The 144179-nt window shown below is 33.7% G+C and overlaps 5 protein-coding genes and 2 long non-coding RNA genes across 7 annotated transcripts; 3 read left to right on the forward strand and 4 right to left on the reverse strand.

The window, feature by feature from the left end:
- Positions 1-13002: 13002 nt before the first annotated feature.
- LOC123661201 lies at positions 13003-33005 on the forward strand. The gene is made up of 20 exons (XM_045596187.1): positions 13003-13151; positions 13337-14053; positions 14497-14651; positions 15604-15729; positions 16013-16033; positions 16811-16873; positions 18333-18506; positions 19193-19337; positions 19884-20037; positions 20545-20616; positions 21365-21460; positions 22258-22492; positions 23390-23513; positions 24084-24300; positions 26131-26329; positions 26560-26736; positions 26768-26877; positions 28299-28499; positions 32214-32329; positions 32770-33005. Exons 1-20 carry the CDS (start codon positions 13126-13128, stop codon positions 32861-32863), a joined length of 3222 nt encoding a protein of 1073 aa, XP_045452143.1. The 5' UTR covers positions 13003-13125; the 3' UTR covers positions 32864-33005.
- LOC123660817 (nuclear valosin-containing protein-like) lies at positions 29002-32100 on the reverse strand. Its single transcript, XM_045595849.1, has one exon. It carries the CDS (start codon positions 32006-32008, stop codon positions 29408-29410), a length of 2601 nt encoding a protein of 866 aa, XP_045451805.1. The 5' UTR covers positions 32009-32100; the 3' UTR covers positions 29002-29407.
- Positions 33006-33604: 599 nt separating the features above from the next.
- On the reverse strand, positions 33605-35834 carry LOC123660784 (26S proteasome non-ATPase regulatory subunit 8). Its single transcript, XM_045595818.1, has 5 exons — positions 35610-35834; positions 35355-35530; positions 34850-35057; positions 34224-34394; positions 33605-33800 (listed from the first exon to the last, which is right to left on the reverse strand). The coding sequence occupies exons 1-5, from the start codon at positions 35715-35717 to the stop codon at positions 33657-33659; spliced, it is 807 nt and encodes a 268-aa protein (XP_045451774.1). The 5' UTR covers positions 35718-35834; the 3' UTR covers positions 33605-33656.
- A 1709-nt stretch (positions 35835-37543) lies between these two features.
- LOC123661094 (centrosomal protein of 164 kDa) lies at positions 37544-59144 on the forward strand. Its single transcript, XM_045596097.1, has 16 exons — positions 37544-37775; positions 38146-38257; positions 39271-39418; positions 43824-44277; positions 44620-44833; positions 45794-46110; positions 46548-46734; positions 47202-48132; positions 48550-48727; positions 48988-49145; positions 49891-50046; positions 53395-53495; positions 56102-56285; positions 57188-57293; positions 58388-58459; positions 59026-59144. Exons 1-16 carry the CDS (start codon positions 37709-37711, stop codon positions 59097-59099), a joined length of 3459 nt encoding a protein of 1152 aa, XP_045452053.1. The 5' UTR covers positions 37544-37708; the 3' UTR covers positions 59100-59144.
- Positions 59145-59569: 425 nt separating this feature from the next.
- On the reverse strand, positions 59570-61373 carry LOC123661095. Its single transcript, XR_006744291.1, has 2 exons — positions 61321-61373; positions 59570-59880 (listed from the first exon to the last, which is right to left on the reverse strand). It is a non-coding gene; the product is annotated as an uncharacterized LOC123661095 (long non-coding RNA).
- A 7430-nt stretch (positions 61374-68803) lies between these two features.
- LOC123661125 lies at positions 68804-71832 on the forward strand. Its single transcript, XR_006744302.1, has 3 exons — positions 68804-68831; positions 70555-70619; positions 71019-71832. It is a non-coding gene; the product is annotated as an uncharacterized LOC123661125 (long non-coding RNA).
- A 4379-nt stretch (positions 71833-76211) lies between these two features.
- LOC123661202 lies at positions 76212-94728 on the reverse strand. Its single transcript, XM_045596188.1, has 5 exons — positions 94692-94728; positions 83499-83665; positions 78028-78244; positions 77360-77487; positions 76212-76397 (listed from the first exon to the last, which is right to left on the reverse strand). Exons 1-5 carry the CDS (start codon positions 94723-94725, stop codon positions 76212-76214), a joined length of 732 nt encoding a protein of 243 aa, XP_045452144.1. The 5' UTR covers positions 94726-94728.
- Positions 94729-144179: the final 49451 nt, after the last annotated feature.

The raw sequence follows: 144179 nt of genomic DNA on the forward strand, positions 1-144179 counted from the left end.
ATAGGTTCTCATCAATTCTTCTCTATAGAATCTACGTTTCGAATCTAAGTACCTATCACAAATTCAAAAACTGTAAACATTTGTTGTGGTGCATTTTCATATCACCTTTAGAGTTACAGTAAAGAAACAAAAGTACGTGCAAAATTCCAACGGAATTTAAATGAAATTATTAAATTATCGTTATAATTATCTGTTGCTATGGTAACCGATTATCAAGCCTTTTCGGTCTATAACTTTTTAACCGACTTCCAAAAAAGGAGGAGGTTCTCAATTCGACTGTATTTTTTTAACCGACTTCCAAAAAAGGAGGAGGTTCTCAATTCGACTGTATTTTTTTTTTTTTTTTTTTTTTTTTTTTTTTTTATGTATGTTACATCAGAACTTTTGACCGGGTAGACCGATTTCGACAAATTTTGTTTTAATCGAAAGGTGGTGTGTGCCAATTGGTCCCATTTAAATTTATTTGAGATCTAACAACTACTTTTCGAGTTATATGTAATAATGCGTTTTTACTTGACGCTTTTTTCGTCGACCTATGTTGTATTATACCGCATAACTTTCTACTGGATGTATCGATTTTGATAATTCTTTTTTTGTTGGAAAGGGGATATCCCTAGTTTGGTACCATGATAAGGAAACCAGGATCTGATGATGGGATCCCAGATAAATCGAGGGAAACTCTCGAAAATCCGCAATAACTTTTTACTGGGTGAACCGATTTTGATAATTTTTAATTCAATCGAAAGCTGATGCTTATCATGTGGTCACATATAAATTTTATTGAGATCTGATAACTACTTTTTGAGTAATCTTTAATAACGCGTAGTTGCTTGACTATTTTTTCGTCGATCTACGTTGTATTACTTGTCGATGTAATTGAAGTCGGTTTTTTTTTCGTTTGCGAGCAAACACAATTATTTTTTTTTTTTTTTTTTTTTTTTTTTTTTTTATGTATGTTACATCAGAACTTTTGACCGGGTAGACCGATTTCGACAAATTTTGTTTTAATCGAAAGGTGGTGTGTGCCAATTGGTCCCATTTAAATTTATTTGAGATCTAACAACTACTTTTCGAGTTATATGTAATAATGCGTTTTTACTTGACGCTTTTTTCGTCGACCTATGTTGTATTATACCGCATAACTTTCTACTGGATGTATCGATTTTGATAATTCTTTTTTTGTTGGAAAGGGGATATCCCTAGTTTGGTACCATGATAAGGAAACCAGGATCTGATGATGGGATCCCAGATAAATCGAGGGAAACTCTCGAAAATCCGCAATAACTTTTTACTGGGTGAACCGATTTTGATAATTTTTAATTCAATCGAAAGCTGATGCTTATCATGTGGTCACATATAAATTTTATTGAGATCTGATAACTACTTTTTGAGTAATCTTTAATAACGCGTAGTTGCTTGACTATTTTTTCGTCGATCTACGTTGTATTACTTGTCGATGTAATTGAAGTCGGTTTTTTTTTCGTTTGCGAGCAAACACAATTAGTTATAGTAAATAATAATCTTACAATATATTGATAAAAATGAATATTGCTAAGCGCATAACTCGAGAATGGCTCGACAAATTCAGCTAATTTATTTTTTTGTGTCCCTTAAAGCACACGGAAGGTTTTAATACTAAAAAAAAAAAAACTATTAACTTTTGACAGAACGAAGTCTGTCCAGGCAGCCAGTATCTAATATGTCTAATATATTTCATAAAGAAAAGAAAAGAAAGAGAACATGCAAATCAGTAATCGTTTTACACATTAAATAAATAATAAATTAAATAATTACCATATTAACGACGCTTTCGCCATGACACTTTCAGTTTCTTACTATCAAATCTTTTATACTTCTTCTGTTGGTGTGATCGTCGCTTTTTTAAAAGATGTCGAAAAATTCTTAAATACATAGACGTGCTTGGAATGCACATGACTTTATTCTGCATCCCATTTCACTTGTAGTGGTTTTATTTAAGGACGATTTATTATTTTAGCTTCTAATAGATGCCTATGTACAGATGTTACTCGAGTTAATTTCTTGAAAATAAACTTGATAAAAGTGTTAGTTATGTAAGTTAAGTAACATTTGTGTTTTTTGTTGTCATAAAAATCGTTATATAGTAGATAGCGATGTCTCCATTTCCTAAATCACCGACAGTTTGCCGGTTCGAGTCCCACTCGGGATGGATATTTCGATTTATAGTAATATTTCTTTACAGTTTGAATGTCTGTAGTTATGGATCTCCCCACCGTGACCCGGAGAGCACATTAAGCCGTCGGTCCCAGTTTTTATCATAAATACCTGATAGCGATCGATACTCATAGTACGTAACATATCTGCCAACGCCAACCCGCAGTGGAGCAGTGTGATGGATTAAAAAGCCCTGATCCTTCTCCTACATGGAGAAAGAGTACTATACCCAGCAGTGGGATATTACAGGCTGAATGCAATGCCTCCGTTGTACTTATATTGCTACTTGCCGCGAGTTTCGTCAGCGTTATAATAAATAAATTTTAAAGAAGTTTTACTTAAAAAAAATTGCATACACGTCTCCAGTAGGCTAACTTTTCTTTTAATTTAAATATACAACATCAACGGGCTCTCGATTTCCCGTGCCTTTTAAGAAAACATTATGACTATATGTTTATTTTACAGGCGACTTATTATGTAACTGATTGCAGATCGGAAGTCATAAGAAACTTTTAATACTAACGTAACATCTCTGCACTGGAATGCTTTGGTTTGACTGGTCCCCTAATCAGATGGTCACCTTAAATATAAGTACTCGCAGAGAATTGTACGTTTATTAGGAAACTTATGCATCCTCAAATCCGTATAAAATATTTAATTAAGCAAGAGAGATTTTACTGAATCTTTCGTAAAAAGAAAAATAATGCAATTCTTGGAAACTATGTCACCAGTTAGCAGAGCTTGTTACTACTACGTTATACATTTATTGCAAATATACTACTATATACCTAAGTCAATGTAAGTATCAGGATCGATTAATAATGCAAATTTATATCATATGTCATTGTGCTAATAGACTATCGTGCTTATTTCAATAAACCATTAAGATAAAATTAATAAACGCCTAAGATAATATACAATGTCTAATAAAATATAGGGCCGATATTAAATGAGTTTAGAAATGAAAATTATTAAATTCGTTAACAATTACATAAATAATGAAAATTAAAAAACAATCTTTCTGTGTCGAGTTCTAAAGGAAAAAAAAAACCTGACTTGTCAGTTGTTCTTTTTTCTATTAACATAATTTTTATATATTTTTTTTCACCTTTAGGTAATACAGAATAAAGACATACGAATACACGAATAAACATTATAATGGGCACTTAGAGTAATAGGTAGAAAAGAGAAAGCTAAACACTTCATAATCTTATAAGCTACGAATGTTTCCAAAACCAAAGTGCATTTACACATATTGTATGCACAAATCCACAAATAAGCCCATGCATTATTACTAGTTAATACCTATACTTCTTTATTATACCGTATTCGTTGTTATACAATTACTACATTTTGAAATTAAGCACCCGATTTATCTAATTAATAAAATATATCAATACAATATAGGTATGTGACTTACAAAAACCAATACAAAATTAACATCAGACGACAGATAGACTAAATATTTCTCAGTTAACCACTAACCGTCGCACACTTATATAGGTATATATTATCGTTTACATAATGACACTACAAGGAAAATGCGATTTTTACAATTATCGGCGTATTGCTGCGGCCGACCAAAGTAAGGCAACAGTAACAACTGACCGTACGAGTGCAAATTATTTAATTATGCCCATGAAGATTCGATAGACTCTTAATTTAGGTGCTCGATCTCCAAAGGTCATTCTTATACATGGTGGTGTCTGTAGTCGTGTATTTAATATAATTACAACGTTCAAATTATTATAATTGCTACAAGATGTGACAACATGTAACTAAACCACTGATTAGTATTTATTGTGCAAATAACATTTATAAAACAAGGAAATTAAGAATAGAAAGAAGGAAAAAGTGAAAATGGACCAATTCCGAATTCGCTTAATTTACCATGCCAGACCACAAGCTGTAAAATCTTAGTTAAAATCGAATCGATAGGTACCATTAACATTTCCCATTTGCAAAACCTTCACCTATTTCTTTATTTTTACCATTTCCTGATTTTTTTATAATAAGCAGTCAATGTTGAAAATTTAATAAATAATAATTTTATCCTATGATACTTTTTTTTTAATTTTCCTTCAAAACTGATTGTTTTCTTGGTCTTATTAATACTATTTTTCAAAAATAGTAGTGAACATATCAAAACTTTTATAACTTTCACAAAGACACTTAAAATATAATTATTAATTACTCCTGTATTTGCATTTGTCAAAGAATGAAAACAAATAATAAGGACGACTTTCCTTTTCTTTCGACTTTTCTTGAGTAAAATGAATAATACTTTTGAAATTGTAAGAAAATAATAAAATTAACTATTTTAAAATATTAGAACAAGTCACTTTTGCTTTGAATTTTATATTTACAAATAGAACATAAACTAACATTACATTAGTAGATCACTCACGAGACTTACAAAAATAAACTAATTACTCATTCTTGGATGGAAAAATACATATGCAGTATATATCCACAAGTATATTAGGTATTTATAAAATGAACAATTTCTTATAAATATTATTATTATTATTTAACAATCAAAACGGTACAACTGAACTAAGAAAATAACATCAGGTAACTTTATCGCTAAAACAAGTAATAAACATCTTTTAAATTAATTATCTTTTTATTTATAAAAATGAATTTACACCATTATATGACTTATTCCATAGCTAAACAAAGAACACAATCCCGGTAAATACAAATTCCCTTATTTAACATTTAAGCTGATAAAGTTTTGAATTCACGATCCTTGGTTGTGTGAATTAAATCCATTATACAAACCACAAAAATGTGATACATCTAAACTATTACTAATACGGCGCGCCATATTGTTTTTAGCAAATAACGTCATAACATGGATTTTGTTTATATCCTTACAAAATTAAATTAAACACATAATAGTTGACACTATATCAAAGCTGTCAAAATCAATATTGTGTCAATAATCAATATTTATATTTTCCCTCTTAAAAAAAAAGTTTATACTGCAAATTAATTACGATTAGACTTTAACAGCGGGGGGTAGAATAGGGCATTAGGACCTGTTTCAGCTCAATTAATAAACAACAAGTTTTTGGTTTATATTTGCGAATAGGAATTTCTCACGAATGCAATGATATTCGATGGTGAATAAGAAAACATAAAAAACTTTTGTCTGTTGGACATTATTTTACGTCAAATAGCGTTATTCACAACTATAAAACAGGTCCTTCGAGTTTTTAAGTATCTCGTTCATTAAATCACCATGTGTTAGGGCTTCATACAAAAACAACATTGGTATGTGCTATATACACGCTTCCGTGCTAAAGATTAGTCTTTAATATTTTTAATTAAATTCTGTCGAAGCCTTAGTCACTATTAAATTTCAACTTACCGGTTATCTAATAATTTTAATATCAATTACGACTATCGTTATTAAAGTGTTAATAAAACCTTAAGTTTCATCACTTGTTACATTATTCTCCTTATTGCGTCCTCTTTTGAATTTCGTGGTATCGTCGAGTAGTAATAACAGCCTGTATAAGGGGACCTGCGGGTCAAGTGGACTTAACAAGTAATATTGCATTTTGTGTCCCGCTTGAATGTACTACGTTTTAAATGCACACTTCGAAAAATACCTTTCGTTACTTATACTTGTATGAAGGCGACAAAAAATTGCTGTTTGAATACTGACTGTCTTGATAACTAAACACGCATAATTACAATACCTAACTGTAGCACTATATGTGTTAATAATACCCTTTAATCAGATTAATTACAATGTTTTAAACAATTTTGTAATCAAAAGGCATGAAAATAACAATAGGACTTCTATATTACGTCACAATTGCCTAATTAAATATGTACTTTTAATTGTTTAAAGTACAAGGTTGTTTTTTATATGTTATTATATTGTTTTACTAATTTAGTCGTTTTTTTTGTAAAGATAACAGATACAACGGTTTTATTACATGAAATGGGGATAAAAAATATAGTAATTATAACAATGCGACAAGCTTAACGTAGCGGGTTCTGTACACGTGATCATAATTGTGTTTGCTTGCAAACGAAAAAAAACCGACTTCAATTACATCGACGAGCAATACAGCGTAGATCGACGAAAAAATAGTCAAGTAACTACGCGTTATCAAAGATTACTCAGAAAGCAGTTATCAGATCTCGATAAAATTTCAATGTGACCACATGATAAACATCAGCTTTCGATAAAATTAAAATTTATCAAAATTGGTACACCTAGTAAAAAGTTATTGCGGATTTTCGAGAGTTTCCCTCGATTTCTCTGGGATCCCATCATCAGATCCTGGTTTCCTTATCATGATACCAAACTAGGAATATCTCCTTTCCATCAAAAAAAGAATTATCGAAATCGGTACATCCAGTAGAAAGTTATGCGGTATAATACAACGTAGGTCGACGAAAAAAGCGTCAAGTAAAAACGCATTATTAGATATAAATCGAAAAGTAATTGTTAGATCTCAAATAAATTTAAATGGGACCAATTGACATACACCACCTTTCGATTTAAAAAAAATTGCCAAAATCGGTCCACCCGGTCAAAAGTTCTGATGTAACATACATAAAAAAAAAATACAGTCGAATTGAGAACCTCCTCCTTTTTTGGAAGTCGGTTAAAAACTTATCAAGCTGTGCCCTTTAGCACTTTCCAGCTATTTTAAAGGACTAAAGGATCCTGGCAGCTGTAATAATAGACAGTTAGAGACTGTGTAGAAGCTGACCTGTCACCAAAAAACAAAAATAAATCGCTTCCTACTATTAAATAACTATAATTTTGACTTTATTTATTGCTAATTAATTTTCTGTATAAAGTTAAAGCACAAATTTAACTATTGGTAAATCTTAAATTGTAATGATTGTAGTGCGTTAAAACTCTTTCAATTCTCAATTATAAATTATAAAACTATCTCAAATAATAAATGGGTTATTATTATAACTGTTTTTATCATTTTTACAAGGAAAAGGAAAATGGACATTGAAATCATTTATTGCGATTAATATAATTTTTTTTTGACGCCGCGTTGGCGCAACGGTCATAGCTATGGATTGTACCCGTTGTGCTGGCGGTTGCGGGTTCGATCCCCGCACATGACAAACATTTGTATTGGCCATAAAGGTGTTTGTGCAGTCCTTGTGGGTCTCCCCACCGTGCCTCAGAGAGCACGTTAAGCCGTCGGTCCCGGTTGTTATCATATACACCTGATAGCGATCGTTACTCATAGTAGGGAATATATCCGCCAACCTGCATTGGAGCAGCGTGGTGGATTAAGCTCTGATCCTTCTCCTATATGGGGAAAGAGGCCTATGCCCAACAGTGGGATATTACAGGCTGAAGCGAATATAATTTTTAATAAAAGTAGTTACTCATGCCATTTTAATAATATATACTAGTATACCTTTATTTGGAGACGCGTTAGCGTAGCCGTCCCAGCACTGGCTTTTGTGCTTGCGGTCGCGGGTTCGATCTCCGTACATGACAAACATTTATATAAGCTATACAAGAGTTTTGTCGTGGTCTTGGCGTTAATTCTTGTGTACTGCGAATATTTTCGGACCCCCAGCACATGATTGTGAAAATCCTACTGGATGATGTTGAGTGTGAAGAGTTTTTTTTTTTGCTACTGGGTAAAATGAGAAAATCCTAGATAACGAATGTAATGATATACACAACCCATAAAATAAATAAGTTAAAGTAGCAGTAGACTGGTCATATATGTCGCAAGACCGATGGCCGCTGGAGCAGGAGTGTCCTGGAGTGGAGACCGCGTGTTAGCTAACGCAGTGTGGGACGTTCTCCGGTCCGCTGTACCGATGACTTACGTGAGATCGAAGGCTGGGTTGGGGTTGCGTATAATCGAGATACAACGAACTTAAGGACGCCTATGTCCAGCAGTGGACTACGATAGGCTGAAGCAAACGAAACAAACGATACAATATAAGAAAATTTGCAAATTAAAAGGGATAATGTACCTATTTTAACTTTTTACGTCGTGGTTTAAAGTCTGCAAATATGTACTGTATCTACTTAGTAAACGAATCAAAAACTCGTTAACTCGTATTTTTAAACAAAACGCCCAAAATTTAAATCAAAAATCTATATGCTGAATAAGAGTCATTAAAAGATAAGTCAGTTAAAAGTTCAACTTTTAATTAAAAATAATAATAATAATTAAGAAACTTGTATGCTAGCCAAAAACATAATAAAAACGACATTGTCCTAGCAAATCTGTCAAGTGCCAACTGTACCTTCGAATACGCGATAGGTTTGCTTTCTGGTAAAATTATCTTTCCGGTTTTTGATGCTTAACAATTTTTGTTTTTTGCTTTGTTACCAAATACGAGAATAAATATTTTCATGCTAGACAGTAGCCTTTTGTCTTAATTCTACCGTTCTATTCTATTTTTCATTTCATCGGTGAGGTGGTGCATGCTAACGCGACCCCATCTTGCCCCACTCAGGCGGAGGTCTGCTGGTGGTTTTTAGTACATAAGAGTCTGACACACCACTTCGGCGCAGGAGCGCCGGAGTGCGTCCCTGGGGATTTTCCCCAAGTAAAAAAAAGGCTGCCAACTTCCACTACACCTAGAGACGTTTGACGCATCCTGCGCTGGGTCATCACCTCATCGAACTTGAAGTAGAACTAAATCATATAAAGTGGAGCACTAAGATATCATACTGGGATTAACTGAAGTCCGAAGTGAGGGTTGTTCACTTGTTCTACTTCCGTGAAGGTATTGGTCTTTCCCTAGGAGCGTTGATTTTCTGGTCTACAAGACTCACTAGCAACGTACTTGGAACTTGCGGAGGCCTATCTCCAGCAGTGCAATAGGCTGAAATGGTGTAGTTTACCCATGGAAGAGCGGGAAATCCTAATACAGGTAAATCACCCACTTAAAAGGATTTACTAAAATCCGTTTTAGTTCATGTAAACATTTTCTAAATAAATATTTTTTTCTTTTTCTTTGTTGATATTTAAATCAAGACGACCGCGACATTGACACACACGAGTTGTGTATTAAATTTATAACATAATCTGTATAACATAAGCGTCATTGAAAAGTCGTCTTTTGGCGAGTAAATTTTTACGATGCGCGCGCACTATCCGTCACATAAAACTGACACCCTGAAGTTAGCTAGTCAACGAAGAAGTTAGCAACGTCAAGTTAGCTAGCCCATGAAGTATAACTTTTTACGTGCGAACACACGCACAATTTTTTTATTACTATATTAATTAACAACATCCACGGGCTCTTAGTTTCCCATGCCATTTGTACTACATAAAATATTTGTTTTATTATCGGCGTACGTTTTTTTACAATCGTTTAACTTCAGACCAACAGTTCTAAAACAGTCTAGAGTTGTTAGGATGGTAGTATATTAAATAATATATACATATTTGTTTTTTTTATCGACATATATCGATATGCGTCTGGGTAAACACCTAAGCCTTACGAGGATCACAGCCAAATAACATTACTCAGAAGTAGTTTTGTGTTCGTTTGATGAATAACTCATAGAGATATACAGAGTTACTCCATCATAAGTCATAACATGAATAAAATAATGAATTAATATAGGGAGTAATTTGGACCAAAGTTTTAGAAGCCCTGGACTAAGGAAAAAAAACGACGAAAAAAAATGCAAAATAAGCAAATGTACGTAACACAAAATAAAATGTGTGTATATTTTAAATACAATAATTACAAATAAATTAAAATCAAAATGAAAAAGGAAACTTGATTTTTTAATAAAATTTGTAAGAAAGTTCTTGCTTCAAACCCAGACGCATTGTCATTTCCAGTTTTAATACTTCTATGCTGATTAAGGTGAAAGTCAAACCAATATTTTTACACTACTTTAAAAATGTTTTTATTGCTTTTAATTTTTGAATCGTACAAAATATTGTTTATATTTTGATTTGTGTACATTTAACATGAAGAGTTTTATAAACTTACTAGATGTGCCTGCGACTTGGTCCGTGTGGAATTAAAAAAAAATGTTCAGTTCACAGAGTCACAAAATAAATAAATTTCTAAAATAAAAGTAGCTTAAGTTACTTCTTATTACATCTGCTATCTGCTAGTAAAATTCCCGTCAAAATTATTAGATTCAGAGTCAGATTAGCCGGAACAGACAGAGAGACAAACAGACAAAAATTTTAAAAATGTTATTTTAGTATATCTAGGTACCGTGTATACATCCATATGCATTTAGTAAAAAGTTGTTATTTTAATATTACAAACAGACACCCCTATTTTATTTATTTTTATAGAGGTATAGATATAAATATGTAAGACATACCTCACCCCTGTTCCTCCCTTCTGTCAAAAAAGAGACCAAAAATTTATTTTTGCGCAGGTATGTTCCAGGTAATTTCCATCAATTTCTCTGGGATCCCATCATCAGATCCTGGTTTCCTTATCATGGTACTAAACTTGGTATATCTTCTTTTCAACAAAAAAAAAAATATCAAAATCGGTACATCCAGTAGAAAGTTATGTGGTGTGTAATACAACGTAGGTCGACGAAAAATACCATACATAAAAAAAAGTACAGTCGAATTGAGAACCTCCTCCTTTTTTGGAAGTCGGTTAAAAAGTCTCAAAACATTTTGTGACCTGTTTGACAAAGACTACTACGTTCCACATAAGGCCCGCAACGCTATCGACCATGACCGCTGAAATTACTACATTCATGCTACTAACGTAAAAACGCCGCAAGCGTTGTAGGCGAATTTTATTTTGTCGTTACGTTTTTGCAGAATCAAAGAAGAGATAACATTCACAATTCGACATTGACAGTTGTTTTTTTAAATTTCCGCAACGTTTTGTTGAAAGTCAACTTGGACCCACCTATATTTTGTGGATAATATCGCACCTTTAAAGTGAAACCGTTACTAAACGAAAATTTTCATGAATTGAGTTATCAATGCCATCTAACTAAAATAGACTTAAACTACAAGATAAGCTTGTCTTTTCTTAAAAATGTCGTATTTTACGTCATCTAGCGGTAAATTAAAGCGTTATTAAACCGAGCTATGATCGGCTCACTAAATACAATATTGTGTCTTTACCAGTAAGAACACGATCGTAGACGAGTGACGACGAAATTTTAAAACAACAGTGCTATTATTTGTATAAACACGGCTGCAAGTCACAAAAAAGGTAAGTTGTGGATTTTTTTAAAATAGGTATAGTGTTTTTATTTGTTTAGACACAGTTTTCGTGTTATAAAATTACGCAATTCATAATTCAATTTCATTGATAAAATGTTACAGTTTGTAAAATCACAGTTTACCTTTATTTTTAAGCAATTCATCCAATACTCGATCCGATACTCGAGAAGAAAAAAAGAAAATCTTATTGTACAAGGTCCTAGCAGTAGAACAAGATCCCATTCAACTAGCTCAGAATCATCTTCGAGTTCATCATCAATAAGTTCAAGTTCATCATCTTCATCTAGTTCATCTGAATCGGGTAAGGACTTTTCCCCTGATGAAGCAGATTGCGATCCTGATTACGTACCGGCAACCCCACCTAGGCATATATCATTTAGCCCAACACCTCAAAGTAGTATTTCTATGCAACTGTTAGTTGAAAAAAATGATAATTTGGGTTCTCCAAAAGATAACAGAACTCCGAAAAAACGAAGTCGCAAAGGGTTTAAAAAACTATCAGTGATGCAAGATGCTAAAAAACTTCGTAATAGTGGTCAGCAATATACTTCAGTTTCCAAGTATAAAAAATTCATGCCAAAGAAGCAGATAGGACCACCATGTAGGGAACAATGTAGATTAAAGTGCAGCGAAATAATCAAACAGGAAGACCGAGAAATAATTTTTGACAATTTTTGGAAAATGGGAGACCTATCTAGATAAAGAAATTATATTGCAAAATGTATTGAGGTTATTAAACCCAGATATCAGTATAAAGTTCATTACAGTAATAGAGGACCTAAACATTCATTTTCATTCCAGATCAATAATTGTAAGCGCCGTTTATGTAAAACTTTCTTTAAAAACACATTGGCTATTAGTAATCGACCTATCGCAACTGTTATATCAGAAAAAAAACCAATCGGGAACGGTTGACGAAGAACTAAGGGGTAAACATGGGAAACACAACAAAGTCAGCTTAGATATCATTAAAAGCATAAAAAAGCACATAGACTCAATCCCAAGGATATATCCCAAGGATATATACTGATTGATATTATTATTCCAAGTGATTGTCAGGATCTCTCTTTATTTTGTAATAAAACATTATTAATTAAATGTTAGTTTTTATTTAAATTGATTTAGTAATATTATAACACCGCATTAATGCCAACAGCTTGTACAAATCATCCATCCCGAGCGGGAATCGAACCCGCACACCATCGGTGTTTTAGGCGACTACACGCATCACTACACCAGAGTGGTTGCTATATAATATTATACCATAATGAACAAATAAAATTAATTGTAAAGTGTTACTATAATAATATGAATAAAATAAATAATGCTGTAAATAAATAAAAAATACTTTTTTAAATCACATGTCATAATATAAACAGAGATCTATCATAGGATCTCATTAAATATCTTAAAGAATCCCGAACTCAGACTCTATTGAGAAAAAACAGTGACTTTTTTCTAATATTCGCTCTCCTGTAAAATTTCATAATTTCGTTTAGTAACGGTTTCACTTTAAAGGTGCGATATGGTCGCGAACAGTGACGTCATCTATAACGTCGAGCGATCACTCGCGACGACCACGGGCCTTAGGTGGAACGATAGAATGGACTTTGCGGGCGTTGTGCTAAGTGGAACGTGGCCATTGTCAAAGTCATACGAGAAACGTCAAATAACAGAATCGTATGATTATTGTTTACTAAATATTGCAAAATAAACAATATTTAATTATAAATTGAATATGAATAATAATGTGAATCTAGTAAAGTAAGTAAATATAAGTTTTATTTCGTAATCTTACAAAATTACGACATATGTAAAAATAAACTTAGAAATAAATTAAAACGTAAAAAATTAAAATTTAAAAAAATATATTTTAACGTGTGTTTTATATTGTTTTTTATTAAAATATGTTCTTGCCACGTTAATTTTAGTAACATAACAAATTTCAGTGCGAAGAAGAAGAAGAATAAACGAAAGAAAAAACCATTTTTCAAACCCAGACCACCGCTTGCCACTGTTGATCCAGCCGCTACTCTTCAAGGTCTAAGGACGATTGCTAATTTAATACAAATACATCAGCAATTTACTTTAACCGGACATCAACCGCTAATGTCTGGGCCGAGATTTAAAAAACCAATGTTTTCGGGGCATAATATCCCAGGCTTCAGCAAATCTGGACAGCAGTCAACGAGTCAGTTTTCAGGGTCAACAAGTACAAGTATTGACAATAATATAACTACATCTGATACTAATGAAAATGTTTCTCAAGATGGAGATCCATTTTACGTGCAAAAATCTGATGAAGTACAAAAAAATCAAAACCTGCAATCACAAAATCTTAACATAAGTCCCAAGCCTCCAATATCCATTTCAGATTCACAAACTGGTAATGACTCGAGAACTTTGGTAAATACTGATCAAATTTTTGTAAATGATCAAGTTCAACGAGTCCAATCAAAAAATAATCAACAACTATTCAAATCTAAGAATATGTCAAAAATCCCCCCTAAAAAAAATGAATTTGACGACAATAAGTTTGATGATTTTGAAATATATAATAGTCCTTCATTTATTAATTTTGAAACAACAGATGTGGTGGAATTAAATGATGATAATCTTAACATAAATCCCTCGTTCGACAACAATATAACACAAAATGATAAAGAGTAAGTTGTGAATTACTATTTCATTATTTTTATCCTTTTTTCTTAAACATGAATTAAATTTTATACCATTACATTTATAGTATCTTGTATTTGTTAAAAATATATTTGTGAAAGTATTCTGTTTGTAAAAATAGGGATGAATGTCTGAGTACTTAAACAAAAATATCATTACAAAATGGAAATTTAACTCCTTATGGCAGTATCAAATATATGAAGTAAAATAGCTTATTGTGAGAACAATAAATTATAAACTTAAGTTATAAAACTGTTTTTGTGCCTGCTTACAGTTAAATAGTTTATCCTTGCTCAAGAAACACTTAAAATCTTTTATAAATTAAAAAAAAAACATTACTCTATAACAAAAGAATTACAAAAAGAGTTATTTTTAATAAGACATTACAAATTTGTCTTAACTCTTCTTCTAAAAATCATTTAATTTTCAGAAAAAGCGTAAAGAAAAACATTACAACAAATTTTCAAAATAAGTTACAAACAAAGTATGCTAAACAATCTGAAAAGAAAAATTTAAATGAGATGGGATCGACTCCAGTCTCGTCGGAGGATTCTGATAACAAACCTTCACAAGTAACTCTACAAGGTACAATTATAATTGTGTTAGCAAACGAAAAAAAAAAACTGACTTCAATTAGTTGACCAAGTAATATAATGTAAGCAGTCAAACATCAATTAAATATGCATTATTAGGGATAACCGAAAAAGTATTCATCAGATATACATCAAATATAAATGGGACCACATGATATGCACCAGCTTTCAATAAAAAAAAAGATCAAAATTAGTACCCCCCCCCGTAATTTTTTTTAAAGTAATAGACAAAAAAATACAGTCAAATTAAGAAACAATATTTTTGAAGTCCATTATATCACGCAATAAATCATAAGTAGGTACCTAAAATAACTCAAAATGACTGCTAGTACCTACTATATTACCATGCTTAAGTAAAACATTTCAAAATCTAAAAAAATTTAGTTCAAAGTTTTAGATTTCTTTGAACTAAATAAATGTTATTACAAAAATAATATAGATAAAATAAAATCGATTTAATGATATATTTTATAATCGTAATCATAGAAAAATGTAATAGACTCAAAAAGTGGCCTTTTTATAAACATCCCATAACTGAATTTACGTTCTAAGTTATATCCTGTGAATGAGAAGTGGACATAACTCTTATTACATTTTCTTAAAAAAAACTCAGATAAGACTTTTCATGAACACAGAGATATTACACAAATACAAATATACTTAATTGTACTGTAAAAGAGGAAATTTTATATTGAAAAGATAAACATAAACATGTAAAAAAGGCGGTTTTATCGCTAAAAAAGCGATCTCTTTTTAAGGTTTGTCTAACCTCAAGCATGAAAAGGACATGGCAAAGAAATAGCATGGAGGTGTACATACATATACAGACATATGATCATACACATATTACATATTATATACACACAAATACTGTTTTTAAATACACATTCATATAAATATAATATGAAAGTATACAAAAAATATGTAATACGTTGCATTTCTAGATGACGATAAGAAAAAAGCTAACAAAGAACTGCTGGAGGCCTTGTCTAGTGATATTAAGACCGTGGTTCAAGATAATATTAAATTGAATGTTTTGCAAAAAAAACCCCAACATGCACAGGAACCAGGTAAATTACTTTAAACACTACTAAGTATATAAATTAAGATTTCATTTAAATTAAGAATTTTTTTACTAATTTTTTATTAAAGAAACAACAAAAACTAATGATTTATTGTCAATGGCAATAGTTTCTGGTAAAGTTTTAAATATTTATTAGATATGTAAGTTACCTCCTTACTCACTAACAGGAACACAACACTGCTTGGGATATATTTATAGCAATGTTTTAACTGGCAATACCCATCTAATTTTTTTGCAGATTTTAACTTATGTAGCAATTTTTGTTTCAGTATTTGAACACCCGCCAAAAGGTGAGTGTGTACTAAATAGTTATTTGCCTCTGTTCATATCCACCTGAATAGCTAGTCTAAATATGTACATATCTGTCATTTTGCTTACTAGTGATAAGTTTTGAAAGAAACTGTATAAATTGTTTGAGATATCTGGAGATAGAGAGGGAACGAGATAGAGAGATCAAAACCTTTCCCTAGCTTATCCTCTATGATTAAAAAAGAAAAAGGAACTAATTTTAAAATTTAACCAACTGAACAAAAATAAAATGTGTGCTCAATTTAATAGAAAAATAATATATAGTTAACATAACATATAGCATTGTTTTATTTTTATTTTACTATAAGCAGTCAGTGCATTTTTTCTTTCACGTAAATTAGTACTATATAAATACTTACCTTTGTGGCGTACAATAATCTTATAATAACAATTTAAATTTTAAAGCAATAGAAATGTAGCCTATATATAATACTTTAAAAAAAAATAATAATAATCCAAACTAAATTGTACTAAATATAATTAATCTGTCTAGAATAACCTAACGGTAATTAAAACTATTTCGTTTTCACGTTAGTTAGCTAACTTTTGACATTAATTAAAACTTGTTTAAAAGTCCAGATGAATATATCTGTTATAAATTTGAAAAATGATTGTTAAAATTTATAAATTGTGAATTAATTTTAGGTTACTGTAAATATTTCATATTAAATGTATGTTTGGAAATATTTGTGTGTTTTTGTATATTATTAATGTTTTACAATTTATGTATATGTATTAATTAATATTAATTTTTATAGGTATTCCGAAGTCATTTCTACATCAGAGTAGGAAAAGTTCACCACAGCAACCGACTCAAACAAGTGAGTATCTAACATGTAATAGGTCATTAAAAATAAAATATATATTAGTTTTAAATGACAAAAATATTCTCCATTTTAGGCACTTAAGGATCATTAACACAACATAATAAACTCGGTCCACTATAGAAAATGGTTTAAACGTGCAAATACTAAAAATGTTATTAATTAATTAATTAAAATAAATATAATTTTAATTTGTAAAATAACGATTTAAACGTGCCTTTGTAACCTACTTAAATAATATATATATATATATATATATATATATATATATATATATATATATATATATATATATATATATATATGTCAGCAATAGCACTGTCGTACGCAATACATCGTTCGATAGTCATCTACCCTCATTTATTATATTACTCGAGTTATTCTGACGTGTATAAAACGAATAGTGCAACCGCCGCTAAGGCAGTCTTGGCTCTGGCTTGGCACGATACATTTGTTGTATCCTGCTAGTAGCTTAACCTAGACTCATTCGATAATTAATTTGTGCATACGAATTAATTGTTACATATTATGGCGGATAACTCGAGCAGTGAAGGTGAGCGTTGATGCGCATCTCAAAGGAGATCTCCTTAAACCTACACCTGGGTCGCAAGTCCTAGGCACTGCTCTGAGTTACTCCCTCCGCCACACGATAGACACGTGTTCGGTGGACGTTATTATAATCTTTTTAAGTACTACCTACATAATATTGTAAAGAGTGCGAGTATAACCAACTCCCGCGCCCTGCAAATATAGAAAACGAGCTTCCAACAGTCGAAAGACTACATATATATATATATATATATATATATATATATTAAATATAAAAAGTGTGCGTATACTTATATACGCACGTAAAAAGCTATACTTCATTGGCTAGGTAGCTAACTTTACGTTGCTAACTTCTTCGTTGACTAGCTAACTTTAGGGTGTCGGTATTTTGTGACGGTGTGCGCGCGCGTCGTAAAAATTTACTTGTCATTTTTCCTTAACGGGCCAAAAGAAGTATAACTTCAAAAATGTGTGTCACCTCTGACACGCGACTGGAGTTTACTCCTTTAAAACAATTACCGTAATGCTTAAAAATACATTCTTTTTTTTTCTCTTTCCGTAATACGATTACACGACTTCACTCCCTATTTTTATTTATTTACTAGCTGACCCCGCAAACGTTTCTATGCCATATATGTTATTAACCCGCTTAACCCCCCCTTATAACTTAGGAGTATGAAAAATAGATGTTGGCCAATTCTCAGACCTACCCGATATGCCCACAAAATTTTATTAAAATCGGTCGAGCCGTTTCGGAGGAGTTCAATGTTTAACACCATGACACGAGAATTTTATATATTAGATTTCATACCACGGCCCCTATATAGTTTGTTTCTCAAGGAATGCAATACAAAAAAAAAACATAGAAAAGCATATATATCTGCATAATATTTTTTTCATATTCTAGATTCTCAAGAAATTCCAAGTACATCGAACATTTCACAAACGGTTCAATGGACGCCAAATCAAAATGTAAATAGTCACAACACACAATTGTCTATTCAAACTCAAAACCTCAACACAAATCAAACTCAAGTATACTCACCAACAGATATTTATCAAGAAACCCAAAATAATGAAGGTATGTCTTTAATCCTTATACACCTAAAAAACCTCCATTTGAATAAACGCAGTTAGAAGTCGAACACATTGTATATTGACTATATAATTTTTTGGATACCTATTACTTGATTTGACAGACCTTGCGAACTGTCAAATATGTAAACTTTATGGAATCGTTACGTTTTCTGAAATTTTGCAATTACCTTCCGTTTTCGCCTTCATTTTCTTTTCGGGAATTTCAAACTCACAATCGCAGGGACTTACCACGATTTCAGTTCAGGTAAGTCTCCTGTGCCGTGTGGCTACGGCACTAAAGAATTTAGCCACCCCCTCTCTTCCCGTGGGTGTCGTAAGAGGCGACTAAGGGATAACAAGGTTCCACAACCACCTTGGAACCTAAGAAGCCGACCGATGGCGGGATAACCATCCAACTGCTGGCTTTGAAATACACAGGCCGAAGACGGGCAGCAGCGTCTTAGGTGCGACTGCGGTCACCAACCCGCCTGCCCAGCGTGGTGACTATGGGCAAAACACATGAGTTCACGTTATTTTTGGCGTATACTTGTGGAGGCCTATGTCCAGCAGTGGACTGTATAGGCTGTAATGATGATGATGAAGTCCCCTATAAGTAAAAGTGTTGTTAGTTGCTGTGAAAGATTCAAAAATTGTTTTAAATTTAAGTAAAATTTAAAAAAAAATATCCAGAAACACGAGACGGCTCAGAGTCTCCAGATATGTTAGAGTCTGGGAGTAAACGTGTAAGCGCCTTCCAAAGATTAGGACCTCTGTCTCAGCCAAAGAAACCGAAACTGACCATCAATTTATCTCTGAACAAGGAACAAGCCGTCAGGTGATATGTTTATATTTTACTTTCATTTTTGTTTAAAAAAAAAAATAGGCGAGTTATTTTTTGTAAACCTTATTTTATTAAATTTTTAAAAGCATATAATTATGGAAAACTACTTACAAAGTAGTGTTTTTTTTTTCAACATTTTTGAATATCGTATCAAAAATCGACCGCTCCAGCGGGGATCGAACCCGCGTCTCCGACTGACCGTGTCGGCGCTCTAGTCAATTAAGCTATGGAACGATGTACCCGCTAGATCGAAATTTTTGATATGATGATTTTTATATTCGGTTTAAGCGGATAGTGTTTTTTTTAACAGTTTTGTGTGCTCGAAGATATTACACATGCATACTATTATTTAATACTGTTGGTCAAGGGGGAATCATACCGACTCGCGCTTGACCACGTTTCATAACTGCGATTTACTGTTTTTTTTTTTTTTATTAGTCGAATTAGTTTTTTTTTTCCTTTTTTTGTATCCGAAGACAAATAAATAAATTCTGCAAATGTTTGTTTTCTCATTTAAAACTCATATTTTCTCTCTTACAGAGAAGTGGTAAACGAAACACAACAAAACATTCCCGTTCACGATCGCGATGATATCAACCAAAGTACCAATGCGATAGTCCAGAAGTATCTTCCATACTGGCCTTGGAAGAAAAATGTTGCTGTGAGGAAAAGTGTCACCATTAGGAATTCTAAAGTATGTATAATGCTATTTATATTATAAAGAGGAGACGAAAAATGTGTACTGATACAGGTTATTTCAGTGATTTTCTAGTTTTCCGTAACATATTTAGTTTAAAATAAAAACTAAATATCTTATGAATAATTTATTATAATTAACAATGTATTTTTTTTTTTTTTTCTAATTTGAATTAGCCGTTTAGTCTTTTGCTGTAATGTGTCGATGTCTATATGTGTCGGTATTAGTAAATCTGTTTCAAGGACGCTTAAGTAATTTGAAATTTTATATAGCCCAACTTATAAATTAAATTGTACAAACCTACCTTACAACCTTCAAGGTTTATCATGAATCAATGAATATACAATTGAAACGAATAGTGATAAAAATAACAATAATTACAAAAAAATTATGACATTTTTAGGCAGAGATTAAAAAATTTTCAAATTTAGAAATATTTAATAAATGCAGATTTTTTTTTATGATTATTTTAATTTATGATATTCATTATAATTCCTGTTACAGACGGTAATGATGATGGAGAAAGAACAAATGGAAGAAGTATATGACAAGGACAGTTCTATGATAATGGTAACGGTATGTATAATTTTATTAGCTATGTAATGTGGTGTTGTCTGCTTTAATTCGCTTATATGTTAAAAATTTTGTTTCTGAAAAACCGATTTCAATTACATCGACCAGTAATACTATATAGGCATACTATATAGTAATAAAATACTCAAAAACGTATTATTAGAGATAAGTCAAAAAGTACTTTTCAAATCTCGATGAAATTTTAATGGGACCACATGACATAGCCTTTCGATAAAAGAAATCATCGAAATCGGTCCACTCAGTTAAAAGTTTGAGGCAAATCAAAAAATACATTTGAATTTATTTAACATTTCGTTGCTACCAGGTTTGTAGTTTAACCAAGAAAGTATAGCAAACATTTATATTTAGATAATATTATTTATAGATATAGATTATGGTTATACTTGTATTCCAAATGATTTTAGAAGAAAGTACATTCTTCTCTTATTTGGAATTTTTTTTCTGAAATTTTTATAAAGTGGCAACATTGGTTCGTTTTTTTTTTACTGCTAGTTGATGAAACTACCAAACTGATTTACATAATTTTCGCGCCATTAGAAAGCTATGTAATTACCCAAAAATATGCTAAATTGGAACAAGGCATTTTACTGTAACCCATAAAAACAAAACTATTGCCATATATTTCAAGAAATCAGACAAACATAAATATTGAAATACGACAGTACAAGTAAAACCGCAAGATACATCCAGTTTTAACTACATTAAATTAAACTTACATTGTACGTTTCAGGTCAAGGGATATCCTCAAACGTGGACCAAGGAACGCGTACTTGATGTGCTATTAGAGAATTTGAAAGGGAATAGTTTTATTCCATTCTTTATCGAGGTAATTGCTTATATATATTATTTATAAAGTTTTTGGAGTTACTCTTTAAGAATCGATTTTCATATTATTTTTTTTATACCACTAGTTCGGCAAACAAGCGTACGGCTCACCTGATGGTAAGCGATTACCGTAGCTTATAGACGCCTGCAACACCAGAAGCGTCGCAAGTGCGTTACCGACCCAATCCCCAATCCCCCCCAGAAGCTCTGGTCACCTTACTCACCAACAGGAACACAATACTACTTGAAAACAGTATTATTCAGCTGTGATCTTCTGTAAGGTCGAGGTACTACCCCAGTCGGGCTGCTCCATATTTTGAACAGGAAATTCCTGCTGTGCCCTACTTCAGTTAAAATATATAAGGTATGAAAAAACATATGAGGAGTAAAATCTACTGAACGAATGACCTCGTTACGTTTCTCGTAACGCCATCCCTATTGGCGGCCCAAACATTATGGCGCGAACTCGTGTGTTTTACCCGTAGTCACCACACTGGGCAGGCGGGTTGGTGACCGCAGTACTGGCTTTGTCGCACCGAAGACGCTGCTGCCCGTCTTCGCCTGTATATATGAAAGCCAGCAGTTGGATGGTTATCCCGCCATCGGTCGGCTTTTTAAGTTCCAAGGCGGTTGTGGAACCTTGTTATCCCTTGCTCGCCTCTTACAACACCCACGGGAAGAGAGGGGTTGGCTATATTCTTTACTGCCGTAACCTCGTACCAGGATATTACAAGCTGTAGCGCAACTGCCCATTTGAATATTGGCAAAAATACCAAAACATTTTTTTTTTCATTTCAGTTTACAACAAAAGAATGTAAATTCTTCGTGCTACGTTCACGTAAAGCATTATTGTCCATACATTGGTTCGGTTTCGTCATAAAGACTGATGATGTCGAACTAACTATAACGATATCCCAAACATTCTTAACGGTGAAGCAGATAGACTTTGTACCGCGACTAGTATTAAGGAAACTAATGGCGTCTATGTATAGCGAGGATAAACTGGATTTGAAGGAATTTACTTTGAAGCAAGGTAATTTTTTTGTCATTCATTCATTCATTACAGCCTATACAGTCCACTGCTGGACACAGGCCTCCACAAGTCCACGCCAAAAATAACGTGAACTCATGTGTTTTGCCCATAGTCACCACGCTGGGCAGGCGGGTTGGTTTTTTTTTGTCATTTTTGACCAATTGTAATACTTTTATTGGTAGAAATATCACAATTAGGACAGATTTTTTGTTAGATTTTGGGTATAATAATATGTGATTTTTAACATAGCTGGCCCATTAGTACCGTACTAATACTCTAACCTGCATACCTAACCTAACTCTACTTTTTGCTCTATGATTCAATATATGATATATGTAAACTAACTGTGCCCGCGACTTCGTCCGCGTGGAATTTAACAAAAAAGTTATTGTTCAGTTCGCAGAACTATAAAATAAATATATTTCTAAAGTAAAAGTAGCTTAAGTTACTCATTATTACATCAGCTATCTGCCAGAGAAGGTCCCGTCAAAATTGATTTAGCCGTTTCAGAGATTAACCGAAACAAACAGACACACAGATAGACAGACAAAAATTGTAAAAAATGTCATTTTCGTATATGTACAGTGTCATCATCCATATGCATTTAGAAAAAAGCAGTTATTTTAATATTACAAACAGACACTCCAATTTTATTTATTTGTATAGATTATGATTATATTTATATCTATCGATAATTACCTATAACATTTTTAATCATTAGCTTGATAATTGATTGTTTTTAATGATGTGGGTAATTGAATACCCAAATTGACTTGTAGCTCAAACTTTATCAACGTTAACCCGGGATTAAAACTGACCAAGATAAATTCGCAACGTGTTTTTCTCTACCTAATTTTAATTTACAGCCATGTCTTATATTAAGAATACAAATTTCAGATATAAGTCATTTCATATACTTTCCCTTGAACCGTGAGAGCAATCAGTCCGAACTTGTGCAGTTACAGAGCGACGTGTCATGGGACCGTTTGACGGAATTGGATCTATCTCACAATAGGATCACGTGAGTATGACATGTACATGTTTTGACATGTGCATTTTTTACATGTACTCTACTGTAGAGTAATATTGTGGAAACTAAACATTTGAAAATATTAAATACAATTTTAAGGGTGGGGGGGGTTATCACGTGTATTTATTTTTCATTGAACACGCGATTTCTAAACTAAAAAAAAAACTACCATCAAACACCGTGCAACCTTGATGTCTGTCTAGAAACTTATAAGACGATGCACAATTTTACATAATTCAATCAGATTATATCTGTGTTTAAAGATAATATTCTGAAATTTTCAATATACTGTGCCCAAAAATACATTTCATTTTTAGGGTTCCGTACCTCAAAAAAAAAAACGCATCCCTTATAGAATCTCTTTGTTGTCTGTCTGTCTGTATCATAATGTATAAAGAAAAATTGTATAATAAAATCTTTGTTTTTTCAGAGCAACACATTGTATAATTTTCCGATTTCAATTTAAGTAATCAACTAATGTCTTAAATATATTATATATTATACATAATCAGTAAATGTACAGTAACTTTATAATTCCATAATATTTTTTTATTATTTCAGCACAATAGAAGGATTCAACTTGAAAACGACAACGCCGCATTTAAAAGTTCTAAATCTATCCCACAATAACATAGAGAGTGTGTTGATTTTCCTGCCATGTAAGAATTTGCCTCTGAAAACACTAATATTGGAAGGAAATCCTCTATGCCTGGATTATATAGATCCGGATCACTATGTTACGGTTATGAGGACAATTTTTCCCAGCTTAAGGGAATTGGTAAGTGGTTTAATGGTATTTAGTAAATTTCGACAATCTCTAACCAAATAGAAATAATCGAAGTTTTTTTAACGGTTTTATTTGGTACATGATTATGTAAATGTTACAAATTGTAAGGCTTACACACACGCACACTTCTATTTGAGATTAATCATATTATTAAAACATGGAAGTACACAATTGTTTTGTTATATATCGTCGGTTAAATAAAAAAATTACATTAATCAAAAATAGCAAGTTTTGCAATCCACGCATTTAAAGTATTTACTTTTATTAAAATTAAAATTTTCCTTACATTTTTTATATATACATGTAAGTGTTGTTTATAATTTTAAAAGTATTTACATAAAGATTAAGATATCTTTGTTATTTTAAAAATAAAAATATTTATAAAAAATGGCAGAGCAACGTTTTCCTACAATCAATATGGCGATGACCGCAGATACCGAAATGACACCCAAATGGTATCATCTAATGAGCTTGACGTGTAATTTTATAAAGAGTCTTTCCATACAAAAATAATGCTGTTTCTCAGACTCCTTCCAGTAATAGCGTCACTTTTAGAAAATTCTGAGAAATGTCATTTTTTAATTTAACAGACGATATGTCACAACAGTCCGATCTTAACAATTTTGTGCAGTATTGTACTCAAAACAAGCTTGATTTGAATGTTTCCAAGTGTTTTGCTATGACTTTTTCTCGAAAATATACCACTATAAATTATCTGTATAAAATCAACAATAAGTCGCGTAACGCTTAACAAAGTTACATCTATGAAGGACTTGGGGCTTATTCAAGATTCTAAACTCTTATTTGATAGGCACATTGATTACACAGTAAAAAAGGTCTCCAAGGCTCTTAGTTTCATTATAAGGTCTACACATGAATTTAAATCTATTAAATCGATTAAAGTACTTTATTGTGTTTACGTGCGCAGTATCCTTGAGTATGCCTCTATGGTCTGGAGTCCACAATATAACGTGTATATTTCCCGTGTTGAGTCAGTACAGAAAAGGTTCTTGAGGTATCTACAATACAAGTGCGAGCAATCGGATCGCGGTTATGAGGCGAGATGCAACAGATACCACTTCTTACCCTTGGAAAAGAGACGGCAACTTTTTGATATTACGTATCTCTTAAAAATTATCAATGGCATCATTGATTGCCCTCCTTGCTGGAAAAAGTTAGCATCGGGTTCCTCGCAGATTACCAACTAGACGTACCCAACCGCTAGCAATTCCTAAAATTAATACTAATTAGCGCCGCAATTCATTCATTATTTGAGCGAGTGAGCTTTTTAACAAACTGGCAATAAATTGTGACGAATTAGAATTGTTCTGTACTAAGCCTCAGAATGTGAGTAGATTATTTGCTTTGGAGTTCTTTGGCCCCCGCGTCGAGCGTGCAACAAATTCTTAAATACTAAAACATTCCTCATCTTCAGGGATTTTTGTTTTGTTTGTAGATTTATTGTCATTGTTTGATGGTCTCATCATTTAAATAACCATATGCGAATACCTGTAAATGGCTTGGTCGAAATGTACAATTTGTACTCATTTAATGTCTTATTTATTTATTGTCGTTGGTTTTCCAAATAAAATAAAATAAAATATGTCCCTCGGGAGGTGTTCTTATAAGTAGAATCAATAGAAACTTAAAACTACGTAGAGTACACCTGAATTAGTCCATATTTGTATAGCACAATTAGAGCAATGGCAGCTCTATTCAATATAAACTAATATGTTTTAACGCAAACTAGACGAATATTTCAATTAAGAAATTAAAACAATGTAAAACCTGTACCCGTCTAAATGCATTATTATTTTTCAGGATGGAGTATCAATAACATTAAAAGGCGATTTGCCGATCTTCAAAAAGAATTATTGTCCAGAAGACGCCAAAGTTGTGATAGAGAAGTTTCTAGAAATTTTCTTTCCTCTTCTGGATGCTGATAGCGATGAAAGAATGGCTATAAAGGATTTGTATTCGAAAAAAGCGGTTATGACGATCACTTGTAAAAGCAAATTACGTAATTACTGTTTTATACTATATCCAAAAATATATAATATATGAGATACTAATATTATATATAATAATAATGACTTGCTATTTTCAAACATTACTTGTTGACAAACAAATTTAACAATTGTTTATTTGACTACCTGCATCTAATTGCGTTTTAAAAACGGTAGACTTTTTCGAATTTTACTCCTTTTACATAATATAACACTTCTTTCAAAGATGTAATTGTTTTTTTAGGTTACGATTCCACGTATAAGCTTATGCGAAAATTTGCGATAAAATGTCAGAATTTACTCGAAGGTAACTTAGACACAGTTGACGGTGCGGCTAATATCGGGAAACTTATAAAAAAATGGCCGCATGTCCAACACGACCCCACTACGTTTACTACCGATGTTATACACCATGATGTGAGTTAAATTAAACTAAAAATAATTTTACTTAGACGTATTTAATTGTATTTGTCTAAAACTGTCTTGTCTGAAACTTATTAAAAAATGGCCGCATGTCCAACACGACCCCACTACGTTTACTACCGATGTTCTGCACCATAATGTGAGTAAAATTAAACTATAAATAATTTCACTTAGACGTGTTTAATTGTATTTGTCTATATTAAAAAGTAAGAAGCACGTTTATTCGGGTCATCACACAAGACGTACAGTTAGTACACAAAAGGATGAATACAAATATATAGAAAAAATCCATCATCATCATCATCATCAGCGCAGCCTATTGCAGTCCACTGGTGGACATAGGCCTCCCCAATTTCGCGCCAGACATCCCGGTTTTCCGCAATCCTCATCCAGCCTTACGGCAATCTTACGTAGATCGTCGGTCCAACGGGCCGGAGGACGTCCTACGCTGCGTTTTCCAAGACGCGCAGTCCTGCGACACAGATGACCAGCCCACTGCCACTTCAACTTGCTAATTCTGTGGGCTATGTCGGTTACTTTCCTTCTCTCGCGGATAGTCTCATTTCTAATCCTATCTTTGAGAGAAACCTGAAGCATAGCCCGTTCCATTGCACGTTGAGCGTTGGATAAGTTAGGCGAAATGCTGGCCGGCCTAAACGAATCTTCCCGACGTGTCGGTTTCTGTATGAACTTGGACAAAACGAAAGTTATGTTTAACATCCAAATCATACCGAAACCGGTATCGGTCGATGGTACCATTCTCGAAGTTGTTCAGGATTATATTTACCTAGGCTATACTAAACATTTTTGAATATCATATCAAAAATTGACCGCTCCAGCGGGGATCGAACCCGCGTCTCTATACTATTTCGTATACTATCCAACTAAGCCTAACTAGCTAAGATTTGGTTGGGCTGAGCGGCGTTTAGCAGGCTTCGTCGAGTCTTCACTTCGAAGATTCCGCAATGCTTGAAGACAAAAGTCTTTGAGCAATGCGTCCTGCCTGTGTTAACATACGGAGCCGAGACGTGGACACTGACGAAGAGACTCCACAAGTTTAGAGTCGCTCAACGTGCAATGAAAAAAATCACAGTAAAAAAATTACAAGAACAGTAATATAGACTACAAAAAAAAAACATCATTAAAAACACAAGTCATAAAAAAATTAAATACTGAATTTTTCAAAAAGTTATAAAAAAACACAAATAAACAAGAAATGTGAAAGTAATCAAATATATAAAAATACCGGCTACAAGACACGCTGCAAGCCTATTTATTGTGCAGAAGTTTTACTTTAGTCATGTGGTCTAAAGCGCACACATTTTATAAATCATTTCTACTTCCAATCTTGATTTTTAACCTATATTTTATGTAACCTATATATCTATCATGGGCGTATCAAGAGTTTTGTACAGGGTAGGGTAGAAGCAAAATAATTCAAAAGTATATAGAAAAAGAATAAGAATAAAGAATAAGCTAATAACATTTAAAAACGTATATCACTCACGACCCGAAGTTCCCTTTAAAATAAATTAAATAATAAAAATTATTATTATACAGGACTCCACAACTATCTTCAACATAACTGGTATTTTGAAAATAAGAGCGGATTCGTTAGCAGAAGATGAACCATTAGTATCATTCTCACGTACAATAGTGTTAAGTACAAAAAACGGTTATAAATACAAAATTCAAAATGAATTGCTCTTCTGGGACGAACCGATTGAAGAGTTTTCTAGAATCGCCTTCCACTCTGTTTTGGTGAGTACCTACTATATTTTGTTTATTTATATTGTCTTGGTCTTTGGTCAATTGGTCCATAAATAAAATAGCTAACTAGAGTGAGTTAATTGTATTTGACCCCCTCCCTACCCTCCAAGTAAACTGCAATTTTTTCATTATTTTGAAACAAAAAGGTAAATAGGTATGTAGATGTTACGTAATTTTATTACGTATAAATTAATTTCAACGTAAGTTAAAAGTAAAAACTTGTATGTATGTTATTTTTAAAATACTACTTCTAGATTGAAGTTAGTAAGCACTAAATATTGGATCTAAATCTAAGTACTAAATACAGAACGGTTTTGGCGTTGTTTTCGGATAAACCTCTCGGAAATACAGCCTACCTCAGATGTTGGGTGTATATAATTTTTTTCTATTTCTTTTTTTTAATAATTTTTTTATCATAATAATTATTTTAAAAATAATTTTACTTTATACTTAGTAAAAATATAAATAAACGTTTTTATGAATAAAAGAGGTGTCTAATAAAAATATTTTATTTTATCACTGGATTTAATGTGCAGACATTATTAGATGGCTTCATGAGATTACCAATTATTTGTATCCCTCACAAAAATACTTTATTCATTCACAGAATATTAAAATAGCATTGCTTTAATTATTGCTTTTATTATTAACAAATACTAATTTAATGTAAATAGTAATATACTACTATAATACTTTCAATATTGCATACAAAAAAAGATTATTTATTTAATTTTCTGACTAAAACAATTACTTTGAACTTAAGGCAGTAAAAGACATCTGATATATCGAAATTAACTGTATTTGAGTTGGCACTGCTTTAATAACACTCTTAAATTATGAGACTTGATAGTGGAATCATTAGCTTACTACAGTCATCTTAAATTTAATCTAATAATATTTCACACGGTATCCATGGACTCTTCATTTGTGAGTTCAGTCTCCATTTCCATTTCCTTCTCCTCGACTCCGCCCGCATACTTAAGTCGTAATTTTTCATAATGCAATTGTTCCTTTGATGATACCGATGGCTTGCATTTTAAAAGTGCAGCACTGAAGTCTTCAAATGAAACGAATATGTCGCCTTCGAGTGTACCATTTGTAATGTGATTTGTCAAAGAATTTGTTGCCGCGGCTCTCACTAATCCAGATAAATCTGCACCCGTATAACCCTCAGTTAAATCGGCTATTACTTGAAGGTTGACATCGGGGCCAAGTTGAGGTTGAGTTCCTGATTTGGTCAGCTTTTGAAGAATATCAAACCTATCTTCGTTTGCAGGCATACCAACGTACATGATTCTGTCTAAACGGCCCGGTCTTAACACAGCAGGGTCGATAATATCCGGACGATTTGAAGCTGCTAAAACGAAAACTCCTTCGCGACTTTCTATACCGTCCATTTCAGTCAATAATTGGTTTACAACTCTCGCAGTTCCATGATTGTCTTGTGAACTTCTTCTTGGGCATAACGCGTCGAATTCGTCGAAAAATATAACACAAGGAGCAGAGTTACGGGCGCGTCTAAAACAGGTTCTTACTGCTCTTTCGCTCTCACCCACATACATGTTCAAAAGCTCGGGACCTTTCACTGATATGAAGTTGACACCAGCCTCATTTGCAACGGCTTTCGCTAGCAATGTTTTACCACACCCTGGAGGCCCACATAGTAATACACCACTTGGTGCGTTGAGGCCAAGTTTCTTTAACTGCTCGGGGTACTTTACAGGAGCTAATACAGCCAACTGCAAATCTTTTCGGACTTGATTCAAAGAACCAACATCATCCCATGAAACGTCCGGAACTGTTACGATACCTTCTCTAACGGCACATGGTTTTGTTGTTTTGAGAGCTTTTAAAAAGTCGTCATTTCTTATTGAGAGCCCAACTAATTCTTCAGACGTGTAAGGCAAGTTATCTTCAAGGAGGCTCATAACTTCATCGATTGGATTGATTGGCTTAATTTCAGGTTCATTGACAACATGGTTTTTTTCTGGAACATTGGTATCCTCATTATTTTCCTGCAGAGGCACTTCACTGGGCTCTGTTGGCGGTAATGGCTCTGTTGTGTTTTCTGCAGCCTCTGTTTCTTTCGCAGTTTCTTCAGTATTTCCATCACCATTAGGAATAATGCTTACTTCCTCGCTTTCTTTGGTTTCTTCAATATTGTTTAAATTCTCTAATTTATTTTGTAAACGAATATCAGCAAATATTCTTTTCACAGCATATGTACTAGCTTTATTAACCAGAGCCTGTAAATCAGCGCCCACGAATCCTGGAGTGATTTGAGCAAGCTTGTTCATATCAATATCATCGGCTAGTGCTAAATTTTTACAAAGTATTGATAATATCTCAGTTCTAGCCTTCAAAGAAGGAATTCCTAAAGTTATTTCTTGTTCTAGTCTACCAGCTCTTCGTAAAGCTGGATCTAAAGCATCAGGGTTGTTTGTGGCCGCCAATATTAACACAGAAGAATCATTATCATTCAAACTATCTAAGCTGGCCAATAATTGGGCGACCATTCTTTTTTCCATATCTTTTTGTGCATGGATTCTGTTTCCGCACACCGCATCTATTTCATCAATGAACAGCACACAAGGTGCTACAGTTACAGCTCTTTCAAAAAGCTCTCTTATTCTTTCCTCCGACTCCCCTGACACTCCGCCCACTAATTCAGTACCAGTGACAGCTATGAGAGGTAACTGAAGTTTACCAGCTATTGCATGAGCTAATAATGTTTTCCCAGTTCCCGGAGGACCGTGTAATAAGGCACCTCTTGGTGACTTAATTCCTAATTTGGTATAGACTTCAGGATGTTTCATATGCAGGACAAGATCACAGATTTGTGTTATTAAATCAGATATACCACCAACATCTTCGAAGCTAACCTTAACATTTTTGACAGCCCCAAATTCAGCCTTTTTCTTCGGTGCATTTTTATTTGAGTCAACTTTTCGTTTTTTTTCTGTAGTAATTGTAAGATTTTGTTGTGGGCGCGATGTATTTTCGACAGCTGTACTATTCGCATTTCTAGACGGTATGTGTGGTGTTATCGTTATTTGATCGTTGATTTTCGGTATTTTCGGCGCACTACCATCCTCATCGCTACTAAGTATGTCGATAGGCTCGCCGGACTTATCAGTAGCTCTGCGGGTGGCCGGCCCTCGTTTCTTGTCCTGCATTTTGTACATCGCTAATAAGCGATCATTTAACGCACTGTTGTTTTCGTCTAACAACTCCAAATCAGATTCCTCTTCTGAACCTTCGGATGTAGACGCACCATCTAACCCGTAACTTTGTAACACTACTTTATAGGCACTTTCTACCATTTGACAAAAAGCGGTGTCGCTTCTGTTGCTGTATTCGCGATAGCGCTCTTTTAGAGAACGCGCCATTTGACTTACATCGACAAATGTCTTATCCACATTTTCAGCGAGATAGTTTTTAACCCGTGATACGATAACAGGGTCGTTTAGAGTTTTTTGTCTCGTTTGGTGTTTCTTCATGTCTTAAAACTGTTTAATATTATATTCAAAAATAAGTTTTACACTTATGACCGTCGCAGATTGCAATGTTTGACAGCGGCGTCGCCGAATCAATGGATTTATTGCCATATGAAAAAATTGACTTGCTCATGATATAAAACCCCCTATTCATTATATTTTCAGTTCATTGTTATACTTTTATAACTAATATTTTATTTTATTTTAGGTTCCAAGAAAAGCGTTAAGTCTAAAATTTGAAACACCTCCAGATGATAATACTAAAAATCGACTTGTAAAACTATTTATGGAAGTGACAGAATTAGATGAAAAAGCAAGTGAAAGGTGAGAATAACTAATGTATACTTGTATAGCTATATAGCTTATTAATGTGAAACGTACGCCATAAATAATTTGTGACGACTTACTAAGTTAAAATTAAAAATATATATATATTTCTACTCAATTGGGTTTATAAACAGAAAAAAATATAATCAAGAACTTTTATATATTAGAAGATAAACTAAATATCTTATTTAAGGAAGAGAAGAGTAGAGAAAGAAGGGGTAGTCTCCCTTCGCTCTTGCGTTAAAAAAAAGACGTAGACACTCGCGCTTATAACAAACGCAATGGTCATTTTTTTAAATGTAGGTAGAATCTAACAGACATTGACTTATGCCTCAAAATGGCCACAGAACGGAATCAGCTAACCTGACTAAACGTAGTCTTTGTTTACCCTAACATACTAATCATATAAAAATATTTTATGTTTATATTACTTTCAGGTGCTTGGAGTCAAAGGATTGGCACTTTCAACACGCTTTGGAGTATTTCATGAAACTTTTGAAATTGGATAACATTGAAATGTTAACCGTTTAATCTTTTTTATTTGATTATGATACTATACGATTCAGCCTGAACATCCCACTGCTCAGCATTGACCTTTATCTCCATGTAGGAGAAGGATTGGAGCTTAATCCACCACACTGCTCCACTGCAGGTTGGCGGATAATTTTGTTATTTGATTAGCACAAGCTATATTGATAAATAAAGAAATGTGCTGTTACTGGGTGTAAATGTTTGTTTTTCCCCTTCCCGAGTGACCATGTCTATCAGTTAATTTTTTATTGATTTTTTAACAAAGTTGCCAATAGCCAAATCCATGATATTAATCGTTTCTTGGTCAATGTGTTTAAAATTTTTATTGGGTGCCTTGAGGATTAGACCAGTAAAAATAATTACACCAGACATTGTATATTAAAGATTAGTTTATCTCTTATCTTGAGCAATCATACTTGGATCGTTTGACTTTTGTTTCAGATTCAGTATGTATTATATCAGTATTAAAATTAAATTGAATGTGTGATTATTTAAATTTAGAAATAAACATACATTAACGTAAATTTATTTTGAGAATATTTTTTTTTAATTTGTATCATTTGCATATAAGTCACGTAATACACTTAAGCGTTAGACAAACCCTACATAGCCTTTAGTATTGAATGTAGCATAACATAAATTATAATCAATATACACTTTAAATTCTAAACATTTTAGAAAAAAGTTTATTACTGTTAATAGTTATAGTTAAACATAAATATTATGAAATTAAAACAACTCTTTTAGGTATTTTTATTTGTAAAATTTCAATATTTAAGCACTAAAATTACATTTACACAATCATTTCAAGGTGTCTTGCATATTCAATGGTTTGTTCTGCAAGCTCTGCCGAGGGGAACACACCAGCGGCGGCCGCACAAGTTTCTTCAGAAGCATTGAAATGATAACAATTGTCAGCACCGAGAATCCAGTTCCTCTAAAATTATATTAAAATATAATTTTTCATTAATTGCACATAAGAAATTAAAATTTGGAATAATTTTTTTTAAAAGGAAGCAATATTTTACTAAGATTTAAAATAAATTATGATAAAGGGAATAATAATATTACATTTATACCAAAACAAAAAAAAATTGAATTAAATAGTATTGAATTACATTTTTGCCGTCTGAACACATTTTTACCAATTTATTGTAGTAAGAATTACTTCATTTTATCCTTATTGCAAGCAATAATTGAATCTAATTGAATTTAAATTTTAATGGAATAAAAAATCTGTGGATTCAAGGTCAAAAACTAATTGAACAGAAAAAAAAATTCACACTGTGTTACAGTAAGTTATTAATTGTAAGTTTTACAATGAATATTCGATCCAAAAATTAAAAATATATAATTTCACCTTTCTTCCATACTCTAGTATAGCTTGTTGAGATGGTAGGTTCAGTCGCCGTGCTGCCTCCGTAATTGATATACACAAGTAAGCTTTCTCAATACAAGCTGCTATCTCTCCTCGGACTGTATCGAGAAGCGTATCCATGAACAGGGTGTAGCTCTCAGCAGGTACATTGTCCTGTAAAATATATTACTTTTAAGGAAATATTCTCATTAAAACTCCAAGTTTTAAGTTAGTTTTCAATATAGTTTAATAATTTTTATATATTTATTTTAGGATGTAAATACATATATTCTTATACTGTTACGAATTTAAATAACTAAAATTTAAAATTAAACTAACTACTGTTAAACTGTTTGTGGACATCCAAATTCATCTTTTTTTAGTTTAATAGCTTTCAACAGTGCCACTATTGACATTTGTACTCTATAGCTCAGATGATATTACCAGTAACACATGGAATTTGTAAGTTAGTTTGTTACAAAAAAAAAAAAATTTACATGCTAAGAGTATTTTAAAACTACAAAAGTATTTTTTAAATTAAATTACATGAATATTACATTATAATTCTTTAAAATAAACACTACCTGTTTTCTAGTTAGAAGAAAATCCTATAAAGGAAAATAGTATACCTTTGCCAAAAAGATCTTATTGTAGCTTCCCTCCATGAGATACTGTTCCAAAGCCAATGGGTGCCTCACATAGGGATCTGCTCTGATTACATCAACTGGCAGACGCTCAAGTTCTGTATGGAATTCGGCTACTCGATTTTGTGACAATAGGAAAAGTAGATTTAAACCCAGTAACTGATACATAAATGCTGATTCTGGGAGATGATCTCTGAAATGAGCATATTGACAAATAATTAATTGCATACTGCTCACACATATATATATTAATTTATTGATAAGGATACAATTTAATTTTTTTCTGGCCAGAACTTTATGTATTTTTTTTAAAGACCTAGACAATATTAAATTTTGAATGTGTAAGTTGATATGCGCTGTGGTTAAATGTTAACAATTGTAACTTGACACACAGAATGTTAATAAATGAACTTAGAAGGTTGTGTTACTATTGTTACTTTTGTTTTTATGTTATTAGCAATTCAAATAAAAACGAATACACTATACTTACTTGTAATCAAAATAGTAACATTTCAACTGAGACATGTATCTTTCAAACGCTTTCACGTCTTTAGCGGCTACGGCCCACTGTGCTCCAATTTCCAAAACATCGCGAGCCAGTATCAACTCCTTTTGATTAGCCGCTGTATTATTACTAGGCAGGAAAGTAAGATGAGTTAGTGCTACCTAAAAGAAAAGTAAATTTATTTTATTAAGAAACTTTATTAAACGTTTTATTTATAATTGGCAAATTACGCTCGGTTACCTTTATTTTGTTCAATAACTCGCCGCATTTGTCAAGCTTGCGAGGTTTCTTTGCCCACTCTGTTTTCAGATTTTGATAAAGAGACGCTACGTCCTTTACAGAAGCCATTTCTATGCTTTTATTTCAAAATTATTTGCAAAAACCCTTTGTAATCAGACTAATAGCTTGACATTACAAAAATACATGACAGTTTTAACAAACTTGTGAGTGTGATCAAACGGGCAAGTCATTCTGAAGTCATTCTGTCAAAAACTTAAAACCTGCAGCGATAAAAGTTAAAACAAGAGAAGTATAGACAATTCAGAATAATGAAAAAAATCTATCAATCCCAAGGATCAAGTAATTAATCAATACTAATACTATTATCTATACATCTGTACATCTGTACAAATAAAATTAGAGTGTTTGTTTGTAATATTAAAATAACAGCTTTTTACTTAATGAAAATGGATATAGGTATCATCATCATCATCATCATTACAGCCTATACAGTCCACTGCTGGACATAGGCCTCCACAAGTTTACGCCAAAAATAACGTGAACTCATGTGCTTTGCCCATAGTCACCACGCTGGGCAGGCGGGTTGGTGACCGCAGGGCTGGCTTTGTTGCACCGAAGACGCTGCTACCCGTCTTCGGCCTGTGTATTTCAAAGCCAGCAGTTGGATGGTTATCCCGCCACCGGTCGGCTTTTTAAGTTCCAAGGTGGTAGTGGAACTGTGTTATCCCTTAGTCGCCTCTTACGACATCCACGGGAAGAGAGGGGGTGGCTAAATTCTTTAGTACCGTAGCCACACAGTATACAGTGTAGGTATACAGGTACATAACTACATTAAACCAAAATGACATTTTTTACAATTTTTTTCTGTCTGTCTGATTGTTCTGGCTAATTTCTGAACCGGCTGAACCGATTTTGATAGGCTACTTTTATTTTTAAATTAACTTATTTTATGTCTGCGAACTGAGCAATAACTTTTTTCTTAAATTCCACGCGGGTGAAGTCGCGTGCACAGCTAGTTATAAATATGAAAGTGAGATTGTTTGTTTGTTCCACTTTTACAACTCAACGGCTTGACCGATAGCCATGAAATTTAGCACACACTTTGCTTAGAGGTCCAGAACAAACATGGGCTGCATATTTCACTGGGAAAAATGCATAGTTCTCGTGGAATACCAAAATGTTGGCCCAGGCCATTAATTTAGGCGACATTTCTTCGAAAGTTTGAATAGAAAGACGAACATCTTACGATTTCAACGAAGAGTACTTACCTAGTGAAAGAATTGCGAAAATACCTAAAAATTTACTTAGTTATGGCATTTTTGAAATTGGACCTTCTACTATCCATACTAATCTTTACTAATCTATAGGTACTAATTATTATTATTAATGTGAAAGTGAGTTTGTTTGTTTGTTTATTCCACTTTCACGGCTCAACAGCTTGACCGATTGCCATAATTTTTTTGGAGCTCGTGGCTTAGGTTACTTTAGGCTTAGAACAGACATAGGCTACCTTTTATCCCGGTAAAATACACGACTCCCGTGCGATAGCAAAGTGTCTTTCCAGGCTCAGCAGAACATTTCTAATTAACCCACATTTCTAAGAATGGTAAGCCGAAGATCTGATATCCTTATATAATGTCCCCGCGAGGTGCGAGAAATAATTTGAAATATAAAATTATAGGTATTATTAATAGGTACATTGAAATATTTGTAGTTTATGAAATATCGAATGCAATATTTTATAAGGTGCACTGAATGCACATCGTACTAATTTGGAATGTTTATTTTTCCTCTTTTGGTGGTTGTTTGTCACAACACACACAGTTTTTTCACGATTTAGTTTTTTTGGAATTAAATTGTTAATATTTGAATTGTTATTGATTATTGCAATGGTTTCACCGTTTCAAATTAAATCTAATCAGTCATTTATCAGTAAATAGCAACTGTCGCCTGTCACACGGTTGTCAAGAATTTCTTTAGCAGGCGATGTCTTATTCTCTGTCGGTTACTCAATAATGGATAAAGAGATTTTTAACGATAAATATGATTTAGATACGTGCGGAATTGCTTTTAAATGAATTAAAATATGAGATCTAATTATGAGTTCGCCATCGGCCGTGGTGTGCCGTGAGATATTCGATGAGAACAGTCAGCCATCTGCAGAGGGTTTGTATTGTTTGTATTTTATAAGAAATAAGAAGATATTCTTTTCATTGAAATTATTAAGCAGATTTTCATTTTATAAAGTAGTGAAGTAATAATAAAAAATGTCTTATTATTATAAGCCATCATAGATAATCGGTATATTAAATATATAATTAATTATTCTGTGATTAATCTTATTTATTATTTAATTGTTAATTAATTTTTGTTTGTTTTTAATTATAGTTTTTTTCTTATTTTATTTTTGATAAGATTTTTAGTTCTTTCTTGTCTTAGCCATCATTATCTTTATTTACTCTCCATATTAAATATATTGAAGTACTCTTTTTGTCTTAATTTTTTAATTATATAGATTATATAAATTATTCAACAGAAATATCCGATTATGCCTGCCAGTTGGGCATTGATCCCGAAAGTGAGAGCCATCTCTTGCCATTGGCACGAGATGGACTCATGCAAGCATTACCAGCACCATGGAAAGCCTAGTGAGTATAACTGCAATAGATTTTGTACAAATATTTTTTTGTTTAAAACAATTAATATTATTTAAATGGGATTCAACTATCAAAAATTAAAAATTCTTCAACTCATCTAAAGTTTTTTTAATGTTTTTAAATGGAATGGTATAAATAAAATTCTAAACTTTTATGATTTAGTTTTACTAAAATAATATTTTAAAAATGTAAAGTCAAATCAGTTGTAATCATAATCCATGATTTTAGGATTTCTAAGTAATTTCTTACTTGACTAGCCCGTTGGCGCAGTTTGTAGTGACCCTGCTTTCTGCTCCGAGGGTTGTGGGTTCGATTCCCACCCCGAATCTGGGTGTAATATAAATATTTATTTATATATTTATATATGTATTATTTATAAGTATGTTTATCGAAAAAAAAATATGTAGCTATATACCAGTCGGCTGTTACCTATAACACAAGCATTAAGTTGCTTACTTTAAGAACAGACGACCGTGTGTGTATTGTGTAGATATTTATTTATTATTTATTTGTACATTTAATTATTGTGATAACTTATTAGTATTTATTGTCATTCAACATTTCTACATTCTAAATTGGTGAATTTAATTTTGTGTTCCATCCTAAATTAGCTTGAATCCATAACAATCTAGGTATATTATGTCTGGAGATCAAGGTAGATTAATATAATAATTTCTTTTATTATACTGTGAAGTGACTTTCTAAGCCCGCATCAAGCTTTTGTCTAGCCTAAGCATTGTAAACCTTACAATGTATTTCCTTATTCATCACACGATGTTTAAAATTTAGTCTAGGTACAAAAAAAAAGAAATTATACCATTTACAGGGTTGTAATGTTGGCCAATAGTTTTATGGTAATTAATTTTGTTAATTGCTTTATTGTTGCTTTAATATAAGTATATACAAGTCAATTATATGATTAAAGACAGTTTATGCATTTTGCACTAAAAAACAAAAAAAGTGTTACTTTAAATAAAAACTATAATATTATAATTTTTTAATAGTTTCGACGAGAAACTTCAAACCCATTACTATTACAATGAAGACACGAAGAAGACCCAATGGGAACATCCGTTAGACCATGTATACAGAGAGCTTGTGAAAAAGGCCCGAGATGCATCCATGCAAGATGACACCTGTGCGTCAGTGCAGGTATGAATACAGTTATTTTATTATCTATTAATGTTTTTTTACTGAATGTAATTTTGGAGCGTATATTCTAGCAGACACTTGGATTTTTTTTACACTGGTCAAATTTCAAGTTTATTTCTTAGATGTTTAGCTAGTTTGAAAAAAATATTGCCATGTATTCAAAAATAGTGAAGTTTCAAAAACGTCAAGAAACCCTGCATATAAAATTTCACAAAATTTGACAAGCCCGGTAAATTTATTTACGTTTAATAATAATTGTGTTTGCTCGCAAACGAAAAAAAACCGACTTCAATTACATCGCAGAGTAATACAACGTAGATCGACGAAAAAATAGTAATACTTTGTTCGTATTCCATATGACGCGACATTATAAAATTGTAGAATTATATAATGTTCTACTGTTATTTCTAACATTTTGTTAGCGATTGAAGGCAGAAATTTCATAAAAGGCCCGTCGTCGATTCGCGCGAAGCGCTGACATCGCTTATTACGGCGGGTTTTTTAGTTGAAGCGGATTTATATTGAATTACGGTTTATGTCTTTTTTTATTAAAAATATGTAATGTTCATGTTTTCACACAGCTCCGATGCACGACTGGAGTTTACCCCTTCAGATCAACTGTCTAAATACTAAATAGGCACAAAAAAGCTTACTAGTCTAAGAAATATATTATTACTATATCAAATTGTAAATAAATGAATCAATAACGCCATCTATCGGAACCTAATTGCGTTATTAGAAAACGTCTGAACGCCATCTCTAACAAGGTCATTCGTTCAGTAGATTTCACTGTTCAATTTTTTCATTCCGGGGCCTTAAATGAAAATCGATTCTTAAAGAGAAAACTCCAAAAACAGTCAAGTAAATACGCCATATCAGATATAGCTCAAAAAGTTCGAGTCAAATCTCAATTATATTTAAATGGGACCACATGACAAGCGCCACCTATCGATTAAAAAAAGAATCATCGATATCGGTCCACCCAGTAAAATAGTAATGAGGTTAATATAACGTTGGTCGACGTAAAATAGCCAAGTAAATACCCAGTATTAGCGATAACTCAAAAATTAAAAGCTCAAATATATTTATAACGAATAAACTGCTACTCTCTACTCTAGTGGAATATTGTAATTTGATCGATAGTGAACGAAGTAATTTCATTCAATTTTGATAGATGGCGTTGTGGCAAAGTATTGAACATGAACACAGTCGTCTTAACATCGTCATGTAAATACGTGTCATCAAAGATTACTCAAAAATTGCTCATTATATCTCAATCATATTTAAAACGGACGACATGACAAGTATTAGCTTTTGATTTATACAAAAAAGATCAAAATCAGTGTACCCAGTAAAAAGATATAACGTATAATACAACGTAGGGTGACGAAAAAACCGTCAAGTAAATACGCAATATTAGATATAACTCACAAATTACTAATCAAATCTCAATTAAATTTGAATGGGACCACGTGACGAATAGTAGCTTTTAATTTATATAAGAAACGTCAAAATCGGTGCACCCAGTAAAAAGTTATGAGGTATAATACAACGCAAGGTGACGAAAATAATGTCAAGTAAATACGCGTTATCAAAGATTAATCAAAAAGTAGTTATCAGATCTCGATAAAATTTATATGTGACCACATGATAAACATCAGCTTTCGATTAAAGTAAAAATTATCAAAATCGATGCACCCAGTAAAAAGTTATTGCGGATTTTCAAGAGTTTCCCTCGATTTCTCTGGGATCCCATCATCAGATCCTGGTTTCCTTATCATGGTACCAAACTAGGGATATCCCCTTACCCAACAATAAAAAAATTATCAAAATCGGTACACCCAGTAGAAAGTTATGTGGTATAATACAACGTAGGTCGACGAAAAAAGCGTCAAGTAAAAACGCATTATTAGATATAATTCGAAAAGTAGTTGTTAGATCTCAAATAAATTTAAATGGGACCAATCGGCACACACCACCTTTCGATTAAAACAAAATTTGTCGAAATCGGTCTACCTGGTCAAAAGTTCTGATGTAACATACATAAAAAAAAAAAAAAAAAAATACAGTCGAATTGAGAACCTCCTCCTTTTTTGGAAGTCGGTTAAAAAAAAAAAAGTTATTGCTATATTAGTCAGCTGATACCTATAACATAAGCATTAAGTTGCTCACCTTAGAAAAAGACAATTGTGTGTTTGTTAAATAAATAAAAAAAAAATGTACAATACGTGATGAAATAATATTTTTATTAGGAAACTTTGTGTCATTTTAGTGTTTTCTCTTCTGGACATAGAAAATCGTTTGTAATGTTAATAATTAATGAGGTAGAAGTAGTTGCGGGTATTATCTAGTCTATAATAAAAAAATCCACTGTCAAATTACATAACAAAAATCTATACATATAATAAAATGGTAGGAAAGTCAAAACTGTACATTAAATATTTTTTTAAAAGAATATTGGGTGTGATCTACAGTCTACACCGAAGCAAAAATTATAGTTTTTAGAATTTTCGTCTGTTTGTCTGTATGTGTGTCCGGGATAAACTTAAAAAGTACTGCATGGATTTACTTCAAATTTGGCACGAATATTATTATTAGTCGGGTCAATATATAGGCTACATAATATCACGCTATCACCTACAAAGAACCTTTATTTCTTCAACGCATTCTACAACAACGTGTAATCAACGACGCATATTTGAATGTTGTTGTTATTATGTTAATAACCATGCTATAAGCTAGCTTCACACTATAAATAAAGTCATTCTGTAGTATATTTAGTATAGGCATTGCACCCGTGCGAAGCCGGGGCGGGTTGCTAGTATTGAAATATGGCTTAAGATACAAAGATTATTGTATAATTATTATTGTATACTAAATTAATGCTTGTTCGTCGTAAATAATATCATAATGCCTAGATAAATATTAAACCCAGACTTGGAGCTGGAATCAAACACAGTTCTGTGTCTCAGTCTCTAGAGCGAAAAGCATTTTTACCACCAATAGAATCAATGAGCAAGTCAAATATGGAAACGGTTTTATTTCTTCTATTTTCCCCTCCCAGACTAAAGTAACCTAGTAAGATGGAGGAAGGCCTCTGAAAAATCTTGCTATACTTGTGGTGAGGCAGTAGGTACTGCTAGGCATGACAGAGTACTTGAAGTCATACATGAAGCAGTCTTTCAGTAGCTAGAGCCCAAAAAGGATTGACCACAAACGACAAATTGCCTTTCTCAATCATAGGTACTACACCTGATTGGACTATTTTAACGTATGACCAGCACTATAAAATACCAGACGATGTTGGTGTTTCGTCATCCAGACCTGACGTATTCCTCTTTTCTAGACACATTAAACATATAATACTAGTAGAGCTCATTGAACCGTGGGAAACCAACATTCCTAAAGACCACACAATAAAATTAAATAAATATTACGATCTAAAAAACGAACGTACCAAAAATGGTTATGTGGTTAATTTATACGCGGTAGAAGTAGGAGCGAGAGGTATACCAGCAAAATCTCTCTATAATCTTCTGAAAGCCTGGCCTAATTAAAAACCTTGGCCTGTCGAGAACTGCAGTAAGTTGTATTTTAGAACGAGTGTCCAAGGCTGCACTAACAGGTTCCTGTCAAGTTTGGCTAGGCAGGGCCGGAAACTCGAGCAGTGAACGTGAGCGTTGATGCACATCTCAATGAGGGCCTCCTTAAACCTACACCTAGCTCGCAATTCCTGGGAACTGCTCTGAGTTTCTCCTTCTGCAACACGATGGACCCGACACCCGCACGGTGAATTCATGTAATGCTAAGAAGTTTGTCTCTCAATGGGATTAAATTTTCTTACTGAATAATGTATTGATTTCAGCAAAAATGAAGAATTAGTATTCAAATATTCAAATTGACAACAGAATAATTACGCAAATATGTTGAATACTATTGAATTGTTGTATTTCTGTCTTAGCATAAGTCTCTGTGTAGTCTGAAGATACAAATTAGTATGAAATTATATAAATTAAAGTGTTATGTGTATGAATTATTTTTAGCAATGGCCTAAACTCTCTATCGAAACAAACTAATGCGCATGTGCTAAATAGTTATAACAAATTTTTTGTTTTTAAAAATATGACGTTTTAAATACTCAATTAATTACAAGTTTTATTAATTTAAAATATAATTCAAAAAAAAAAAAACATACCATTGTAGTCTACTCTTTTAACTTCCTTATTTAGTTAACTATTTTATGAGCACCTAGACATAATAAAAAACTGGGACTATTCTTAACTATTACTTATATCTAATTGTGATTTACATAAGTGAAACCAATAACTGCAATACCTTACGTGTGTGTTAGTTATTAACAATATCAATATGTTATCAAACCATAATTTTTCTCCATTCGATATAGGAACTTCTTACATCAGAAGAAAATACAAAAAATCTGGAACGCGTCGAAACCAAAGTCGAAAGTGAAGATGAAGATTTAAGCACAGATAGTGAACAACATGGATCAGATGTAAAAGATCACACAAACGCAACATTAGTGCCTGGGAACCGACGCTTAAAACCTTTAGGGAGGCCACCGCTTGCACCAATTTCTAGACTTGATAAAAAACTGAGTGATCTTCGAATTTCGCCCTTAAGACGAAGCGTGGAAAATCCAGTATCGGCCAAACCAAGTCTTGTCAGAAATATTTCAGACAGGGATATATTAAGTCGTACGTTGGAAAGGCCTAAAATGTTGTTTAAACAGCAATCAGAAATTATTGATTTGAAAATGCATGTTCTGACTAGTCCTGAAGAGGAACATTTTAGTCCTCTGTTAGCTTCTGCTAAAGTAGAGAAAGGATTGCCTTTGACTGGTATGTATTTTCGTTAATATTTCAGCCAAATTTTTAACATTTTCTAATAATATTTGCCACATACGCCCATAAGCCATACGCCAGTCTATTCTCTTCTGACAACAGCTTTTCGTATTTATAATAGGTATAAAGTTGTTTTGATATTTTTTTGTAATATTAACGCAATTTTTTGTCGAATTTTAAAATCTTACAGTTCATCTCCTTGGAGTAGTAATATTATTTATGTTTGTTACTCTGTAATATGGGCGCTGTTTGGTGTAGGACAATAATTAAATAATTACCTTTGATTTTCGTGACCAATTTTAACTACCATGTATTAAAGAAAATATCAATCGATTTCAGGCAAAGGCAGTATGTTCTTCAAGATATCTCGTTCGAATCTTCCTAGTCCAGATACAGAAAAATCGCTCCATTTAGACTCCGTTACTAAAAGCGATCCGCCAAAGGGTATACTTAGAGAGAAAACGTCTGATTTGCTTCATAGAAAGACTGAAAGTTTAGTTTTGGGTAAATCGAAACAAACGCCAAGTTTCGAAGAGGATAAGAAGAGTGTGCGGTTAGTATATAAATGATTTATCAGTGGGCCTCTTGGCATAGGCCTCCTCTAATAATCTTCTCTGTGGTTTGTCCTGAGTTACCCGTCTCCACCTTGGGCCAGCTGTCATTTTGAGATCATCCTATCTTATGCACTATCTTCCAGGGCTTCTCTTCCCATCTCTTAGCTCCACTCTGAAACGGCCTTACACCATTTTACTTTTTTGTCGCGCATCATATGTCCGGTCCACCACTTTTGTTGGTGGATGCGTAGTAGAATATCAGGTAGCTTAGTTTTCATCCTGATGTCGGTATTTCTGACTCTATCTCGAAGTTTTGTCCATACTTTACTGCGCTCCATTGCTCTTTGACATTTGGCAAGTTTGTCTCTTAGAGATTTAGTGAGTGCCCATGTTTCACACCCGTAAGTTAAGCATGGAAGGATGCTGTGTTGAAAGTTTTTCTTTTAAATGCCATGCCCAGGTCCTGTGACTTCATGATTTCCTTAAGTGACCAGAACTTCTAACCGTTGGCGATCTTTGTATTTATTTCCTTTGCTGTTAGGTCTTTTGGAAATATAAGCTGGCCTAGGTAGGTATATTCATCAAAAAATTCTAGGGTCGCTCCGTTCACGGCTATGTCCACCTTTGTTGTATCAGGCATTACTTTGGTCTTAGTAAGATTTATTATCAGTCTCATCAACAATCAACTTTCTCACTTTCCCTGTTAAGGCTTTGTATCATTTGCTCTAGGATTTCTGGCTTCTCCTCAAAAAGAACTAAGTCATCCGCAAATCTGAGATGGTTCAGCCTGCTTCTAATTATCCTGTATTAATAATAGTTAAGATTATATTGAATGTTTTTTTTATTTTCTAAACCACTGAATTTCTCTTGTAATGTATAAAATGTTATCATAATTTTTCTTTTAACTTTCATTAGATGATTGACAGTCAAATTAAGTTAAATATTTATTTTATTTCCAGATTTAAATTAGAAAACCTACCTGAGCCAACAGTCAGTCCAGGATCGAACAGTTCATCAGAACAAAACGACGCACAAAGTTCGATCATCAGCGTAGCCCCCACTATTCCATCACCTGTCATTCCTTCATCACCTGTCATCCCCCCATCACCTATTATTGCCCCTTCGCCTGTCATCACCTCATCACCTATCACGTTAGCGCCTATAACTCACACAGTTAATACATTGTCTCCATTAGTGTCTAGACCCCCACTACCCCCTAGGATTGAAAGTCCTAGAGAAGTGAAGAGTGTTTCCAATTCAGAGAGGGAATCTTTGGGTAAGAAATTTTGTATTTGTTGTGGTGTATAGAATTATTGCATATTCGTCATCACATAAGTAAACAGTTTATGATTTTTTTTTGTCAAATTAAAAAAAAATATTTTGGGATCAAATCATTTGCAAATCTTTCGTTTCCCGAAAATAGTATGTTTATTGCCATACTTTTACCTAATTCTGAACACTATTTTAATAGGTATAAACGAAAAAATTAAATTGTTTGAATTCATAGCCTGTTTACCAAAACCGCCCAAGTTAATTAACAACATATTAAATTATAATTTTGTTTTTTCTCTTTAGTGAATTTTAATGTTATGATGATACATAACGTTAGAAAAAAAAAAAAAAAAAAACTATTGATACATCATATTCATATTATATAATTAGTACCAGAGCTATACATACATATAACAAACAAGTATACATTTATTTATTCAGATAGCGAAAGCCTAAACCGCGGTACGTCACCTCGAAGACGTCTTGTAAAACCTCCGCCAGGCGACTACATAAAACCAGAACTATTTCAGAAGAATTTTCAGAAGATATCGGAACTTGTTCGACGCACGGACATCGAACCCCAATCCGTTACAGATGAACCAATTTCGGATAAAGAGTCGAGACCGAGGTAAGTAAAATAAAAAATGGTGTAGGAAGTTTTTATCAAAAGTAACCAAGAATATAGTTATTTATTTAGTTCTATGTAATATAACTGCAACTTGGACTCGCAAACATTGAAATTACAAAAAGTTTTAAGATGCTTCGAAATATATAATATTGCAGCTTTTTCTTCGATTTTATACGGTCTAAATAGCTATACTATAATATTTTTACGCATCTCTTAAGATTAAGTCAATTTAACGACATATGCTTTTAAAAATTGACTTTTTGGTGACTTGATTAAAAAAGCTTGAATTTTTTCTAATAAAATTCCAAATTTAATTACAACCTTATATTATGTAAATAACCTTTAAAACGTTCTTAAACAGGCAATATAAACTGTATTAAAATCTGGTGTGTGGTTTAAAGACGAAACATGTTTTTACTTTGTTATTATAATACGATTATAAATGATTATTATACATTCCTTTATAGGTCACCAATGATACCTTTAAAAAGTAAAATATCAATAAATTTAATGGAAAGTATCGAATCTGAAACGTCTATCGATTCGCCAGACAGAGAATTCGCTAATTTAGATCTTAACGATTTAGATGATTCAAACGCACAGACTAAAGAAGACATAACAAATGATAGTAAAGAAAAAGAAAAGGAAAAAAGTCCACGCGTCGAAGAAAATTCCGATAAAACGCATTCCAAAACAGAATTAGTACAAAGATCACGAGACATTCCAATACCTCAGATAAAAGTTCCTAAATTAGAATTCACGCCAAAACAAGCCAAATTTACACATTCCGATTCTGAAGATTTTAAAAAATCGATTAAAGATGAGGAACCAAAAAGCAGTGCTAGGTCTAATAGCATTGATATACCCAAGGACATAAAAACTCAAATAAAATTATCACCTACGCCTAGCTTATCAGAAAAATCACCTAGATTAGAATTTGCGAAAAATTGGTCGAGTCCCTTATCAACATTTAAACCATTAACTAAAACTATAATGCCTATGAAATCCTCTGATTCAGCATCTAGTTTAAGCAAAGGTTTGACTAGTCCTAGATTAGATGGAGTTATATTATCTCAAGGGAAATCTAGTTCAGATAACGTAGTTGTAGTATATCAGTTTGAAACTCAAGACGATAGTCCAAAACCTATAAAGTCTCCGTTATTATCCGATATGGGTATGAGAGAAATGTTTGAAAGAAATAAACAGGACGAAAGGAGACGATTAGAGTTTTCGTTGCAAAAAGAGTTGGAGATAATGAGAATGGAGTTCTCGGCGAAGGAGAAGAGGATGAGAGCCGAGTTGCAGGAGGATTTGAAAGAGGCCGAAGAAAAGTTTTTAAATGAGAAGAAAATACGTTTGTCGGAACAGGCGGAAAGACATCGCCGAGAGATGGAAGAGGTAACTTAATTTCTATTAATTAGCTAAGATAGAGAATAAATTTTATCTGGATTAATGGAATTGGAAAACTATTTTTAATACAGTTGCTCAAAAAGTGGCGTATTGCAGGGACGTATAGCGTTCGGGATGTGGGCTATTACATACTCGTGCTTTTTTTTTACCTTTCCCGAACTCGTGCGTTCTCTAGACATTTGTCGGAACTATTTGCAATGACAGCCTTTCCACACTTGTAATGAAATATACTATACTTATTTAGTGAGTTTAAACATTTTTTTACGAACCTGAAACTTCGCTCAAATCATTCTTTGTCTACAAAGTTGTAGCACCAACCAAATTTTTATCGAAAACATTTTTCATATCTCAGGCGATATAAGGAATAATACATTAGTATTTCTAATATTATATTTATTGATATAGGCATTAACAGAAGCCGAACGTATTTACAAGCAAGAATTGCAAAACAAATTGAAAGATTTGGAAAGAAAATATCAAAGCGACGCGGAAGCAGCGGAGAAACAACATGAAAATAATATGGCGAAATTAAGAAATGATTTTAATCAGAAGTTTAACGAATTGCGTGAACAATTAGAAATAGGTAGGACTTTTAAGGCTTATACTTTTTCTAAAATTAATATTAGATTTTGGCATATTGTCAATCGGACTATATTTATTTTTTTAAGTTCATTTTGATTTCAAATTTTGAAACGAATTTAATAAAAATTAATAACTACCAACCGAAATATAATTGATAAAAAAATTAATATGAAATGTCTAATTTTTAGTATAGGTGTAGAGTTTGCCTAATCAAAATTTTAGTATTCAAATGTCTATTACAATATATATTTATATCCACAGATAATGAACGCGCACTTACAGAAATCCATACACAGCTCCAAACAAATCTAAACAGGGAGAGGTCTCATATGATAGAAGAAAATAGGGCTACAATAGAAAATTTAAGAGAAGAACATACATCTAGAGTCACTGAATTGAGACATGATTACAGAGCTGAGGTGAGTTTAATTTAAACAAATAAAGCTACTTTATTATAGTTTTTAATCGACTTAAAAAAGGATTAGGTTACTCAATTTGTCCATATGTATATATTTTTTAACTATGGTCGCGGACAATTTCGTTGTTTATAAACCGATTTTGATGTTTTTTTTTCGTTGGAAAGGAGATATCTCAAAGGTACCATGATAAGGAAACCAGGATCTGATGATGGCATCCCAAGGAAATCACGGGGAACCTTCGAAAATCGTAGTAGCGGCTAGTGTGTTTGTTAATTTTGTTCGTGTACCTACGTTGTATTACTTGCCGATAATTGAAATAGTTTTTTTTTTCGTTTGCTAGCAAACACAATTATGTTATCATAGAGTTTATTATATTTTATTTTTATTTATTTATAATATAATTTTTAATTATTTATATTAATGATTTTTTTCGTCGATAATCATTGGCAGTAATTTTACAACAAGATGTGCTATGTAAATTGACATTCCTCTGCAGCAATAAAACAATATATGGTATATGACGACAGTGAGATGGCAGAAGTGTGATACGCGTCGTTACCTTACCCTTTTTTATATGTCTATGTCGGCTAACAAGCGTGCGGCCTACCTAACAGTAAGCGCTTACCGTAGCCTATAGACACATGCAACACCAGACGCATTGCAAGCGCATTGCCGACCATTTTGCTAACAGTCCCCAGGGGCTGTGGTTATCTTAATCAGCACAGAAATGCGACACTACTTGCAGGTGGAGCGGCTGCGGGCCCAGCACGCGTGCCACCTGGAGGAGCTGCGCGGGCGGCTGGCGGGCGAGCGCGCCGCGCGGGCCGCCGACGAGCGCGCGCTGCACGACAAGTACCGCTGCCTCAAGGAGAAGTACGCGCGCCTCAAGCACGACGTCAAGGTGAGCACACGCACACTCACTCACTCTCGCTGGCGGGCGAGCGCGCCGCGCGGGCCGCCGACGAGCGCGCGCTGCACGACAAGTACCGCTGCCTCAAGGAGAAGTACGCGCGCCTCAAGCACGACGTCAAGGTGAGCACACGCACACTCACTCACTCTCGCTGGCGGGCGAGCGCGCCGCGCGGGCCGCCGACGAGCGCGCGCTGCACGACAAGTACCGCTGCCTCAAGGAGAAGTACGCGCGCCTCAAGCACGACGTCAAGGTGAGCACACGCACACTCACTCACTCTCGCTGGCGGGCGAGCGCGCCGCGCGGGCCGCCGACGAGCGCGCGCTGCACGACAAGTACCGCTGCCTCAAGGAGAAGTACGCGCGCCTCAAGCACGACGTCAAGGTGAGCACACGCACACTCACTCACTCTCGCTGGCGGGCGAGCGCGCCGCGCGGGCCGCCGACGAGCGCGCGCTGCACGACAAGTACCGCTGCCTCAAGGAGAAGTACGCGCGCCTCAAGCACGACGTCAAGGTGAGCACACGCACACTCACTCACTCTCGCTGGCGGGCGAGCGCGCCGCGCGGGCCGCCGACGAGCGCGCGCTGCACGACAAGTACCGCTGCCTCAAGGAGAAGTACGCGCGCCTCAAGCACGACGTCAAGGTGAGCACACGCACACTCACTCACTCTCGCTGGCGGGCGAGCGCGCCGCGCGGGCCGCCGACGAGCGCGCGCTGCACGACAAGTACCGCTGCCTCAAGGAGAAGTACGCGCGCCTCAAGCACGACGTCAAGGTGAGCACACGCACACTCACTCACTCTCGCTGGCGGGCGAGCGCGCCGCGCGGGCCGCCGACGAGCGCGCGCTGCACGACAAGTACCGCTGCCTCAAGGAGAAGTACGCGCGCCTCAAGCACGACGTCAAGGTGAGCACACGCACACTCACTCACTCTCGCTGGCGGGCGAGCGCGCCGCGCGGGCCGCCGACGAGCGCGCGCTGCACGACAAGTACCGCTGCCTCAAGGAGAAGTACGCGCGCCTCAAGTACGACGTCAAGGTGAGCACACGCACACTCACTCACTCTCGCTGGCGGGCGAGCGCGCCGCGCGGGCCGCCGACGAGCGCGCGCTGCACGACAAGTACCGCTGCCTCAAGGAGAAGTACGCGCGCCTCAAGCACGACGTCAAGGTGAGCACACGCACACTCACTCACTCTCGCTGGCGGGCGAGCGCGCCGCGCGGGCCGCCGACGAGCGCGCGCTGCACGACAAGTACCGCTGCCTCAAGGAGAAGTACGCGCGCCTCAAGCACGACGTCAAGGTGAGCACACGCACACTCACTCACTCTCGCTGGCGGGCGAGCGCGCCGCGCGGGCCGCCGACGAGCGCGCGCTGCACGACAAGTACCGCTGCCTCAAGGAGAAGTACGCGCGCCTCAAGCACGACGTCAAGGTGAGCACACGCACACTCACTCACTCTCGCTGGCGGGCGAGCGCGCCGCGCGGGCCGCCGACGAGCGCGCGCTGCACGACAAGTACCGCTGCCTCAAGGAGAAGTACGCGCGCCTCAAGCACGACGTCAAGGTGAGCACACGCACACTCACTCACTCTCGCTGGCGGGCGAGCGCGCCGCGCGGGCCGCCGACGAGCGCGCGCTGCACGACAAGTACCGCTGCCTCAAGGAGAAGTACGCGCGCCTCAAGCACGACGTCAAGGTGAGCACACGCACACTCACTCACTCTCGCTGGCGGGCGAGCGCGCCGCGCGGGCCGCCGACGAGCGCGCGCTGCACGACAAGTACCGCTGCCTCAAGGAGAAGTACGCGCGCCTCAAGCACGACGTCAAGGTGAGCACACGCACACTCACTCACTCTCGCTGGCGGGCGAGCGCGCCGCGCGGGCCGCCGACGAGCGCGCGCTGCACGACAAGTACCGCTGCCTCAAGGAGAAGTACGCGCGCCTCAAGCACGACGTCAAGGTGAGCACACGCACACTCACTCACTCTCGCTGGCGGGCGAGCGCGCCGCGCGGGCCGCCGACGAGTGCGCGCTGCACGACAAGTACCGCTGCCTCAAGGAGAAGTACGCGCGCCTCAAGCACGACGTCAAGGTGAGCACACGCACACTCACTCACTCTCGCTGGCGGGCGAGCGCGCCGCGCGGGCCGCCGACGAGCGCGCGCTGCACGACAAGTACCGCTGCCTCAAGGAGAAGTACGCGCGCCTCAAGCACGACGTCAAGGTGAGCACACGCACACTCACTCACTCTCGCTGGCGGGCGAGCGCGCCGCGCGGGCCGCCGACGAGCGCGCGCTGCACGACAAGTACCGCTGCCTCAAGGAGAAGTACGCGCGCCTCAAGCACGACGTCAAGGTGAGCACACGCACACTCACTCACTCTCGCTGGCGGGCGAGCGCGCCGCGCGGGCCGCCGACGAGCGCGCGCTGCACGACAAGTACCGCTGCCTCAAGGAGAAGTACGCGCGCCTCAAGCACGACGTCAAGGTGAGCACACGCACACTCACTCACTCTCGCTGGCGGGCGAGCGCGCCGCGCGGGCCGCCGACGAGCGCGCGCTGCACGACAAGTACCGCTGCCTCAAGGAGAAGTACGCGCGCCTCAAGCACGACGTCAAGGTGAGCACACGCACACTCACTCACTCTCGCTGGCGGGCGAGCGCGCCGCGCGGGCCGCCGACGAGCGCGCGCTGCACGACAAGTACCGCTGCCTCAAGGAGAAGTACGCGCGCCTCAAGCACGACGTCAAGGTGAGCACACGCACACTCACTCACTCTCGCTGGCGGGCGAGCGCGCCGCGCGGGCCGCCGACGAGCGCGCGCTGCACGACAAGTACCGCTGCCTCAAGGAGAAGTACGCGCGCCTCAAGCACGACGTCAAGGTGAGCACACGCACACTCACAGAGTGAGTACTCTTGCTGACACACTTTCACATACACACTCACTTATACTCACTCACACTCGATCATACTCATAATCACACTCACTCACACTCGCACTCAATTACATACTCAAATTTACACTTACACTCGATTATACTCTCTCATAATCACTCTCGCTTACACTCGAATACACTCACACTCGCACACACACTCACAATTGGTTAGTTGCTAAGTATAGATGAAATATATTTACAGATAGATTTCAGCTGGTAGCGATGTCTCTAATTTCACATTTTAATTGATTATACCTAGGGCTATGCTAGCATGAGCAATTATGATAATCGAATATGTATGTTATTGCAAGTGGCCATAGGCTACGGTATCCGCCAACCATAAGGCACACCATGTGCTTGTTTGTACCTCTACAACATAAAAAATCGTTTATAAAACTATTGTTATTTTTCAGATGTCAATAGAAAGACGTAATAAAAGGCGCGAAATGAGCATGACGACAGGTTCTGAAACGGAAAAATCAAACTCGCACAAAGCAAATCCGCCTTTAGAAAGGTAAAGTTTAATTTTTTATGGGTTTGTTCATAAAAATTGGTGTCTCATATCAGTTGATTTAAAATAACTTAAAATTTGTTAATTCGAATGAAGAAAATAAGTAATAAATTGTGTATTTTGTTGCACTTGCGACAGCGTTATTATTTTTAACGTTCATTAGTAAATCTTGCTTCTAATTATTAGTTTATTATTACCCGACTGCATCTTGTATGTATGTATGTTTGTATGTAATATTCTTTACTACCTCATATTTCCAGAACCACTGAACGGATTTACATAATTGAGGTATCGTTAGGTTTGTCTTAGCTGCCCGTGTTCTTAGATAAGTGAAATTAAAAAACAATCAAACATGGCGGCTGCGCGAAGACATTGTAGTTAATGAAAAAAAAAAATTTTTTCTCGAATACTACAATATAGGTATCAAATTGAAGGGCACAATACAAGGATTTTAAAAAGGTATATCATGATTATTATTACCGTAATACTAATAAAGAAATACAATATTAAAGTTTAAAAAATGTGGACTTTGCTCTTTCCCACGCCTATGCCATGCCAAACTCGCCTCCTAGACGACGATCAACTTCGGGGTGTAGCCTTTCTAATAAAATACAATGGTTAAAAAAAAACATACAATTAAAATTACAAATTAAAATTAATAAATGTCACACCAATTTACAATTACATTAATAAAATCAAATAACAAATACATAATACCAAATACAAACAAATAATTTTAATAATAATTTCATTATATTAAAACTAATAGTTGTTGACTTAAGCAGTCACCTATTTGCTAAAGGTCAGGCTTACGTTGCTTTGAGCAGAGTGCGATCTTTCTCCGGGCTTGCTATCAGTTCTCTTGACCCTAAAAAATTACTTATTCAACCACATGATGTAAACTGTTTTAATGAATTGAACCGATTACGTAATTTTTCTGACTAAAAAGACATAAATAAAATAATAAATAAAAAAAAAAAACAAAAAACCCGCCCGCGTGTTTTTTTTTTATAATTATTATTTTATACTTATTCTATACTCTGTAAGCTTTACAATTAACAACCAGCGCCGGTCTCGCATCGATCCACTTGATCAGACCATTACATGTGTTAAACTGATGTGATGTGATTTTTAAAATAATACACTACTACTACTGGTCGCCCAGTGGTCGAAATTCGACCATAAATAATTTAAATTATAAGTTTGAATATTATCTATGTTTTAATCTTGTACTGTTGTCAAAGACTATACTTCCATAATAAATCGGTGGTAGCTTCACTTTTACAATAATAATAATAATTTTTAAAGTTTTAATTTGTAAAATGACGATTCGAAAGTGCTCGCATGAGGCCTATTTGAATAAAGTTGTTTTTGATTTTGAATAGACAGAAGAGTATACAGGATGTTTGGTGGCGGGTTGGACAAATGGTCAGGGGGGTAAGAGGGGGTCATTGTCAATATATCTGGCCACTTAACTTAAGTCATTGACGTAGTTTTTTACAAAATCTCCAGAATTCATCATTCAAACTCATAAAACACAAAAATAGAGTGTGTTACGTGCCCAAATTATTTTTATTTCTTGTTTTGAATAAATTCTACACTTACTTAAAAACAGGTTTTTTTAACTGCGCGCTAGAAACTAGAGACTGATTCATTTTATCATTTTAAACAATTTTGATATTAATTCAAACACAAGAAATTAAAGAATTGTTCTGTCCTGATCGTTTCGGTCCATCCCGAGGGAGGCCTGCCTACAAGCGTGATACTGGTTCTTGGTCGTCATTAGAGAAAATTAATAATCCCTTGTTTTTTTTATAAACTCAATTCAGAAAACCTTTTTAGTTTTGTTTATTAAATACACATGACTTTACTTACCAATTATGATTATTTAAGTAAACGATTTTAGACCACGCGTAATGTTTTAGTAAATATCTCTACTCAATTTTTTTTTTTGATAGCAAATGATCCATTGTTGGAAAGGACATAAATGCAGGATATTTTTAAAAAAACAGTTAAAACCCTATCGTGTATAGTTTTTTTTATATCACTTTAAAGTTTGTAGTTTGGTAAAATTTTGTAACTCTAAAAAATTTTGAAGTCCCATTTCGTCCATTTTCGTATTTTTTTATGTCACACTTACAAATGAGGTTCAAAATGTTGGGAATTTATTCAAAACAAAAAATAAAAATAATTGGCCCCGTAACACATTGTTTTTTTGTGTTTTATGAGTTTGAATGATGAATTCTGGAGATTTTGTAAAAAACAATTAAATGCTGCATGAAAAAAAAAAATCAAAAGGTCAATGACTTAAGTTAAGTAGCCAGATATATTGGCAATGACCTCCTCTTACCGCCCTGACCGTTTGTCCAACCCGCCACCAAACACCTGTATATGCGTGTATGTGTCAAAAACATGATAGTGTGTATAATATTTTTTTACCTTATTTAATGTATTTTTTATGCATTATTTAAAATAAATATTAGCGTTCTGCGCTCCTTCTTTGTATAAACTATAAGTGTGCGATTTTTCACACTCTGTTCGTGCAATTGTCGTAAAAAGGTGTTCAAAGTTTTTACTTCACGTATTAATACATTGATATCTATTTACAGATGTAAAGAATTAAACGAAACGTCAGTTAGTGTAGTTGTGGAAACTGAACCTCCGAGGGCCAAGAACAACAATCTGACGATAAAATTTAATGACAACGAGACATCGTACTCTGAGAGCAACGCACAAACAAACAATAAGTCAGTTGATAACAACAACTGCGATTGGAAGATGAGGAGAGACAATGTGAGTTTATTTAACACATAATTTCACATTTGAAAATAAAATCTAAAAACTTTATCTCACAAGTAAGTTACTGATAGGATATCAGAGGCTACTTTTAGTAGGTGGCGAAACAAATAAGCCCTAAGGCCTGCTAACAAATTCCAATTGATTTCGATAAGGGTCGTAAAGCACAAATATTGAAATTTGAGAAAATTTAGTTTAAAGTTTTATATTTGTTCAAACTCAATATTTAATAAAATAGGCTTATATATATTTTACAATTGTCATCATAAAAGGAATGCACTGGCGTTAAAAATTTATGTAATTGTGTTTGTTGCAAACGAAAAAAACCGACTTCAATTACATCGACAAGTAATACAACGACGAGTAATACATAGACGAAAAAAAAAAAAAAAATAACAAACGCACTAGTCGTCACTACGATTTTCGAGGGTTTCTCTCGATTTCTCTGGGATTCCGTCATCAGATTCTGGTTTCCTTATCATGGTGCCACACTTGGGTTATCTCCTTTCCAACAAAAAATATATATATATCGAAATCGGTTCATAAACGACGAAATTATCCCCAAACATACATAATATATATTTATACGGTCGAATTGAGTAACCTCTTCCTTTTTTGAAGTCGGTTAAAAAGCAGTTAAAAACGTTTACTGCTCTTGACCTACCCACAATGGATAAATAATGAATTTTACTCTGAATGAATCTCAAAATCGAAGACGCTGGCAGCTGTGTCACTGTTTATACTGTTATAGCTGCCGACATTCTTCTGGATTTGTTTTTTGTTTTGAAGTATTATATAAAATATTTAAAGTTAATTAGTTAATTTATATTAAATATTCAAAGTGTTAATAAATTATTATTTATTCTAACTAAGTTGTGTGCTCACGTGTTGTGCTGTAGACATTGCAGTCAGATACCTCGCAGTCGGGAACGAAAGTTCGTAGTAAACGTGGAGCTGTCGCCTTCCGTGAGCCGCTACGTCGACGTCGCGAAAGAGACAAGGATGGTAAGACTTTAGCAATTAAACAATAATTTAGCTACGCTTTAGCCTGTAATATCCCACTGCTGGGCATGGACCTCTATCCCCATGTAGAAGAAGGACCAAAGCTTAATCCACCGCACTGCTCCAATGCAAGTTGGCTGATGTTCCCTACTATGAGTAATGATCGCTATCAGGTGTACATGATAACAACCGGGACCGACAGCTTGACGTGTTCTCCGAGGTACGGTGGGGAGGCCCACAAGGACTAACACCCAGACCGGAAATAAATATTTGTATAAACACAAATTTCCACTCCGAGTGGGAATCGAACACGTGACCGTCGGTGCTTAGGCGCCGCTGACACGGCACATACACAGCATTACATCCGAGGTGTCTTCAAAATAATTTAGCTATTAATAAATAAATCTCTTGTCACAAAATTGTGTCTCAAGTTTTGTCAAAGTTCTTGATCATGCGCGGTAAATTCTTTCAAGACCATTCCTTTACAATTCGATGTCAGTATAAAAATATAAATACGGCATTAACGGCAAAAAAAAAATATTCATTAGATCTCGCTTAATTTAAATTAGACAACACGAGAAGCGCCAGCTTTCGATTATCAAAATTAATACATCCACTACAAAGTTATGATATGTGACACACATAAGAAAAAACGCATAAATACAGTCGAATAGAGATTACATTTTAAGTATAACTTTTAGCTGTGTCAATTAGACACAAATAATTTCGCCAAAATCACACGGAAACCTTCGTTTTTTTTTTTAATCCGGTTAAAAATATAGTTAATATTATTTATCGTTGTGTCCATTTGTTATAAGTATTCTTTGACGGTTCGCAGGAAAGTGGACATAAGGTGCCAATCAAACCACTAATTGCAAATTCATGCGACGTTTCGATCCTTTATTGGACCATCATCAGGCATCTAAAATACATACAAACATTGAAGAAAGTTAGTTGCAATTAGTGGTTTGATTGGCACCTTATGTCCACTTTCCTGCGAACCGTCAAAGAATAGTTGATATTGTGTGTCACAATAACACAGCGCAACAACTAGCAATAAGAAAGCGCCTAGTTGATCTCGATTATTTGTCCAACAGGTGCAACAACTGACTGTCAAGATTCTTCAGATGCAACTACAGCTGACGAAAAACCAAAAGAAACAATAAACGGTAAGTTTAATTATAAAATGTGGAATAATAAATTCGTATAAAATAATTATAAAATTAGTTAGGTTTTGAAGAAAAGATAGGATGGTTATGTAATCTATACAACAATATATGCTTAAACGCGATTTGAAGGAAACAAAAGTAAATATTATAAATTATACATATATACATTCTATAGGTTCTGGATCAGGACTGACTAATAATGTTTAGTGTTATATTTTATTTAGATGTTAAAGTAACAATGAGTTAAATACTGGGTAACCGTAAAAGTTAAAAATACCCAACTTTTTTTAAATAGTGCACAAGTCGGTCGGATAATATTCCGAGGACATCTACATTTCGAGAAAACAATGCCTAAATGTTCTTTTTCATAGCTGAGGCATTTGCTTTGCAATGAAACATTTAGAAACTTTAAGTACAATTAAGTTTAAATGTCATGTAGAAAAAATACAAAGCTTAGACCTTTTTGTCAAATCGAGATTTAATATTTACGTTAGGATTTATTTGAGTTTTGCAAAAAGTTTTTATGTAGATTTTGTCGCAATATTAAAGTTTTCTTTATTTTCAAGGTCACGGTCGTCGCAGATGCTTCACGAGATTAAAATCAGCATCCACGTCACGCCTTAATTATTCACCGAAGTAAGCAATTTGTTTTAGAACGAGAAAAAAAATATATGTCTAAAATATATTCTTGGCTATTTATTTCTTCCTCGCTGCGAATGAATGATTGGATGATGAGTCTAGACAAAACGATGTTTCTTTTGGAGACTATAAAACTAGTTTTTTGATTTTTTGCCAGTACGATGAGTAATATTGTAAATTCTCTAATAATCACACTTTGTCTAGGCTTTGAGGAGTGAATAAATGACTGCTTAAAGTTAACCACAAACTGCTCAGTTTCTGCACATTGATCTTACTTTAGTAAATTCTATTAAAATATGCTTGTGCTTGCTACTTTTAATTTTATACTTCTTGAATCTTGAATAATATATAAATCAAAACTTTGAGAATTATACTAACTACTAGTCTCTTGTGCATCATATTGGCTCTGCTAAAATTTCATTCTAAAATTTCTTGAAAAGTTGGATTAAGACTTTAAGAGATACAATGTAACATTTTTACGCAAAATTTAATTAACACATTTTAAGATAGTAGATTCAGCTAATCTATCAACAAACAAAACTAACCCAAATAACACCAAGTTTAAGTGCAAATCAAAAAAATTTAAACTTCCTTAATTACATAACTTATTTGTATTTTGAGCATTAGTAGATATGTAGATATTCCATAATATTCCAGGCGTGGCGAGGGTTGGTCAAGTCCACTGGAATCCCTTAGACAGCAACTGCGCAAGTTGGATGATTTAGAAGATCAATTTCCTGATTTAGCGTGTCAACCTTCGTACAGTTTGAGATACCCTTTTGCTGAAATAGGTATTTGATTTTATTTTATGTTATAGATCTTTAAAAAGCTTAAATGGTAAATTTTCGATACAACCATCTTTCTATTAAAAGGCTAATAATAACATAGAGAAAAATGCAAAATCTGTAAGGCTAATAATACGCTAGTGTCCACATAATCATCATTCTATTAAAAGGCTAATAACGTGCAGAGAACTGCAAAATGTGTAAGGCTAAGAAGAAGGCTTGGAAGATTTAGGGATCTGTTGTCTTTTATTTATCTGGTATAATAACTGAGTCAACAGGTATATTGGTATATATTGACACTAGTTGTTAACACCCACATGCGTAATAAATAAATTTTACACCCAAATAAGTGCTATTCCATTGCGAATACGATGATATTGGGTTGTCTGCTAAAAAAACGGGTTTGCTACCCGAGCTCTACTTTACCCAACGGCTATAAATTTTTATGAGGTAGGTTACAGCAGGTAATATTTTGCTCAAAATCTGAAACTCTTACTGATGAAGTATCTAAACCTTAGAGAAAATAGGAAATAAATGATAATTGTCTCAAGTATTGTTGTATTAGGATGTGCTATGGATTCGTAGATAGTGGTTCTGGTGGCTGACGTCCATATGCATAACAACTTATATCGAGACTATCAGGCTGACCTTACCATTATTTGCTGTCCTAATGGTGCAATAAAGGTCAAGGGACGATTTTAAACCTTTCACTGCTTAGTGGGATCACTGACTTAGATCACATAATCCAAGACGAGCTCACTGAAATGAGGGCCGTAGCTAAAAATCTGGGTTAGTATATGAGACCCATTTTCGGGTACTCAAATTATTTGGTCAACATTTTTGCTTTTTTTAAAAACGACACAGAGATAAGTTTAGCACAAATGTCTGTATGTTTGTCTGTGGCGTAGCAGCTCTCGAACAGATGGTCTGATTTCTATGAATTTCCTTTGGGAGTTTCTTTGATTTGGTTCTTGATATTTGTTAAAAATCAATCCAGCAGATTGTAAAGTATCAGCTCCTTGCTAAAGTAAAGCTTTTTCTGAATAAAATAAAAATAATTTTTATTTTCGTATGATTAATCGAATTAAAGCTTCACATGTGCCAGTATAATCGTTAAAATGATAATTACATGGAAACTTTGACCTGGTGCTGCAATCAGGTTGAGAGCAGAAAACCCAACCCTTACTAGGTTAGTTACAAAGAGTAGCTTCCTTGCACTATATGATTCTGCGATATGGCCACGTGGAACTGGTGCTGCAATTGATATGGTCTGAATATTAGACGTATTATTGTTTTTGAATGGGGGTATTTAATTTCTGATTTAAATTTTATTTTATACATAAGTGTCTGATGTTTGGAGTGACCTTAAGGAGAGCCATGCCTAGCAGTGACACAATTATATAAAGTATGTTGAACAAAAGTTGGATTAAGAGATACCTTCATCTATCAGCCATTCTTCGTACGTAAAAGAGTGTTAAGGTACGAAGTAAGATACAACATTGGTATAGCAAGGACATGAAAGTTACTGAGGGTACAGCCCAGGGCTCAGTCCTCGGGCCTGTTCACTTTCTGGCGTACGTCAATGATATTAGTAGAACGCTGACGCACTGCACCACCTTTCAATTTGCGGATGATACCTGCTTACTCGTTGCCGATAGTAATATAAATGAAGCAATGGAAAAATTACAGATAGATTTCGACGCTCTCTGCAGATGGTGCCACGATGCAGGATTGGTTCTAAATGCGCAAAAAACAAAATTAGTCCACATTAGCTCACCTCATAAAAGAGACATTCTTCAAAAAAAATTAATATCCCGCTGTCACTCCTGCCTTCATAACCATCAATTATCTATGACTTGTCCGAATGATTGCCAACCCATTGAGGTCGTAGACAACCACACATATCTTGGTCTTGTAATAGATCGCAACTTAAACTGGCAACCACATATTAATCGTATATGTGAAAAATTAAGAGCATTTTTAGCCAACATCGTAATAATAAAAAACCGTATTTCTTTCCATACACGCTTGCTTATTTATAATGCCTTTATAACCTCTGTCTTGTCCTACGGGCTCAGTAGTTATGGACGTACGTATCGCACTTATCTAAATAGTATTCATCGATTGCAAATAAGAATAATTAAAAACATTGTACCGCCTAAAATTAAAATGGACTGCGCTAATAATGATAATCTATTATTCAAAATCTGTAAAACACTTCCCGTTCACGACCTTGTAAATTACAATTTACTTAAAGAACAATTCTTCAATTTGGATATTCAAGAGTTAAAGGAACACAAAATTGCCACACGTCAAGTCACAAACAAAAAATTAAATATACCTAAAATCAAAAATATATACGGCAAACGCACCAGCGCCTATCTCATTCCGGTTTTAGTCAACGATCTTGATCTAGAATTAAGAAATAATATAACTCCAACAAATATAAAATACATACTTAAGATGCATTTCTTGAAAAAGCTATAACAGCCTGTATCAATATTGTTTTTGTATATTTAACATGTTTGTATATGTAATTTTTTTTTGTATTTACCGAGTCGGATTTCTTTTAATACTACCGTCATAATTATGTTGTTTTGTTTTGATTAAGAACTGTATTGTGATTTTTGTGTTGCGAATGATTGTTGAACGACATATTCCTATGTAAACCTAATTGGTTTTTTTGTGAATGTGTAAATTGTACTTTTGTTACATGTTTGTATGGTAATAATAAATAAAAAAAAAAAAAAGTAAAAAATCTTATAAAAACTTTAATGGGCTTTTTTTAACTGAACTTCACTAGTATCTGAAAATGTGACAATCAATAGGATTAAAAGCGAGTCTAATCGTAGGATCACAGTATTTCTTCAATTTTTAGTTCCACTATGAACTATTTAATAATACACTGAGTGAGAATAGGTAATTACGTCATTTTTAAACCTGACAATGACACTTCAAGTCGCCAATATGAACATGTCTCTGTAATTTACTTTGATATGATTGGTCAAAGAGTGTGGTGCAGCTGAGTGAAAACAATGTGTCACTATGTTCTTAACTCGAATAGATTATAGAATATAAGATACATAAAAAGGTAGTAAGCAGCGTTGTATAATAAGATATAGGTATACACTTCAGCCTATCGCAGTCCAGTGCTGGACATACGTCTCCGCAAGCTCGCGCCAGACATCCGGTTTTCCGCAATCCTTGTCCAGTCTCAATCGGCTATATTACGCAGCTCGTCTGTCTAGCGGTAATAATGTATAAAGCTATACCATAAGATAATACAACCGCTCTGGTGTAGTGGTGCGTGTACTCTTAAAACAACGACAATTTGCGGGTTCGATTCCCGCTCAGGATGGATGTTTGTATTTATACATATATTTATTTTCTGTTTCGAACGTCACGTAGTAGGGAAATACATCCGCCAACCCGCAATGGAACAGCAATGGATTAAGCTCTAATCCTTCACCTCCATGGAAATAGAGGCCAAGCCTAGCAGCGGGATGTAATAGGCTGAATCGTATAGTATCATAATCAAATAAAAAAGATTAAACGGTTAACATTTCAATGTTATCCAATTTCAAAAGTTTCATGAAATACTTCAAAGCGTACTGAAAGTGCCAATTCTTCGACTCCAAGCACCTGAAAGTAATATAAACATAAAATATTTTTATACGATTAGTGTGTTAGGGCAAACAAAGACTACGTTTAGTCAGGTTAGTTGATTCCGTTCTGTGGCCATTTTGAGGCGTAAGTCAATGTTTTTTTTTTCTTTTTTTTAATATCACTAGGTCGACAAAGAAGCGTATGGCTCACCTGATGGTAAGGGATTACCGTAGCTTATAGACGCCTGCAACACCAGAAGTATCGCACACGCGTTGCCGACCAAATCCCCAATTCCCCCCAGGAGCTCTGGTCACCTTACTCACCAACAGGAACACAATACTGCTTGAAAGCAGTATTATTTAGCTGTGATCTTCTGTAAGATCGAGGTACTACCCCAGTCGGGCTGCTCCGTGTTTTGAGCAGGAAATTCCTGCTGTGCCCTACCTCAGTTGTTGTCCGTTATGTCCGTTAGATTCTGCCTACATTAAAAAATATACGTTCCAGGTGCAGTGGAGACGGCGGACGCGCCCGAGCTGGAGTTCGTGCGGCACCGCGCGCTGGTGGAGCGCGAGGGCATGCGGCGCGCGCGCGCCGTGCTGCGGGCGCGCCGCGCCGCGCTGCGGGGGGGCTCGCCGCACCGCGCGCCCGCGGTCAGTGGCGCCGCGGCCCACGCCCACACGCCCACTGCTGGGCCGGGCTCCGGGTGCTGCCCACAGTCACCGCGTTGGGCGGGCGGTGGCGACCGCGGCGCCCAGCGGTGACTGTAGGCGACACATGGAGGCCTATGTCCAGCAGTGGACTGTACTAGGCTGAAATGATGATGATAACTAGGTCGGCACGACAGCGTAAGGCTTATCTCGACTGTCCCTACGTATAATATCGAAATGAAAAAAGGCACTTTACATTTTTTACGCTGAATGATTTGTTAAGTATCGATATTGAGTATAAGCTCGTGGAAAATGTGATTTTATGTGTATTTTATAGCATTTTCTCTTTTTTCTTTGAAAATATACATAAAAAGTAGTTTTTCATGCAATAAATAAAATAGGAAATTTTCAGTTTCGATACTGAACGTAGGGACAGTCGATTTAATGGTAAGCGATTACCGTAGCTTATAAGATGCCTACGACACCAGAAGGATAGCAAGCACGTTGCCGACCCTACTCACAATCCAATGGTCCTTACTCACCACAGGAACACCACTATGAAAGTAATATTATTTATATATTGCTATTTCTTACGTAAACCATATAAACTGTGTTAAAATTTTATTGCTAGTAAAACCAGAGATAAATAGGTTATTGAAAAAGGTATTAATAATAAAACAACATTAACAAACATTTTTGATTCAACGGAATTTACCGATTACTATTATGGAATTCCACATATTTCGGCGACGTTGCTAACCCATAATAAATAATACAGTACTGCGTGGGAAGCCCGAGACTTCGTCAGTCTATGTTCCGATTATATGGTTTAAATTTCATATCTTTATCGCTGGTTTTGCCTCCTCTGAAAAAGTTACGTTTGGTAATGAGAAACTGCCGTAAAAATGTTATCGAATTAGTATAAATATTTTAAAATTGTATTCTTGTGGTAAAAACTAACCAGTCAATAAGATATATATTTTTTTACTATTTATGAAACAGTAGGAGGTGTGCGAGGTGAATGAGTTAGGAGGCAGCAGGATATTTTTGTCTCTGGCTTAGCTCTCTCTGGGGAATTTCTATCTGAAGAAAAAATAAATTAAAGTAAAAAAAATTTAAGAAATAGAAATATTTTTGAATTGTGTTCCGGCGTTTTTCAGCTACGATACGAGTATGTTATTTTTTTGTCACTGCTTATAAAAGGTTATCTGGTTTTTCTTACTGTTTATAAAAGTGAATAATATTTTTTTTGGTTTGTCTTCGCGTTCGCATTCAGTCCGTAACATTTCGCTGTTGGGCATATGCCTCTTTCTCCATGTACATTATCAGGCTGTACGGGTTAACGCAGATTGAGCAATACGATTGTCTTTCAAATAAATAACCTCTTTAATTTAGCTGATTTATTACGAAATTGTTATTTTACTGATGCAGATTTCTAATGAAATTGATATTTGTTTGCTACGAATTACGTCGAATGACGTCTGTACTTCTGCCTATATATACTCAAAGTAATCTTAATAAACTTGGTGTTAGATCGACTTTCATTGGGTTTGGTTTCCCTCACAACCTTCTCTCACATGTCGTCTCTCACTCAACCATAGACCATACACATTTATGACAACAACCGAGACCGACGGCTCAACGTTCTCTCTGAGGCACGGATAGACCCACAAGGACAGACATCGACACCGGATAGAAATATTTGTACAAATACAAATATCCATCTCGATTCTCGAAGACGAGTGGCGCCGCCACCGCGAGCGCTGTAGTGCGCTGTGGCGCCTGTAGTAGCGCCGTGGTGCGGTGGGGCGCCTGTAGTAGCGTGGTGCGGTGTGGCGCCTGTAGTAGCGCTGTGGTGCGGTGTGGCGCCTGTAGTAGCGCTGTGGTGCGGTGTGGCGCCTGTAGTAGCGCTGTGGTGCGCTGTGGCGCCTGTAGTAGCGCCGTGGTGCGTGGGGCGCCTGCAGTAGCGTGGTGCGGTTGCGCAGGAGGAGCGCGCGGCCACGGAGCTGGAGGTGGCGCTGCACCGCGCGCGCGCGCTGCTGGGCGAGAAGGAGATCCGCCTGCGCCACATCGAGCGCGCGCTGCGCCGCCTCGCCGCCGCGCCGCCGCAGGTCGTGCGCGCCCGCCCTCGCCCGCCCTCGCCCGCCCTCGCCCCTCTCTTTACTTTTGCCTCGTCTTTTATGTTGCTTCATTTGTATTTTCCAGGCTCGGGCGCCCGCTCTCGCGACACTCTTGCTTATGCCTCGTCCTTTATGTTGCTTCCTATGTATTTTCCAGGCTCGTGCGCGCCCGCCCTCGCCCCTCTCTTTACTTTTGCCTCGTCTTTTATGTTGCTTCATTTGTATTTTCCAGGCTCGGGCGCCCGCTCTCGCGACACTCTTGCTTATGCCTCGTCCTTTATGTTGCTTCCTATGTATTTTCCAGGCTCGTGCGCGCCCGCCCTCGCCCCTCTCTTTACTTTTGCCTCGTCTTTTATGTTGCTTCCGATGTATTTTTCAGACTCGTGCGCGCCCGCCCTCGCCCCTCTCTTTACTTTTGCCTCGTCCTTTACGTTGCTTCCGATGGATTTTCCTTCGGCTCACATATCTGTTATTGATATATTTTGTTATCGTTTTTTTTTATATATATCAACGCTTGAAAGGCAATAATTACAAAACGACATTTTGTGCGATATCGACACTATTTCTTAAAATATTGAGAAAATTAATAATCCTTAAATATCAGCTTACGAAGCTTTCAAACTGCATTTAAAATCCGTTAGAATCGAGTAACAATGACTAATAGGCGATTTTGATGATTTTTTTTTCAAAAAAAAAAATCTTTGAAATGCTCTAGCGTAAAGTTGCCAACATGTCGCTTAGTAATTATTGCCTTTCAAGCGTCGATATAAAGTTATATCCACAGGCTTATTATAGTGCCCGTGCTTTTGTTATTTCGATTTTTAGTTTTATTACTGATCGTTTACTTGTTACACTACTGCAGCTTACATTAAGAGAACTAATCATTCTATCTTAGTATCCCTAATGCAGACGTGAGTCCACCGACCAAAATTATGCTAAACTTAATTATCGATTTTTTAAGTTTTGCTCGTATTTTTTTTATGCAAAGGATTTAGTTAGCTAAAAAAATTTGTTTGCTTATTTGTTCATATTCTTTGTGAATGTTCGAAATGCGTCTTCGTTTTTCGTATTTCTCTTGTTCGTCGTTTATACTCATATTTTATTTCGCTTTCTCCATTTTTCTAGGTGTCAAAGCATCCATTTCATCGTTTTTTTTTCTCAATTTCCAATTTGCTGTCGATGTTGTGTTTTTTTTTTATTACGTGTCTTTAAATATTGTATATATGTATGCGTAGTTTGTGTTGTTTTTAATATATTGTTATGAAATTTAATTTTAACTACAGATTACCTGTCAAATATTATTTTCTTATCACTTGCAAAAAATATAATTTTTACGAACTTTATTACAATTGTCATTAGAACAACTCGTTGTTTCTCTTATACGCACCGACTATTTGTCAAACATTATCAAAATAAGCGCGAATTCGATCAGTAATCGATAATAAGCGATGTTTCGTCTAATATTACAAACTAAAACTTGAATTGTGCCAAGAAGCCACAATAAGCGATGCTTATTTTAACAGTATATATAAACTAACAAAATTGTAACGCTGTTGACTGTGCTGGCTTCCTAGATAATAAATGAAATAGAAATAATAATACATAGACATCTACACTAACGTAATAAGCACAGTACAATAGTACAAGGAGGCGACAGGTAAAGCGCGAGTTCCCGTCGTCAAGCCGTAAAGCGCCGTAAGCGCGTATAGCGAGAGCCGCAGCATAAAGTAAACAATTAAGCGCGAGTTCCCGTCGTCGAGCCGTAAAGCGCCGTAAGCGCGTACAGCGAGAGCCGCAGCATAAAGTAAACAATTAAGCGCGAGTTCCCGTCGTCGAGCCGTAAAGCGCCGTAAGCGCGTATAGCGAGAGCCGCAGCATAAAGTAAACAATTAAGCGCGAGTTCCCGTCGTCGAGCCGTAAAGCGCCGTAAGCGCGTACAGCGAGAGCCGCAGCATAAAGTAAACAAATAAAGCGCGAGTTCCCGTCGTCGAGCCGTAAAGCGCCGTAAGCGCGTACAGCGAGAGCCGCAGCATAAAGTAAACGACTAAAGCGCGAGTTCCCGTCGTCGAGCCGTAAAGCGCCGTAAGCGCGTACAGCGAGAGCCGCAGCATAAAGTAAACAACTAAAGCGCGAGTTCCCGTCGTCGAGCCGTAAAGCGCCGTAAGCGCGTACAGCGAGAGCCGCAGCATAAAGTAAACAACTAAAGCGCGAGTTCCCATCAAGCCGTAAAGCGCCGTAAGCGCGTACAGCGAGAGCCGCAGCATAAAGTAAACAACTAAAGCGCGAGTTCCCATCAAGCCGTAAAGCGCCGTAAGCGCGTACAGCGAGAGCCGCAGCATAAAGTAAACAATTAAGCGCGAGTTCCCGTCGTCAAGCCGTAAAGCGCCGTAAGCGCGTGAAGCGAGAGCCGCAGCATAAAGTCAGCCGCTGCCGCAGGAGGCGACGGCGAGCGACGCGTCGTCGGGCTCGGAGCGCTCGGCGGCGCCGGCGGGCGCGGTGCTGCGCTCGCTGCGCGCGCTGCACGCCGACGTGCGCGACATCTGGCGCGCCCTGGACGCGCGCCGGCCCGGCGCCGGTGAGCCCCGCCGCACTACACACACCCGTACCGTTTGTTTTTGTGTTACCCGCACAAAATCAAAATCAAAATCAAAAATAGCTTTATTCAAATAGGCTCCAAGAGCACTTTCGAATCGTCATTTTACAAATTAAAATTTTAAAAATTATTATTATTATTATTATTGTAAAAGTGAGACTACCACCGATATAGATTCTGCAGCAAGAATCGGCAAGAAACACATTAGGGAATTCTGAACAATTCTTTTTTTTTTATGTCACTAGGTCGGCAAACAAGCGTACGGCTCACCTGATGGTAAGCGATTACCGTAGCTTATACCTGCAACACCAGAAGCATCGCAAGCGCGTTACCGACCCAATCCCCAATCCCCCCAGGAGCTCTGGTCACCTTACTCACCAACAGGAACACAACACTGCTTGAAAACAGTATTATTTTGCTGTGATCTTCTGTAACGTCGAGATACTACCCCAGTCGGGCTGCTCCATATTTTGAGCAGGTAATTCCTGCTGTGCCTTACCTCAGTTAAAAAAATCGACCGTTCAAGCATAGTCCGTAGTTACCAAAAATTCCAATTCCATAAAGAACTCACTATATACAGCGCCGCGGTCTCTTAGAACCAAATATAAAATCATTATACCAATAATTGTGTTTGCTCGCAAATGAAAAAAAAAACCGACTTCAATTACATCGACGAGTAATACAACGTAGATCAACGAAAAAATAGTCAAGTAACTACGCGTTATCAAAGATAATTAAAAAAGTAGTTATCAGATATCGATAAAATTTATATGTGACCACATGATAAACATCAGCTTTCGATTAAATTAAAAATTATCAAAATCGATACACCCAGTAGAAAGTTATGTGGTATAATACAACTTAGGTCGACGAAAAAAGCGTCAAGTAAAAACGCATTATTAGATATAACTCGAAAAGTAGTTGTTAGATCTCAAATAAATTTAAATGGGACCAATCGACATACACCACCTTTCGATTAAAAAAAAATTTGTCGAAATCGGTCCACCCGGTCAAAAGTACTGATGTAAAAAAAGAAAAGAAAAAAAAAAATACAGTCGAATTGAGAACCTCCTCCTTTTTTGGAAGTCGGTTAAAAATTTCGATCTAACGGGTACATCGTTCCATAGCTTAATTGGCTAAATCACCGACACGGTCAGTCAGAGATGTAGGTTCGATCCCCGCTGGAACGGTCAATTTATGATATGATATTAAAAATTGGTTCACACATTGTTTTATAATGTTAACGCGAATTTCACTCATTGTAATGAAACAACTTTTTCGGATTTTATAGCGGTTTATTAGGTTTTTTTTTGCAAATTTTTAATTCATTTTCAGGCAAGAGTGATTTTTTTTATTTCGTTAAAAACCATTTCTATAAGTAATGTTTAAAGACCTGATATTTTGGTGACGTTACAAATTTTGAGTCATCCATGATACTAGTATAAGTCATAGCGACAGTGCAAGTTTAAACAGTTTAATTATTGAAAATAGAAAAGGATATGAAAAAAAAAATTTTTCCAGTCCTCTAAATATTTTTTAGGATTTCTTTTTTTATATTGATTCACGTCGTATCTTGAATAAAAAAATATATGTATTAAAAAGCTTATAACATTGTGGTATATATATTTACGTTATATATAATAATAATACTGTACAACACAATATAAACGATATATATGAAAGAACAAAACACATTTTGTTTTAGCGTCACCAGAAACAAGCTCATGTAACATGCCGACAACTTCTCAAACAAGAATGACGTTATCAGCTGTAAGTATCCCTCCAGGAAGTATATTACGAAACAATTTCAACAATGTCAAAAACTCTTGAGATATCAAATATTGTAATATTGATTTTGTCTTATTTGTCTAATACGTATTAATATTAGTTAGTTAAAATCAACTTACATCGCTTAGAGTTCGAGTTAATGGTCATCGCTGTCACTTGAATGGTCACTTATTATTATTAGCCAGACACTTGACCAATTGAATCGTAGTAAGTTAGAAGTCTTGTTCTAATTGACCAGTGAATGTTAAGTTACAGCGATGGCTTCATTATTTTTCTAACACAAATACATTAACGTTTTTCAAATCTGATTCTTTTCGTTAGGGTACTAATATATATATGTATATATTTTTTAAATTATATATTTAATAATTACTATTTCAGCCGGAACCCGTTATCCAAGACAATTCGGATAGTGTAGCGGAAAGAGCCAAATGTCTACGCGCCTGGTTACAAACTGCCCCTTAATACTTTAATAATAATTTCATCTATATATTGTGACTATAGACTGTACAATTTCTAGATCTTTTTAAAGTCAAACTAGTAGACAATGACTGAACGTTTTATATGATTTATCGTTTCTAAAACAAAAGTAGGTCTATATTGAATGTTTAATTAACTATTGCCATACTCCATAGTTTGAAATCTATTTATACTACTGAAAAAAAGTTTAAAGTAGTTTCGTACATAAGTCAACGTAAATCATTATTATTATTATTGTAAAGTGATCTGATGTGTTTGATTCCATAACTGGTTTTACAAGGAAAACATCATAAATTTTCACGTAACAGATAAAATTTCTTATTTATGCATGTTTGAAATTGTTTATTTTACTTTAATGTATACGAAACAAATGTTAACTTCTTTGCTATATTATGTACAGTTCTTATTGAAACATGAGACTTTATTATACCGGAAAAAAATAATTACAGAAAGAAGTTACTACATAAGTACTTGTCTTTAAAAAAAGATGTTTCATTTTTTATTAGACTCAATAGAAGTCAATAACAGCTAAGTTTATTTTATTGTGTAAAAGCTCTCTCCACATTTATTTATAAAATGTTCAATACCATGAAATTTGTTGTTTTTATATCTAGTCAACAACTAGCTAGTCGCGTAAATCATTAAAATATATTTAATATGATTATATTATGAAGATAATTTAAAGTGTTCTAATAAATAAGGTTGTCCATAAAAATTATTAAAATTTATTTGCATGATAGAAATTTATTTATGTAACATAAAAATAATTTATGACACAAACTTAAATTATAGTATTAATAATCCCACAAAAAGATATTCGAATTGAAAATTTAAAACTTAAAAATTATTTTAAAAATAAATTCATAGTAACATCTATTATTTTGTATTTATTGGATATGAATCACAAAAAAAAAAATTAAATAAAAAAAAATACAACTAATGATCGAATAAATCGCATTTATTCAATCATTGGATCATTTAATTATTCTTTTTATAAATCATTTTAAGCTTATGTAAGCACCATATTAAAATATCTCGAGTAACTTCTCATCCAATCTTGTAATGTGATTGTTGGCTTAACTTAATGATATATTTAATTTAACATTCTTTAAACATAATTGTAATTCGTACAAATTATTTTTAGGCGTATTAGGCGTTACTTTTAGTAAACAATATTACTATAAGCTATTATAGTAATATCGCGAAGTGTCTAGTCATATATGTTGTACATTTTTAAGTACAGTAATGTGTGTATGACAATTTTGTACTCCGAAAATATTTCAATGACTAAGGAATGAAATTTTAATAAGTTATAGAAAAAATAATGTTTGACTATATTATAATAGTTATGAGTCTAAATATTTTTAACATTTATCGTGATTACAGTAGATTGAGTTTTGGCAAAATTTTCTTTTAAAGAGTTAAGAACTATATTTCAATCTTATTTTAAATAACGTGTAGTATCTGTTAGAACTTGAAACATTAATAATAACATCTAAAATTATATTATAAATTGTAGCTATTTGAAATATAGAATCGATTTCGAATACTAACATCTTTTTCATGAAGTAGAAAACTTTATATGGATTATTAATTTAGTCGATGGCTCAAAATGAGCCAAACGTTGATTAAAAATTTCACGAAATTAAAGATTCCTATTAGTATGCTACGTATCAAAATTTTAGTGAATAAATGTAATACATAAAAATAAACCTTGTGTTTAGCGCAGGGTTCAGAAGAATATCAAATGATGTCAATGGCTAAATGCTAATTATTGACAAGTAGTGAAACTGTAATATTACATTTATTAGTCTCGAACTACGATAATAAGTTCTAATTACGTAAACAATATATTGTGACGCACAATTTATTCGTCTCTTGTATTTTAATCGGTATTTAATAACTTTCTTAAAGAAAAAGTACGTTAGAGTTAAGTGTATTTAGTTTTATTATTATTCTAGTCCTATACTTTAAATCTTTTATCGAGTAGACTGAATTATAAATACGAGTTGTTTCGGCTAGCAATTTCCTATACCTTTACAATATATATTGAATATTCTATAGACTTCATTATTATCGTAGGTCTTAACTGTTGTTAATTTATTCTTACGAAGGTACTTCTAGCTATGAAGTTTTTTCTTCAAAACTACCTTCGGGGGGAGCCAAATACTTTTGAAGTGCGTTAAAATTCTTGGTTTTATATTCACATAATCATTTTAACCTTATTCATTATTCAAAATCTTAAAAAAATGTATGAGAAAATTGTTAGCGTGAAGGATAGGTAAAAGGTACTGTGATAATAATGTAGAGTCATGTATAAATTCCTCATTTATTCATTCTACTGGTGTTCGAGGTGAACACTTAGCGCACGTATACGTAAAATAAAATGCGCTCTTTTAAGTGTATTCATTTTTATCTCATTAAAAAAAAAAAACTCGGTTATAATAGACGTATATATATTATATTTTATATTATATAATATTAAAATCATTTAGACTTAATTTATAAATAAACTAAAATTAAATCAAACATCGAGTTTGTGAATACAAAAAAAAAACAATATTTATTTATCGTTAAAAATGCACAAAACTTATTATAAAATGCTAAGGGTCATTAAGTATTATGTAAGTAGAATTTCAGTTATTTTTAACCCCTTTCACCCTTTTCAGAAAAAGTTAACAAAAGTCTACCCCGTCCCCCTATGCTTACGCAAACATTGATATATATATTTTTAATCTATTCAGAAAAAAATATATAAATTTTACTGACGTAACTAGATCCCCCGGCACCCATGTTATCAAAAATATGCAAAACATGGACCTCACCCACCCTTCGGTGTTTACGTAATACTTGAATGACCCCTAATAACATATTAAACTTTATACACTTTAAGTATTCAATACGTTAATGGAATTTCCAACTGATAATAAATGGATCATTCTGATCCAACGGTTGGTAGTTTATTATTGTTTTAACTTTGATTGACTATTAGTTAAATATTTCGTCAATGTTAATATACATGTATATTGAGCTCTCTATGACCTAGTCATTCCATATGCTTTACATAATACTACATATATTTACATTGTTTAATTTTAAATATTATAATTCTAATTGTCGACTTACGTCCAAAAGAAATTTATTATTTACAAATGTACAGACACGTTTATCTATATTAATTATACATTTTAAAAGAATGCGTGCAAAGTGTAAAATAATAATATTATGAGTCAGTATTTAAAAAAAACGAATTCTATATAGATGGCATTTGTTTGTTAATTTGTTTATTTGACGAAATATAGTATGACTCATAAACTGTTTGAAACTTTAAAATCATTTTAATACGAGTAGTTATTGCTAAAAGAAAATACATAAACCTTGATATCAGGATGACTTTCTAATTTAATACACTTGTAATTTTATTTACCGTCAATTCCTAAATTATCTTTCAAAAATAAGATAATCAGCAGCCGATATATAAATTAAAAAATTGTAAAGTATAATATAAGAAAATAAAATAAAAATTACATTTTTAAATTGACTCTTTGTACACATTCCTATGAAATGTTATTTATATGAATGTTTTTAAATCGATTCCTGCACACTACAATTTTAAACGGTTCTATTGTCCATAAAATATTTCTCTTAGTTACAATGTAAATTGGATTTTAATATTGTAATTTGAAAACTTCGAAATTTTTATCTATAGCGTTGTATAAAGATTGTAAAATCCCTAACTGAATGCCAAAATTATTGTAACATAACCTCCACACTGGGAGTACATTTGTGGACTAAAATTTTAATAATCGAAGAGTAATAATAATAATTATTAATACTATTTTCTGTAAGATTAAAAATAATTTTATTGAAATGGAAACTGCCAGTAAGTTTGCTTCGTTAGTTTTTGGTCCACACGTGTACAACATCCTCTACCTAATAGTAATTATTTATCTTTGGTGTCTATATCGTGAATGTGGTCCATAGAGTAGCATTTCTACTTGAACATGAATGGTAATCGTAGTTTCCTTCACATAAAGGCATACCTTGTGTAGACATATAACAATATACCTATGATTTTTCATATATAAAGTTTAGTTCATTCTTACACCTATTATAAATAAAAGGTTTTATATATTGTCATTTATTATATTATATTGTGTCTAGTTTTGTAGTCTGATGCGACATGACTAGAATAAGAAACCTCTATAAAAAGGCCTACAGAAAGTAAATAATAATCTCATAGAATATATTGTTATATAAAGTCACCAGTGTGGAGGTTTTAATAATCTCTATATTAAGCTAGTGGTTACATTGAGACTAAATTCACAGTTTCCTTTTGGAATACGTAAAATTAATAAATTAATACGTAATTAAAGTAACGAGTTTTACGAAAGCTAACGATAGTCTATTCTTGTTAAGAAAATAGTGACTCATCGTTGTCACTACTAAGCCATGCCCATTGACTAATTAGATTAAAGTAAACAAGAATATCGTGGCCATATTTGAACACTTAAAGTAAGTTGATAGGCGTTACGATTTGCTACGATTTAATTGGTCAAAGGGCGTGGCTAAGCTAAGTGACTGCGATGAGACACTGTTTTCCTAAGCTAACTGTGAATATTTCAGTGTAACACCACCTTAATGTTTCTAAGTCAACGATATCCTACTGAAATAAAAAATACATTATCGAAAAATTGTCGTTTCATTTAAGTAAGTGTCCAAAAACTCCTTTGTTTCACCTTAAAAGAATTAGTGATAATATTGTTGTCATTGTTATCTGCACTGTACCTGAAACGGTAAAATTTCAATTGAAATTTACGCACACTTCACTTGGAGAGTAAACTGGTGAATATGTGACGAGAGCGTTACGAAAAGTGTGATCGTTTATTATATTTTCATTTTGAAGTAACTATGATTGATTGTTCGATCTTCTACTACTGTAATATAAACTCTTTGTAATTAAAAATTATTTTCTACTTTTTAGTTCGATTAGCTATAAATGTGTGTTTTTTTAGTTTTTTTTAACTATAATTTTTATCTGCTCTTTGTGTCAGTCTTACTTGTATTGTAAATTAACTCAATTAACAAAAATAACTAACCAATATATCTAGGAGCAGAGTTAAATTCAGCCGGTATTCCTTTAATAACCTCATTATTAGAATTTACTTCTGGACTGCAGAGAACCTTTGAGTTGGTGTCGCGAGTGTACGACAAATATGACCACACATTCCAAAGTTTTGACGTCGCGTTCCAGACACGACCGGTGAAGTCTGCTTCGAGCTAGAATGATAAATAAGCATAAATAAATATATTTATGTGCTGTGTGGCTACGGCACCAATGAATATAGCCACCCCCTCTCTTCCCGTGGGTTTCGTAAGAGGCGACTAAGAGATAACAAGGTTCCACTACCACCTTGGAACTTAAGAAGCCTACCGATGGCGGGATAACCATCTAACCGCTGGCTTTGAAATACACAGGCCGAAGACGGGCAGCAGCGTCTTCAGTGCGACAAAGCCAGCCCCGCGGTCACCAACCCGCCTGCCCAGCGTGGTGAATATGGCCAACACACATGAGTTCACGCATTTTTGGCGCGAACTTGTGGAGGCCTATGTCCAGCAGTGGACTGTATTAGGCTGGAATGATGATGATGGAATGATAAATATATTAAATTTATACATACAATCATACACAACAGTCAGTTTCTAAGAGAGGCAACTTAACGCCTTTGTTATATGTAACAGCCGACCTTTACACATTTTAATATTTTTATCATTAAGCACGTTTATAAATATTACAGCCAGACTCATATTTAGTATTCCGGATAATTGATAGAAATAATTGGTCTGCATTTGTCTCTAGTTTTTGATTGTCTATAGCTCATTTATTTGCAAGCGTTTGTTTTTGTAAAAAAGTTATTTTTGTGACAACTCTTATATTATTAACAGTCAGATTTGATTCTCTCTGTCGTTGTTTACTTGATAATAGAGTTTTAGCATGAATTCTTTAATTGTTTCAATCAATGCTAAGTAAAATCATAAATAGGTAGTTCAGATTAAGTGGCTATGATTCCTCAACGTCTAACACTGCTTACAAAATCAGCTTTCACACTGCAAACCTTTCAAATAATTGGTTTGTTTTGTTCCTTATATACCTTCACGAATTGCATTCCTTTTTTTGATTCCTTCTATTGATTGAGTCATAACCGTGCGATATAGGTTGTTCTGTATCTAAGATTCTTTACCTTATCTTTATTTACAGTCCACTTCAAGGTTGGTGCCGGAAGACCCGAAGAGGAGCAATTGAGCATTACGCGTGTTGGAGATGATCCGTCTTGGTACTGGCTAGTGAGTGTGGCGTTTGACGGTGGTACTAAAAATATAATTAATAAAATTAGTGACAACAACATTGCGTATAAATATGATTGAACAACAAATTTTTTGGAGCTAATATTTTGCTTATAGTTTATGTTAATCACGATGCTTTGCTGCGAGTTAAAATATTTCCTTAACACGAGTGAAGATCGCTTTTAGGTTTATGGGCTTTTAGATCCCTATGATAACAACAAGGACAGAATTCTTTACAAGAAGGTACTTTAAGGAATGGCGGGTAGACCCACGCTATTCTCCAATATCTTCTCTGATCGAAAGTCAATCCTTAGGTACCTACTCAGGCTACTGTATCAGATCGGTTGTCACAGATTATAAACTTTGCCTATAGTTAAGTTTAGATGGATTTAGAAAAGTTAAATTACATGAAATATCTCTATAATGTCTAAAAGAATGTCGGTGAGAAACAAAGTCTTTCTGAACCGTAAATTTCTTCAAATTATTAAAAAAAGTGCATAAAGAAAGAAATGATTAATAATAAAATAAAATTATTTTTGTAGAAAAAAAAAACAAGAAAACTTACCAAGAATTTTTACGAGGTAATCCTTTTTCTCTATCCGGAACATCGGTCTTTCGCCAGAAACTTCGCATGTGTAAACGAAATCATTTAGAGAAGGCTGGAAAGGCTCTAGGAGCATAACGCAGCGTCCCTCTTGTCCTTTGTCTTTGGTTGTAGCACAATCTATGTGCATAACTAATTGGGGTGTTTGGAATACCTCACTTCGTTTAGAGCCATGTTTCTGTAAGCATGTTTTACGTTTAATTTAAGCTGTAGTGCAAATAATCGATTAAAAATTGTACTTAAATATCTCGCATAAAAATATCCTTTTTATCAACTTAGGAGAATCTATAAGAATTATTTATTTAGAATCAGCCACGAAATCTACCTACACCTAGAAAATACTGGCCCTTTGAAAAGCAATCCCGGGATCACGACCCGCGATTTTAGAATTTCACAAAAAAAGAGATAAAAACATTAAAATCAGTTTTTATTTAAAATTTTGCAATTGTAATCACATTTTTGAATGTGATTAAAATTGCAAAATTCTGATAAAAAACTAATAGACACTAGCGTCATTAACTAATCATAATAACCACTAAATACTAATTATTTAACTTAGTATTTTGAACAATCAATAAACCTCAACACTTAAACATTAAAATTTCACTTAAGTAGTAGTAACTTACTTTTTTATTTAAGCAGAAACATAATATTAAACGTAGGTAGATATCATCAGCTATCAATTAAAAAATCACAATAATTATTATAGTTAACTAATAAATACGATACGATACGACGAAACTATAAGAACGTAACATAACAAAGAATTCGATGTCCGATCACCTAACCTGCTTCATAATTTTTTTCAGTCAAAATAGGGCGCGTTATAGTTAGGACAGGTTAAAAAACCCCCGGAAATCCCGGGACTTTACAAATGCCTATTTACTACCTACATCACACTTTTACGAATACAAACAGCGATAACAGCTAAATATTGTTAAAAAAGAAAAAAAACTTGACTACTTCATTATTTATATAAACTAATAATAAAGGAAAAGAAACAGAAAAAAAAACAAGAATCAAACGAATTAAATAAAAAAGTCAATTACAAAATGGATACTGATACACAGGAGACTACATATTATAATACATATCTACCTAGGTACTTAATTAAAAACAAATTAGGTAGTCTGATATAATTTAATTGTTATGTATGTTATTGTTCATTAAATTTAAATTATAAGATCATATCCACAAATCTTGCTGCTGTGTGGTTACGGCATCAAAGAATATAGCCACCCCCTCTCTTCCCGTGGAGGTCGTAAGAGGCGATTAAGGGATAACACGGTTCCACTACCACCTTGGAATTTAAAAAGCCGACCGATGGCGGGATAACCATCCAACTACTGGCAATGATATACACAGGTTGTAGACGGGCAGCAGCGTCTTCGCTGCGACAAAGCCAGCGCTGCGATCACCAACCCGCCTGCCCAGCGTGGTGACTATGTGAGTTCACACCCTTTTTGGCGTAAACTTGTGGAAGCCTATGTCCAGCAGTGGACTGTGATAGGCTAAAAATAACAATTTTATTCAATTTAGTGCAGTCGTTCGCAAGTAATGTACGCCTTAAATGCATTTTGGGGATTCATTTTAAACACCTATAGATGTAGATTATTTACATACAACGTTGCGTATAATAACAATATAAACAACAAACTTTTAATACTGCAAATAAGAATTTTTAATTAAATACATAAATCTATTGAATACTGTATACAACACAAAAGTTGGGATTGAAATTATTAATTCAATTTGTCATCAAGTTATGTTAAATTTCAAAGCGGTATCCATTGAAGCTTGTAAACAAGCGCATAATAGGGAGGAAGCGGGTTGTTACTGGGTAAAATACTCGGAAAGGAAAGATTACCCACTCGGCTTGATACGATGACTCAAATAGGTGAATGTCGAAAAACCGTGTTTATACAACTTTGAGAATACAATAGGGGAAATTAAATGTAGGAGAAAATAATACGTAAGTATATTAAAATAAATTTTTTGAAAGTTACTAATTAGTTTTTTTTTGCTCACTTTATATTTTTAATTTTTATTTTATTGTTGTGTTGGCAAAATTGTACTTAATTTAAAAAGCCTTGTAAAAACTTATTATTGAAAATAGTTTTACACAAAACTGATACTATTGACTGGTAACTTTCAAACTAAATAATTGCAATTGAAATTTGATACTTGAAATGGTTGACTTTCAAACATCAATAAACTAAGAACACAAAACTATAGTTCAATGACCTTGCTGAAATTTTTTAACGCTAAATAAAATGTTAAATAATACTTAGGTAAATCAACTCTACTACTATTTCGTGCATTAAGCTACTAGCGACCGGCTTCGCACGGGTATAAAATATAATTATAGCCTATGTCATACACTGAAAAAATGATTAAAATCGATCCAGTAGTTTTGATTTAAATTCATTACTGCCCGTGGCCCGGACGCGTTAACTTAGAGTAAAAGCCGGCCGGAACCGCCGCAAACGCTACGTACCGCAATTTTTAAATCTGTAATATCTTCGAAAATATTGATTTAAATCATATGCTGTAAAGGGCCATATAGATCTATATTACATCAACAATGTATTCAAGGTATTTAATTAGATAAGGATTAATGCTGTATTGGTTAAAATCGCTTTGAAAATTACCCATTATTTGTCGTAAAAAAAATGACAATTTTTTTTTTATAGTGGGATATCCATAAGAGATAGACATATACCATAGCGGAGTTTTCTGTAGACCTTTTCAATGTGTACAATACTTAGTACATTATTTTGATAAATTTCGTAGGGTTCAGGCTGCGTTTGCAATGTAAGTATGTATTTCTCCACTATTTAATGGATGTTATTATACATATAAACCTTCCTCTTCAATCACTTTATCTATTAAAAAAAACCGCATCAAAATCCGTTGCGTAGTTTTAAAGATTTAAGCGTACATAGGGACATAGGGAAAGCGACTATAAACTATGTAGTGATAACCAAGGTTGTGTTAAAGTTTTTTTTTAAGATAGGTATGTAAAGCAAAATTGTAAAAGAGCCTTTCGTTCGAAGAAAAACGAAAACTCAGTTTTTTTATTTTTTATGAATTAGACACGTTATAAATATACAGATAAAATTCACTTAACAGATAAAACGATGATTTATAAAGTAAGTAGAGCATTTTAACAAATTGCCTAGTTTAATTATAATATATTTGTTTAGTAGGGCGTAATAAACTAATTTACCTACAGAAACTACGTAAATATTAGCATACGAAATACATAACTCAAAGATAATCCACGAAATATACGGATATCAAATATTTATAAATAGAAATATAGGTTTCCAGTCTGTTAAATAAATAAAAAGGGACAAAGGGTTTGTGTAAGGATAATATTAATTTACATGGGGATGGAGATGAGGATGAAAGTCCGTCACTTTTGAAGCTGAAAGAATAAATTTTTATTTCAGCCTTTGATTAAAAATAAATAAACACCCGTTCCGAATTTCATATTTGCCATTTTCTTTACTGTATTCTGTTCAGTTCATATACTCCATCTTATCTAAAAGAACGGTTTAAATTCTTAGGTTCTACTCATAATCACAATCTTCGATCTGATGAGAATCTAATTTTGCAAATTCCTTCCCTCTACATCCTTGTAAACTAATTCATTGACTATTCAATTCATTCGGTTGTGGAATATGCTTTGCCAATCTAAGCAAGACGCAGACGCACACACTCTTTTTTCATAGGAAAAAAAATTGTTAAAGAATATTAACTTTCCTTATAGCTGTCGTTATTAATATTTAATTATATATAGGTATGTATTTATTTATAACTTGTAAATATATATAATATAGTAAGATTTTAGATTTCGAAATAAAAAAACTAAAAGATTAAAAAAATATATAGGTGTATATTAATATATGTATATTCTGTCATTATATTCTCATATATTTATAAGTATTGACGAGTGAATGATGTGTATATCCTCTATTTTAATAGCTATCCTCTAAATAAGGTTGCTTGGAAGAGATCGCTGCTTTAGCGATAAGGCCGCCTCTTGTTTTTGGTACCTATACAGTAAAGAGTGAAATTAAATAAATCAATAAATAGGTAGCTGTGTATATCGGCATGTGTGCAAAGGCCACCCTATTGTGCAGGTTCTTTACCTACTCGAGAGCGGGAATTCAACCCTCAACCGCCGGTGTGTAGGCGCCGAAACGGCACACGTATCACAACACCAGAGCAGTTGTTGTTTTACCCTAATATTAAACACAGCAAACTGTTATACTTTAAAATAAAATCATAAAATAAAATAAATAAATATAACGTAATAGAGAGCCGAGATTATGTTATTACTACTATCTGATTAATATTAATAGATATTACTTGTATAACTTGAAATTAGCGTTATAATTTTCTTTAATTTTAGCGTAAAATTTTATGAACAAATAAAATTCGTCAGTCTTATAATATTAGAATATAAGTACAATTAGATTTCGTTAAACCACGAGAACGCAGCATGCCTCAGTACTCAGTACGCAATAATCTTTTTACTATTACGCTTCAGCCTGTAATATCCTAATACTGGGCATAGGCCTCTTTCCCCGTGTAGGAGAAGGATCAGAGCTTAATCCATCACGCTGCTCCAATGCGGGTTGGCGGATATATTCCCTACTATGAGTAACGATCGCTACCAGGTGTACTTGATAACAACCGGGACCGACGGCTTAACGTGCTCTCCGAGGCACGGTGGGGAGACCCACAAGGACTGCACAAACACCCAGACCACGGCAAACACCTGTATGGCCAATAGAAATGTTTGTCATGTGCGGGGATCGAACCCGCAACCGCTAGTGCAACAGGTACAATCCATGGCTGTAACTGTTGCGCCAACGCGGCGTCAACTTTTTACTATATCCATAGTTTAAGAGACCCATGTCCTTTCAGTTCAATTCATTTAATTATCTGAAATTTCGTTTCTCATTTGTTTTTTAAGGATATAATTCCACTACAAGCTTGTTTCATATTATCTGACAGAAATAATCTATATCTATACAAATAAATAAAATTAAAGTGTCTGTTTGTAATATTAAAATAACCGCTTTTTACTAAATTCATATGGATGTATATACAGTACGTGTACCAAAATAACATTTTTTATAATTTTTGTCTGTCTGTCTGTCTATCTGTCTATCTGTTTGTTCCGGCTAATCTTTGAAACGGCTAGACTGATTTTGACGGGACTTTCAGTGGCAGATAGCTGATTGAATAAGGAGTAACTTGGGCTACTTGTAAGTCTAGTAGTTGTATAAAACTAAATAAGTAGGTGGTTGTCGTTTGTTACGACTGTCTCAAAAATCTGTTTTACGTAGCAAATATTTAATACATGAATTAAAGTATAGTTATAATTTTTAACAAACCTGTGTGTTTCATATACATACCTCAAGTCTATATATCATAAACTGTTGTCCATTGTTGTACAGTCTGACTGATTGGAGGGAGTCATTGGACAAAGTCTGCCAGCTACACGTAACTTCCCATCCCAGCTCAGGTCGCCACTCACCCGTAACGTTCACCTCGATTGCATGTGTCATTATCGATGCAAATGCTGTAACAATTTAATGACGTCGTTAGCGAAATTTTTATATAAAAATTTGATGTAAGTCATCTACTGCACGGTTCAGATTTTATTTGCAATATGTATATTGATGATTACAATGTAACATTTTCATACATATTTACAGTGTAGTTCTGTTACATGTCTAACTGTGTCAATAGTTTTATATTATATAGGTAATATGTATGTATGCGCTGCTTAAATAAACTTGACGCAAGGCTTCTCTGTGTAGCTACGTTTAATAGTAAAAAATGCAACTTTGAATTATGTCACCGTATACGAGACATGTACCATATTGGATTTAAAGTAATGGAACTTTATTAACCCCAAAAGAGTTAATCTCAGCTAGCTATTTCATTTGATTACTATATTTTAGAAGTGCGTTAATATAACTACGCCATATTGGATTTAGAATGACGTCACATAGCTTACTATGTATTGTCATTCAAACAAAACGTGTGTACAAAATTTCAGCTCAATCGTTTGTAAATATACTTACATATATATATATATATATATATATATATATATACTTAAAAAATTAATTGTAATATTCCATCCTAATAAACATACAAAGTTGCAAACATACATCGCAACTTAAAAAAATATAAAAATAGATTTTATGAAGCAAAATTTGTTAAATTTTAAATTTGGAAAATAAGAACAGGTAAATTTAGTATGTATTTTTATCACCACGAGCGCATTTGTCACGCATATTTACTTTATCTATCCAAATTTGATACATACTAAGACAATTTATTTACATATACTTTGATTAAATGTATACTGGTTAGGTATTAAAGTACCATGTGCCCTTCGATAGCGAGTTTTCTCCACTTTTACTCTTACAACGCTGAGTGCACGCTACACTAATACAATCGGCTCACGCGAACATTCTTTCGAGGCACTTCGTTTTTATTCATTTTTGCATTAGGTATAGGGTTCCTCGTAAAATATATTTTAAATTTGGTAACGAGATAGTAATATTTTTTTTTTAAATATATAAATAGCGTACGGCTCACCTGATGACAAGCGATTACCGTAGCTTATAGACGTCTGCAATATCAGAAGCACCGCAAGCGTGTTACCGACCCTATCCCCATTTTTTCCCCAGAAGCTCTGGCTAACACAAAAAATAGGCTACACACTTCCATACAGTACCACTACGTGCTTAAAATTATTTTAAAGCTGTATTAATAAATATGTTAATAAATATTTATTAAATTACCGAATTACAATAACGAAGATGACAATATGAGTATGATGTACGAGTTTGAAATTATTTGATTTCATATCAAGTTACCTACATAGCAAATAACATGTACTGAGCATAGTAAATTATGTAATACTTTATGTAGAACGTTTTGAATTTTTTATTTTTTCAATCACTTGCTTTGCTATGATTGTATTAGTATGTATAATATTAGTCAATTTGTCTCCAATTTCATCGTGAGATGTCCGAAACCGAGTTATCGTATGAAACTATAAATCCAATGATTGATAAAAAAAATTTAGTTTATAGTTATTACTACGCTTTATAGTTATTAAAACAATTAACTTTTTTTTTGGAAAATGCGGTTATTTTCATCAATAAAAGTATTTTTTTATACAACATACACACACGGTCATCTGTTCCTAAAGTAAGCAATTTAATGTTTGTTTATTTAATTTGTGCTGTGTGGCTACGGCACTAAAGAATTTAGCCACCCCCTCTCTTCCCGTGGGTGTCGTAAGAGGCGACTAAGGGATAACAAGGTTCCACAACCATCTTGGAACTTAAGCCGACCGATGGCGGGATAACCATCCAACTGCTGGCTTTGAAATACACAGGCCGAAGACGGGCAGCAGCGTCTTCGGTGCAACAAAGCCAATACTGCGGTCACCAACTCGCCTGCCCAGCGTGGTGACTATGAGCAAAACACATGAGTTCACCTTATTTTTGGCGTAAACTTGTGGAGGCCTATATTCAGCAGTGGACTGTATAGGCTGTAATGATTATTTAATTTATTATTAATGTATGTATTGAATGTATAACAGTATATGCACTGCTATTGTTATAGAACCAACTGAAAAACAAAGCGACTAAAGTCCTTAGTAGAGAACAAAACCAACTTAATTGCATTTTATTTCTTATCAAATGAAATCACTTAAACAGCTAAAACGGTTTTGCATCTAGCAATAAACAAACATTGTTTACGGCAGCGGCGCTAAAACGTTTATTTACTTATGTAAAGCGTTTTTGTCAGGCGCAAGTGGATTAAACAATTAATTATGCAAATGTGTAGGTATGAACCTAAACAAGGGCGGGTCACGCGGATTATGCACGTTATACCTTCGAAATAATTACAATTTAAGTATTAATTTCGAGATTGTTTTTGTTATGATACCGAAATTTGTACTTTTACTAACTTCGTCGAAGAAGTATTTGTTTAGTTATCGAACATATTTTAATGATATCTTAAGTAAGTTTATATTATTCTCGATCAGCTTTACTTGAGTAGTATTTGTTTGTCCCAGTTTGATTACATGCTGACTTATATTTTGAATTCGTTAAATATATTAAAACAGACTAGTGACTCTTCTTGTTTTTAAACTCTCTGTTTTTATTTGTTTGAATAATAGGGATAACAAGGTTCCACAACCACCTTGGAACTTAAGAAGCCGACCGATGGCGGGATAACCATCCAACTGCTGGCTTTGAAATACACAGGCCGAAGACGGGCAGCAGCGTCTTCGGTGCGACAAAGCCCGTACTGCGGTCACCAACCCGCCTGCCCAGCGTGGTGACTATGGGCAAAACACATGAGTTCACGTTATTTTTGGCGTCAACTTGTGGAGGCCTATGTCCAGCAGTAGACTGTATAGGCTGTAATGATTGATTGATTGATGATGAATAGTAGGGCATAGCGTAAAATATCTTAAATAAATTTGGAACAGCACCAATAGGAAAGTACATTAATTGTACAGAAGATTACATCATATTCAAGTAATGCACTGTAGCGTACTGGATCAATAATTAGAGCAGTCTGACTGAGGACGAACCCCAACCTTACAGAAGATCACAGCTAAATAATACTGGTCTTAAATAGTGTTGTGTTCATGTGGAAAGCCAGCCAGAGCTCTTGAGGAAGTGATAAGCCCTGCCGTCAAACCAGAACGGTCGGTATTTTGATGTTCTTAGTATTGTAGCTCTTAGGCTAAGCAAATAATATAAAAAAGATAAAACTTAAATAAAATAGATAAAAATAAGAAATAAATTAAATTAATAAACTTATTATATTACTTGTGTGTTTGATACACGTATTTTTATTTTAATGTCCTATATATATTATATAAAAATCCTATGTATATTTTTTCTTTTATAAAATGTAACACCAGTGGAATAAGAAGTTCATAATAAAACAACATTTCCGTACTGTCCACAGGGATTCGCGTCTTCTCATAATAAGGCCGACGTCAAGAGAAAAATAAACATTAATTTACAATACATTTTTAGATATTTCAGATTTTTGACCTTAAAACAAAAGAATGACATCCTTGACTTCTATATATCGATTTACTTTACTTAGGCTTTATTATATGTCATTATTTTATCATTCAATGCTGCCAATGCCAATATGTGTTTGTTAGACCGAGAGTTTTCATCGCTGTGCTCGGTAAATAAGAAATAGAAATATATTATATACGCTCTAGTACTTAACTTATGTAAAAAAATGAAAAAAAAAACATAGAAATATGCATGTTATAGAAATATATATGCAAATACATAGACATTTATATGCAAATAAAAATATGTTTGGTTTATCAAAGTTACAGTAATTTAAAGGCTAAGCAGTAAGAAAGGACAGGTTATAATAGCAAGGGCAGAGCAGAATTGTAATTAATGTGTTGTAAATATTCAGACTGATTTTAGTCTGGTATCGGAATAATTTCAGATTGAATTTAAGCTGTTTCGAAAAAAAAAAAACAGCAAAAACCTTTATATGTTATTGTGATTCATATGATTATTCCAATTTTACGATTTGGTTATTTAATTACATTTAGAGCTTTAACTGATGTAAGCGTAATAAAAGAAATTTAATCAATCAATATAAGTGCTAAAAAGTAATTATCTTTAAAAAGAAGTACCGAAATATCATAAACTACCATTTAGGAGCTATAAAAGGTTATTCACCCATTTATGTTTTATTTCTTTAAATTAGACAAATTACTGAATGCGAGGGGAGGCGATGCTCATCTGATTCATTTAACTAGTACTCGTCTTCTTTGTAAAAATCTCGTAACGTTTTTTTAATGTGTATGTAAGAGGTCTCATAAACATACAGTGTCCACAATTACCTTAGTAATTTTTGACTCATATTTAATGCATTTTTGTTATTTATGGAATGACGTGTTAGTACAGAAGTCTCAGCAATTGGCTAATATGCTAGGAGTCGCGGATTTGATTTCCTGATTGATTATTTATCGTGATCTGGACTAGTGAGACTACACTGTCGGTATTGACAGGATTCACATCCTAATGGTCATTGACTGTAAAATATTTTTATTTATTAATTATAAATGAAACAAATTTTTCGGATTTTATCGCGGTTTATTAGGTTTTTTACATGCCCGACGTTTCAGATACTTTACAGCAACCATGGTTACGGGAGGACTTATTTATTAATATAATTTTTTTTTTAATATTTTTACGCTTGATAATTTTTTCGTTTTTGACTTAAAAGTAAAGTACATTAGAGTGGGTTTTAAGTATAGATTTAGTTTCGGTTTATCTTACTTGATTTAAAACTTTCCTCAATATAACAGGAGCTTGAGATTAAAAGTTTTAACAGACAAACAAACTAGCATAGATTATTATAACAACCACCAATTATTGAAGTTTTGTTTTAAGATAACTTATACATTTTTGATTATCTACATCATAGTTTCATACACTTAGTTTAATATATGCGTAAAATTTACAACTTAGTGAAATCTTGAACAAGATATTACAGTCTTAAAAAGTTGTGTAGGTAACTAATGTTATATTAAGCGCATATATATAACGTAATTAAAAAAGTTTATCGATAACATAAGTTACTGATTGTGCTTATAGGCAGAAGGTAAAATAAATCCATTAAGCATATTTTATCTCATTTATTTATTTTATTTATTTAGCAATTTATGTACACTAGGATAGCAAAAAGAAATAGCTCTTATATACAATGCTGGTACAAAGGCACTACTTATCCCATGATGGAATCTCTTCCAATAGTCCTGCTACAGGAAACTTATAAAACAGTCGCAAAATTAGCGTGTACAATCTAAGCATATTGAGAATAAAAATATAATATATAGTAAATACATAATTATACAATATATAAATACACAGATATATAATAATGTATACACACACGTAGATACAAATAATATGATACTTATTTATTTATTTATTTTACTTATACTTATACATACACGCATACACATATATGATACATAATATAATATACATTTATCGTTTAAAGTTTGTAAAAAGAAATGTGTATATCTTATCGTGTAGTTTTATCTGTTAGATACGGTTATACATCAGATAACTTTATCAGTAACCAGATTAACAAGTATCCAAAAACAACTTTATTCAAATAGGCTTCAAAAAGCACTTTCGAATCGTCATTTTACAAATTAAAATTTTAAAGTGATTATTATATTTAAAAGTAAAGCTACCACTGATTTGAAATGTAGATTCTGCAGAGAAGATGATTTTTTCAATCAATATTATAGTGATCTCCTCAGTAACAAAATTTAAACTTTGCTAGTAATTTTGACTATTATATGGCTATTACTACAATGCAACATCTATTATATTTTACGCTTCAGCCTGTAACATCCCACTACTGGGCATAGGCCTCTTTCTAAGACTCTTTCTCTTTCTATAGAGCTTAATCCACCATGCTGTTCCAATGCAGGTTGGCGAATATATTCCCTACTATTAGTAACGATCGCTATCAGGTGTACACGATAACAACCGGGACCGACGACTTAACGTGCTCTATGAGGCACGGCGTGGACTCATAAGGACTGCACAAACACCCAGACCACGGCAAACACCTGTATGGCCAATACAAATGTTTGTCATGTGCGGGGATCGAACCCGCAACCGCCAGCGCAACAGGTACAATCCATGGCTGTGACCGTTGCGCCAACGCGGCGTCTATTATATTTTATGTAAGAGAAATCAAACTAAATAAAGTTCATTATTATTACATCATACGACTAGCCTGATTCCTGTCCTGAGTCTGTGTCTATATATGCTTATAAAAATATAGCTTTATCACTATTGAAAAAGAAAAAAGTTTGTATGGATGATCGTTAATTTTACACGCAAAGACCGCGGAACTGTTTGTTGAAACTTTTCAAAGTAACACATAGCGGTTTTCCCATTATTCATAAGGGGGTGTTCCGCGGGTGAAACTGTGTATGACAAATAGATAGATACTATATTTTGTTTATTTTGTATGAAAAAGTAAAAAGTTTTATTCATACCTATACAATAAGTGTCGGAATATAAAAATTTATTATAATTATAGCTGAAATTTTTATTTATTTAAAGTTTTGACAAATATTAATTAATATTAATTACATGATTTCTTTTTTTATTAATCTGATGGCTTCTTTTTTGTTTTTTGTGTAGTATTAGAACTTATTCGTAAGAAATCAATGAGTAATTCCAAATATAAACAAATTACGTCGGTGAATTCGCGGGCCGCAGCTAGTTTAAAGTAAAGCGAAGTTCTATGCGTACATTTATACACATGTAAGTAGTTGACAACTAAATTGATTAAAAATTTCCATTGTACCGAAGGGACTAAGCTATAACATTTCATGTACACGATTTATGATTATCTTCACTTGTGCTAGAAGCAATCGAGTTAATGCTTTAGAATAATAAATGAAAACATTAGACGTGGAACAAAACTTAGAATAAATTTTTAGTAAAATTCTAAAAATTTAATCAAGCAACACTTTTACTTAAATTGTTATCTTATCCTTATGATATGTCTAGAAAATAGGCGTGAAAGAAAATTGTACCAACGCTGTTTATTTTTAAATATAACTATATAATTATACACGCCTTTATTCATTTCAGTTTGAATTGTTCTAATACTAATTGATATTTATTAGATAATTCAAGAATCCGTGCTCTATATTCATAATATCCTTAAGCTCACGATAATATTTTTTAATACTAGCTGTGCCCCGCGGCTGCACCTGCGTTGTTAGCCTATACTCTTCATCGGGAAATGGATTGAATGTTTGCTCGTAAACGAAAAAAACCGATTTCAATTACATCGATAAATCGCGTTATCTAAGATTACTCAAAAATTAGTCATCAGATCTCGATTAAATTTAAATGGAACAATATGAAAAGCATCAGCTTTTGATTAAAAAAAGAATCTCAAAATCGGTACACCCAGCAAAAAGATCTGAAGAAACATACATAAAAATAAAAAATACAGTCGAATCGAGAACCTCCTCCTTTTTCGGAAGTCATTGAAAAAGAATTTTTCAATTCAAGCCTGTAGTGCCTAAGATTAACGAGTTAGAACAAACAAATAAACAAACTCATCTAAAGATATGTTAACAGATCAGACAGATACAATAAGAGCGTTTATGGAATATATTTTATAATAAATCTTAATAAACAAGTCATTTCACGAATAATATATCTGTTCAAAAATCAATTCCAAAATAAAAAAAATAATATATATATATATATATATATATATATATATATATAATTATATAACCATTTACACGCTCCTCGTAATTCTAGTCCATATTTGTGTTAAGTTGAATATTATCTTTGTAAATCCCAATTTTAGTTTTTTTAATGGTAAGCTTATTATTATATGTTAATTTGAGAGAATCTGTTGTCTAAGTTATTCTTAATATTAATTTTATGTATCAAATGGCTACGACTTACAATAATGAAGGAAAATAAACTAAGAAAGTGTTTGTGTCAGCTACGTTACACAACTGATGTCAATTTAGTCTCAAGTTATTTCATTCTCGTAAGAGTGTCACTCTCGGGGCAGCTTTTTGTAAAAACCTTATATTGCGTCTTATGGAGTTAAACTCCAAAAAAGAAAATAATGTGACAAAATTAAAATAACGATATAAAACCACAAGAGTTACTAAGTTCAAGATGAACTAGCCACGCTATAATCCAAAGTTCTTAATATGCTCAATTGGTGCGTCGTGCGCGCCTTGATACTTTAATAAACCATATTTAGGCCATCTTGTGACAATGTGGATACATGCTCGTAATAATGAATGCTATTAACGGTCAATAGTTCCATTATCATCATTAAGTATACTGTCGGGCTTAAATTGAAATATTTGTATAGTCTCTCTACAAATTGTTCATTTTTATAAAAATAACGCTAATTTAGATTGGGGCCTTAAATTTTAAACAGTTTTCAAGTCACTTCTCACATCTATTTAAAATAAATGGACGTTGAATTTAGTAATTTATTGTTTTTCTATATTTTTACTACTAGATTATAATTAGTTAAAACTATAAGTTTCAAATAATTATTTCTAAAAGTAATGTGAATATGCAAATAGAAATAAAAAAAAAGTCTAACAGGGGCGCTATAACAGGGTCTAATTATCCTATGTAAGAAATTATATAACTGATATATTACCTAATTTTTAATTTTGTATTTAAAACATTAAAGCTCCATATATTATAGTATTATTAATCTACAGGAAGATATATTGTTAAAACAATTATAATTATTTTTTTATGTATAGCAATAAAGCGGCAAAGGACACGCCTTAATATTTAAAACTGTACAGTCACATGACAATACGTGCGTAGTACGAGTCGTTGCTTGTTACGTGTTCATTGGAATGCGTTTTTCATTTGCGTTAAGTGTACGCATTTATTAATAGCTTCAAATATGCGTGTTCAATATTGGTAAACTACGTGTATTACTAAGAAAGACTAATACCTATTTACTTATTCATACATGTTTGCACATTAAACTTGCCACTGGCACACTGGCCATAGCCGATCTTGTCGCTAACATAGCAATCTCTTCTAGGCAACGCTTTGGTATTGGGATGCATAAGTATGGGCAGGCTTAAAATTCCATAGTAACTAAACATATAATAGTACAAAGTAGACTTGAAATTCCTAGATTCCTAGGTCGGCAAACAAGCGTACGGTTCACCTGATGGTAAGCGATTACCGTAGCTTATAGACACCTGCAACACCAGAAGCATCGCAAGCGCGTTGCCGACCCAATCCCCAATCCCCCCCCGGGAGCTCTGGTCACCTTACTCACCAACAGGAACACAATACTGTTTGAAAATAGTATTATTTGGCTGTGATTTTCTGTAAGGTCGAGGTACTACCCCAGTCGCGCTGCTCCATATTTTGAGCAGGGAATTCCTGCTGTGCCCTACCTCAGTCAATGATTACGTGGTCACAAGTAATAAGCCTTTATTATAGTAGTGGATGATTTTTTTACTATAATTTACTTCGAGGTTTTTTTATATAAATAGGTGATAACCGTAGGTTATAGACGTTTGCAACACCAGAAGCATCGCAAACACCCTATCCCCAATTCCCCCCAGAAGCTATATAAATGAATTTGGTAATAATAAAGAGGATTTACATGTTTCTTTTATAATATAAAAAAAATCAAGTCTGTCGCAATCAAATCACGATAAATTAAGTAGAAATGTCAATTAAAAACTTTTTATTTGTCAAAGCAATAGGAAATCGCTAATAACTATCGTGTACTATACAAGCTTATTATATTAACTAAATGTATTTTTATAGCCGCCATCAAAACTAAGTGCAATTATGAGATCCCTTTATGGAAGCTTTGAGTTATTTAGTAATTGGTTCCAATTGAGAATAATTAAAGAGACATCTGCAATGGACGGGTTTGATGTGAAAAATTAAATATGCAAGACGGGGTGCGGGCGCCGTTGATCCGGGTCGCATTTAACTGCATAATTTAAGGGCTTCAGTAAGATAATCCATTTTCTTTTATTTTTTAATTTCGGAAAATTCGAATTTCAAAAAAAGGTTTTTGTTTTTTAAAAGTTTATTATTTCAATTATTTAAATTGAAACGTCCAGTTTTCCTTTTTTTTACGTTTGAAAAAATCAATAATGACTTAATGTATTTAATATAGACATATTCTTTAATAAATATAAAAATCTTTTCAAAGCGTGTATCGTACTGGTTACCGCCATCGTTAATTTAACTTTTGTTAGTATCGAAATTGTAACAATATTAAGATTTTTGATTTCTTACATAAGATAATCAGCTTTATTATAAGCTTAAACAATCATTTTACGTTAACTCAATTCTCGTATTATGTTTATCGGCTCATATACGAACAATAAATTACTAATAGATTATTAACAAAAAAAAATTTTTTTTTTTTTGAATAAAGTAACGATCAATGTTTTACTTACATATTACATCTATAAAAGCCCTCATTCATATATGTACATATAGATAGAAAATACATTCAATTAATAAAGGAACTCATTTTAATAATCATAATCATATGATTAAAGTATTAGTGGACAAGTTTATTACTTATTATAAAATTATAAAAAATAATGTATTTAGTAAAAAGTGGAAATGTCTGTCTCTATGAACGAAATAATTATAGTCATATTTTTTTAAAGGTCCATTGAGTCTGAGAAAGTGAGAAACAGTGAGAAATTTATTCCATTACATTGTGGCTGTAATATTTATATTATTGAAATATACATGAAATATAAATATTGTGTCAATCGGCTGCTGTTTCTAAAACATACATTCACTTTCCTTTCTTACAAACAGACAAACGCGATGTCCTTACATAAGAAAACATCCAAACGAATCCTAACAAGTTTCTATATTTTAATATGATTGAAATTAAATGTGATAAACAAAAAATGAAAAACAATTGAACAAAATTGTGATAAAACACAAAAAAAAAAACAACAATTCTATTATAATTACCCAATAGAAACCATGTTATAATTGTTCCACTCATTCCGGAGGTCATCACAATACCGTCACAGTTACTAATCAAATTGAATGGAAGCGTAAACAAAACAATAAAATTTTATATAAAACACGTCCACTATATAATAACGATTTTACTAAACTGTCTCCCGCGTTAATGCTGCGCTCGCGCCGTCAATGACGGGACGTTAATATTCGTTCGGCTGATGAGTGTGCGTGTGTCATCCATTTAGAGTACAAGCTCTATATTACACGATTTTGATGGTTCCGTTCTTCTGAAAATATGAGACTGTTATCTAGTTACGGTTCAAATTAAAGTATGATGGTATGCGGTTACTGTAGTTTATAGAAGTTAGATAGTTGGTAGCGCGTTGCCGAGCCTACCCCTAATCCTCTTCAGGAGCTCTGGGTACCTTACTCAAGGAAGATAACCCTATTTGAGAGTAAGGTTGAGGTACTTTCTCTGACAAAAGATCGAATTTATTACGAAATCATTGAAATATTCTGAGGTAGTTCTCCATCATCGTAAAATATAAAATAAATTTATTAAAATTAAGTTATTGAAAAATTAAGTAGTGATCAACTTGTCAAATTCAGTTATAAATAGCGTTAAATTCTTTTAACGAGTAAGTCGTATAAATTTTTAGGTCTTCTACTATTTAATGACATTTATTTACTAATGTTAAGACATATTATCGGTCTAATTAAAAGTGTGCATTATTCAAAAAGAAAACCTCGCTTTTACACCATAATGAAAATAAAAAGTTGAACATCTTGAACATGTTTCAGTTTAACTAATTCTTATACGTAAAACTTTTAAGAAGAAAATGATCCATTAAAAACTTAATTAACGCTTTTAAACTTATAATGTCAGAGCGAAAGTCATTTGCGGTTCATCGATTTCGTTACGAGTAATAATTGATGGGTGACCGACGGGAGGACCAAAAAAATGATATTATCCAGACACTCTATAATAGTAGTTAATGAAAGTTTAATGTGACCACAAAATATATAATTTCACACATTGTCCGCGATTACGCATGCATGATAAATTTGGACATAATACGAACTACGGTTAAAATTCAACTCATCTTTAATTAATATTGTATAATTTATATGATCTTTATTAAAATGCATTAGGGTTCATTTTTGTATAAATTTATTGTCTTTACAAATTTATTGTGTTGATACACACTTATTTAGTGAACGTGTCATAATGAAAAAATACGACTTTTTTGGTGTTGTAGATGCGGTTGATAGGCTGATAAAATGTTTTGCTTTGTAGTTTAGATTTTCAAGGGGTTGATTGCTATATATCATTTAAAACTTATAGATAATACCTATTTAAACTTTTGTAAGTGTTAAATTGGCCCGGAATATCACACAATGCTTGCGAAAATAACATGTAAATAATTTGATAATATTAATGTTTTAAATCTTAGCATGATTGTAATATTTATTGGACAGTTTTGTATTGAAAAATTTATTGTGAATTATTTTATAGTTTTCGCTAGACATCCCTTGCAGTTCTACCCACATTAATTTTTAATTTTTGTGATCGACGTTTAAGGAAAACGATTAATTTTTATTCATAACGTAATGTTTATAAGCTGTATATCTTCAATAAAAATGTCAAGCGCATTACATTGAATTAATTATAACAAACTAATTTAAATACATACTCTATTAGTTATATTATTTCATATTTATTCTAAAAAAGATCGGGTGTGCGGTATCTAGCTAGTGTATAACGAAATAACCATTTACCAGTGTAAGTTCAACAGTAAACAGAACGCTTATAATCTCGATTAATTCATCTCCTAAACTTTTTCTATTACGAAACTTTTTTACTTAATTTTATAAATTGGAAATCAGTTTTAGTACGTTCTAAGGTTTTACGTGGGTAGTCAGACGCGTTTAATTTAAGTTAAAGGGCTGTAAGCACACAAATCTAATACAGATTACCTTTTTTTTGTATTACCAGAGTGGTAAACAACGCGCGTACAGTCTGCCTGATTCTAAGGTAACACCAGGGGTACCACGAGCGCGAAACCGACACTAGCCCCGCTGTCAACAGAGCGCCTCCCCATTAGATCTATTTACCTTTTTCGTTACAGGAACACATTATTTAAGAGCACTATTATTAATTGGGCTGTGACCTTGCGTTTTGAAATTAGGCACTTGAACTGTCAGTAATATTCACCTGAGTTACTCTTCAGTCGGACCTTTTATTTTTACGATCATACTGATCAAAAGAATTATTATATGAACGTTTGAATATTATTTGATATTTGGCTTAGAAAGAGATGCTTAAAAATTCTTCCGGAGACGATAGAGCGTAAAAAATGTAAGCAATTTACAATAATGTTTAATACCAATAACTTTTTAAAATGCGTCTTATAAATAATTATTTTATAGAGTGTAGGCAATATTTGCATATTTACTACTATTATAACTACTGCACCGATGTTAAATATTCTTTTATTAGTAGAACGCTATGTTGTCAGTGAGTGGAACGTAAAAACCTTAGAACGTGTAAAAACTGATTTCTATAATTTGTTTTTTAACCTGATAAAACGGTATACCGTTTGCCGGAGTGATTTAGCCAAAAGTAGCTAATCCACTCCGGCGAAGCCGCGGGCGGAAAGCTAGTAAATTATGAATTTCTTCCGTAATATTAAATAAATAATATTTTAAATTTTAAATACTTATTAATTTTACGTCTAAGTACATATCTATTATAAATGGTTCCCTTCCCATGACCATGGTTGCTGTAAAGTATCCGAAATGTCGGATAACTAAATAACTTAATAAACCGCGATAAAATGCGAAAAAGTTGTTTCATTAGAATGAGTGAAATTCGCGTAAATATTAGAAAACAATATAATGTATTACTTTTTAAATCATTGGCGGTATAATTTTATCCATAAAAAACAAAGCGCAGGTCATAAGCTACTTAATACGGGTTCATACTGAAGTTGTCTGGACTTTTTATTAAGTACGAAGTTAAAAGGGCCAATGGCTTTTAATATAGACTTATTACAATAGCGAGTTTTTATTTAAGTTTGATTGAATTTATTGGTAGTAAAATATTTAAGTATATGATTTACATCGCTGTGAATTTTTCAACCCTGGAAGTATATATATATGGATATAAATTGTTAAATATAATGAGAATAAACATAGTAAAAATGTAATTTTGCAAAGCTAACAATCTTTGAGGAAACCAATGTATATTAGCAACATTGATTATTTAAAGAGATTTAATAAAATTACTTTGTATTAGTTGAACTTTTTTTTAATTCAATGAGGCAATGAGGAGGATTCAAGGCGCTGAACAAGCGCTGAAGTTAGATATTCATAGATTAACACATTTTAACACTCAGATGTCCTATCGCAATGAAAACTTAAATAGCACAGTAACTTAATCGTCTATTCAAAATAGACGTAAGTTAATGGAAATGCTATAAAGTAGAAAAACTGAATGCAAATGCAAATGTTTCTACCATCATTAATGAAGTACTGTTGACTTTATAAAACTCATTCATCGTTTTACTTACGCCAAATGTGCTATTTTACATTTTCGATTGGATTTTTAAAAGAAGAACAGCTCGCTGTTACCGGGACACTCAAAGATGCAATTTATCCTCATTAACAGTAATGTCGTCGCCAGCATTAATCACTTCTTGCTCCATTAGTGCCGGAATTACTAGCGGACGTTTTAATTCAACTAGGTACAATTCAATTTACGCATCGGAATCTTATTACGTTTGGTATAAGGTTCACATTGGCTTGTTGTTTCTTAAGATTCGTAGTAGATCGTACTTTTTGAGGTAGCAGTCGCCAAATTTTTCGCTTATCTGCCCATTATTAAGCTGAAGCGTTTTTTTAAATGCAATTTGTCAAGTTTTCAGGCGAGATTAGAGTATTGGATAGGGATATAAATACGATTTTCGTTTGCGTGCTGTTGAAGTCTTGTACCTGTTTTTTAAGATATGTTTTAAGTAGATTTATTTTCAATTGTTCAGAATAAGATTTTAGGATTTTTTAGCGAATCTCCATTATTAATTAATTTCCTTAAGTTATTCCAAAGATGATACACCACCACGCGGTCACCAACCCGCCTGCCCAGCGTGGTGACTATGGGCAAAACACATGAGTTCACGTTATTTTTGGCGTAAACTTGTGGAGGCCTATGTCCAGCAGTGGACTGTATAGAATGTAATGATGAAAGATGATACTGTAGCGTACTTGCCTATTTTTCTTAGGGCAAAATATCAGATTTGTTACTTTAACTCTCTTGGAAATTATTTAAGATGCAGGTTTTCTCTTACTGCGAAAATTCATTATCTACTGGACTATCTCGTACCTCGTCTTGACTATAAAAAGCATTAAAATGTAATTACATACGAAGAAGAAAATTCTTTTTATTTTCGTTTTTCCCCAACATTTTCACAGTTAAACTCATTATTTAAATTAATATAATAACGAAACAAGACGAAAATTTTCTTTGAGGTAAAATTGTGTATGTGTGTGTGATGGCGTGTTTTGTACAGGAGTTATTGAATTTAAAAAAGTGTTATTCTAAATTGCCAATTAAAAAGATCATTCATTCAGCTCAACAATGGCAATGGTAAACAGTTTTCAATATAAATTAACAGTGTATATGTTTTACCTCAGTGTTTTACGACATTTACTTTACCAAAAATTAACAAAACAATTACAGAGAATAATATAAAAACAAGAATTAATAATTTATCCACAGGGTTTGAAGGTTTGTGGTTAATAAAAAATTAAACTGCAAAAATTATATGAATTTTTCTTTATTTTTAACAGTACATTTGGTATATTATTTCTTGTTTTAATATGTTATACACAAGTACAATGGGGTCTAAAGGTAATCCAAGCTATCTGTAGCGCGCGCTCGTTACCTGTAATGAACGTTTTTAATCCGTTCCGACTTTATGTCGTTTGTTAGGATTGTGATATATTTGATTGAGTATTCCACGTATGGTAGGCAAGATATTTTAAATCGTTAGAAGTTTTTTTCATTTCTTGTTTGAACTAATAATGGGTGAATTTTGTAATGATTATTTTTATAAGGAATTTTATGTGAGGTTCAAACGTTTACATAACAAATATTCTTTTAGTATGATTGTAAGAATATCCTACTAAAATCTGGAGCAGTCCGGTTTGGGTAGTACCTCGACCTTACAGAAGATCACAGCTAAATAGCGCTGCTTTCAAGCAGCGTTGTGTTTTTGTTGTAAGTAAGGTAACAAGAGCTCCTGGGGGGGGGGGGGGGATTAAGGGTTGGGTCGGAAACGCGCTTGCGATGCTTCTGGTGTTGCAGGTGTCTATAGGTTACGGTTATCGCTTATCGTCGCGTGAGCCGTACGCTTGTTTGCAGACCTTGTTTTGTAATAAAAAAAAGGATATAAAAGATCAAGAAAAGAACAAGCTGTTGTTTGAGGTAGACAAAGTTCATTTGAGAAGATGGTAGTTAATTCGAGTAAGTTCAATTTTTTTTAAATATGGCTAGACAGATATGGTCAAGAACCGCCAAAAAATTAATAGAAAAGTTAGAAGAAACCTATACCATTCACTGTCGGTACTGTTACTCTTGACAAGATTGAATAATATATAACTCGTTAGAATAGAAAAAAAAAAATACGTTAAATATCTGATCTGGGCTTATTTTATGTTATTTATTTTACTTATCTCATTTTCTTATTATTATTTCATAAAGTATTTATAAACTATTCCATTGATGTAGTCGCGAGAAGATAAATGACGAGAACGTGTGAGGCGTATTTGTATCTTCGCTTATTTTTATTTAGTTTACATAAAGTTTTTATCTAATTTATACGAAGTTTATAATAAAACTTTATCTTCAAGCAAGATATACTATATTTACTGGTAAGATATACTATAGTGTCATAGGTGATGTATTTTTAACAGAAGATATCGAACGACAAGTTTTAACATGCAGTTTAGTTTAGTTTTAAATAAGTACATTTTCGTGGGTCTATAAATATTCTTAATGTAATCTATACATAAAAATAAAGATGAAGTATCTGTCTGTGATATCAAAATAACTAAGTTTTTTAAGTGCATATAGTTGTTTACACGACACTAAAACAAGCGATTTTAAAATTTTCGTTTGTTTGTCTGTCAGTCTTTCTGTTTGTCTGGGCTGATATCCGAAACGGATAAACCGATTTTTACGGGTCTTTCGCTGGAAGATAGATAGATAGAAGAGAATGTCTAGTATCATATAGGCTACTTTGTATCCTGGAATTTCTGCAAAATCGGGATTCACGGGGAAAAAACCGTCTTTATCGTGCGCGAGTACCTTACCGCCCAGATAGATATGAAATATCCAAACTTCTATCAAATACGACAATTCTTGCCAGCAAATCTTATACATCTTATATCTTATAACAAACGACCGTGTGTGTGGTCGTCTGTTCCAAGGTAAACCACTTAATGCTTCTGTTATAGATATAGCTAAATACATTTTTTTCTGAATAATTTAACTGCGTTCTGATACAGTTAAAATTTTTTTATAAATTATTATAATGTTATTTTCTTCTTTATAAACTCTATAGTGGCTGGTCGTTCTTACCTGTATTTTTATACAACTAGGTTGGTAAACAAGTGTACTGCCCACTTTCAGTTTACTGTAGCCGTTACGCCTGCAAAACTAGAAGCATCTGACTAGCCCGTTAGCGTAGCGTACCTTCTCCAGGTGTCTGGCTACCTTACTCACCACAGGGACACAATATTACTGCTTGTTAATAGACTAATTTTGAAACTGCTGAATGTGTAATATAATAATATACACACACACATCATTTACTTAACACATATGATAGGCCAGTTAACAATGATGTTATTAATATCGGTACGAAACTTTTTTTTAAAACTATTTTCGTTCTATATGAAGTGAGAAATACGTGTCAGACAGAATCATGAAACATAGCTCAAGTATGAAGCCTGACTCTCAGCGAAATTTTCAATGTCCTTTCGGAAATTTTCCGATGTCATGGGGTAGCTGTCCACTATTACGTGGAACGCTTTAAGATTGTATAGCACTGTGTAGCTTAGTGCAAATAAGTTTATGCAATTTGTATGATATTGTTTTTGTTTATGGTTTTAAAAATGTGAATACGGCTATCAAAACTATCTTTATTTTGGGTTTTATAGATTTTAATTTTATCAAAGTTTTAAAGAAGGTAGTAACAATTAATGAAATGTCTCTGATTTAGTATATCTAAATAAAATTGTCAACAATATTATATCTATATAATCCAGACTTACACAAGAGAATTAAATTTAATGTACCCACTAGGTTCTTTCGTAATTTTGCCCCATTTTATATCCCACTTGTAATAGTAATTATCGTCGAAATTCCTTTATTTGTAGATCTAAAACATGATTTAATGACTTTTTGCGCTATTATCGTATAGCTTATAATGTCTAAGCAGTTTAATGATCCAGCTAAGTTCTCGAACCATCCTTAGTTCAATTTTATTTTACTCTCAAACTGTTAAATAATAATAGCATTTTTAGTTGTTAGTTGTAAAAATTTCTAAATAACTTTTAGTTTTTAATTGGATTTCTAATTTGTTATGTATAGCTGTAAGTTTTTCTGAACAAGAAAAATAAATAAATTAATTAATTAACAGAGGATAATTATTCCGGTTTGACTTTTAAAAAATTTCCAAGTACTGACTTATACTTAATTGTTTCATAAGTCATTAGTCAAATGCTAGATGAATGCTTGATATAATAAGGTTCAGTTTTATTAAAAAAACAAGAAAATACTTTTTTTTTATTAATACATCGTTACACGCAGACATCCATATTTAATTTTAATTTTTTCTAATATGAGACCAAAACCTGAAATATTAAATGTATCAAAACATAAAAACAAGATAACAGACTTTTATAGCAATATATAGCATCACACGCTTAGAAGATGATCGGCTTTATAAAGCACATCTCTTTCTACGGCGCCGGCGAATGATGAAATAGAATCTGTGTGCAGGAGTCCGGGGAAATCCATCGCCGATTGAAAACTCTTTGTGATAATAGAAAAGTTTAGACTTAAAGAGACTGGATACGATTTTAAAAATTCACCAACTTCACACAACCAATTGCATCAAGTGACACAATTGTTGATTTAACCGAAAAAAAAAAAATTATAATTTTTCCTATTCAATGTCAAAAATTTTAAATAACCTACATATAAAATACTTCGAGTATCACCATGTTTTATTTGAAAAATGTATGCATATTTTCTTAATTTTTATTTTTTTTTGTCTGAGAGAGGGTAGAAGATAGACTTTCATACCTACGTTACTAATGAAAAATTTTCAGACGTTAAAATATGAAAAATTTGCTTCGAAAATGAAAAGCAGAGATATGACAACATTAAAATGACGATTTATTTATATAATAAAATTGTGGAATGATTTATTAGTAGGAATATAATTATACGGAGAAACGAAGGGAATATTGCTTCTGTGTTTCTAATTCTTGGAAATGGCCTTTAATAAATCTGGGTCAGGTGACCTTTAAGGGCTTTGTAGACTAAATGCGTTGCGACATAGATCAACAGACTGAATATTTTTATTAAATGATGTGATATGTACCCGTAAGAAGGTTTTGCTTCATTTAAATAAACAAAGAATGGATAGTATTAAGCCACTTTCACGTGATGAAATTTTTCATCTCCAGGTTTCCCTATTTTTCGGAGCTAATACTCGACTTATTAATCAGATTCGAATGAAATGCATTGCTCGCATATTGAGGTAGGGCACAGCAGGAACAATGACGCAGAAGGAGACCGCGGAGCGGGCCATAGAGTAAGACGCCTCTGCTGGCCCACTCCGGCGCAGACATACGGGGGGCGAGGTGGCGAATGCTAGCGCGACCCCATCTCGCCTCACCCAGGCGGACGACTGCTCACACGTGGTGTTTTTTTAGTCAGTAGGAGTCTGACATAGCCCTCTGGCACCCCCACGCCGGAGGGTATCCATCATGGATTTTCCCCACGTAAAAAAAGGCCACAACAGGAAATATCTTGTTCTAAATTTAGTGTAGCCCGATCGATGTACCTTAACCTCTCAGTAGATCACATCCAAATAATGTGTAATAGTGTTGTGTTCCTGGAGTGAGAAAAGTATCCAGAGTGCCTAGGCTATCAAACAAGTTTTTCAAGTGTTACGACAACAGCTTATCACCAGGTGAACTGTTCCTATGTTTGTTTACCATTGTGTTAGTACGAAATTCTGAAATCGTAATAGCAGTCACTATGCCGTTTTCGGTGTGCAATGACCCTAAAAGTTAAGATTACGTCTAGAGAAATGAAAGGGACTTTTTAACCTCCGATGTGGTTGGTTCAAAGAGGAAATGGTCACGGAATTGTATCCGTGTTGAAAAAAGTTGAAATGTGAATCAAGAATACGTTGGGCTTGGATTTTATCATGCGATCTAGTTCTTGTTATATTTTTTCTATAAACCCAATGTACTTGTATATATAAAAGAAAAAATCTCTTTAAAACAAAATAATCTCTATTTCTCTTTATCGGTCTTATCTTGAGAGCAACTTAACTACTGTTCATTTTAACTCTGCAGATGGATCACATGTGATAAAAAATTAAAAAAAAAAATACATACGAAAATTAAAAAAAAAAAACAACAGATACCTGAACGGCCACTCTTCACGCGTTTTACAGATGGAGATATTTTTTATAAATTTTTGAGTTAGGATTAAATTCACAGCTAAAATAGGAGGTCTCTCGTGAGGATTTTGAGGGTTTTGTAATAAGCTCGTAAGTGTAAAAATAATAGACTATCAGACTAACTAACTAAGGATCCATCTGTAACAGGCTGATAGAATATATTATTAACATTGTTCGAAGCGAACGGTCAATTCCATTGAATCATACACTCTCTATGGGATTAACCTCAAAGCCACAGGTCTCTGAGCGGTGACGTCACAGCTAATAACTATTCATCGTTCATCTTCGCTCCGTTTCGGAGTCTAACTGTTTTTAAACCCCGGACGCTATGAACTCTCTACATATGTTAAAGGTAACCTTATATGCTGTTAGTTATTGTATGGTGGGTTGATATGTCAAGTGAGGTAAATGTTCTGTTACCAAGTGATTTTAGTAAGTATTCGATTCGTCAACTTGCTTCGAAATTTAAGTTTTATGGGTAACTATAGTTTTTTCGTGCTCTTTTATCTTTTATGTTGACGATGCGTTGGCGCAACGGTCACAACACTGGTTTATGGCTGTTGCGCTGGCGGGTGCGGGCTCGGTCCCCGCACATTGTAAACGTTTGGATTGGCCATACAGATGTTTACCATGGTCTGGGCGTTTGTGTTTGTGTATTGTGTGTGTTTCCGGACCCCCGACACAGGAGAAAATCCTAGTGGTGGCCGTTGAGTATGAGGCGTTTATTTTTATTTTTTTAATTTATTATTTATATAATATTTGTAACAACTATGTAAGTACAATTGTATATATTTTTTTGGGAAATACTTAATAAAAAACTTAACTAAACTAATATTTATTTATTTTGTTTAAAATACGCTCACGGTTGTCTGTTCCTAAGCTAGGCGATATACATTTTTTAAAGTAAATGTACACTCGATGTGTATATAATACATATATAAATATTTTACTTAAACTCGGGACGTGAATAAACCTACAACACGAAAGCGAAAAGCAGGGCATCTACAAACTGCGCTAACGGGTGATAAAAAAATCTTCTAAATTTAGTAATGTTGCGAAATTTCTTCTTATATTTTGTAAGGCTTAATAAAGTTTCAGAAAAATATTTCTTTTGAAAAGTTTTCCTTTTTCCTTGTTTTTCTTTTATTTCCTGTTGCAAGAAAATGCTAATTTCTCGCGTTTGCGTGACCGCTTATTGTTCTTATAAATTTCTTTTTTTTTAAATTTTTAAAAAGAGAAACAAAACAAATGACACCTTATAAAATTAAATTTAACACTTTCCCTTTGTTTTATAACATTTTAAAGCTTTTATTAAGACTTTTATACAAGTTTTTTTTTATCCAAAGTATACTTTTTCGCTAAAACGATCTGTTCAAAAAATTAAATAATATTTCACTAAATATGTATTTATCATTTTTGACATACTTGCTGTTGATATACAAATGTCTAAAGTGAAGTGCGTTTGTAACAAAGTGGAGTTGAAGCGGACAGAAGGTTCTTTGTGATTAAGTGTGAGAAAATATTTTTTTAAGTTATTGTATAAATACTTACACTAAAGCACAGCAAAAAATCACTTGTAATAAGCTCTAAAAAATTTAAATAAATATTGAAAAAAAAATTGAGTGTGTGCTTATGACCGCCTGGCAGAAGTGAAAATGTCATTGTCAATCGCAATCAAGCAATAACGTACTAAGTCCCGAGTGCACCCGATCGAGCCTTTCACCTCAGCTCGTGACGGATCAGCCTAATTAACTACCTATGAAAAAATGTGTGTGCAGTACGTGCAAAGAAGTTTTCTCAACAATAAATTTTATTTAAAAATAATACAAAATACATACATATATTAAGGATGAGTAAAACTAACCTGCAGTATTTCGTACTCTATCCAAAAACTGTGCTAAGTAAATTTCGTTATATAATTATCTTGTATTTTCTTTGTCTTCTGTTAGGAAACACCGAACATATTCACGAGCTCTGACTAAGCCTCAAAAGTCTTTGTGTGATATTTAGAATTCGTAACATGTATCCCATTGTTCGATACAAAGGAAATTTTTAGTTTGCTTGCAAAATGTAAGGTATCCCATAAGTCTAGCTTCAGGGCCATTGTTGCATAGGACGAAGTTATGATTTTAAAGATGTTTGTCCGGATGTAATATCCTTTGTAATATAAATTGTTTATTTGTATATTGTCTTTTTTTTCTTCAACATACTACGTATATTCTATGGTCTGTGGTCTGCTCCTTAGGTTAGCGTAATGCTTGTGTTATAGGTTACAACCGACTGTTACTGTGACCCTAATTCTGATCGTAGTAGAGAGAGAGGTGGTAGTGAGAATAAATCGTGTGTCAGGTATCCAAAAACACACACAATACGAGCGCAAACGCTGTACTATAGTTTGATTTAACCTAAAACAATAGAATACCGTTATACGTATACCCCTTCACATTAAAAGAGGTATTTTAGGAACAAAGTTTTGTTAAAACATTAGGTTATTACATTTTCCATTGGTTTTATAATTATTACATATTAATTAAATTTTTTTAGTATTAATTTCATCACTTCATCATCACTTCCGCCCAATACAGTCCACTGTTGGACATAGGCCTCCATAAGTTCGCGCCAAAAATGGTGTGAACTCATGTGTTTTGTCCAAAGTCACCACGCTGGGCAGGCGGATTGGTAAACGCAGGGCTGGCTATGTCGCACCGAAGACGCTGCTACCTGTCTTCAGCCTGTGTAATTCAAAGGCAGCAGTTGGATGGTTATCTTGCCATCGGTCTGCTTTTTAAGTTCCAAGTTGGTAGTGGAACTGATTTTTATTCCTTAGTCGCCTCTTACGACACTCACGGGAAGAGGGGGGGTGGCTATATTCTTACTGCCGTAACCACACATACAACATTCATTTAGCTTTCTTTAAAGAATTATAGTTTTCATGTCTTTATGTTAATTGAATTAATTATTTCATTGTTTTTAAATAATTTAATATCACTTATAGTTGGAACATAAATAAAATGAAATCAAAATAACAACCTTACATTAAGTCAATGTTAATCATATTTTGTTATATAAAAAAGTGAAAAAAAAACTATTTTGATCACATACATATACACGCGTTTCAATTAATTTTTATAGTACATGTGGATAAAGAAATTTTATTTAAATGGATTTCGCAATAGAAACGGGATATTTTCCGAAATGTCGCCAGTGTCTACGTCATTACTACGTATGTCACGTCCTCTGCCTACAGTAGACATACGAAGTATAAAATGACTTGGGATATAGGAGACAACGTATGAAGTTAAGCAAAAACACAATGTAGAAAAGTGCACTGCGGGACTCTCCTAATACGAGGTAAATGTACATTATTTAACTTTAAGCAGCTTTTCGTGCCCTTTTATGACTTCTTAGCGAGAAATATAAAGATTTATCATATAGTCATTAGGATGAAAAGTAAGTCAGCCTAGAGTTACCAAGTCATAGCCCTTGGTTTCCGCTGACTCAACACTGGTAATCAGACGCTTCTCTATAATTAGCCTTTTTGGAGCCCTATTGATTTTGAAATTTAAAGCCCATTTTTATTCTGCCTTATTTATATGAGTTTTAGATAAAAAAAAAGACATCAACTGCTGAAATATAAGTCTTACCCATAACTTCATCTTGACTTTGTTCTTTTTTAAAAGAAATAACTGTGGTCACTGATTAAGATATTGCGTAATGTCTATGTAAATATATAAATATAAATGAGAATTCCGATTCAAATCAAATTTAAAAAGAATACTGGTTTAATTGAATTTAATAAAGCCCTTTGTGAAAATAAAAATGTCAGATAAATGGAACGTGTTCGAAATTCGTAAAGCGGCGCTGGAAGCGTCACAATCTTCCAAATCGGTAGGTGTTCGGATTAATTCGTGTCCGAATTAATTCGGTGAGGCGCGGATCCTGCGAGGAAATTTTCTGAGATCACGCACTGACGGGGTTTTAAATACTGTTAAATCTCAATACAATTTATATCTACAAACTATTTATTTTGAATAATATAATAATATAAATAAATAAATAAATAAATAAATAAATAAATAAATATCAATTTTTTGTAAGTGCTTTGATTTAACTGGACTCTGAAAAGATTTTTTTTTGATAATGTCAAAAAACTGAATGACGTGTGTGTATCCTTAGTAAATAACAAAATAATCATTGACGAGTGTTTTTTTATTTGGAACGAAGTTCCTTACGGTAGGCTTGACATTTGGCTGGGCGACCGAACTGAGAAAAATGTGAGACTAAAACCGTAAGAAAAATATATAACGGAAGTGACGTAATATCAGTCACACGACTGTATAATAATTATGACGTTTGTAAAACTAAAATATTACTATTAAAAAATTTTAAAATTATTTATGTAATTTTATACTGTCGACAAAAATAAATAAAGACACATGTTTTTTTATTTCAATTCATAGTATGAATTATTATTATTATTGTTTCACTGAATGTCACTCCGCCCGCCAAATACATAATAGATACATATATTATAATAACTACTTATATAAATAATATAGTAAATTTACTTATACTTACATATATAAATATAAGCGGGTGGAGGAATACGCCCCGGCAGGGAGATCAAACGGCCGGGGGTTAGGGCTGTAGGCTGAGAAACCGGCGGCCAATCCTAGCCGAGTCAAGTAACACCGCCTTCTGCATCCTGGCTGCGAGCGAACCGTCCCGGATCCCCAGTTGCCTCAGATGGTGAGCGAGGCTAACCGGGATCAAACCGTTGGCAGATATTACGATAGGGATTATTTCAGCAGACCCCACACCCCACATGTCGACAATCTCGTGCGCCAGATCCAGATATTTACGTTTTTTCTCAGTCTCGGCTTTCACGAGGTTCTCGTCATGCGGGTTCTCGGAAATCGCCTCTTGCAAGATCCCTCTCATCTGTTCTACTTTTTGGGCGACTGCTCCCTCAGTGATCGCCTCCACAGGCGCTTCGCTACGAACGCCTTCTTGTTGCGCTGACACTTCGTTGCGCACCGTGGACACGGGTTCGACTTCAGGAGCAGCCTCACGTCGAAATCGTTCGAGCTCGGTTGCGTCAAATATGCCCTTTCGTTGGATGTACCGAGCTCGGTCTGCCAGGTTCTGTTCCGTAACAGTTAGCGTAGGCTCAAGCAGTAGGAACTCGCGGTGCATTACTGCCCGGTAGCCAGTCCGTCCGGTCTCCCGTCCCACAGCCCTATAGTACGCACGCATGACACTCTCGTTCATCTTCGGTGTCCATCTCATGCGACGTACTCCACCAGCGGCGGGCACCGAATGCTGAGTCCCTTGGGACTCTGTCGTCGCCAAGCCAACTGGTGGGGATGGTGGATAACCCGACCGGTCAGGTGGTGGTGCCGGTCGGCGGGGTTGGCTGGCGGCCCGCATGCTGCCACGTCCAGCGCCAGCTCCAGACGCGCCCTGGCGTCCCCCAGGCAGCGGCCCTATGCGCCTTTCTAAATTATGCTCCATCATGTTTATTTATTTATGAGTGCTAATATACTCACTCGGAGAGGCACTCACGCTCTCCGAGGAGGCTGCGCAGGTGTTATGCAGCTTTTGTTGCCCTTAGTCGCCTTTTACGACACCCTAGGCGTAGGAAGAGGTGGCCCTATTCTACTCTGCCGGGAACCACACGGCTTTTATTATTATTATTATTATTTTGTTTGATTTATTTTATTTTACGGTATTTGTTATTTTCTAAAATACTAAACCTCCTAAATACTTTTATGTACTTAATAAAAACCAATCAACAAAATTAAAAAAAATCAAGAACTAGTAAATATATATAAAATTAAACAATTTTTTTTTTCAAATTGTGTATCCGAAGGAACTTCGTTCTTACCTGGTGTCCCATGACACCACATATTATTTATTTCTTTATATTCTAAGGATATAATTCTAAGGATGGTACATATTATGATTGTTTTCTAAATAAATAACAGTCACATTTTAATTTTACGTACAGCTCAAGCTTCGCGGTGAGTTTACCGATTATCAAAATACCCTCGAATCGTACGCGTCAGAATCCCGCAGTGCGCGTTTAATCCCATCCAGTTTGTCTCCGCGAAAATTTAAATTCACGAGTTCCAATTTCTCTCGCGTTCGATTGTCAAAGACTTACCTCCTAAGCAGCTTACGTGAATAAGGAGATTTTGTCCCGATCCAGATGTTGCAACTTTGTAGTATTAAAAAATTTATAAAACCTCAAATTCGATTCGTACTGACCAGGTAATATTGGGTTCAGGGTTGCTCTGTGGAACGGTGTGAGCGAGAGAGCGATAGCGTTTAACTTGTTTTGCGAATGATGTATAATTTCGATAATGTCAAAAAACTGAATGACGTGTGTGTATAAGTAACAAAATAACCATTGACGAGTGTTTTTTTATTTGGAACAAAGTTCCTTACGGCTTGACATTTGGCTGGGCGACCGAACTGAGAAAAATGTGAGATTAAAACCGTAAGAAAAATATATAACGGAAGTGACATAATATCAGTCACACGACTGTATAATATGACGTTTGTAAAACTAAAATATTACTATTAAAAAATTTTAAAATTATTTATGTAATTTTATACTGTCGACAAAAATAAATAAAGATACAAAGATACTGTGGAAAGGTGTGAGCCAGAGAGCGATAGCGTTCAACTTGTTTTGCGAATATTGTATAAAGGTGCATTTTCAACGGGATTTTCTATCACTAGTATCTACTTTAGTAAGTCGTAGTTTTATTTTTAATTTTAGAAATAAATCGATATTTATTATTTCATGCACAATCTTATAATCAAATAGCATAATATATATAGCCTAATATTGAATTCAAATTCAAATAAAGCACAGCAGGAAATAGCTTGCCCAAAATCTATACCAGTCCGACTGGAGAAGAACTTCAACTTTACAGACGATCATAAACAAACAATACTGCACTCATCGCGTACTGCGGGCCATAGGTTTGTTTACTATACTAATATATCTAAATCGTTTAAAAAGTTGTCACTTGCCTATGAAAAAGTTAATTATTAACCTTTGTTTACAAAACTAGGTTTTATATATAACTAGGTCTGAAAACAAGCATACGGCTCACCTTGTGGTAAGCGATTACCGAAGCTTATAGACGTCTACAACATCAGATGCTCACAAGCGCGTTGCTGACCCTATCCCCAATTCCCCCCAGGAGATCTGGTCACCTTACTTAACATTAGAAATACAATATTGCTTGAAAACAGTATTATTTAGTTGTGATCTTCTGTGAGGTCGAGGTCGGGCTGCTCCATGTTTTGAGCAGGAAATTTCCCGCTGTGCCTTACCTCAGTTAGGTAAACTAAAAGACTCACTTATACTGTTAATTAAAACTATTAGTTCTATCGTAATTTTAAAATATTTTTAACGCTTAATCATCAACGGTATAAACATAATAATGCATACAAATAATATTTTTTCTATGTCATCACAGTAAAAATACGTTCTAAAGCACAGTGTATAGTTTCAAAGAGTTTAATTACAGCTAATACAATAGGTAGGACGTGTAAGATTAAAATTCCATTAGGAAATTTTATACATAAACGTACTCCAGTAAAATTCAGCTGTTTTGTTTTGAAATTAGAATTTATTTTGTAACTAGAAATTATTATTTATTTATTTTAGTCTGAGTGATACACGTTGTTTATTTAGCAAGCCCTTTAAATATTTTCTAAATTAAATCTCTTTCACTTAAATTCTGAAAAAGCCACTTTTTATATTTTATACTAAATTTTTCAACTGGCGCAACGGTCACAGCCATGGATTGTACCTATTGCGCTGGCGGTTGCGGGTTCGATCCCGCACATGACAAACATTTGTATTGGCCATACAGGTGTTTGCCGTGGTCTGGGTGTTTGTGCAGTCCTTGTGGATCTCCCCACCGTGCCTCGGAGAGCACGTTAAGCCGTCGGTCCCGGTTGTTATCATGTACACCTGATAGCGATCGTTACTCATAGTAGGGAATATATCCGCCAACCCGCATTGGAGCAGCGTGGTGGATTAAGCTTTGATCCTTCACCTACATGGGGAAAGAGGCCTATACCCAGTAGTGGGATATTACAGGCTGAAGCGTCTCCAATGACATAATCTGTTCATATTAGTTAGGAAAGAACTTGGTATACTAGACTACTAAAACTAGATAAATACTTTTAACTTTTTGCCGGTATTCGTTGCATTAATCAGAGAAACGAAATTTTTTAATTTTTCTCTAAGATATTTTATTTATATATGTAATTATTTTATTTGTTTTTACGTAAAAATACGTTTCGGATATGTAATCCTGTTTTTGAAATTATTTTTGTTATTAAGTGTACATATATTTAAGTATATTTCTGTGTAATATATATGTATAGTATCTTATTATATTATCTTACTAGCTGTACCCGCCTACTGTGCCCGTGACTTCGTCCGCGTGGAATTTAACAAAAAGTTATTGTTCAGTTCGTAGAGTTATAAAATAAATAAATTCCTAAAATCAAAGTCGCCTAAGTTACTGCTTACTATATCAGCTATCTGCCAGTGAAAGTCTCGTCAAAATCGGTACAGCTATTTCAGAGATTAGCCGGAACAAACAGACAGACAGACAGACAAAAATTGTAAAAAATGTTATTTTGTTATATGTATCGTTTATACAAATGCATATGGAATGCATTTAGTAAAAAGCTGTTATTTTAATTATAACAAACAGACACTCCGATTTTATTTATTTAGGTATATAGATTTTATTATTTGTAATATAGAAGTTTTAATGTATTTTTTGAAATGGCTTTCTTTCGGCTGTACCCGAGAAAAAATCCCTTCTAGTATCCCTATGATATCCAATGATATAACATTGAATGTCCCTGTGCATAAAGTAAAAAAATAAATTTTTGACAGAAAATCACTAATACCATTACTGGTTAAAAAAAATAAAATAAAAATGATTGGTTAGAAGATATCTTGATAAATTGTCGTTTTGATTGGAAGATAACTTCAACTAGCATATAGAAAAGTTTTCGCATGGAGAAATATTAAACTAGATCAATTTATTTTTATTTTTCATACTATCAAAAGCTCTCGAACCTTCTGGGTATTTATATTTACTACTCAAAGTCCTTGAGCCCAGGGATCGTCCTCCATTCAATGAGGCTTCGATAAAAAATATAAGAGAGTGAATTTTCGCGGACGGACAGTTTCCACTGAAACGGATGAAATGAATGACGCCTTAATTATCCGGTTAGGCTCCTTGATCGAGAAGAAAAAGTGTCTTTTATTTGGGATACTGTTTCATGAGTTCTGATTTATCTGGGATAGTAGTTGTCTGAGAGTTTGTAAAATTAGAAGTGGTATGTGAATATTACTAATTTCCGGCTATATTTAATTTAGTTTGATTATTATTATTTCCGATGGTCTTCGAAGTGACTATTAGGGAAATATATGGTTAGGTTACATACTAGAAATAAATTAAGTTATACATTTATTAATTAACTTTTCGTTGGAAACCGTTTAAGTTTCCATTTCACTATAATAACACATGAGGCAAATTTAATAACAGTGTTTTAAATTTTTGTGCTGTTTTAGGTTAAGGGTTAACAATAAATACCCAATTTCTGTTAACCTTAAAGTAAGAAAGCTTTAGCGAATGAGCTATTTTTTATCTTCCATATTCCACCAACTTCTTATTACAGAATAATATAGTAAAAAAATACGTTCACGTTGCAAAATATATAATAGAAATAATAAATTGTAAAACATTAAATATAAAAAATAATCAAAAATACAAATTCTTGAAATCCATAAAAAAAAATATATAAAAACAATAAATTATTCTAATACAAAAAGTTTGTATGTGTGTGGATACCTCACAAACCTTTACTCTGCTGGATGCCATTGGAAGTACTTGGCTTTGTATCGTTCACTTTTTTTCATATAACTAGGTCGGCAAACAAGCGTACGGTAAACCTGATGGTAAGCAATTAGTCGGTAGGTAGTATGTTATGTTATAGACGTCTTTGACGCCAGAAGTATCGCAAACGCCTTGCCGACCCTACTCCCAATCTCCCAAGGAGGTCTGGTCACCGTATTCACCACCCAGGAACACAACACTGCTTGAAAGCAGTGTTATTTAGCTGTGATCTTCTGTAATCGAGGTCGAATGTCGAGGTACTTCCCCAATCGGGCTGCTCCAGATTTTGAGCAGTATATTGTTGTGCCCTACAGCAGTTAGACATTTAGTTTACTACAGAATGAAAATTATGTGAAATTAGTATTCATGTCACTTCTTTCCTTTGTCTGTTCTAAGGTACCAATTTAGGTCATCCGATTGTTAGTTTGCTAAAGAGATGGCTTTGTTTTATTTTTCTAGGCTTAAGGATTGTATCCACAGTTCTAGCCAAATGAACACTTGCTATGTTAAAACTTATTTAAAACTACCTGACCCAATATTCTTCTTCTTCTTGATTAATGGCTTTCAATAGTGCCAAATGAGCACAGATGATTTCGCCAATGTCACTTATCCCAATAGACTTTACTCTGTCCTACGAACTGTCAAAACTTGTGATTTGAAACTCGATAAAACGAAAATGCGTCACGAAAAGGAAGGAAACGAACACATAAATGTATAGGAGAGAGTGAGATATAAATACACAGTATTTTATATTCTCGGTAAAAAAAAAAACTTCCCGTAGGCTACTTTTCAGGAGTTTCACTTCTATCGTATGTGATTTACACACACATATATATTTTTTATTTATATAGACTATAACCGTATGGTAAAGTAGGGAAAAAAACTGATTTTAAGAGGTCGATGAAGTCTTAAATATATTAATTATTTAAAAACTATTACATCAAGCAAGTATTATATACGTGACATACTTTGGCTTACCACCATTTTGTGTGAACGGATTTTCGGCTTAATTTCGAAAATGTGGTATTTTGTTAAGTCTTAATTAAAATCATATAATTGTTAAGGATAATTTCGATTTTTATTCACTATTTCTTTTCAAATTACGTTATTTCTTTTTTTTCGTGTATGTATATGAATACACATGTAATACATTATAAACTATACAGTAATCAGCGTTAATGACTCCTTATTATTAATAAATAATCTGCTTCAATCTGTGACTGTTCTTTGAAGTTCTTGAATCAAAATGTCAACATCTTGTTCAGAGACTCACAAACACACCTAATTAATACAGAGAAATAAAATATGCAACAATATTTGTCAATTATTTTAATAATGCGTGTGTGCGATCAATCAAGACAAATTAAGTCAACGGAATATTATTTAATCTTTTGATTATTCTGGTAACGTACAGGCTGTTTTACATATCGAATCATGCACGTTCAAACGAAGGAGAGGTTGATACATCATCTAATGCTACGGCCAAACATGTGCAGTCGAGCAAGATAACTTCAAAAGAGTTCGTGGGTAGCTTCAGATCCTTGTTACGAACGCTTTCGCTCCGCTTGTCTGCGCGAGTGCGTTTCATTCTTTAGTTTTCTGTCATAGCTATAATAGATAAAAAGTTAACCATATTTTTTAAATATTATATTTAATACTTCGTAAAATTAGTAAGAAATGAATATTTGAAATACCTTATTACTCTCACTTTTTTAGTCTTTTTCATGAGTAAGGTTTATTTGGTTTTGGCAGAGTTAAAGTTTACTGTGTAATCATATTTCAGAATCAATTAGATATAGAAACTTATTGAAAAAAAATTAAATTCATAGAGTCAACTTTGTAAGTTAAGATTGAAATACGTCAAGTAACATTTTCCTGACATGCACACAACGACAGACCCTTCTTAATTAAATAATTTTTAAATGTAGAATATAATTATATTTAAAATACAATACTATGTTATGCTAAGTTTTAATCTATGACAGTTTACTGGCGGACATAGGGCTTAAACATACCGGTTCTCCACAATCCTCATTCATCCTCCGCCGGCAATCTTACGTACTTTATTTATTTATTTATTTATTTATACTTTATTGTACACCACAACTACATTTTAAATAATAAAGACAGTTAAAAAACATTTACAGACTGTGAAGTACAATGGGCGGATTTATGGCTATTTAGCCATTTCTTTCAGACAACCCAAGTACTTTACATAGATCTTTGGTCCAGTGATCCGGAGACCCTTCCACACTGCATTTGCAAAACACGTTGACTCCACTCCAAAACACGACTGCTCCAGTGGCCATCGGTTCTGCGATACAGGTGGCCAGCTCACAGCCATTTTAACTTCAGTGTACTATATATTAAAACCACTTAACACATTATTATTGATTTAGAATCAGTAACAATATCAAGTAACAATTGAGAATAGAAATCGCACACACCCATATTACATTAATAATTCATCACGGACACATACACACACAAGCGCAGACAAATCAAATTGCCTTTAATATAACAATACATATTAGCAAACATTACTCAAGCAACAATACCTAAAGTTAAGCATTAATGTTATTATATTCAATATTATTACGACCGCACTAATATCGTTTGAATCGATGTTACATACAAATGAACGGTAATTTCAATTGTATTTCTTGTAGTTCATGAATTATTTCCTTGCGAGTGGTAAATAAAGCGTGAACAATTTAACGTGACTTTACAGCGTGACCTTTATCCGAACAAGGACTCGGCGTGGACGATAAACAATGCACTTTGGTGGTGGCTCTGCTGGTGTTTAGTTTGGCGACTTGGAACTGCATGGGTCGATGTACGTGTATACTCGTTCATATTTCTATAGTTGTATCATTATTGGGTTACATCTTGTCTTTGTGTGTGTATTTTTATTGCGTTTATTCGATACTATAATACTTGTTACATGTACATATTTTGTATAGTGTTACCACTGAGATACATCTTGTCATTGGGCGCTAAATAAAATAGGAGAAATAACTTAGCAAGATTATAGGCTATAAAACGATACGTCACAATTAACGCCAACCGAATAAAGTCACAAAGTTATAAATTGTATGTTCGTAAAAGCTTCTGTGTTTCTCTTGACATTAAATTCGTTAATCCAATTTTATTATGAGAGCAAAAGTTTTACTGTCTTTATGCTTTATATGTTTTTATGTCTAGTTTAAAAATAATTTTGTTTATTTTTTATTTTATTTTTTTATATATGCATAAAAAAAAACTTAAGACTAACATTATAGTGAATCATCATATAACATTATAGTGAATCATGAGCATCAAAGAATATAGCCACCCCCTCTCTTCCCGTGGGTGTCGTAAGAGGCGACTAAGGGATAACACAGTTCCACTACCACCATGGAACTTATAAAGCCGACCGATGGCGGCATAACCATCCAACTGCTGGCTTTGAAATATACAGACCGAAGACGGGCAGCAGCGTCTTCGGTGCGACAAAGCCAGCCCTGCGGTCACCAACCCGCCTGCCCAGCGTGGCCACTATGGGCAACACACATAAATTCGAGCCATTTTTGGCGCGAATTTGTGGAGGCCTATGTCAGCAGTGGACTGCAATAGGCTGAAATGATGATGATGATATAGTGAACCCAATGCGTTAGTTAAGTTGATCACAACTTCTACCTCTATCGACAGATTTTTGTTCAATTTAACAAATAATTTAAACAATGCAATAAAATCAGTTTGAAAACAATTGCTGCTTGTTGAGTTTCAATATAGAGTTTGATTTAATATATAGAAAGCCATGATCTGCTGACTGGGTCATAACAACAATCTTGCTATGCCGACTTTTAAAGTCCAATACCCATTATTGATTAATGTTAGTATAGGATATACAGATATTTGTCATGACTTCCTCATCATAATAATGGCTTTCTTAAGCTCTCGCCAAACATCCTGGTTATCAGTAATCCTCACTTAGGTTCTGCTGACGATCTTTTACAGCGACCGGCGGGAGTGCGTACTGCAATGCGTTTGTTCTTCATTTCAGGACATGTTTTCTTTAGTGGCAATCGGTCCTACAACACACGTGAGCAGATCAACTCACAACCAATGCAACTTGCTGATTCAAGAAGCTACGTTGGTTACCTTCTTTTTCGCGCTGGTTCATGATTAAAATTAACCTACTCGTTCCTGATTTTATTTTTGAGAGAGCTACAAGCGTAATTTATTACATAAGACATTTCACAGTCGCAAATTTTACAGTGTTTTTGGAATCAATTTTTTAAGTATATATATCAGAAACAGGCTTATGCCTAGCAGTGGAGTGTTACAGTCTGAATGCATAACATACATACACGTAATTCCGAAACTACCAAAATTGATATTTCAATTACGATTGTTTTATTATTTGCAGTACCCCACGGCAGAACCGAGCTAGTGCGCAACGGCCCCCTTGCTCGTTCAGTCAGAACGCTGAACTTGGTGGCTGACACACTAGACCTTTTTTCTTGTTCATGTACATAATATGTTATGAGAAATGAATTTAGTGTTTTTATATTTATTAATGTTACATTGTTTTGTTTTTAGTATTATTGTTCAAGTCAGCTAATTCTTTTTTTAATTGTAGTTTAACATTTTTTTTTTCCTTTTGCTTTTTGTCTCCTTTACTATGTCTAATGTATTGGCTTATGCCTGTAATATTAGATGTAAGAAAATAAAATAAATTAAATGAAAATAAAAAATTAAATGAAATTTTGTAAAAGTAAGTAAACTTATAAATATATATCTACACGTAAAAATACTTAAATGTTTTATTGAGCAAGACTGAGTAAATAATGTTGTTAAAAACGTTATACGTATGTACTTCATCCGAAGTGAGGAAGTTCGTTGTTAACCTTGCCGCAGGGAACACAAATAAGGCTTATATACATTGGGACATTTGAACGCTGTTTAATATTTACTTGACGTATAGTTTTGTAGTGTAAATCTAATATATAAAATTCTCGTGTCGCGGTGTTTGTAAACTCCTCCGAAACGGCTTGACCGATTCTCATGAAATTTTGTGTGCATATTGGGTAGGTCTGAGAATCGAACAACATCTGTTTTTCATCCCCCTAAATGTTAAGGGTAGTCCACCCCTAATTTTTTTGATTTTTTAAATAAATTATTTATTCTTTATTTTATTATGATTTGGCGTTGAAAAATACATACAACCCTAAATTTTTACCCTTCTACCACCAACCCCTATTTTTAAATAGCGTTTAGCGGCAAGACAACGTTTGCTGAGTCAGCTAGTAATACTATATAATACAATATTGTACTACGTAATGAGTAATTTATCTTCCTACTCGTATGTAGGATTGGCAACGCGCTTGTTATTCTAGGGTTGCCAAAGTGATTGTGATGCTCGCATTGGCATCACACCTGCTATACTAGGGTCGAAAATGCACTGTTGATGCTCTTAGTATTACAGGCATTCGTAGTCTACGGTAACTAGAGCACATATAATATGTATGTGCTAATACGTGGCTAAAATAAATAAAGAAAATATAGCAACAAACATCTTTAACTATATTAAAATATTTGTATTAAAAAATCGAAAATAAAAAATGTCGAAATGTCGTGTGTATCTGGCTTAAAGAAGCTAACGAGCTTGGATCTCATTACTAAGCTTTGTTATGTGAGTACACTGTTCAAGTTTGAGTGTAGCCGCTACCTTAAGTAGATCCTAAGTTAACCGAGATACGAATCTTACTAGTTGGTGTAGTCGAGAGGGATTTTAAAAGTAGTTCGGAACATATGTACTCGTACATTACAGGTGTAATTTATTGCGTCTAAATGTTTAGATTTACACGTGATTTTGTAAGCAATGCAAGCGCTTTAAAGTCATACTTTTAGTTTATTTTTGTTCATAACGATGATAGGTTTTCGACTAATCGCTAATTGAAATGCTAATTGAACTTTTATACCAATAGTAGCTTTCTGTGGTAGTGCTCGCTCGAAGTAGATAGTAAGCCTATACAGTTCGAAGGTATACCTCTATTTCTAGGACCTATAGTCTTCTTCTGGCTTTCTTATACGTAGAAAAAGATGTCTGTAGCAGTGGGATGCTACGAGCTTAGCGAATCAATCAAAGCAGTACTTACAACTAAAATAAAAATAAGTTATAAACTTTGCCATTTTATTTCTAAGGAATTAAAATTACTTACAAAAAAACGAGTGTGCTTAAGACCACACGACTGAAGTGAAAATTTTCTAGCTCCGTCTATACGAATACGTACGAAGGAGACAAAGAAATGAATGTGTGCTCGCACCTCTCCTTCTATCATTACTAACTTATATCTTGCTCACAACTTCCGTTCGCTTCCCTCGATCACACATTTCGTAGCGCTCTCGTCACACATTCACTAGTTTACTCCCCAAGCGTACATAAAGAAGTTTCACTTCAAAATATTTTTATTTAAAGCTCAATTAATAGCGATACGCCAAACTAACATTTTTTACGTCACCGTATCATCCGTGTATTTATTTCTAATCAAAATCAAAAAATCGATACTAGATTTCGACCTAAGTGGTCGAAATCTAGTATCGATTGGAGATAACATTTTAAAATGCACATTTTTATTTATTACTAAAAAAAATTCACAACGCTCTTAGCCTTATAGTGACAAACTTTCTTTGGTGTGGTGGCATGAGGGTGTATAGATAGTTTAAAAAAACTTTGATATTGACGTATCGTCCTCACAAACAGTTTAATTAACCAGTATCAATGTAACAGTTTACTTTATTTAACAGTTTATTTATATTAAAGTTGTTAATAGGTCGTTGAAGCAAAAAGAGTCGATTTTCTTTACCACAGTCGAGACGATACGTGTTACTAAATCATTGTAATACTTTTTAGGATTCTTTGTTTATTTTTTAATGTATATTCTTATTTTTTTTAATATGTTCGATTTTATTTTTGTGTTACCCACACATTAGAAATTCTAAACATTTTTGAATATCATATTCAAAATTGACCGCTCCAGCGGGGTTCGAACCCGCGTCTCCGACTGACCGTGTCGGCGCTCTACCCGCTAGATCGAAATTTTTGAAATGATGATGATTTATTTTTCGGTTTAAGCGAACTGTGGCGCATTTTTGGTGTATTTTTTTAAATAAATTCATACTTATATTTAATTAATTATTCCTTATTATTAAAAACTGCCTCAGGAAAATTTTATAGAGGTAAACTTTAACTTATATATTATGTTTGTAGAAATATAGGAAAATAAACATTGACGCGGGTTACGGGTCTATGGGCGGTAAAAAAACATTGTGCTGTGAAGCGGGTACGGGTCTGCTACTATATAACAATTGTTGAACTTGTATAGATAATAATTGTTATTTTACATAATTAGAATCAGTGTTAGATACATTTTGTAATATATTGTAGTTACCTCTGTGAGAAAGCTATTTTGTGTTCCGTTTGGAAATTTGAAAATTGTGCCCTGTAACGAGGTACACGCAATCATTTTATACTAAAACGTCTCCTTGGTCTATTATTTGTGTTAGTTTTAATATTCCCTTGGCCTTTACACGATGTTAGAAAAATTATATTTTAAATTTTAATAAGATGAGAACAATGTCTTGCCTTTAGAAGGGAATTGTCACAACAATTAAATAATATATCACACTCTAAATTCTTCCTAAGATAGGCAACTAATTGTTTGTGTTTTAACCCATAACCGTAGGAATCGAAAGCAGGATCTCTGCAATTTACGCCAATGAACAAGTCGAGAACGTAATGCGAGTTGTCAAAATTATATTTTCGTCAAAATAAAAAAGTAGATGTTTAAGAAAATTTCATTTGTGTCTTAAAACACATTTAAATTTTTCTATTTACCAAAAATAGTTTAAAGCTTCTAAAATTTATGGATGATGTCTGTTGAATGTCGCTGAGTGTGTAATTAAATAAATGTAACTGTAATGTTATCATTAAAACTGAACGCAAACTGGAGAAGGATTTTTACCGCGAATACAAGACTATTATACTGATCTTGAGTATGACTCGAAATATTAAAGGACAAAATATAATAACAAAATAAACTCAAAGTACAACAAATTAACTTTAAATGTAAACATCTCGTGTCTATTCTATTATATAAAAGAATTTTGATGTTAACACAATTTTGCGGGTATATAAATTCATGTACCTTATGAAAAAAAAGTTGGTTAAGAAAAAATTTCACGCAGAATACCTTTGTAATTCATAATAAGCCTGTACAGAAATTTGAAAGTCTGAATAAATTAAAAAAGATAGGTTGGTACTTACCAAGTTTTATAATATATAATTCAAATATTAGGTGCTTGTTTGTTCGTAAATATTACTATGATTAAATTTAGTCCTCATATGTAATCATCCTCATATGTAACTAGATCTGATTGGACTTTATTTAGCGTTATTTAACAAAAAATAGTCAGAAATCACTACAAAAGCAAATTACCGCGGTTAGCGTTATTTGTCTTAGTTAAAAACAAACACAGTTTTATCCGCATACCGCATTCGTGTCAATGAGGCATTAATATAGTAGTACAGCGTATTGCTTATTTCAGGGTTCACGAGCTACATTAAATAAAATGTTACAGCGACAGGCGTGAGTGAAAAATTCGTTCGTTCCACACATTTAAGGATACGATGTCAATTTTCTTTCAGTCACAAGTAATGAATATTAAAATATTTATTTATTTATTTATTTTTGACACGTGTTTTTCGAAGTATGTAAGGCTCAAAGGTATGAAGGGCTAAATTTAAGTAGCTTGTTAAGATTCCTTAATTAAACTACGGTTATGTATTACGAGATTAACATAAATATAAAAATTTGCTATTGCAGATTAATTGGCGTATTGGTTGGAAGTCTCTTGTCCCGTAAAATAAGTTTTGAAATGAGTTGAAAATAAATTCAGGTATTTTTGTAAAGTTCGAAAGGCTCTCGTTCGTTTTATGTAATTGCTTGTTTATTTCGTATAGATATAAAAAAACACGAGTGTACTTTAAACCTTACGACTGAAGTAAAATTTCTGCACAATAGGCCTGCACTGCGTCTTAGATATACGAAACGTATCTGGCTATGAGCGAAAAAGAAAAAAAAAGTGTGTTCGCACCTCTCGTTCTTGCTCTTTTCCTTCAAAATATTTTAGAAAAAATATACGCTCATGTTCTTTTATTTTTTGTTTTTTTTAACCACTAAATAGGTTTATTTAATTTTCAAACACAATAATTTATGCTAGTTAATTATATATATTACCTTTTTCTCATTGGCTGTGCGTGTTTGGTGCAGTAATTATTTTGTTTCTGGTACAAAAGAGGTTTTATATGTATATTAATGTTGATTATAAACGTTTTTATATTTGTGTGTGTGTGTTAAATAATAAAGTGTTAGTTATAGTATTGTGTTCTTGACCTACAATGAACTTTGGTGTATAACGCTTTGATTCCATGAAAGAATAAAATTAGGACGATTTATTAAAAATGTTATTAAGCAAAACACGAGCATTCATAATTCTTTTAATTATTCGTAGTATATTACAAAATATAATTAATGTGATATCATTTTATTTTTTTCTTTCATGGTTATATTGTAGTCCTGTTCTTTACTTTCCTTTTTCCCACGATACACTACAGTGTGCTATTCTCAACATTTTTAGAACAACACAATAAAGATACTCAAATTAAGCTTTTAGATTACAGTACAGATGGACTTATTACTACGTCGACTGTCATCAGTCTACACTTCTCGCAAAATGTCGAGCTCAATAATTTTCTTGTTTGTACCATTTATGTATCTTACTGATCGTAAGTCAAATACTTAACTAAACCTTTTTTAATTATCGAGCGGCACTAGTAGAATTAATAGACTAATTATGTTCTTAAAATTATGATAAGATAATATAAATATCAAATAATAAACTACACTGCGATGATTTTTAAAACCTATATAGACAGAAAAGTTGTGTCTATAGACATAAAGCTTCAAACACATGAATTATACGCAAACGTACGACAAACGATTTTACCTTCAAAAGTAACAAGTAATTTTAAAGTTTTATATTATTACCATTATTCAATAAATTTCAACTAGAAATTATTAAAAATAAACACTCGAAACACCAAAAATTATAGAAATAATTAAAGTTAAAAACATCACACTAGTAGAACTCGATTAAAACTAGCTAAAGTTTAAATTAGATTTTATTACGCCAAATGACCATTAGTTACTGTTGTTTCGCGCGAAGGGACTAAATACCGAAATATAGTAAAAAGTATGCAGACTATGTGCTTTTGGTTGAAATAATAGGATAATAAAAGATGATGTTACGCTTAGTTGAAGAGTTGGACCGCTCTTTAAAATAGTAATTTCGTATTATTACTTAGACGAAGAGTCGATAACGGTCTTTTGTATAAAAACTATAATTTTTTTAAACATACATTAGGTAATAAAAATAAACATAAGAATATAAATTGTTTTAAAATTAGGAAATTTTAGATAACTCAATAAAAGTAAAATTAAAAATTTTAAATCGAAAACCGCGCGATCCCAAATATAAAAAATATAAAATAATAATTTTTTTTTTAAAACTCTCCGACACAGAAAATAAGCTCTGAAAACTAACTATTCTAAACCTATTATAATTTTTATTGTCACATATATTATATAAGTTCATATATTTTTATTTTCCAAGCGTCGTTACATCGGTCGACCGCTAAAGATTATAAAGTATTTTTCCAACAATAGCTAATTAATTGTTACGAATTATATTTCGGTACGAGCGATCTTAAGTTTCATGCAATAGTCTACGCTCTACGTAATGACTACACCTGTTTTTCTCACTTAGCGTTTTATTGCTATTTTAAGATAAATTATATACCTGAGTGACCTGCAAAAAATTTTAGCCCGCTTCAGCCTGAAATATCCCACTACTGGGCATAGGCCTCTTTCCCCATGTAGGAGAAAGATCGGAGCTTAATATACCATGTTGCATGCGAGTTGGCGGATATAGTCCCTACTATGAGTATCGCTATCAAGTGTACACGATGATAACAGGGACCGACGCCTTAACGTGCTCTCCGAGGCAGGGTGGGGGGACCCACAAGGACTGCACAAACACCCAGACCACGGCAAACACCTGTATGGCCAATACAAATGTTTGTCATGTGCGGGGATCGAACCCGCAACCGCCAGCGCAACAGGCACAATCCATGGTTGTGACCGCTACGCCAACGCGGCGCCAAAATTTTAGCCCATCAAAAGTTATTTTATAGAGAAGTGGGGAAGGGGCTAGGAGGATCCGGGCCTTAGTACCTGTTATTTCTTTGCATTTTCTGAAAATATTTACCATAGTAATGCACATTTTTTTTACACCAACAGAAATTAAAGAATCCGACAAGCAAAACGCCTACCGATTTTTTTTAAAAAAGCTGATATATTGAGATGAGAATTTTCGATTGAAAATGAGGGTGCTTTTTAGATATTGAAGTCAAAATAAGGTGAAAAAATAAATATTAAAAAAAAATTAAAGTGTATTTGGGGCATAAAAAAGTGTTTCACCAAATTTCGTAAAAAAAAAATCTTGTAAAAGAGAAAAATAAAAAAACAAAACTTGGTTTTTGAATTTTTCACATGAATTTTGAGGTTATGTGAATAAAGTGTAAATACAAAAGTTATAGATCTTTTTACTACCAACAGCGTTACACACTTACAGCCTTAACTTTTTTCCATAGGACTTGTAGTTTTGCCGAAAATCGAGATTAACCATCTTTACCCTTAAACCTTACCACTACCACTTCTCGACCTCAGATCACCCGTAATTTTCTTTTCATTGTATTCTCTTTCTTTTACAATGGGTTTCACCTACTATAATTTTTTTTTTGGTTTCAAAAGATAGAATCACTGGTTTTAAAGTGATTCACATGATCATGTATTAGATTCTTTGCGATTCCAAAGCATGGTTTAGATTTTTATTCAAACTCTTTCTCGTAATTTATTGTTCTATGCTTAAGCAATTCTGTAAAATTATAAGATAAGCCTATAGAAGTGAAGTATAGTTTATAGTAGTCCTTTATTCAATGTGGAATTTTAATTTAAAAAAATCACACATCGCAAAAGTGAAATTTCTATAAAGTCGTAATAAAGTAGGTCATTACGATTTGTTCTATCGACGGTTATCACGGTCACGGCGTCGCTTACGCGTATTGTGTAATAACGTATTCTAATCCATTCTCTCCTATACATTTATTTGTTCCTTTCTTTATCGTGACGTATTTTCGTTTCACCGAGTTTCAAACCACAACGATCGTAAAGAAGTTTCACTTCAACTCACGATATAATATAAAAATATTTGAGTAGTCCAGATCTTTGTCTATTTTAAAACTAAGTTCACTTTTAAAATAAAAAAGTCGCTTAGACATTACATTAAAGAATTTAAAATGGTTTCCAAGGGTTTTCAAAGAGCACTCAATTTTATGTATAAAAGAGTTTGAACTAAGTGATGGTCATGTCTTTTTATGTTATCGTTAGTATGTACATACGTTAAATTAAATAAGGGTTGAAGGTGTACATGATGAATAAGTGTGACTTTAAATTATAATGGCTTAGCAAGAGCAAGCTCTGTTGCAGTTGTGTGGGTATATGTAAATTTTGTGGGTTCGTGCAGTTTAAGACTGGACTATAAAAATTGCTTTGTAGAAATAATTATATCTAGAATCGTCTGGCATCTTTGACGATAAGTATTTTACTTTTGCTGAATAATATTTATATCAATGTAAGCGTGCTGCTTCGTGGTGATTTATGGATATACTAATAAATAATAATACGACTGTACCGAATTCAGTTTTGTACATGTAATATATAAAATATCATCTCTGATATATAAAAGTAATTAAAAAATTTGTATACATTCACGGATAGTGGTAGGTCCAAAGTTCAACGGATCAGCTTGTGGTAAGTAATTATAATTATTTTATCAATTGAATGGTATTACAATTACAAATAAATAAATTGTTCCTTTTGATTTTGATACGTATCTCATTGTATTAGGGTACAGATTCAGCACTGCAGTCGCGATTACATTTATCTTAATAAATTATTCAGCTTACTTTCATCTAATTTGGCATACTGCTCGTAATACATACATATAATTAATAGATAGACGTAGGTCAAAGGAATGTTATGTGTTTATTCAGTAGAGGTGTTCGCAGAATTACGTTATTTCCCACAAGACAAGTAAAACGCGAACGTACCGTTGCGATGGATACTTGAAGTAATAAAAATGTTTCATTACCGACTGAAGCATTAGCACTAAAACTAGGGTTGATAGTTCAGTGGACATATAGGGCCAACCTTGCGCTATGCAATGCGATAGATAAGATAATTGTCTTTTTTTTTGAATATCATATCAAAAATTGACCGCTCCAGCGGGGTTCGTACCCGCGTCTTCGACTGACCGTGTTGGCGCTCTAGCCAATTAAGGATAAGGGTAACACAAAAAACAATCGTAGATATTATAATTGTCTTTATTATCGAACATCAAAAATGACTTCAATTTTCTTAGACAAATAATAAAATGAGAACATCATCAACGAAGGTAGTTGGAAAATAGTTACTTAAATACATTAAGATCAATCAAAAAATTATCGCCAGGTCTCGCTTAAATTTCAATGAGACTACATGGAAAATATCAGCTTTCGAATATAGAACCGATAAATACAGTTCATGTATTTCAGTTATTTTGAAGTTCAACCTTTATGGGGTAAGACAAGGCTTGACATTATGTATGAGAGCGCATTTTTCCTTGTTGCATATTGCCTTTATTTTGGACTGCTTTTGATCTTTTAGGTACTCACCTTTATTATTATACCCGGTTGGGTACTGATTAATAAATAAATGAGTATTACAGTCGTAATCGAATTTTATCACCTCATATCTAAAAGTATGTCTGTAATATCGTAAGTTTGAAGCAAGAGTTTCTTTTGGGCTTTGATTGTATATAAAATAAATTAGTATTCCAGCTTTTGCGTAAATTCGGGATAGTAAAATAGGGGATTAGTTGGTATCACTAAAATTACCTATGGCTGATGCAGATCGAAGGGAAAACTGTTGTTCGTATAACTGATTTAAGGAACGTGATCGAAATCAAGCTTTGTGAGTAGTCTGATAGTTCTAGCGCATGAAAGTCAAACGATAACTGTGGTATACAAAGAGGGGTTCTAAAACAAAATCAAAATCATTAAATAACTTTTTTCAAATAAGTTTTAAAAGCACATTATAACTAGGCACTACTGTTTTTAAAAATACTATTGAATCGTAATTGTTAAATAATAATTAGGCACTACTTTAGCACCTCTGAGTAAACATAAATAATCAATTTCTACGCGAGCGAAGCCACGGGCAACTGCTAGTAGGTAATAACGCATAATTGTAGTAAATGAAATAATAATTTTGCTAAAAGGAGACAAGAAAAAAAGACAGCAAGATACATTCTCTAAGTGGTTAAAAATTAGATATTTTAATTACTAATGGTTAACTATAGGTATTTTTAATATCTAAAATTTTTACTTGGATAATTGGACTTTATGATTATTTTATTTTTCCACATATATTTTTTAATTAAATCGTAATTTATTTTTAATAAAAAACTCTATATAACATGCTACAAGTTTTTGTAATCTCAAAAAAACCCTTATGGAAAAATCAATTTTTTTTTATTTATTTATATAGAACTTTAACTTTTTTGTATTGGGGGATGAACTTTGTTAGCGTGATGAAAAAACAAAATAACCGCTTTTTATTAAATTGATATGGATGTATACACGGTATATATACCAAGATACCATTTTTTCCAATTTTTGTCTGTTTGACTGTCTGTCTGTTTGTTCCGGCTAATCTCTGAAACAGCTGGGCCAATTTTGACGGGACTTTCACTGGCTGATCATTTCGGCCTATTACAGTCCACTGCTGGATATAGGCCTCCACAAGTTCACGTCAAAAATGGAGTGAACACATGTGTTTTGCCCATAGTCACCATGGGCTGATAGCTGATGTAATAAGGAGTAACTTAGGCCACTTTTATTTTAGAAATTTATTTATTTTGTAACCCCGCAAACTGAAAAACTTTTCAGTTAAATTCCACGCAGACGGAGCCGCGGGCACAGCAAGTTAGGAAATAAAACAAAACAATCAAAGTACTTCAAAAAGTTTTTATACGTTACAAATAAACAAATAGTTTATGCAACCACCTTTCTAGTTAAAAAAAAAAACTAATTTCAAAAATGGAACAATCCATAATGGTCTATTTCGGGTGACAATTAAAGCTGTCACTAGTTTGTCATTACGATGATCGGGACATTGAAACGCCATTACCGTATAAGTGACTAAAGGGAAACGATTAATGACTGTCTGTTTACAATTAAACTGGTATATTGTGTTGTGTATATAAATAAATATGAACCAACGAAATATATAAACGTCCTTAATTTTCCGACTGTAACAAATTGGATATTCTTTTTTCAATGTTTGGTTGCAAGTTTTGTATAAAAGATAAAAAAAAAATATGGAGATACGAAGTTTGTAAATTCATAAATCTAGTAGTCACCCAGTGGTCGAAATTCGACTATAATTAATTTAAACATAAGTTTGAACATTGTTAAGGTTCTGTTGTCCAAGACTATACTTCTACAATAATAAACAAAAGAGTGTAGTGTAGTGTATGCGTGTGTGTGTCGAATACAATGTATTTTTATGCACAATTAAAAAATATATTAGCGTTAAGCACTCTTTTTCCATATATACTATAAGTGTGCGAAATTTTATAATCCTCCGTCTATACAATTTTCGTAAAATGTTTGCTTCACGTATTAATGTGTAGATGATAGATACTGTACTGACTAAATTAAATTATAAACCACCATTCCGGTATTGTGATGGGACTTGGACCGACAGCGGTGTTTGATTTGATTCCAGTTTGCGGCCGATAGTTGTAGTAAGTATTTGTAGTAAATAACTTACTTAAAAAGCCAACTGACGGCGGGATAACCATCCAACTGCTCGTACGTTACGATTACCATTTGTACACTAAAGTCTTATTAGAATGAGCACTAAAAATATATATTACGGTTTAATAATGTTTATTTCGCATAAGAATTAAATTGAAAATGAAACATATATTATGTACTAAAATTAAGCTAGAATACAACAGTGGGCTATTTTAGAAGTACCTATTATCTCAAAAGAAAAACACAAAATTGAGAGTAAAAATAATTATAAAGGTAAATAAACATATTATATTAAGATAATACTCTAGTGACGCTAATAATATAACATTATAGATAGGCCGTTAAAAATTTCTACCCTTTACTACTGGATAGTTGTAAAAATCTCTGCGGAATTTTATTAGGGGATGAACAAACAAATACTTAACTCCACGAAGGAATCATTGACCCCGTGAAGTCGTAAACATAGTGTTATAGGTTTACCCTTCCTACTCGTATTTATGCTACACTAACGAATCAGACATATACTACCTTGTTGAAATAAAACATTGTATTACTCGATTTCAACGCCATTTGTTGGCTGCAATAATAAATCTAAAAATATCAGGGATTTCAATTAATGTCAAAACCTTACTCTGTTCTTACTTTGCGATTAATGTAAATATTGCATCTGTATTTAAATATTGCCGAGGGAGTCATCAAGTTTAATTTTACGAATAGCAGCAAAATAATTAAAATCGATGAGCCCAATTTTGGCTGTTTTAATGTATTCAAATACACTTCAAACTCATCACTGGCTATGTAACTAAGGTTGGGCACAATAGAAAATTTCCTGCTCAATATATGGAGCAGTCCGACTAGGGTTAATATTTCGAACTTACAGAGGATCACAGTTAAATAATACTGCTTTCAGGCAATGTTGTATTCCTGTCGGTGTGTAAGGTGATCAGAGATCCTGGGTCAGCAGATCCTGCATCGGGTAAGCCGAACGCTTTTTCCGATCTAGTTACATTTAAAAAAAAAAACTGTTATTGGCCATACAGATGTTCTGGGCGTTTGAGTTTGGGTGTTGTGTATTTTTGAACTTGCTGATTGGATTCAAATCCTACTGGGTTCTGCATAAACAGACAGCGTTTACATAAAATAATTTGATGATAGATTTAGCTTCTAATATCCCGCTTCTGGGTATAGCCCTCTTTTTCCATAACTAACAAAAATAAGAACTTAACCCATTACAGTAACGACTGATATTAGTTGTCTATAATAACATGATATCCCGGACATAACGGAATCGATAACTTAATGCGCTCGACGACACACGGTGGTGAGACCCACAAGGACAAACACCTAGACTAGAAAAAAGTGTATGTGTCAGCTACGACGCACGACTGGAGTTTACTCTTTCAGATCGACTGTCTAAATAGGCACAAATTAAACCTTTACTAGTCTAAAAAAAAGATTAATACCATATCAGATGGTAAATAAACGAATCAAATAACGCTATCTGTCTATCTAATATAACGCCAGTTATTAGAAAAGTCATCAATCGTGACCCTATTGGTTCCGATAGATGGCGCTAAGAGAAACGTATCGAGGTCTTTAGTTCAGTAGATCTTACTCTCCAATTTTTTTTCATAAAGGTGCCTTATATGAAAATCAGTCCTTAAGGAGTAAACTCTAAAAATATATAATACTCTAATAATATCCTGAGATCAAAACCACGTTAGCTAGAGTAAACTCTAAAAATATGAACACAAATATCCATCCTGAGATCAAAACCACGTTAGCCAGAGTAAACTCTAAAAATATGAACACAAATATCCATCCTGAGATCAAAACCACGTTAGCCAGAGTAAACTCTAAAAATATGAACACAAATATCCATCCTGAGATCAAAACCACGTTAGCCAGAGTAAACTCTAAAAATATGAACACAAATATCCATCCTGTGATCAAAACCACGTTAGCCAGAGTAAACTCTAAAAATATGAACACAAATATCCATCCTGAGATCAAAACCACGTTAGCCAGAGTAAACTCTAAAAATATGAACACAAATATCCATCCTGTGATCAAAACCACGTTAGCCAGAGTAAACTCTAAAAATATGAACACAAATATCCATCCTGTGATCAAAACCACGTTAGCCAGAGTAAACTCTAAAAATATGAACACAAATATCCATCCTGTGATCAAAACCACGTTAGCCAGAGTAAACTCTAAAAATATGAACACAAATATCCATCCTGTGATCAAAACCACGTTAGCCAGAGTAAACTCTAAAAATATGAACACAAATATCCATCCTGTGATCAAAACCACGTTAGCCAGAGTAAACTCTAAAAATATGAACACAAATATCCATCCTGTGATCAAAACCACGTTAGCCAGAGTAAACTCTAAAAATATGAACACAAATATCCATCCTGTGATCAAAACCACGTTAGCCAGAGTAAACTCTAAAAATATGAACACAAATATCCATCCTGTGATCAAAACCACGTTAGCCAGAGTAAACTCTAAAAATATGAACACAAATATCCATCCTGTGATCAAAACCACGTTAGCCAGAGTAAACTCTAAAAATATGAACACAAATATCCATCCTGAGATCAAAACCACGTTAGCCAGAGTAAATTCTAAAAATATGAACACAAATATCCATCCTGAGATCAAAACCACGTTAGCGTTAGGTGTTTTGGACACGGCGGTCGTGGTTTTGACCATTTTTGGTCATATATTTGAAATAAACAAATTAATTAAATGATTTGTTATTTCGTGTTAAAGTTTACACTTGCTATACGTTAAATTAATTTGGATTAGAACTGTTGTATTTGATATTAATATTACATTATTCTATAATTTATAGCTATCAAATATGAATCATGTTATTTTATATGTTTTTGGTGTACATGATTTAAATAATAAATCTCTTATCCATGTAAATGTGACGGATTTTATCATAGGACCACATTGCCGTACTCTGGGCATTTGTATTTGTGTATTGTGTGTGCTTACTACCCCCGACACTAGAAAATTTGCAATTTGGGGTAGTTGGGAGTGAAGAGTTTATAGGACAAAAATAATGATGTACTAGTAGATGTAAGTATTTACTCAAGAATAATTATGACAACTAATTTAAATTACTTGTCATAGTTAAGTAATTCAAATATTAAATACTGTATTTCAGTCAATTTTGTTTCAGTAACAAGCGAGCGTCGAAAACTATACTTAATATTATGCTGTTAACGTTAGGCCAATATTTACGGAGGCCCTCCTCAGGGAAATATGGGCTAAATTGTTCGAATGTAGGCTTGTTTGAACAGAACTTGGTCATTTAGGCACTTTGTTTAAATTTGTATTAAGTTAAGGTAATTTTAAGCTGATTCTAGATGTCACTCCACCCGTTTAATATATAATAGGTACACATAATATGCCGTGTGGTGTCGGCCGAGTAGAATAGCACCACCCCCTTTATTCCCGTAGGGGTCGTAAAAGGCGACCAAAGGATAAAATTGGCCCAAAACCATCAGTGTCATGGAGAAGGAAAACTTCATTTGAAACCCGGAATGGGGTCTCCGTCAAGCATTCGTGGCATAGCTCTAAAATGCGAAAGACTCCTGCAGCCGAACTGGCTCCACACGTATCCACTCATCGTTCCTGTAGTCCTAGCCAGTGAGGTCGAGAAGGTGGCGCAGAGTTTAGACAACTCTGTGTTTTCCTGAAAAGTGACCTAGGCGACACAGTGTCTTTCTGATACTATCTAAATCGTCTACAATAGACGGACTAAGGCCAATGAGATAATATAATATCTAAATAATACAATAAGTTTAAATATACTTACATATATAAATTATAAGCGGGTGGAGGATTACGCCCCGACAGGGAGATCAAATGACCGGGGGTTAGTGCTGACAAATCTGAGAACAATCCTGGCCGAGTCAAGTAATATCGCCTGCATCCTGGCTGCGAGTGAACCGTCGCGGACCCCGAGTTGTTTCAGATGGTCAGCGTGGTTAACCGGGATCAAACTGTTGGCAAATATTATGACAGGGATGATTTCAGCGGCAATACAAAAAAAAAACATAGTTAATTTAGTTAAATTATATTTTTATGAGTTTTATTTACGCATGAAAAGTTTTGATACGTATCGGATATTCAAATGAGAAATCCGGATAAGTTGGAAATATAAAAAGATACGGCGGAGTTTGATTAGTTTTGCGTTAACCATACGGTCGCTGTTTTGTTCTGTTATTATGATCAAATAACAACAAGAAAAATCGTGTAATGGCAACATCTCTCTCAGATTTAAATAGGGAAAACTTTTATATAAAACTGAGATAATAATAGGAGGAAAAAGCTAGCTTGCTTTTGATATTTTGAAAAAATAAATCTCACTCACCCACTTCAGCCTGTAACATCCCACCGCTGAGCATAGGCCTCTTTCTCTGTGTATGAGAAGGATCAGAGCTTAATTCACCACGCTTCTCCAATGCGGGTTGGCGGATATATTTTCTACTATGAGTAACGATCGCTATCAGGTGTACATGATAACAAAAAGACCGACGGCTTAAATAGAGTGAATAAATTATGAAATAAACGTTCAAATAGAACTCAATATTTTATAAGCTTTGTAAGTTTATAGCTTTGTAAGTTATCTTAAAATGATTGACTGAGCTGATCGAAGTCATAAAATTTAACACTAAAAATGATTTTTGACAAAACATCATTTAAAGAGATTAAATAGGAAATAAAATACAGAAGTATCCATAAACGCTAATGTGATATCTCATTATGATGGATTATCTCTTAAAAATGCCCGACCAAGCTTTTACTATGAATTCGCGAAAAATATTTAGTAAAAATATTTGATAAAAAAAGTGTGTGTGTCATCTCCGACACACGCCTGGAGTGTACTCCTTCAGATCGACTGTTTAAATAGGCACAAATAAAAACTAATCTCATCATCATCATCACTTCAGCCTATCGCAGTCCACTGCTGGACATAGGCCTCGACAAATTCACGCCAAAAATGGCTCGAACTCATACTTTTGCCCATAGAAGTACTAGTCTAAGAAAAAGATATCATATCAAATGGTAAATAAACGAATAAAATAACGCCATCTATTCGAGGCGGAGTTATTAGAAATTGTCGTCGTCTTCGTCCGATAGATGCCCTTCGTCAGATAAACGTCGTCGTCGTCGTCCGATAGATGGCGTTACGAAAAACGTAACGAGATTGATCAGCAGATTTTAATACTCATATGTTTTGGTTTTCATACCGGGGGCCAAATCCTCCCGGGGGGGGGGAGGTAATCGATTCTTAAGGAGTAAACTTCAAAAAACTCCAAAAATAAATATAACAAAGTTTACTTTAATGTGCCTAAAAGCCGATAATACAAGATTTTTTGCACATATATTGGGTATTCTTGAGGGTTTCCTCACCGAATCTAAAACCTAAAGGTTTCTTTGGTTATCATATATATCTGATAACGACTTATTAGTCGACTTTCTAGTATAAAATCATCGGCCTACTAGCAGCGGAGTAGCTTAAGCTCCAACATAGACCCCTCCATTCAATAATGAGAGTATTACACACTTATACACTTTAAAGTTTTGAAGAAATGCTAAACAACTAACACTCTTTAATTCCATAAAAATATAGAATAAAAATGTATACTTATCTTACATTAAAAATAAATTGAATTTCTAATTTAAATCCATTCAGAAATAATAATGTGTCTGTTCTAGCGTTCATTAAAACGTTTGATATTTTAAACGTATTATCACAGATTTTATTAATGTAATTGTAAATTGGTGTGACATTTATTAATTTTTATTTGTAATTTTAATTGTATGTTTTTTTTAACCATTGTACTTTATTAGAAAGGCTACACCCCGAAGTTGATCGTCGCCTAGGAGGCGAGTTTGGCATGGTATAGGCGTGGGAAAGAGCAAAGTCCACATTTTTTAAACTTTAATATTGTATTTCTTTATTAGTATTACGGTAATAATAATCATGATATACCTTTTTAAAATCCTTGTATTGTGCCCTTCAATTTGATAACCATATTGTAGTATTCGAGAAAAAAAAATTTTTTTCATTAACTACAATGGCTTCGCGCAGTCGCCATGTTTGATTTTTTTTAATGCTACCTATCTAAGAACACTTGGGCAGCTAAGACGAACCTAACGATACCTCAATTATGTAAATCCGTTCAGTGGTTCTGTAAATATGAGGTAGTAAAGAATATTACATACAAATATACATACATACAAGATACGCGCGAAAAACATAACCCTTCCTTGGTAGTCGGGTAAAAATTGTGGTAAATTTACATGTAAATATTATACATCCACTTTCGGGTCGAGAATAAAACCCACAGTCACTAAAAAATATATATATATATATATATATATATATATATGTATATATATATATATATATATATATATATATATATATATATATAAAAACATTTAACTCTTATTTACTGTTTCCTAAAAAGATTTGCGTAAAATAGATAACACAATGGAATTAATATGATCAGCGCTAACTCAAGTTTACTTCATCATTTCCTAATTTGTATGTTGTACCTAATTTTTCAGTTCTCGTTTCGGCGTAATTTGAGTTAACTGTCATGATAGTAAAACGGAAAATAAATCAACTCATACAGCCTAAAATATTTATTGAATATTACACATTTATTCTATTATGGTAAATATTTACATTCAGTAACATTTAAATTTTTTAAAATTTGTCATGTTTTCAACCATAACTTTTTTTTGATACTTAATAATTAAAACTTCACTTCACTTCAGCCTATCTCAGTCCACTGTTGGACATAGGCCTCACCAAGTTTTAATTTTTTTTCCTTTTTTTTCAGTAATTTAAACTACAAATTAATAATACAGTAATAATACGTACAATTTAATACTATAAAAGGAAATCGAATACCAAAGCGAAACAATATAATAATTAAGAAACTATATTATACGATGAAAGAGTTAATGATAAAAGTATCCGATATAATAAAAACGTTACGATTTAAATCTTTTCCATAGTAAAGAGGTTAATTTCCGCTTGTATTTTTTCTATACACCTCGTGTACCTGGAGTTAATCTGAAAAGCCCTGTTAATAGCCAATTATGAACACAATACAGTTAGAATGTTATTTTTCCTCGAGATTTTCTTTATGGTCTTCGTATGCTACCACTAATGCGAGGATTTGAATCACAGACCGAACGTAAAACGTTACTAGAAGAACATATTGTTTGGTAAATGGAAGTATCGAGAATATAACGTGTACTAAATTGAGATATTGAGCTTGGAAGTTTTTGACCTTTATTTGAAACTAGCTGTTGCCCGCAACTTCTTTCTCATAGAAATTTTCATACTATTCACGTGCTGTACTATCGAAAATAACACATATTCCTTTTTGAACATTTTTTCATTAATGTTTTGCTCGTGTTAGTCATAGTGCAGTGGTATATTATTATGATTATTATTAGAAACAGTTTAGTTCTTAAGATTAGCGTGCTCAACCACAAAAATTCTTGGAAGTTATGAATTGGGTCGGTTTTTAAATGTCTGCTAGCTTGAAGTTCAATATTTTTTAATTTAATTAAAAAAAATATTAGTCTTGCCGCAAATTAAAACTGATATTCGGCTCGGATTAAAAATAAATATTTTAGTATATATTGTAAAAGAAGAACAAACGAATTCACTTTCAGATTTACAATATTGTAATGAGTTATTTATACTGACTTTAACTGAGGTAGGGCACAGCAGGAATTTCCTGCTCAAAATATGGAGCAGCCCGACTGGGGTAGTACCTCGACCTTACAGAAGATCACAGCAAAATAATACTGTTTTCAAGCAGTATTGTGTTCCTGTTGGTGAGTAAGGTGACCAGAGCTCCTGGGGGGATTGGGGATTGGGTCGGCAACGCGCTTGCGATGCTTCTGGTGTTGCAGGTGTCTATAAGCTACGGTAATCGCTTACCATCAGGTGAACCGTACGCTTATTTGCTGACCTAGTGACATAAAAAAAAATACAATAGATATTGTATTCCACCAAATCGTGATATGTTAATTTCTGTTGATATAAATAATTGAATCTAAAAAAATAAGTAAAGCTACATTTTAAAAAACTCGCGTAAATTTTGCCTACTTTTTGTAATCATAGTTAATTAATACATGTTATGACGTGGATACAGCGTAATAGCGATAAATTCGTTACCATATTTACATAACATTTAGCTACAAATATACTTTTCTATACCCACTTTTTAGTCATAATTTCTTCGAAGCAAGTTCCTTCCAGTAATTCTTTGCTGCTTGACATTGAATATAGGTGGCGTGCTAAAGTGAAAACAGCGTTTAATATAATGTGTGATTGACACGATAGTATGCTGTGACTTACAGTTCCAGACTATGAACATTAAAAGGATAAAAAGCTTTTTATGTAAGCCTTGAAATTAATTCTTTGGTATTTGCATTTGACATGAATAGAATGGTACTTTAATCTGTTCTTTTATCTAGATTTGATTACTTTCTTAGATTCTAGACATTAGTTTTGTGATAAATAATAATATAATCAAGTTAATTCGTAACTCAGTTTAGTTGAATGGACAAAAAATATGTGTGGACTTTTACTTTGTTTACCGACTTCCAAAAAAGAATAAGTTTGTGAATTAGATTGTATTTTTTAATGTATGTTACCTCAAAACTTTTGACTGGGTGGATCGATTTCGATGATTTTTTTAATTAAGATCTAAAAGTAATTTTCTAGTAATATCTAATAATGCGCATTTATCTCTTTTCCGTTGAACTACGTTGTAGGTATTATACCGCATAACTTTTCATTTGGCATACTGATTTTGATGATTCTTGTTTCAATCAAAAGCTGAAGCTTGTGTTGTAGTCTTAATTAAATTTGATCGAGATATGATGACTATTTTTTGAGTAATTTTTGATAACGCGTATTTAGTTGACTATTTTGCGTCTACTTACGTTGTACCTGTGACTTGTCGATGTAATTAAAGGCGGTTTTATTAACTGACTTCCAAAAAAGGAGGAGGTTCTCAATTTGACTGTATTTTTTTTAATGTACGTTACATCAGAACTTTTGACCGGGAGGACTGATTTTAACAAAAAAAATTTTAATCGAAAGGTGGTGTGTCATTTGGTCCCATTTTAATTTATATGAGATCTAACAACTACTTTTCCAGTTATATCTAATAATGCGTTTTTACTTGACGCTTTTTTCGTCGACTTACTTTGTATTATACCTCATAACTTTTTACTGGATGTACCGATTTTGATAATTCTTTTTTTTTGGAAAGGAGATGTTCCTAGTTTGGTACCATGATAAGGAAACCAGGATTTAATGATGGGATCCCACAAAAATCGAGGGAAACTCTCGAAAATCCGCATAATTTTTTACTGGGTGTACCGATTTTGATAATTTTTAATTTAATCGAAAGCTGATGTTTATATATATAATTTTTTTTACTTTACGTTTATTTTAAGTTTTATCGAGATCTGATAACTACTTTTGGAGTAATCTTTGATAATACGTATTTACTTGACAATTTTTTCGTCTACATACGTTGTGTTACTTATCGATACAATTGAAGTCGGTTTTTTTTCGTTTGCCTGCAAACAAAATTATTTTATTAAGTTTGTTTTTGGTAATAAATTAATACTGTGTAGTAAAGGTGTAGGTGTCAGTAAAGGTTGAATTATTAAAAAGGTTAAAAAAGGCAATTACATTATTCAGTAAAGTACAGCATGTTTTGTTGGTGTTATTCTGATAATTAGACAAATAATAATAATAATAATAATTTACTCTTTATTGTACACATAAAAAAAGTTTACAATTTATTAAACTTTTCACGAAAAGAAATGTACAATAGGCGATCTTATCGCTAAACAGCGATCTCTTCCAGACAACCAGCTTGTAGGAGATGATATGATAAAAGCAACAAATATGTGTTGCCAAGCCTCTATGTTTTTCAAGCCTCTATTATTACTTTAGTAGTCATTTGTTATTCGCTTTATTTTATATCGAAGTAATTATTTCTTATATGCCTGAAAAAGAAACCGAATAACTTGAAATATTACGCAGAAAATATAACAGGTAATATATGCATACGGCCCGGCTAAATTTCTCAGAGATGAAAAATGTTACGGGGTTCAGTATAGGTCACGGGTGAAGGCGTAATAATAGGGAGGTCACCCTAAGAAATATGAAGTCATTTTGGCAGCAATTTAGCTCGTAGCCGACTGTTGTTTTTTTTTTTTTAAATTATCTTATACGGATTTTTTCTTCTAACAATATGGTTATAATTTATAAATTTAATATTGTTTTTGGTGGTTATAAAAATATTACGGTATGTAGTAAAACTCTATTTTAATTTTTATAAAAATGTATTGTCTCGGTTGAAACAATGCGCTTCTAAGCAAAAAGTTTTGATAGTTTATCCGATTAAGTGACGACGAGTGGCGCAATGAATCGCACTTTTCACGCAAATTAAGTGTCAATAAGTACTTTTCATATTATTTGATTAATGCTTTAATGCTTTTATCTTTCTATAATAAACGGTGTATAGATATAAGATTTTTTTTCTCACCGGACAGTACTAAGGTAGCCGAAAGTAATTTAGCGCACACATGAGAAATAAACAAACTTTAGCAAATTACGAGATTTAGGAGTCAGGAGGGGGGGGGTCTATTTGACAACTGTTTTATTTATAATTTTATTCAAATGAAATATTTATTAAAGATAAACAATAGATTTCTTTAATTACTGGCCTAACAAAGTAACGCGGATTGATTATACATTACATTATAATACATTTTTCTAGGTCCGCAAAGATATGCTACATGAGAATTAACGGCTCGTTGTGATTTTCCTAAACTTTAGTATGACTTGCCCTAGTGTTGATTGGTTTCCTAATTAAGAAGATGATTTTTGAATATCATATCAAAAATTGACCGCTCCAGCGGGGTTCGAACCCGCGTCTCCGACTGACCGTGTCGGCGCTCTAGCTAATTAAGCTATGGAACGATGTACTCGCTAGAGCGAAATTTCTGATATGATGATTTTTATTTTCGGTTTAAGCGAACCGTGGCGCCGTCTATAGTGAGCTCTTTACAGAGACCCGTAACTATTCAAAGTTTCACATTACAATGAAAATCTTTGACAGGAGACGACACCATGCTATTTTTAATATGTGACCGTGTCGGCGCTCTAGCTAATTAAGCTATGGAACGATGTACCCGCTAGAGCGAAATTTCTGATATGATGATTTTTATTTTCGGTTTAAGCGAACCGTGGCGGTCAGTCGGAGACGCGGGTTCGAACCCCGCTGGAGGGGTCAATTTTTGATATGATATTCATAAATGTTTAGAATTCCTAATGTGTGGGTAACACAAAAATAAAATCGTACATATTAAGAAGATGATATCGTGACAACTAATTTGCACCTCAAATTTTATGAAAATCTTAACCAACGAACAAAGAAGTCAATTAAAAAAAATCATTTAAAAATGCAGTCTGCTCACATTTGAACACGTCACATTTCCATGCAAATCTAGGTAATCTATCCACCGGGATATCACGGCTCATAATTTATTTATAAATTACAACAGAAATAAATTTAACGAGATTTTGGCCAGATAGACTTTTTACCTGTCCGCTCGACGACGGAAGAGGTCTTGGGGGATCCATTCAAACGGTATTAATGAAATCGTTCCATAGACAGAAGACCTCAAATGAGAACTGAAATGAGAAAAACGGAAACAGGAATCGTAAGTTTTTATTCAGGAAAGTGCTTAGAGAGTAAGCTTTGTAAATACAAAAAAAAAAACTTTGTTTTTTTAAATGCATAGTTATTGTAATAGCTATTAGAATATTAACGTTTAACAAGAAATTAGTCACGGTGAAGCTCAGTATTTATTTATGTTAATAAATAATTGTAACCTTGTATTTTCATAATTTAAAAAAAATAATGATAAATTTGGTAAGTAATAAATTGTGCTGCTAGTTTTAACATTTTTAACTTTTTCTAAAAAATATTTTATTTGAAGTTAAATTTAAATATACTTTTCAAAATATTAATACATTATTTACTAAAATAATAATGGATTAACGTCAATGTGTATAAAGATTTCATTTGTGTATGGAAATATCTGGTATGGTGCACGGTCCAGTCTTGGTAATGTGCCGTGTTTAAACGTACACTAAATCTACAAGTATATTTGGGTAGTAACATTAACAAATGCCTGATTCATATCAAAATGGCCGCTCGGTCTCTACAGTTTACGCACCATATTTTAAATAAAATTCAAATAACTCTTAACGATTTACTTTCAAGGAAAAGAATGAAGTTCGATACAAAAGTACCTACCCTGTAAAAATATTCATCGAATCGTAATCTTAATCAATTATTCCGCGCCTTATTGCCTCCACTAGTGACAAGAGGGCTGGTGAATTTTTTGCCCAGAGAATCGGCATAGCGATTCAGCAGGGAAATACTGCCAGCATTCTTGGTACCATTCCCCGCGGATATTATTCATACCAGAACTATTTTTAAATATTTAGTTCTTAAGCTGTAAATTTTAAATATGTGTAATATTGTGAAATTTCGAAATAAATGTATGAATCCATTTGATGGGATTCAAAAATAAATAAAATAACGAGATCAAAACTAAAATGAAAAATCTCTATATAAATAAATAAATTATTTGATAACATTTTTTGTCTGTAGGTATTGTTTTTTCGTAAAGGTAAACTCATAAATATGCAAAAATATTGAAACTCACGCTTTGCTTTAATTAAAGTTATATTTGAATCCTATTGTTTTCAATTTTTGATTATTGAAATTAATATAAGTATTTAACTTTTATTATTTATACATATTTTAAAGGAACAATCGATAATAATTATTAGGTAAAATATTATGTAATATCCGAAAAATACTCCCAAGTATTTAAAGTTCGGTTAAGACTAGGTACTAGTTTGTTTTAGAATTGCCTCGACCTTATAGTTTGTATATTGATAAACGGTTGATTGATTCAGCCTGACATCCAGAGTTTGGCTAAATGTCTCTTTCTCCATATATGTTGAAGCTTAAGCCACCACGCTACTGCACTGCAGGCTTGTGTATAAATTGTTATCAGGTGCCTGATGATCACAATCGAAAACGACCGCTTTAATTTATTGTTCTGCGAGGCACAATGGAGACATTAATAATATTTTTATACGATATGTTTTAGTCGGAGAGATTAAAGAAAGCTTACATAAATAATTGTAATAATGTTACATTTTAACAATGGTGAAACCAATCTTTGTTGAAGGTATAAAACGAAAAAAAAAACTTCGTGCATTCAAGGAAACCCCGGGAAGAATAATGTTGCATTAAATAAAATAAATTTAAACAAAATTAAGCAAATACAGAAAGAAATAAGTACAAAGATAACGAAGCTAGCCAGCGGAATATTAATGGCACGTTGCAAATGATCAAACGTTTCTGTGGGCGGGTATCGTTCTAGGTTTTATTCTTAGCTGGCTGTGTTTTACATCGCACTTCTGAACTGTTTAATAAGTTATTTTCATGTCATTGATTCGTCCATCTTTTTATCGGTTAATCTGTGTTACATAAATCACTGTTTAAATTCGAGTCTTTGAAATTTAATTTTCCAAATGTAACTAAAATATATGCCAGTTAATTAGTTGCTGTAACCAAATTAC

Source organism: Melitaea cinxia, chromosome 16 (genome assembly GCF_905220565.1).
Source record: "Melitaea cinxia chromosome 16, ilMelCinx1.1, whole genome shotgun sequence".
Taxonomy (NCBI): domain Eukaryota; kingdom Metazoa; phylum Arthropoda; class Insecta; order Lepidoptera; family Nymphalidae; genus Melitaea; species Melitaea cinxia.

Coding starts and splice junctions, on each gene's coding strand:
- LOC123661201 (XM_045596187.1), top strand. CDS start 13,126: ATGAATAATAATGTGAATCTAGTAAA. Junction 13,152..13,336: donor AATAATGTGAATCTAGTAAA/GTAAGTAAATAT, acceptor AACAAATTTCAG/TGCGAAGAAGAAGAAGAATA. Junction 21,461..22,257: donor TTATTCCATTCTTTATCGAG/GTAATTGCTTAT, acceptor TTTTCATTTCAG/TTTACAACAAAAGAATGTAA.
- LOC123661094 (XM_045596097.1), top strand. CDS start 37,709: ATGAGTTCGCCATCGGCCGTGGTGTGCCGTGAGATATTCGATGAGAAC. Junction 37,776..38,145: donor CAGTCAGCCATCTGCAGAGG/GTTTGTATTGTT, acceptor ATTATTCAACAG/AAATATCCGATTATGCCTGC. Junction 46,735..47,201: donor GATAAAGAGTCGAGACCGAG/GTAAGTAAAATA, acceptor ATTCCTTTATAG/GTCACCAATGATACCTTTAA.
- LOC123661202 (XM_045596188.1), bottom strand. CDS start 94,725: ATGAGTGGAACAATTATAACATGGTTTCTATTGG. Junction 83,666..94,691: donor TATAACATGGTTTCTATTGG/GTAATTATAATA, acceptor AAATTGTTACAG/CATTTGCATCGATAATGACA. Junction 77,488..78,027: donor TTACCTCGTAAAAATTCTTG/GTAAGTTTTCTT, acceptor TTATATTTTTAG/TACCACCGTCAAACGCCACA.
- LOC123660784 (XM_045595818.1), bottom strand. CDS start 35,717: ATGGCTTCTGTAAAGGACGTAGCGTCTCTTTATCAAAATCTGAAAACA. Junction 35,058..35,354: donor TGTTACTATTTTGATTACAA/GTAAGTATAGTG, acceptor TGCTCATTTCAG/AGATCATCTCCCAGAATCAG. Junction 33,801..34,223: donor TACTAGAGTATGGAAGAAAG/GTGAAATTATAT, acceptor ATATAATTTTAG/AGGAACTGGATTCTCGGTGC.
- LOC123660817 (XM_045595849.1), bottom strand. CDS start 32,008: ATGAAGAAACACCAAACGAGACAAAAAACTCTAAACGACCCTGTTATC.